The 144179-nt window shown below is 46.7% G+C and overlaps 2 protein-coding genes and 1 long non-coding RNA gene across 3 annotated transcripts; 1 reads left to right on the top strand and 2 right to left on the bottom strand.

Annotated features, from left to right (window-relative positions):
* Positions 1-40976: 40976 nt before the first annotated feature.
* LOC120991852 lies at positions 40977-53486 on the bottom strand. Its single transcript, XM_040420601.1, has 2 exons — positions 52405-53486; positions 40977-41189 (listed from the first exon to the last, which is right to left on the bottom strand). The coding sequence occupies exons 1-2, from the start codon at positions 53466-53468 to the stop codon at positions 41117-41119; spliced, it is 1137 nt and encodes a 378-aa protein (XP_040276535.1). The 5' UTR covers positions 53469-53486; the 3' UTR covers positions 40977-41116.
* A 32574-nt stretch (positions 53487-86060) lies between these two features.
* Positions 86061-90033, bottom strand: LOC120991851. The gene is made up of 3 exons (XR_005776836.1): positions 89667-90033; positions 88430-88432; positions 86061-86144 (listed from the first exon to the last, which is right to left on the bottom strand). It is a non-coding gene; the product is annotated as an uncharacterized LOC120991851 (long non-coding RNA).
* Positions 90034-113228: 23195 nt separating this feature from the next.
* Positions 113229-123686, top strand: LOC120990541. The gene is made up of 3 exons (XM_040419419.1): positions 113229-114323; positions 115705-115837; positions 122601-123686. Exons 1-3 carry the CDS (start codon positions 113262-113264, stop codon positions 123212-123214), a joined length of 1809 nt encoding a protein of 602 aa, XP_040275353.1. The 5' UTR covers positions 113229-113261; the 3' UTR covers positions 123215-123686.
* The last annotated feature ends 20493 nt before the right edge of the window (positions 123687-144179 follow it).

Here is a 144179-nt window from a genome sequence, read left to right as displayed (position 1 = left end):
ATGCGGTAAAGTCACAGAGTTGTGACTTTACCGCATGCCTTATATGTATTATGTAATACTTGTCCTTTTTCTGTATGCTCTCTTTATTTTCTTTGTTTCTGACTCAACTAACCACTGGATTGAAATCTCACCTGTTGTTTTGTATGTATTTTTATCACGTCACATCCGTGGGAGTGAGATACTTGCTGACGACGTCGGCCGTCCCCCACCCACTTCGTATAAAGCGCACGTATGCGCAATGACGCAATCAGTGGCCTGAGGAAGCGCGTCTTAGCGCGCGAAACGGCCGTCGCTGCTTGCAATTATGTGTCCGCCCCGGATCCTTTTTGCTACCTGCTGAGGAAGCCACAATAAAAGACACCTTTTTTTTTTTTTTTTTTTTTTTTTTAATATCTTTATTACTTGAAGTATATAAAAGAACAAAGAAATACAGTACAAAAGTATTTTTTTCCTTTTTTCCTTTCCCCTTGCCCCCGTAACCACCCCCCTCCCCATGCCTGTGGTGCGTCAAAAAAAAAAAAAAAAAAAAAAAAAAAAAAAAAAAAAAGGGATTATCCAAACTAATCAAGTCCTCCAACCGCCCCATATCTTGATCCACTTCTCCTCGGCTTCCCTCTGTTTGTAGATAATTTTCTCATAGTTTTTTACCTTGTTAGTTAGGTTTATCCATGTATTTATCTCTGGAGTATATCGAGCAAACCAGGTCCGACTGACCAAAACTCTGGCCAACATCAGTATTCTGCCTAGGAAAATCTTTTGGTACTTATGGTTATTTACTTTGGAAAGATCGTTAAGCACAAACACTTGTGGTTCAAGAGGAATTCGTATTTTTAATTTATAGCGGATGAAGTTGTGAATACTGTTCCAGTATTTTATAAGTTCTGGGCACGTCCAGATCATATGAAAATAATCCGCACCTAAGGTGTCACATTTAGGGCAGTTAGACGTGTCTCTTAAACCACATTTATTCATCCATAAAGGGGTAACATATAGTCTGTGACAAATATTAAAATGTACTAGCACATGGTTAAAGTTCTGGGATAGTGAACCTAGATTCCCAAAAATATTCTCCCACCCTTCTATTTGTATATTCGGACAGTCCATCTCCCACGCTCTTTGTCCTGGTGATTGTGTATCACTAAATCGTGCCTTAAGTAATAGTTTATATATATTTGAAGTCTTCATTCTATGCGGTGTCCCCCCTACCCAATCATTCAAAAAAGATGAACTATCTATATCCAACACAGAATTATCATCCAAACTTGATAATGCTGAACGCAGTTGAAGATATCTGAACCATGAAACATTTTCTATATTATGTGATATCTCTGTAAATGACTTAATCTCTCTATCCTTAATTACCTGTGAAATATACAGAATTTTATTTTTTTGCCAAAATGTGTCAACTGCAATATCATCTAACCTTTGGAGGTGCAGATTATGCCAAAGAGGCGTAAATGTAAGTGAACCCTTTACCTTCAACCATGTCCTAGTAGTAGCCCACACTTTCAGGAGTAATTTTATAGTCTCGCTATAGCCCTGCTCATGGCTCCTCAATAGCCCAGATTCCAGAAGAGTGAATATATTACCATGAACGTGGCTACCCACTATTTTCCCTAGACATGCACTACTTTCTGATTCATAGCACATCAATAGCTGGGTAGCAATGAAATAGCCTTTAAAGTAAGGGAGATTTAAACCCCCGCACTCCAATGATTTATACAAATGTTCTAACTTTATTCGCACTCGTTTTCTTCCCCATATTAAATCATTAATTATTCTTTCCATAAGTTTAAAATATTTATCCTGTATCCAAATGGGTGTATTCCTAAGCACATAAAGAAGTTGTGGTAGTATCACCATTTTGACCAATGAAACTCGGTCAGCTCTAGACAGGGGAAGTCTCAACCAGATCCCTATTTTAGCTCTAATCCTTGTCACCATGGGGATCAGATTAAGTTGTAGAAAATTTTGAACCCTGGATGAGATAATCAAACCCAGATACTGAAAAGAATCAACGATATCCAGCTGCGTCACATGAACCTCTTTCTGTGGCAGGGGGTCTATTGGCATCAAACTGGTCTTAGACCAGTTTATAAGAAAACCGGACACCTCACCGAATGACTTAACCATTTGAATAATTCTGGGGAGAGTTGTTTCCGTATGGTCTATAAAAAAAAGAACATCATCCGCGTATAAGGAAATACGATCCTGCGCTCCTAGCGTACCAAATCCCTTGACTTGATAATCCTGCCTAATGGCCAGCGCAAGAGGTTCAATATAAATATCAAATAGCAATGGGGATAGTGGGCAGCCCTGACGCGTCCCTCTGTTTAGATCAAAGCTAGTTGTCAGGATTCCATTAAGACTCAATTTTGCGCTGGGGGATCTGTACAGCAATTTCAGAATGCCTATGAATCTTTCCCCAAAGCCCATCCTTACCAGAATCTTCCAGAGGAATCGCCACTCCACCCGGTCAAAGGCCTTAGAGGCATCCAGTGACAGGATGGAGCGAGCGGTCCCTCCAGGGGCCTGGATATTAGCAAAGAGCCGATGGAGATTGTGGTGTGTGCCCTTATTTGGAATAAAGCCATTCTGATCCGGATGGACAATGGAGGAGATAACCCCAGAAAGCCTTGTGGCAAAAATCCTCGCAAAGAGCTTTACATCTGCGTTGAGCAGTGAGATTGGTCTATATGATTCTAGATCTACGGGGTCTTTACCTTTTTTTGGAATTAATGTTATTACGGCTTCCAACATTGAATCTGGTAGCTTCCCGTCCTCCACTGAATCAGAAAGGACCTCCAACAGTCTGGGGAAAATAAAGTCCCCATATTTATTGTAAAATTCAAATGGGAGTCCGTCTGGGCCAGGGGTGGAATTGGCCGAACATAGTTTAATCGCTCCCTCAAGTTCCTGTATTGAGACATCCAATTCCAGTGCTTTCTTTTGCGCTTCCGAGATAGTTGGAAAAGAAATGTCATCAAGATAGGCATCCATCTTATCATCTGTAATATTTAGATCAGCTTTATACAAATCCAAAAAATAGTCCACAAAAGCCTTCTCTACAGGGCCCTGCCCGCTGACCATCTTACCATTGACCAATCTAATATTATCTATATATTTTTTGGATTGTTGGCTTGAGATTACTCTGGCCAAAAGTTTACCAGGTCGCCCAGATTCCACAAAATATTTTTGCCCTTTAAAGAAAAGGCTCTGTTGGGCCTTGTCCAATAAAAAGTTGGAGTATGCTTGTGTGGCCATTTGCATACTTTCTCTGTTCTCCTCCGTCTTATTCATATAAAAGGATTGTGTCGCCATTGATGCGAGTTCTTCCAGATTTTTCTGTTTTTTCCCATACTCCTTTCTAAGGTTCGCAATATTACTGACCATTATTCCCCTCATGTATGCCTTAAATGTATCCCATACCACTTGGATTTTTACTGAGCCATAGTTGTTATCCCAAAATCGACAAATTTCCTTCTGAATTGTTTCGTGTGTCTTAATTACTGTTAACCAGTAAGGGTTTAATCTAAAAGGGGGTTTTTGTGTGTGTCTTTCCTGAGTTAAACAGAGTTCAAGGAGTAGCGGTGAATGGTCCGAAATTGACCTTGTTTCATATTTCATTCGTTTTGCGAATTTCACATATTTACTATTTATCAATGCTAGATCTATTCTAGACATAGATTTACCTGCTTTACTGAAGCATGAAAAGGCCCTTTTCCCCTGTCCTAGATGTCCCCACACATCTTCAAAGTCCGCCTCAGAACAAAACCGTGCCAGGGGAGACCCCTGAATCGGGCTATCTCTCCTGACACTTGTAGAGACCCTGTCACGCAAAGGATCAATGACACAGTTGAAGTCGCCAATAATCGTTGTTGGACACTCTGGCCATTTATCCATAAACAATAACAAAGAATTAAGAACCAAAAAGGAAAATGGCGGCGGGATATAGACAAAAGCCAAGATACATGTCTTCCCCCTTAATTTACAGTACAAAAAGATAAATCTCCCCTGACGGTCGACAGAGGATGCCTCGCAGACGAAATCAATCTGTCTATGTATCAAGACAGTCACACCTCTAGAGTGGCTGGAAAAGGTAGAATGATACGTGTGCGCAGCCCATCCCCTGCCGACCACCCTAGAGGTCTCTTCAGTAAGATGAGTTTCTAACAAACATACTATTGCTGGTAGGTGAACCTGTATCAGATCAAAGATCGCTTGTCTTTTTCCTCTATCCCCCAATCCACGTATATTCCAGGCAAGGATTCTAGTTGTCATTATCAAAAGCGGTTAGAGAAAAAAAAAAAAAAAAAAAAAGAAAGATAGATAAACTTGACGCACCACAGCCCATCTCCCACCCCAAACCCCACACCCCATCCCCCCATATAGGTAATCCACCACGTGTTGTAGTAGATTTCTCTCCTATGACCATCCCTCCCGCACTCCCCACACTCGGCCCTCCCCATTAGAAAGCAGAAGATAAAGAAAAAGAAAAAGGGGGCAATTGGGGGTATAAACCCCCCGTAGCGATTATTGTTCCCACCAAATTCTGCAGCTATTAAGTCACTGATCATTTTGTTCGAGCCAGTCCGCGGCTTTTTCTGGAGTATCAAAAAATAGAGTTTTATCTTTAAAAATAATCCGCAATTTTGCTGGGAACATGAGGGAATATTTAATGTCCCTTTCTCTTAACTTCTCCTTTATCGTCGTAAATGTGCGTCTCCTTTCTTGTATGTCTTTTGAAAAATCCGGAAAAAAAGCCAGTCTATTATCATTATATATAACCGGTGAACATTCCCTCGCCCTTCTCAATAACATATCCCTATCCCCTGTAGCCAATAACTTAACAAGAAATGTCCGAGGTTGTCTCCCTGGGATCGATTTACCCCCTGGGACCCGATGGGCTCTTTCTATCATAAACAGTGGGGAGAAGGAGTCTTTTCCGAAATTCTCGAAAATTAACTTCTGTATAAATTGAGTAGAATTCTTCTCTTCAGCGCCCTCTGGGATCCCTATTATTCTCACGTTGTATCTTCGCGACCTATCCTCAAGGTCCGCCACCTTTTTCTTTAGGAGATTACACTCTAGTTTCAATGTCGAGACTTCAGAGTTTGTTTTTTGGGATTCTTTCTGTATCAAGGCAGTAGAACTCTCAAGATTATCAACTCTGTCTCGGATTTTAGACAAATCATCTCTTATCAAACCCACATCAACCTGGATGAATCCAAGTTGGGTTGTGACAGCCTGTATTAAGTCCCCGTTTTGTTTGACTGCTAGGAGTATTTCTTCTAGCGGAGAGGAATTGTCATTGGGCATAACTTCTCCCATTATACCCTCTTGTTCTTCAAGTTGTCTAGAGGCTTTTTGTAATTCTATCTCAGTCGCCTCCAGGTCATCATTTTTTTTGGAGGCGAGCTCCTTTTGTCCGCCCCTCGTATTAACCCTTGGAGACCTCAGGAACTGATCTATTCTTGTTGTTTCAAAAGTTTTGGTGGCCTGTTTCTGACTAGCGAGGTCACCCGAGCGCCTATTGGCTTTTGGAGCCATGCCTCCTGTTTTTTTTTTTTTTTTTTTTTTTTTTCCTCTTCTCTCTCTTTTTTCCTTTCCTCCTTTTCTTCCCTTCTTCTTTCCTTCCCCTTTGTTTTTTTTTCTTTTTTTTCTTTTTTTTTTTTTCTTTCTCTCTCCTCTTTTTTCTTCTCTCTTCTCTCCCCCCTTTTTTTTTTTTTTTTTTTTTCCTTCTCTCTCCCCCTTTCTTTTCTCTTTTTTTTTTTCTTCTTTATTTATCCTCTTTTTATTTTTTTGTTTCCTTCTCTTCTCCCCTCACTTTATATTCACTTTGTGCCTTTATAGCTTTTATAGCTTTTATGGCTCATTCCCTTTATATTTGTATCTATAATTCGCTTCTTCTCTTTTTCTCTTCCTTTTTTTCTCTTTCCCCCTCGCCCTCTTTTGCTCTTTGACCACCTCAACAGTGAGGGTACTAGCAGTAAGCTTCAGAGCATCTGGATTGAAAGTATCACAAGGTGCTAAGGCAGTTTTAGTCAGTAGTTAGCGTTGCAAACAGAGGGCATATGGATACACACTAAGCCAGAGAAAAAAAAAAAGGAACAATCTCACCAGCTTGGATGTACGTCCGTCCGCCTGAAGTGCAGTGTTGCCGACCAGGATGGCAGCGAAGCCGCCGATCCACAAAACAGAAGGGAGGCAGGGTCCCCCGATGGAACCCCACAGTCCGTTCAACAACTGTCAGTCAGAGCGGACACAGCACCGTGGCCGCCGCGGCACAGGGGAGGAGAAAGTCCGGAAAAGCTGGAGACACGAGGAGAGAGCCGCACATGCGGGAGGGGATCAGGCAGCATTCAATTGCAGCAAGGTTAGTCGCCTCGGCACAGAACTCGTCCCGGCAACACAAGGGGGGGAGAGGAGGAGACCGGAGAAGGCAGGAGCAAGCGGGAGGTTAGGAGTCAGCAGTTAGGAGTCAGCAGTTAGTCAGCGGTTAGTCAGCGGTTAGTCAGCGGCTAGATCAGGAGTGCATTCCCCGCGACCATAAGGAGCATGGGGGCATGAGACACCGCCGAGACTGCAGGGACGCCAGGAGGATCAGAATAGCGAGGTAGCCGAGCCCTGGAGAGCGGTGGAGAGCGCGACGTACGTGTCTACGTCATCACGTCATTCCCCCAAGACACCTTTGATACATTTCGGTGAGTGCCGCAACTTTATTTCCTTTCCTCTCCTCAAGTTGCTACTTGCCCCAAGAGGCCATCACAGCCATGCCTACTATTGGCATGGCTGTGATTGGCCAGTGCAGCATGTGACCCAGCCTCTATTTAAGCTGGAGTCACGTAGCGCCGCACGTCACTCTGCTCTGATCACTGTAACGAGAGGATGCAGCTGCTGTTAGGGCGAGATTAGGCACTAGACAGGGATTTACTCAGCAAAAACACTTAATGTTGTGAATCAGCTGTGAATCATTCATCTTCTGCTATTCAATTGCTCACTGTTTTTAGGCTGCCCAGAGCGTTTTTCAGTCACTTTTTTCTAGGGTGATCGGCGGCCATTTTGTGTCTTGTGGTGCGCCAGCACAAGCTGCCACCAAGTCCATTTAACCATCAATAGTGTGTTTTTTTTTTTTTTTGCTATATCCTACATCAGGGGCTTGGCTGTGCTTGCTATTTTATTAAGGGGTGAAATACAATTGCCAAAATAGCAGTACCCTAAATCTGGTGTTTCAGCTGTGGCTAGCCAATTGTAATACTGTCTGCTGTCTGGCAAAGGATATATTTTTGTTCTGGGTTGAAATACAATTCCCAACTTAGCAATTCCCTAAATCAGTGGTTTCTGCTGTATCAGGCCAACTTTAAATCTATCCATAAAAGGGTATATTAGATTGAAGGTGCTGATAGGGTCATCCACAATAACTTCACACGCTACCGTGCATTTCCAAGTCTAATTCTGTCCGTAAACGTATGCCTGTCATCCAGTGCCTAAATACTAGGCCTAAAATTTATATTCAGCTAAATCTGTGTTTATTGCTGTGGCTGGTCAATTCATTTAGTGTCCGCCAAAGCACAGTTTTTGTTCTGGGTTGAAATACAATTCCCAACTTAGCAATTCCCTAAATCAGTGGTTTCTGCTGTATCAGGCCAACTTTAAATCTATCCATAAAAGGGTATATTAGATTGAAGGTGCGGATAGGGTAGTTCTCAATAACTTCACATGCTACCGTGCATTTCCAAGTCTAATTCTGTCCGTAAACGTATACCTGTCATCCAGCGCCTAAATACTAGGCCTACAATTTATATTCAGCTAAATCTTTCGTTACTGCTGTGCCTGTATTAGTGTAATACGGTACCTAAATAGATAGCCAGATAGTGTTAGGTGTCTGTAAAAAAAGGCCTGAATTTGAATTCAATACATTGGGCCAAATAATTTTTTTCTTATTCTGGTGAACGGTAACAATGAGGAAAACATCTAGGAAGGGACGCGGACATGGTCGTGGTGGTGTTAGTGGACCCTCTGGTGCTGGGAGAGGACGTGGCCATTCTGCCACAGCCACACGTCCTAGTGAACCAACTACCTCAATTCCCAGTAGCCGCCAGAATTTACAGCGATATTTGGTGGGGCCCAATGCCGTTCTAAGGATGGTAAGGCCTGAGCAGGTACAGGCTATAGTCAATTGGGTGGCCGACAGTGGATCCAGCACGTTCACATTATCTCCCACCCAGTCTTCTGCAGAAAGCGCACAGATGGCGCCTGAAAACCAAGCCCATCAGTCTGTCACATCACCCCCATGCATATCAGGGAAACTGTCTGAGCCTCAAGTTATGCAGCAGTCTCTTATGCTGTTTGAAGACTCTGCTGGCAGGGTTTCCCAAGGGCATCCACCTAGCATTTCCCCAGCGGTGGAAGACATAGAATGCACTGACGCACAACCACTTATGTTTCCTGATGATGAGGACATGGGAATACCACCTCAGCACGTCTCTGATGATGACGAAACACAGGTACCAACTGCTGCGTCTTTCTGCAGTGTGCAGACTGAACAGGAGGTCAGGGAGGAAGACTGGGTGGAAGACGATGCAGGGGATGATGAGGTCCTAGACCCCACATGGAATGAAGGTCGTGCCACTGAATTTCACAGTTCGGAGGAAGAGGCAGTGGTGAGACCGAGCCAACAGCGTAGCAAAAGAGGGAGCAGTGGGCAAAAGCAGAACACCCGTCGCCAAGAGACTCCGCCTGCTACTGACCGCCGCCATCTGGGACCGAGCACCCCAAAGGCAGCTTCAACGAGTTCCCTGGCATGGCACTTCTTCAAACAATGTGCTGACGACAAGACCCGAGTGGTTTGCACGCTGTGCCATCAGAGCCTGAAGCGAGGCATTAACGTTCTGAACCTTAGCACAACCTGCATGACCAAGCACCTGCATGCAAAGCATGAACTGCAGTGGAGTAAACACCTTAAAAACAAGGAAGTCACTCAGGTTCCCCCTGCTACCTCTTCTGCTGCTGCCGCCTCGGCCTCTTCTGCTGCTGCCGCCTCGGCCTCTTCCTCCGCCTCTGGAGGAACGTTGGCACCTGCCGCCCAGCAAACAGAGGATGTACCACCAACACCACCACCTCCATCACCAAGCATCTCAACCATGTCACACGGCAGCGTTCAGCTCTCCATCTCACAAACATTTGAAAGAAAGCGAAAATTCCCACCTAGCCACCCTCGATCTCTGCCCCTGAATGCCAGCATTTCTAAACTACTGGCCTATGAAATCCTGTCATTCAGGCTGGTGGACACAGACAGCTTCAAACAGCTCATGTCACTTGCTGTCCCACAGTATGTTGTTCCCAGCCGCCACTACTTCTCCAAGAGAGCCGTGCCTTCCCTGCACAACCAAGTATCCGATAATATCAAGTGTTCACTGCGCAACGCCACCTGTGGCAAGGTCCACCTAACCACAGATACGTGGACCAGTAAGCACGGCCAGGGACGCTATATCTCCCTAACTGCACACTGGGTAAATGTAGTGGCGGCTGGGCCCCAGGCGGAGAGCTGTTTGGCGCACGTCCTTCCGCCGCCAAGGATCGCAGGGCAACATTCTTTGCCTCCTGTCTCCTCCTCCTCCTACTCGGCTTCCTCCTCCTCTTCTTCCACCTGCTCATCCAGTCAGCCACACACCTTCACCACCAACTTCAGCACAGCCCGGGGTAAACGTCAGCAGGCCGTTCTGAAACTCATATGTTTGGGGTACAGGCCCCACACCGCACAGGAGTTGTGGGGGGGTATAGAACAACAGACTGACGAGTGGTTGCTGCCGGTGAGCCTCAAGCCTGGCCTGGTGGTGTGCGATAATGGGCGAAATCTCGTTGCAGCTCTGGGACTAGCCGGTTTGACGCACATCCCTTGCCTGGCGCATGTGCTGAATTTGGTGGTGCAGAAGTTCATTCACAACTACCCCGACATGTCAGAGCTGCTGCATAAAGTGCGGGCCGTCTGTTCGCGCTTCCGGCGTTCACATCCTGCCGCTGATCGCCTGTCTGCGCTACAGCGTAACTTCGGCCTTCCCGCTCACCGCCTCATATGCGACGTGCCCACCAGGTGGAACTCCACCTTGCACATGCTGGACAGACTGTGCGAGCAGCAGCAGGCCATAGTGGAGTTTCAGCTGCAGCACGCACGGGTCAGTCGCACTGCGGAACAGCACCACTTCACCACCAATGACTGGGCCTCCATGCGAGACCTGTGTGCCCTGTTGCGCTGTTTCGAGTACTCCACCAACATGGCCAGTGGTGATGACGCCGTTATCAGCGCTACAATACCACTTGTATGTCTCCTTGAGAAAACACTTAGGGCGATGATGGAAGAGGAGGTGGCCCAGGAGGAGGAGGAGGAGGAGGAAGAAGGGTCATTTTTAGCACTTTCAGGCCAGTCCCTTCGAAGTGACTCAGAGGGAGGTTTTTTGCAACAGCAGAGGCCAGGTACAAATGTGGCCAGCCAGGGCCCACTACTGGAGGACGAGGAGGATGAGGATGAGGAGGAGGTGGAAGAGGATGAGGATGAAGCATGTTCACAGCGGGGTGGCACCCAACGCAGTTCGGCCCATCACTGGCGCGTGGCTGGGGGGAAACACAGGACGATGACGATACGCCTCCCACAGAGGACAGCTTGTCCTTACCTCTGGGCAGCCTGGCACACATGAGCGACTACATGCTGCAGTGCCTGCGCAATGACAGCAGAGTTGCCCACATTGTAACGTGTATGGACTACTGGGTTGCCTGATTCTCTGCTATGACATGAAGCCTGATTCTCTGCTGACATGAAGCCTGAATCTCTGCTATGGGACCTCTCTCCTCTGTCTGGGTGCCAGGGCCTAAAAATATCTGACAGTGGCCTGTTCCAGTGTTGTGTGACATGAAGCCTGATTCTCTGCTATGACATGAAGCCTGAATCTCTGCTATGGGACCTCTCTCCTCTGTCTGGGTGCCGGGGCCTAAATATCTGACAATGGACTGTTCCAGTTTTGGGTGACATGAAGCCTGATTCTCTGCTATGACATGAAGCCTGATTCTCTGCTGACATGAAGCCTGAATCTCTGCTATGGGACCTCTCTCCTCTGTCTGGGTGACGGGGCCTAAATATCTGACAATGGCCTGTTCCAGTGGAGGGTGACGTGAAGCCTGATTCTCTGCTATGACATGAAGCCTGATTCTCTGCTTACATGAAGCCTGAATTTCTGCTATGGGACCTCTCTCCTCTGTCTGGGTGCCGGGGCCTAAATATCTGACAATGGACTGTTCCAGTTTTGAGTGACGTGAAGCCTGATTCTCTGCTATGACATGAAGCCTGAATCTCTGCTATGGGACCTCTCTCCTCTGTCTGGGTGCCGGGGCCTAAATATCTGACAATGGCCTGTTCCAGTTTTGGGTGACGTGAAGCCTGATTCTCTGCTATGACATGAAGCCTGATTCTCTGCTATGACATGAAGCCTGATTCTCTGCTATGACTTGAAGCCTGAATCTCTGCTATCGGACCTCTCTCCTCTGTCTGGGTGCCAGGGCCATAATATCTGACAATGGCGTGTTCCAGTGGTGGGTGACGTGAAGCCTGATTCTCTGCTGACATGAAGCCAGAATCTCTGCTATGGGACCTTTCTCCTCTGTCTGGGTGCCGGGGCCTAAATATCTGACAATGGCCTGTTCCAGTGGTGGGTGACGTGAAGCCTGATTCTCTGCTATGACATGAAGCCTGATTCTCTGCTGACATGAAGCCTGAATCTCTGCTATGGGACCTCTCTCCTCTGTCTGGATGCCGGGGCCTAAAAATATCTGACAGTGGCCTGTTCCAGTGTTGGGTGACATGAAGCATGATTCTCTACTATGACATGAAGCCTGAATCTCTGCTATGGGACCTCTCTCCTCTGTCTGGGTGTCGGGGCCTAAAAATATCTGACAGTGGCCTGTTCCAGTGTTGGGTGACATGAAGCATGATTCTCTGCTATGACATGAAGCCTGATTCTCTGCTGACATGAATCCTAAATCTCTGCAATGGGACCTCTCTCCTCTGTCTGGGTGCCAGGGCCATAATATCTGACAATGGCCTGTTCCAGTGGTGGGTGACGTGAAGCCTGATTCTCTGCTGACATGAAGCCAGAATCTCTGCTATGGGACCTTTCTCCTCTGTCTGGGTGCCGGGGCCTAAATATCTGACAATGGCCTGTTCCAGTGGTGGGTGACGTGAAGCCTGATTCTCTGCTATGACATGAAGCCTGATTCTCTGCTGACATGAAGCCTGAATCTCTGCTATGGGACCTCTCTCCTCTGTCTGGATGCCGGGGCCTAAAAATATCTGACAGTGGCCTGTTCCAGTGTTGGGTGACATGAAGCATGATTCTCTACTATGACATGAAGCCTGAATCTCTGCTATGGGACCTCTCTCCTCTGTCTGGGTGTCGGGGCCTAAAAATATCTGACAGTGGCCTGTTCCAGTGTTGGGTGACATGAAGCATGATTCTCTGCTATGACATGAAGCCTGATTCTCTGCTGACATGAATCCTAAATCTCTGCAATGGGACCTCTCTCCTCTGTCTGGGTGCCAGGGCCATAATATCTGACAATGGCCTGTTCCAGTGGTGGGTGACGTGAAGCCTGATTCTCTGCTGACATGAAGCCTGAATCTCTGCTATGGGACCTCTCTCCTCTGTCTGGGTGCCGGGGCCTAAATATCTGACAATGGACTGTTCCAGTTTTGGCTGACGTGAAGCCTGATTCTCTGCTATGACATGAAGCCTGATTCTCTGCTGACATGAAGCCTGAATCTCTGCTATGGGACCTCTCTCCTCTGTCTGGGTGCCAGGGCCTAAAAATATCTGACAGTGGCCTGTTCCAGTGTTGGGTGACATGAAGCATGATTCTCTACTATGAGATGAAGCCTGAATCTCTGCTATGGGACCTCTCTCCTCTGTCTGGGTGCCGGGGCCTAAAAATATCTGACAGTGGCCTGTTCCAGTGTTGGGTGACATGAAGCATGATTCTCTGCTATGACATGAAGCCTGATTATTTGCTGACATGAAGCCTGAATCTCTGCTATGGGACCTCACTCCTCTGTCTGGGTGCCGGGGCCAAAATATCTGACAATGGCCTGTTCCAGTGGTGGGTGACGTGAAGCCTGATTCTCTGCTATGACATGAAGCCTGATTCTCTGCTGACACGAAGCCTGAACCTCTGCTATGGGACCTCTCTCCTCTGTCTGGGTGCCGGGGCCTAAATATCTGACAATGGCCTGTTCCAGTGGTGGGTGACGTGAAACCTGATTCTCTGCTATGACATGAAGCCTGAATCTCTGCTATGGGACCTCTCTCCTCTGTCTGGGTGCCGGGCCTAAAAATATCTGACAGTGGCCTGTTCCAGTGTTGGGTGACATGAGGCATGATTCTCTGCTATGACATGAAGCCTGATTCTCTGCTGACATGAAGCCTGAATCTCTGCTATGGGACCTCACTCCTCTGTCTGGGTGCCGGGGCCAAAATATCTGACAATGGCCTGTTCCAGTGGTGTGTGACGTGAAGCCTGATTCTCTGCTATGACATGAAGCCTGATTCTCTGCTATGGGACCTCTATGCTCTGTCTGGGTGCCGGGGCCTAAAAATATCTGACAGTGGCCTGTTCCAGTGTTGGGTGACATGAAGCATGATTCTCTACTATGACATGAAGCCTGAATCTCTGCTATGGGACCTCTCTCCTCAATCTGGGTGCCGGGGCCTAAAAATATCTGACAGTGGCCTGTTCCAGTGTTGGGTGACGTGAAGCCTGATTCTCTGCTATGACATGAAGCCTGATTCTCTGCTATGACATGAAGCCTGATTCTCTGCTATGACTTGAAGCCTGAATCTCTGCTATGGGACCTCTATGCTCTGTCTGGGTGCCGGGGCCTAAAAATATCTGACAGTGGCCTGTTCCAGTGTTGGGTGACATGAAGCATGATTCTCTACTATGACATGAAGCCTGAATCTCTGCTATGGGACCTCTCTCCTCTGTCTGGGTGCCGGGGCCTAAATATCTGACAATGGCCTGTTCCAGTTTTGGGTGACGTGAAGCCTGATTCTCTGCTATGACATGAAGCCTGATTCTCTGCTATGACATGAAGCCTGATTCTCTGCTATGACTTGAAGCCTGAATCTCTGCTATCGGACCTCTCTCCTCTGTCTGGGTGCCAGGGCCATAATATCTGACAATGGCGTGTTCCAGTGGTGGGTGACGTGAAGCCTGATTCTCTGCTGACATGAAGCCAGAATCTCTGCTATGGGACCTCTCTCCTCTGTCTGGGTGCCAGGGCCATAATATCTGACAATGGCCTGTTCCAGTGGTGGGTGACGTGAAGCCTGATTCTCTGCTGACATGAAGCCAGAATCTCTGCTATGGGACCTTTCTCCTCTGTCTGGGTGCCGGGGCCTAAATATCTGACAATGGCCTGTTCCAGTGGTGGGTGACGTGAAGCCTGATTCTCTGCTATGACATGAAGCCTGATTCTCTGCTGACATGAAGCCTGAATCTCTGCTATGGGACCTCTCTCCTCTGTCTGGATGCCGGGGCCTAAAAATATCTGACAGTGGCCTGTTCCAGTGTTGGGTGACATGAAGCATGATTCTCTACTATGACATGAAGCCTGAATCTCTGCTATGGGACCTCTCTCCTCTGTCTGGGTGTCGGGGCCTAAAAATATCTGACAGTGGCCTGTTCCAGTGTTGGGTGACATGAAGCATGATTCTCTGCTATGACATGAAGCCTGATTCTCTGCTGACATGAATCCTAAATCTCTGCAATGGGACCTCTCTCCTCTGTCTGGGTGCCAGGGCCATAATATCTGACAATGGCCTGTTCCAGTGGTGGGTGACGTGAAGCCTGATTCTCTGCTGACATGAAGCCTGAATCTCTGCTATGGGACCTCTCTCCTCTGTCTGGGTGCCGGGGCCTAAATATCTGACAATGGACTGTTCCAGTTTTGGCTGACGTGAAGCCTGATTCTCTGCTATGACATGAAGCCTGATTCTCTGCTGACATGAAGCCTGAATCTCTGCTATGGGACCTCTCTCCTCTGTCTGGGTGCCAGGGCCTAAAAATATCTGACAGTGGCCTGTTCCAGTGTTGGGTGACATGAAGCATGATTCTCTACTATGAGATGAAGCCTGAATCTCTGCTATGGGACCTCTCTCCTCTGTCTGGGTGCCGGGGCCTAAAAATATCTGACAGTGGCCTGTTCCAGTGTTGGGTGACATGAAGCATGATTCTCTGCTATGACATGAAGCCTGATTATTTGCTGACATGAAGCCTGAATCTCTGCTATGGGACCTCACTCCTCTGTCTGGGTGCCGGGGCCAAAATATCTGACAATGGCCTGTTCCAGTGGTGGGTGACGTGAAGCCTGATTCTCTGCTATGACATGAAGCCTGATTCTCTGCTGACACGAAGCCTGAATCTCTGCTATGGGACCTCTCTCCTCTGTCTGGGTGCCGGGGCCTAAATATCTGACAATGGCCTGTTCCAGTGGTGGGTGACGTGAAACCTGATTCTCTGCTATGACATGAAGCCTGAATCTCTGCTATGGGACCTCTCTCCTCTGTCTGGGTGCCGGGCCTAAAAATATCTGACAGTGGCCTGTTCCAGTGTTGGGTGACATGAGGCATGATTCTCTGCTATGACATGAAGCCTGATTCTCTGCTGACATGAAGCCTGAATCTCTGCTATGGGACCTCACTCCTCTGTCTGGGTGCCGGGGCCAAAATATCTGACAATGGCCTGTTCCAGTGGTGGGTGACGTGAAGCCTGATTCTCTGCTATGACATGAAGCCTGATTCTCTGCTATGGGACCTCTATGCTCTGTCTGGGTGCCGGGGCCTAAAAATATCTGACAGTGGCCTGTTCCAGTGTTGGGTGACATGAAGCATGATTCTCTACTATGACATGAAGCCTGAATCTCTGCTATGGGACCTCTCTCCTCAATCTGGGTGCCGGGGCCTAAAAATATCTGACAGTGGCCTGTTCCAGTGTTGGGTAACATGAAGCATGATTTTCTGCTATGACATGAAGCCTGATTCTCTGCTGACTTGAATCCTGAATCTCTGCTATGGGACCTCTCTCCTCTGTCTGGGTGCCGGGGCCTAAATATCTGACAATGAGGGGGGGGGGGGGGGCGGAGCTAGCGCCAGAGACGGACGGCTGTGGGATGTGAAGCTCTGAGCCAGACGATTCCCTCAAAGGCACAGATCTTTAGCTATTCAGCCCAAAATGGTCAAAAGGGCCGCTGACACCCAGGAGCTGACCCATTCAGCGCCTCAAACAGGTGACATGGATAAATTCATAAAGAAAGCCGCACAGACATATGCGGCCAGAGAGTCCAAGATGGCGCCCGAATCTCCTCGCACACCGAAAAGCAAGCAGCAAGCTGGAAGCGCTGCTGACAAGGTGAGAGAGGATTCCCCAGGACAGAGGCTCTCCCGCTTTCCAGATCCTTTCTACAGGGAGTGCAGAATTATTAGGCAAATGAGTATTTTGACCACATCATCCTCTTTATGCATGTTGTCTTACTCCAAGCTGTATAGGCTCGAAAGCCTACTACCAATTAAGCATATTAGGTGATGTGCATCTCTGTAATGAGAAGGGGTGTGGTCTAATGACATCAACACCCTATATCAGGTGTGCATAATTATTAGGCAACTTCCTTTCCTTTGGCAAAATGGGTCAAAAGAAGGACTTGACAGGCTCAGAAAAGTCAAAAATAGTGAGATATCTTGCAGAGGGATGCAGCACTCTTAAAATTGCAAAGCTTCTGAAGCGTGATCATCGAACAATCAAGCGTTTCATTCAAAATAGTCAACAGGGTCGCAAGAAGCGTGTGGAAAAACCAAGGCGCAAAATAACTCCCCATGAACTGAGAAAAGTCAAGCGTGCAGCTGCCAAGATGCCACTTGCCACCAGTTTAGCCATATTTCAGAGCTGCAACATCACTGGAGTGCCCAAAAGCACAAGGTGTGCAATACTCAGAGACATGGCCAAGGTAAGAAAGGCTGAAAGACGACCACCACTGAACAAGACACACAAGCTGAAACATCAAGACTGGGCCAAGAAATATCTCAAGACTGATTTTTCTAAGGTTTTATGGACTGATGAAATGAGAGTGAGTCTTGATGGGCCAGATGGATGGGCCCGTGGCTGGATTGGTAAAGGGCAGAGAGCTCCAGTCCGACTCAGACGCCAGCAAGGTGGAGGTGGAGTACTGGTTTGGGCCGGTATCATCAAAGATGAGCTTGTGAGGCCTTTTCGGGTTGAGGATGGAGTCAAGCTCAACTCCCAGTCCTACTGCCAGTTTCTGGAAGACACCTTCTTCAAGCAGTGGTACAGGAAGAAGTCTGCATCCTTCAAGAAAAACATGATTTTCATGCAGGACAATGCTCCATCACACGCGTCCAAGTACCCCACAATGTGGCTGGCAAGAAAGGGTATAAAAGAAGAAAATCGAATGACATGGTCGAATGACGTGGTCCATCATCAAATGTGAGATTTACAAGGAGGGAAAACAGTACACCTCTCTGAACAGTGTCTGGGAGGCTGTGGTTGCTGCTGCACGCAATGTTGATGGTGAACAGATCAAAACACTGACAGAATCCATGGATGGCAGGCTTTTGAGTGTCCTTGCAAAGAAAGGTGGCTATATTGGTCACTGATTTGTTTTTGTTTTGTTTTTGAATGTCAGAAATGTATATTTGTGAATGTTGAGATGTTATATTGGTTTCACTGGTAAAAATAAATAATTGAAATGGGTATATATTTGTTTTTTGTTAAGTTGCCTAATAATTATGCACAGTAATAGTCACCTGCACACACAGATATCCCCCTAAAATAGCTAAAACTAAAAACAAACTAAAAACTACTTCCAAAAATATTCAGCTTTGATATTAATGAGTTTTTTGGGTTCATTGAGAACATGGTTGTTGGTCAATAATAAAATTAATCCTCAAAAATACAACTTGCCTAATAATTCTGCACTCCCTGTAAAGGAAGCCCTGATGGAAGCCCTAGAACCTATTAAGTCCGATCTTAACTCCATTAAGGAAGATATGAGACATATAGGAAGAAGGGTGGAACTACTAGAGGAAGCACATACCGTCCTCACTGCACATCAGAATGCGATCTCTTCAAATCTGAGTGTGCACCAAAAGCACCTCAACTCTCTATATACACAATTAGAAGATCAGGAGAATAGGGGCCGGCGCAACAATCTGCGCTTCAGGGGTGTCCCTGATGAGATCCCAGAAACGGTGATGCAAATATGCCTGAAACTCTTGGGCCCAGATTCCACACATGAAGTCATTATAGAGCGAGCCCATAGAGCATTGCGCCCTAAACCTCAGCCCACAGACCCTCCCAGGGACATAATTTGCTCATTTTTGCACTTTCCGGCCAAAGAGGCAATTCTAAACAGCGCAAGAAACACCCTCCAATTGTCATGGGATGAAAACCCGATTTCTATATACCAAGACCTAGCTCAATCTACTTTGAGAAAACGTAAATCCTTTAAACCGCTTACTGACCTGCTGAGGAATAGAAAGGTCATTTCTAAGTGGCTTTTTCCATTTGGACTTTCCTTCTTTCATAATGGCCGCAGGATCTCCATTCAATCTTATGGTGACTTGGAGAAAGCCTACGACACCTTGCAAGTTCCACCTCTCCCTGTTGAAAATTGGGAAACAGTCCATGACTTTGGTAATATACCTATCCTTCCTTCAGAAGAACCATGGGAGACCCCTCGCACTCAAAAGTCTCATAAAGCCAGAAGAAATCGTCAGGCTCCTTCCTCCAAGCGTTTGTCACTTACTGACGACTGACCAGACAAGCAAAAGTCCTTTACTTCCTCTTATTGGATGGGGACTCTCTATCCGCTGGACCCCTGAAGAAAGATAAGGGTGAAATACGCTTTCCCTGCATGGAAGTTTATATACTAAAAATATCTATTTAGATGTCTCAAAGTGTATACGTCTATAATGTTTTATATTCACAATATTAATATAGACTTTACCATGCCTGTCCGCTTTACATACGTTTGGTTAAGAAATTTGCTCCACCCTTCTTACTCCTAGGTATTATATATGCTGGGGTTCTAACCCCAAAAAAATTCTCCTTACTGAGGGTTTCTCGAGGTTGCTCTTTGATAAGAGAACCACTTTACCCCTCTATGCTCCTAGAGCTACAAAGCTCTTATTTGTTAGTGCCAACTAGGCGCTGTTTTTACGTTGGTGTTAGTATTTTTGTTACTTATTTTCTTTTGTCCTTAGACAGGATCCAGAGGCACATTAAATTATGTAGATTACCATATGACTTGCATTTCCGACTCCATGAAAAATACCTTTGTCTAGCTTTGTTAACCTGTATTCTGTTTAACATTAGGATTATGGAGAACATGAGCAGTGAGATACGCATTCTCCTTACAACTCCCTGGAGACAGCACGTACCTCGAGGTGGCACCCTCTTTCTACTTCAGTTGGTGGGTGATACATATCTGTCACACATTTCAATAGCCTGGCCTGCACCCTCACACTTTTTCAATTATGACTGACATTAAACTTGTCTCTTACAGTGTCAAAGGATTGAGATCTCCTTCAAAGAGATGCCAGATCCTATCTCTCTTGAATAAAGAGAAATGTTCTATAGTTTTCTTGCAGGAAACTCACTTTAAACATGATAATTATCCCAACCTCTCCTTCTCCAAATTTCCTATTTGGCATCATTGTGGAGCTGGGGGTGCCGCCTCGAGGGGTGTCAGTATTGGTTTCCATAGAGGCCTACCCTTCAATTACAAATCCCATATCCAAGACCCAGAAGGTAGATTTCTCATTCTTAAGGGATTAGTGGGTAGTTCATTATATACTTTTGTGAACATATATGCACCTAATAATGATCAGATTAGTTGGCTCTCCACATTAATATCACTAGTAGAAACCCACAGAGAAGGCATACTAATTATGGCAGGTGATTTTAATTTAGCCTTTAACCCCCTGATAGATACCACGTCCAAGAAGTCATCCATTTCCTTAAAAGCTCTCAATTTTATGCACTCTAAACTTCAAAATTTAGGTGTCATCGACGTATGGAGATGTCACAATCCTCAGGGACTAGATTATTCCTTTTATTCCGCAGCAAATAAGTCTTATAGCAGGATAGACTATATCCTAATCTCTAAAGAATATCTACAATTATGCTCATCCTCTCGGATAGGGGATATAACCTTATCAGATCACTCCCCTATATTTTGCGATATTCATCCACCAAACAGATCTAATAAACACTCGAAATGGAGATTTAATGAATCTCTACTTGGAAGTGATAAATACAAGACTCAAATAGCCTCCTTCCTTGAGGAGTATTTCAAAACCAATAATACCCCGGAAATTTGCCCCCAGATACTTTGGGACGCCCACAAAGCCTATATCAGAGGCAGATTAATCAGTCTCTTCTCGTTTCTTAAAAAAGAGTCTGAGAAAAAACTTTCCACTTTATTATCCAAAATTCATACATTGGAAAAAGCCCACAAACAATCCCTACTTTCCTCACATCTTGCAGAACTTTCCTCCCTCAGAACGGAATTGAAAAATTTTCTAAATGAGAAATCAGCAAAGTATTATCTATCCGCTCAACAAAAATTCTTTGCTCATGGTAACAAAGCCTCTAAATTTGCAATGCAGAGAATTAAACAGAGGCGTACTTCCCGTTATATCCAGAGCATTAAATCCCCACAGAATACTCACTTGTTTAAAGCGCATGAAATAGCTGAGCAATTTAAAAAAATTTATGAGACCCTATATAATCTCCCTCCTACTACACTCCCAGATCCCTAACAGGATAGGAGATCCATCATTAACTCCTTTTTATCCTCTTTAAAACTCCCATCTCTTTCCACAACTCAAAGATTATCTATTTCCAAGCCATTTACCACTGCTGAGATTGTAATTGCCATTAAGTCAACCCCTAAAGGTAAATGCCCGGGTCCAGACGGGTTACCCATAACATACTACTCTACATTTAAAGATATTCTTCTCCCATTTTTGCTCCCAATTTTCAATCTTGCCTTGGAAAAACATCCACTTACTTCAGACATGACTAAAGCTATTATTACAGTCATCCCTAAACAGGGCAAAGATCCCACTTCATGTTCTAATTATCGCCCTATCTCTCTATTAAATGTGGACCTTAAATTGCTATCTAAAATGTTAGCCACTAGATTAAAAAACCTCCTGCCACATTTAATCCACCCTGACCAGGTTGGTTTTGTTAAAGGCCGTGAAGGAAAGGATAATACCTCAAAAGTACTAGATGCTTTATTTTATGCCTCCCATAGATCCTCCCCCCTAGTGTTGATTGGCACGGATGCCGAGAAGGCTTTCGACAGAGTGGATTGGACCTTTATTTCCTCGACTCTGTCGAAATTTCAGTTACCTGAAGCATTTATAAATGCTGTTTTTTCCATGTACTCCCACTCCTCGGCGTCCGTGTCAGTCAACGATACTTTATCCTCCTGTTTCCCTATAAAAAACGGGACAAGACAGGGCTGTCCACTTTCCCCCCTTATATTCGTCCTAGTGATGGAGACCCTACTACAATCCCTTAGACAAGATCCAAATATCAAAGGTTTGAAAGTAAGTGGATGTGAATTTAAATTGTCAGCTTTCGCAGATGACTTACTGATTCTGACGACCAACCCACTTGTATCCATACCAGTAATTTTCTCTAAACTTAGTCTTTTTGGTTCCCTATCTAATTTTAAGGTCAATGCCTCTAAATCCCAAATAATACATATGGGCCTTTCCCCAACTACTCTCATAGCCCTCCAGACTAATTCCCCATTTAATTGGCGTACCCAACAACTGACGTACCTAGACGTGAAACTGTCCCCACATCTTACGGATTTATTTAAACTCAATTATAAACCCCTTTTAGCTTCCTTAATCACACAACTAGAAACTTTAGACTTCCCTTATTTATCTTGGTTTGGGAGAAAAAACATTATTATGTCATTAGTATTACCTAGACTTACTTATTTGATGCAAGTGCTCCCTATTGAGATCCCTAAATCTTATTTCTCCTCTCTTAACAAACACATTCGCAAATATATCTGGCAAGGGAAAAAATCCCGTATCTCTTTTGAGACTCTTACTAAACCTAGACCCAGAGCTGGTATTGGACTTCCTGATCCTGAAATGCATATGAAGGCTATCCAGCTTTCAAGGGTAGTAGATTGGGTAAGAAATCCCCCACATAAATCTTGGCTAGTCCTAGAAAATGCCTTCTTGCCTTCTTCCACTCGGGCCCTAATTCTGGTTGACAGATCTCCCCCAGCTCCTAACTCTATACCGAACCTTTTGATTCGTAATACCTTGAAGGTCTGGAGGTGGTTCTCGACCAGCTTGGGGGCCTTAACACTTCCCTCTCCCTTCACCCTTATAAAAGATGTCATCGCCTTAGCTCCTAAAGAACTGAAAGACAGCTGCCCTTCTTCGCTCAGAAATTCGGGGTTGGTAGTTTCTAGCTTGTTCAATCAAGATGGAGGTATCCTTTCTGATCATGACATTTGTGTACTACTTAAGATTACGATTAGAGTTGAGCGAACACCTGGATGTTCGGGTTCGAGAAGTTCGGCCGAACTTCCCGGAAATGTTCGGGTTCGGGATCCGAACCCGACCCGAACTTCGTCCCGAACCCGAACCCCATTGAAGTCAATGGGGACCCGAACTTTTCGGCACTAAAAAGGCTGTAAAACAGCCCAGGAAAGAGCTAGAGGGCTGCAAAAGGCAGCAACATGTAGGTAAATCCCCTGCAAACAAATGGGGATAGGGAAATGAATAAAAATAAAAATAAAATAAATAAAAATTAACCAATATCAATTAGAGAGAGGTCCCATAGCAGAGAATCTGGCTTCACGTCAGCAGAGAATCTGTCTTCATGTCATAGCAGAGAATCTGGCTTCACGTCACCCACCACTGGAACAGGCCACTGTCAGATATTTAGGCCCCGGCACCCAGGCAGAGGAGAGAGGTCCCATAACAGAGAATCTGGCTTCATGTCAGCAGAGAATCAGTCTGCATGTCATAGCAGAGAATCAGGCTTCACGTCACCCACCACTGGAACAGGCCACTGTCAGATATTTTTAGGCCCCGGCACCCAGAGGAGAGAGGTCCCATAACAGAGATTCAGGCTTCATGTCAGCAGAGAATCAGTCTTCATGTCATAGCAGAGAATCAGGCTTCATGTCACCCAACACTGGAACAGGCCACTGTCAGATATTTTTAGGCCCCGGCACCCAGACAGAGGAGAGGTTCGTTCAACTTTGGGTTGCACGCAATATAATGGTGAAATGAAAATAAAAATAGGATTGAATGAGGAAGTGCCATGGTGTAGAATAATATATTGTTAAGGGGAGGTAGTTAATATCTAATCTGCACAAGGGATGGACAGGTCCTGTGGGATCCATGCCTGGTTCATTTTTATGAACGTCAGCTTGTCCACATTGGCTGTAGACAGGCGGCTGCATTTGTCTGTAATGACGCCCCCTGCCGTGCTGAATACACGTTCAGACAAAACGCTGGCCGCCGAGCAGGCCAGCACCTCCAAGGCATAAAAGGCTAGCTCTGGCCACGTGGACAATTTGGAGACCCAGAAGTTGAATGGGGCCGAACCATCAGTCAGTACGTGGAGGGGTGTGCACAGGTACTGTTCCACCATGTTAGTGAAATGTAGCCTCCTGCTAACACGTTCCGTGTCAGGTGGTGGTGCAGTTAGCTGTGGCGTGTTGACAAAACTTTTCCACATCTCTGCCACGCTAATCCTGCCCTCAGAGGAGCTGGCCGTGACACAGCTGCATTGGCAACCACTTGCTCCTCCTCTGCCTTCGCCTTGGGCTTCCACTTGTTCCCCTGTGACATTTGGGAATGCTTTCAGTAGCGCGTCTACCAATGTGCGCTTGTACTCGCGCATCTTCCTATCACGCTCCAGTGCAGGAAGTAAGGTGGGCACATTGTCTTTGTACCGTGGATCCAGCAGGGTGGCAATCCAGTAGTCCATACACGTTACAATGTGAGCAACTCTGCTGTCGTTGCGCAGGCACTGCAGCATGTAGTCGCTCATGTGTGCCAGGCTGCCCAGAGGTAAGGACAAGCTGTCCTCTGTGGGAGGCGTATCGTCATCGTCCTGTGTTTCCCCCCAGCCACGCGCCAGTGATGGGCCGAACTGCGTTGGGTGCCACCCCGCTGTGAACATGCTTCATCCTCATCCTCCTCCACCTCCTCCTCATCCTCATCCTCCTCGTCCTCCAGTAGTGGGCCCTGGCTGGCCACATTTGTACCTGGCCTCTGCTGTTGCAAAAAACCTCCCTCTGAGTCACTTCGAAGGGACTGGCCTGAAAGTGCTAAAAATGACCCTTCTTCCTCCTCCTCCTCCTCCTCCTGGGCCACCTCCTCTTCCATCATCGCCCTAAGTGTTTTCTCAAGGAGACATACAAGTGGTATTGTAGCGCTGATAACGGCGTCATCGCCACTGGCCATGTTGGTGGAGTACTCGAAACAGCGCAACAGGGCACACAGGTCTCGCATGGAGGCCCAGTCATTGGTGGTGAAGTGGTGCTGTTCCGCAGTGCGACTGACCCGTGCGTGCTGCAGCTGAAACTCCACTATGGCCTGCTGCTGCTCGCACAGTCTGTCCAGCATGTGCAAGGTGGAGTTCCACCTGGTGGGCACGTCGCATATGAGGCGGTGAGCGGGAAGGCCGAAGTTACGCTGTAGCGCAGACAGGCGAGCAGCGGCAGGATGTGAACGCCGGAAGTGCGAACAGACGGCCCGCACTTTATGCAGCAGCTCTGACATGTCGGGGTAGTTGTGAATGAACTTCTGCACCACCAAATTCAGCACATGCGCCAGGCAAGGGATGTGCGTCAAACCGGCTAGTCCCAGAGCTGCAACGAGATTTCGCCCATTATCGCACACCAGCAGGCCGGGCTTGAGGCTCACCGGCAGCAACCACTCGTCGGTCTGTTGTTCTATACCCCGCCACAACTCCTGTGCGGTGTGGGGCCTGTCCCCCAAACATATGAGTTTCAGAATGGCCTGCTGACGTTTACCCCGGGCTGTGCTGAAGTTGGTGGTGAAGGTGTGTGGCTGACTGGATGAGCAGGTGGAAGAAGAGGAGGAGGAAGCTGAGTAGTAGGAGACAGGAGGCAAAGAATGTTGCCCTGTGATCCTTAGCGGCGGAAGGACGTGCGCCAAACAGCTCTCCGCCTGGGGCCCAGCCGCCACTACATTTACCCAGTGTGCAGTTAGGGAGATATAGCGTCCCTGGCCGTGCTTACTGGTCCACGTATCTGTGGTTAGGTGGACCTTGCCACAGATGGCGTTGCGCAGTGCACACTTGATTTTATCGGATACTTGGTTGTGCAGGGAAGGCACGGCTCTTTTGGAGAAGTAGTGCCGGCTGGGAACAACATACTGTGGAACAGCAAGCGACATGAGCTGTTTGAAGCTGTCTGTGTCCACCAGCCTAAATGACAGCATTTCATAGGCCAGTAGTTTAGAAATGCTGGCATTCAGGGCCAGGGGTCGAGGGTGGCTAGGTGTGAATTTACACTTTCTCTCAAATGTTTGTGAGATGGAGAGCTGAACGCTGCCGTGTGACATGGTTGGGATGCTTGGTGATGCAGGTGGTGGTGTTGGTGGTACATCCCATGTTTGCTGGGCGGCAGGTGCCAACGTTCCTCCAGAGGCGGAGGAAGAGGCCGAGGCGGCGGCAGCAGCAGAAGAGGCCGAGGCGGCAGCAGCAGAAGAGGTAGCAGGGGGAGCCTGAATGACTTCCTTGTTTTTAAGGTGTTTACTCCACTGCAGTTCATGCTTTGCTTGCAGATGCTTGGTCATGCAGGTTGTGCTAAGGTTCAGAACCTTAATGCCTCGCTTCAGGCTCTGATGGCACAGCGTGCAAACCACTCGGGTCTTGTCATCAGCACATTGTTTGAAGAACTGCCACGCCAGGGAACTCCTTGAAGCTGCCTTTGGGGTGCTCGGTCCCAGATGGCGGTGGCCAGTTGCAGTCGGACTCTCTTGGCGGCGGGTGATCTGCTTTTGCACCCTGCTTCCTCTTTGTCTTTTGCTACGCTTTTGGCTCGGTCTCACCACTGCCTCTTCCTCCGAACTGTGAAAGTCAGTGGCACGACCTTCATTCCATGTGGGGTCTAGGACGTCATCGTCCCCTGCATCGTCTTCCACCCAGTCTTGATCCCTGACCTCCTGTTCAGTCTGCACACTGCAGAAAGACGCAGCAGTTGGCACCTGTGTTTCGTCATCATCAGAGACGTGCTGAAGTGGTATTCCCATGTCCTCATCATCAGTAAACATAAATGGTTGTGCGTTAGTGCATTCTATCTCTTCCACCCCTGGGGAAGGGCTAGATGGATGCCCTTGGGAAACCCTGCCAGCAGAGTCTTCAAACAGCATAAGAGACTGCGGCATAACTTGAGGCTCAGACAGTTTCCCTGATATGCATGGGGGTGATGTGACAGACTGATGGGCATGGTTTTCATGCGCCATCTGTGCGCTTTCTGCAGAAGACTGGGTGGGAGATAATGTGAACGTGCTGGATGCACTGTCGGTCACCCAATTGACTAATGCCTGTACCTGCTCAGGCCTTACCATCCTTAGAACGGCATTGGGCCCCACCAAATATGGCTGTAAATTCTGCTGGCTACTGGGACCTGAGGTAGTTGGTACACTAGGACGTGTGGCTGTGGCAGAACGGCCACGTCCTCTCCCAGCACCAGAGGGTCCACTAACACCACCACGACCATGTCCGCGTCCCTTACTAGATGTTTTCCTCATTGTTACCATTCACCACAATAAGAAAAATATTATTTGGCCCAATGTATTGAATTCAAATTCAGGCCTTTCTTTACAGACACCTAACACTATCTGGCTATCTATTTAGGTGCCGTATTACACTAATACAGGCACAGCAGTAATGACAGATTTAGCTGAATATAAATTTGAGGCCTATTATTTTGGCGCTGGGTGACAGGTATACGTTTAATCACAGAATTAGACTTGGATCTGCACTGTAGCGTGTGTGTGAAATTCTTGAGAATTACCCTATCAGCACCTTGAATCTACATAAAGGGAATCAACTCGGTAAAGGAAGAGAGCATATTTAAAAGAAGAAAAACTACCACAAGAGGACACAGTTTTAAATTAGAGGGGCAAAGGTTTAAAAGTAATATAAGGAAGTATTACTTTACTGAGAGAGTAGTGGATGCATGGAATAGCCTTCCTGCAGAAGTGGTATCTGCAAATACAGTGAAGGGGTTTAAGCATGCATGGGATAGGCATAAGGCCATCCTTCATATAAGATAGGGCCGGGGGCTATCCATAGTATTCAGTATATTGGGCAGACTAGATGGGCCAAATGGTTCTTATCTGCCGACACATTCTATGTTTCTATGTTTCTATGTTAATATACCCTTTTAGGGATAGATTTAAAGTAGGTCTGATACAGCAGAAACCACTAATTTTGAGAATTGCAAAATTGGGAATTGTATTTCAACCCAGAACAAAAACTGTGCTTTGACGGACACTAAAAATAACTTGACCAGCTACAGCAATAATGACAGATTTGGATGAATATAAATGTGAGGTCTATTTTTTAGGCGCTGGGTGACAGGCTCAACTTGCCCCTGATGTAGTATATGGCCAAAAAATAACCACACTATTGATGGTTAAATGGACTTGGTGGTAGCTTGTGCTGGCGCACCACAAGCCACAAAATGGCCACCGATCACCCCAGAAAAAAGTGACTGAAAAACGCTCTGGGCAGCCTAAAAACACTGAGCAATTGAATAGCAGCAGTTCAATGATCCACAGCTGCAGATCGATCACAGAATGAAGTCTTTTGGAGGAGTTAATCTGTCTAATCTCGCCCTAACGTCGCAGCAGCAACCTCTCCCTATACTGATCATAGCAGAGTGACGTGCGGCGCTACGTGACTCCAGCTTATATAGAGGCTGGGTCACATGCTGCACTGGCCAATCACAGCCATGCCAATAGTAGGCAAGGCTGTGATGGCCTCTTGGGGCAAGTAGTATGACGCTTGTTGATTGGCTGCTTTGCAGCCTTTCAAAAAGCGCCAAGAAAGCGCCGAACACCGAACCCGAACCCGGACTTTTACGAAAATGTTCGGGTTCGCTCATCTCTAATTACGATCCAGAATTAGAAAGGAATCGCTCCTTATTGCTAAACAGACCCCTCTCACACAGGAACTTTCCTGGTTTGATAAGATGATTGGCAGCTCAATGTACCCCCTTAAGCCCATATCGACAATATACAGTCAGCTTAAGTCTCCTCCTTCTTTAATTAATCCTGCTGCCATTGACCTTTGGGAAAAAGATCTGCAACGTAAATTGACTCCCTCTGAAATACTGAAAGTACTGATTACCCCACACAAGATTTCAAGATGTATTCTAATACAGGAAAACAGCTATAAAATCTTGATGCGCTGGTATAAAACCCCAGATAAGACTTGCTTTTACAGTCCCAGCCAGGGGCGTAACTAGAAGTGACTGGGCCCCACAGCAAATATTTGTAAGGGGCCCCCCCAGCGCGCTTCGCACCTCCCTCCTCCTGTGTAAACCCCACTCCTTTGGCACAGTGTAGTGGTATACAGTATATTGTGGGGCACAGTGTAGAGGTATACAGTATATTGTGGGGCACAGTGTAGAGGTATACTGTATATTGTGTGGCACAGTGTAGAGGAATACTGTATATTGTGGGGCACAGTGTAGTGGTATACAGTATATTGTGGGGCACAGTGTAGAGGTATACTGTATATTGTGTGGCACAGTGTAGAGGTATACTGTATATTATGTGGCACGGTGTAGAGGTATACTGTATATTGTGTGGCACAGTGCAGTGGTATACTGTATATTGTGTGGCACAGTGTAGCGGTATACTGTATATTGTGTGGCACAGTGTAGAGGTATACTGTATATTGTGTGGCACAGTGTAGAGGTATACTGTATATTGTGTGGAACAGTGTGGAGGTATACTGTATATTGTGTGGCGCAGTGTAGAGGTATACTGTATATTGTGTGGAACAGTGTGGAGGTATACTGTATATTGTGCGGCACAGTGTAGCGGTATACTGTATATTGTGGGGCACAGTGTAGAGGTATACTGTATATTGTGGGGCACAGTGTAGCGGTATACTGTATATTGTGTGGCACAGTGTAGAGGTATACTGTATATTGTGTACACAGTGTAGAGGTATACTGTATATTGTGTGGCACAGTGTAGCGGTATACTGTATATTGTGTGGCACAGTGTAGCGGTATACTGTATATTGTGGGGCACAGTGTAGCGGTATACTGTATATTGTGTGGCACAGTGTAGCGGTATACTGTATATTGTGTGGCACAGGTTAGAGGTATACTGTATTTTGTGTGGCACAGTGTAGCGGTATACTGTATATTGTGTGGCACAGTGTAGCGGTATACTGTATATTGTGGGGCACAGTGGATGCTATATGTGTATAACATAAACATATTTCACATGAAAACTTACAATTACTTTACTTGGCCCTTGGGGATCTCGGACACCACTTCCACACTTGGTCGGGGGCTCGGCGGAGCTGATGTGCTTTATCCTAATGAGAAAGATTTCATAATAAGGATTTGGAGAAGGGGCAGTGGGGTCGCAGAGCAGGGAGAGGCTGGTGCTGCTACTAGGGGGTCATACCATGGGGGAGTAATAAAGCCCACCATAATGCCCCCCCCAGTAGTAATAATTCTCCTTATAATGTGACAGTGCAAAAATACCCCCTTGTAATGCCCCCAGTTGAGCTAATGTCCCCATAGTGCCCCCATAATGTGCCAGTATAAAAAAAACCTATATAGTGCCCCCAGTAAATGCCTCCATAGTGATCCTCTCCCCCCTTCCTGCTAGTGCCCCCCATAATGTACCAGTATAAAATGCCCCATATATAGTGCCCCAGTAGATGCCCCTCAGTGTCCGGCCTCTGATAGGCTGCCGGCCTAGTGTCCCCCATAATGCCCCCCCATCATGTGCCAGTATCAAGTGCCTCTCTCCTCCCCCCCCCCCCCACATGTCCCAGTATCATAGTGCCACCCCCCCCCCACAAAAAAAGTGCCAGTATCAAGTGCCTCTCTCCCCCCCCCTCATGTGCCAGTATCAGGTGCCAACCCCCCCTCCCCCCGCCAGGTGCCAGTATCAGGTGTCGTCGCAATTCATGCGACTCTCCTTCTTCTTTGTGTGGTGCCAAATCAATTAGAAGAATAAGTATGTGTACAGCATACTGCTTTATAATGAGACCAGACACTAGGTGGTTTCATGAAAGCATCTTCTCATCCTCTTTCAGCCATGGTAGAAGAGAGCAGGCGAGCCAGTTTTATTCACAGTACATTCACTTAAATAGCAGACATGACATCACAAAAGGGGTGTTCCTTAAGAAGAGGCTATTGGCTCCTTAACCTGATAGGAGTGGTTTCAGAATCCCCTCTTCCCCCTCCCTCATTGACCTTCTCATACATATGGTTTGCAGCCATCTAGTGGACAGAAATGTGTACTACAGAATATTCTCATTATATATTCATAAAATCATAAATCCTTCTCTCACAAATCCCTCCTTTTGCGGGAAATAGACCAGAGGTGAACAGGCAAAGTGAGGTACTCTCCCAATGCGCTAAACAGCGAAGAGCTGGACTTTCCTTATTGCTTCACCAGGTCCCCTCAACTCCCTTTCGGGTTTGCCTTCACCTTGTCCTATTTACACCGCAACCATCAACAAGGTTTTATTTATTTAAGGATGGAATAATCTTTGTCTTTGACAGGGGCACAGCACATATACATAGTGTGGGAATGGATGTATTATACATTTTCAAAACAATTTTCCTAAAATGTAGAACTATATGACAGCCCATTAAAACCAAATTCTAATAACATTGTAGTCACTGAACCAGTTCCCAAAACATTATTCTGGCCATGATATTAATTTCAGAATTTTTCCCTTCAGTTCATTTGATAAAGTTCATCAGTTTCTTCAGATCCTTGGTGATCCTTCCATCAGTTTCTTCAGATCCTTGGTGATCCTTCCATCAGTGGCAGTGTTGTCCTGGATGTAGATGCAGCCGTTCTTGTAGACCCCTCCTTTTTCTGCTGTCAAGGACCAGTCGGTTCTGTAGAGTCATCACTGGAAAAGAGCTCAGTTGTTCCACCATTCTCTGCACAGCATCACAGATATAATTCACAAATCTCTGTTGATGACAATAGATATGTTAATCCAATCAAAAAAATTATTATTATTAATTTTTTTTTTTATACTCGAATCCTGCAACTATCTGACTTTTTGCTTTAAATTAATCAGAAACTCTTCTACAGATTCCTATGGCATCCATGTATAAACGTGAGTCAAAAGATGTAGGCAGTGACCTCCTTAGTCGTGACCGGACATTGTTTTCTGATTTGATCCCACTCAGGAGGTGAGAATAGAACAAATGGCATCAGTACCCGATCAGGACTTGATCAGGGTACTTTGGCCACTTCATTCTACCTGCATCCTGGGTCGGAGTTTCAAATCTCCACACAATCACCAGATATCTGCGTTTTGATAATTTTGGTTGATAAACCAACTGTCAGAGTAAACGTTAGAGTCACTACTTGTCTTCTTCAGCTGAATTATGTAAGAACAATATCTTGGAGGGAAAACACCAAAGGGGTTCCTGTATAAATCCTGTCTCTAAGGTCAGTTTGTCATTATATTTTAAATTTGGCCAAATATTTAATGCCAATTATAGGTAAGGATGTAGGAGCCACAGAAGCAACTGAACTTTGAGATTTCTCCCTTACCAACATTCTAAATTTGCCTAGGGGATCTTGGTCACTTACACATGCTCCTAACACATATATCCCCAAATCCTGCTGTATAGGATTTCTAATGGACAGGAACAGAGGATTACATTCATCATGTTTACAACTGTTTGGTGGGGTTCCCTTCAGGATAGTCATTCTTTGCGACAAACCTTCACCTTTACTGACTCTAGAGGTAGTTTCCACGGGTATATATTCCTAACACTTTAGACTAGTACTCCATTCTTGTTAATTTCCAATATCCACAGTTGGTATGGTCATATTTAAATACAATTACCATAGACTGGGTCAGTTCCCGTCACACAGATGTACTTATCAGACCAAAACCAAGTGTCCTATCTGTCATCTGTCTTACAGTCCACTATACTGCAAAAGTCAACTTAGTTGTTCCTGACTCATCTTGATAATATAACACCGTTGGAATTTGATTTGACTGTGATTTTCCCTTTGACCAATATGGAACAAACAATAAGGCATGAAACAACATTATGGCTCTTATAGTCCTGACACTTGATTGCAATACGATCAGTTTTTCCTTGCAATTCGACAGCAGTGGCGGCGGTTATCAGGACTTGATGTAGATCTTCAAACCGTAGCTCTAGGACTTTCCGCCCGTCTCTTGTTTCACCACTATCCAATCTCCTGATTGTGAAGAATGAATCGCTTCTATACAGTCTGGATTCTAGGAAACAACTAAAACTTGGAAATACACATTAGACAATAACTTGTGCAACAGACAACATCATTTTGGAAAACTACTATGCTGCATCTGGAACTATTGGGGAAATAGACACCTAATCCAGGAGCATTCCCAAAGAGTACTTCATAAGGACTTAGGCCTATCTTCCGGTTAGATGTATATCGGAGGAAGAAAAACCCCAGGGATAGGTACTCTCACCTCAGTCAGTATCTTTTAGCTGTAGCCTTTGCTACAGGCCAAATCTCCGAATATCCTGGAAAGAGATCAATACAGACACAGACATATTCACACTGTTCCACCTTTGTTCTGAATGTAGTCAATCCGCAGTCTCTGAAATGGGTAAGATGACCTTGGCATATGCCTTCCTGGAACTCCCATAGTTCTCCCATCATTATTACAGCATTCACCTAGTGGCAGCATTGTTGAACCCAGGAGTCATCCACCACAGAACCCAATCACACCTTCTCTCTCTCGATTTGCCCATGTTCTAAATCCATCCTCTTTAGGTAGAGTACCCTCTGAAGGAAGAGTTTATTACCAACTCTCCAGAGTCCTATTATCACTTCTACCTTTATCCTTTGATGTTTCCTTTCAGCCTCTGTAGCCTTTATCTGAAAAAGGCAAACTTTTTGGAAATCCACTGGCCTTAAGCCATCCTATATCACACAGATTTCCACTTAGGGTAGACTTCAGGTAATAATGTAACCTCTACCTTCTCAGGCAGCATCAGGGCATCAAACATCTTTCATACACTCAGCATTCATTATTGATGGGCTTACCAATGGATCAAACAAAATCTCTGCTTCACTAGATTAGACCATAATAATGAGTGATACCGAAGGCATACCTGGATGTTAGCAGTCTTACCCTCAGCCATCTTACCAACCTCAGTGAGTGTCTTCAGCTCTGTCTCCTGCACTACCATTGCTGGACGGAGTGGTTCTTTCTTGACAACATCAGATTAAGTAGGAACAGCATATCCTGTCCGAGGTGATCCATCTTCCAGGAACCTGAAATGATCTACCAGAAACTCAAAAAATGTGGTTATTAATTGGAGACATTAAATTTGAATTTGAATTTTTATATTTGTATTTACTACTCCCAGACTCCCCCCTTCCAGATGCAGCAGAGTGATCGGATCTCATTTTGCACACCCTTAAGACAGTGATTAATTGGTGAGAGGAGTAGGAATTGCATTACTAGATGCTCCTATACATGTGATACTACCCTCAGTCATGAGAGATCATGGAACATGTTTGCTATGAGGCAATGTAATTAGATCCTAAGGACTGTATAGATAACAGGGATCCAGTATTTGATTCTGGGTTGTTAATTTCCTATGGGCGTTTCATTTGAAGGGGCTGAACATTTGTAGCTCCTCCCACAGGTGAGGAAGTGGGCAAGTACCTACAAAGTCTTCCTCCCCCCCTTGTGGGGAGGACTGATTGGCAGCCACGCCCACCTTAGGTCTTTGTTTGATTTAACTTTAACAATATGACAAAATAGGGACAAAATGAACTTCACTCAAGCCTAGCCAACACTAGACCTTTCTAGATGATTCTCAAGATCATACACAAAGGCAGCACTTAGGATTTTCTTATGCATAGATAAGGTAATCTCAAAAATCCAAATCCACCCAACTTTTCTGGAGTCTAATGAAAACTTTCTCTGTCCTGAGGACAATGTGACTGACTGATGATCTAAACACTTCATCACAGACTCACTGATCTTCACTATGTATTAAATCCTCAGCTCTACATTGGACTAAATTTTCCAAATCTCATAAATAATATGAGAAAACTCTCCATATTTTAACTAATTTTCTATAAAGCAGCATAAGTAAGTCCTCTGAATTGGGAATTCTATTCATCGTGGCAAAATTGATGTTACTACTGGGTGTAATATATGTCATATATCATATAATGATGCAGATATCCCTACACTTTCACTCATACCTGAATAAGGACTTAGAATGAGTGCAATCTAGATTGAGTAGACTGGCCTGGAATATTTCTAGTAGTCATCATAGGGGCAATTACTGCAGGTAACTGATGGGACATACAATTGGGAAGGGTTATTTTCAGCCTAAGGAAAGAGTTTTTGGGGGGTGGGGAAAAGCTAGAGAGAGCAGAAGGCACAGTGGGTGGTGCTGATTAGCACATTCCAGCACCTGGTGTAGAGGAGTGGCTGACAGAAAAAGCAATAGGTAGTCTTTGATGGACCACAAGACCCAGGATTACTCTTCTTTTTTTTTTTTTTAAAGTTACAACACATGTGGTGGGGGGGAAGGGAATGCCGCATTGCCAACTCTCTTTGTTCCCTTACCACATCCAAATCCTCCATTTTACTATAGCCATATTGTCCATTCTTCTCAATTACTTTCAACTTTCCCTCTACACTTTTCCACAACTTTAATTTAATCTATCTCCTACTGCATTTGCAATCTCTAGGGGGAACTTTTACACAAAACTGCATATTTACAGATAATACCGGAAATCGCTGCTACTTAGTATGACAGAATGCTTTCAACTTTTATTTCTAACTGAAACTTTTCCTTTCTTTTCTCGCATCAACTGAGCCACCGTTAATATCTCTTTACTCTCTGTCCTGCAACATTCGAATTTCCCATTATTGTAGTTGCACAAAGCTCTAACAATTGCTACTTATCAAACCCGCAAACTTAAGCGTAGTTGCACAAAGCTCAAACGGAATCCAATTACTATAAGTAATCGCCACCGAACCCACAAACTTAAGCGCAGTTGCACACAGCTCAAATGATATAATAGTATTGAGCCCACAATCTCTCAAAGTGAAGACCCCTCGTCAATTCACCGGGATACAAAATCTTAATAACTTCCAATTGCCTATGAGACAATTGGTATTAATCCTTATCTACAGATTCTCGTCAGAATCTTGGGCTGGGAAACAATTCTACGTCACAGGATATCCGGCTCAGCTGTCTAACAACTTCCTTTTAGTTCCAGCACGTTCTACCACACAAAGAAGGAATATTTCAATAGGTTCTTTCTAACAGACAGATCAGCTATAATTTGAACCCTTCTATCGCGATAACACCAATTCAACTCTTGAGAACCCACAAAAACGGAAGTTACAGAGGAGATTTGTAAGAAATAAAGCTTTCTTACCTTGCCGGCATGTGATCTCGTCTGATGGTTCCGTTTAAGTCGCTCTCGTGGTGTTTGAATCGGAAGTTACGCAAGCTATCTGCTCCACGCTCGGCGCCATTTTGTCGTCGCAATTCATGCGACTCTCCTTCTTCTTTGTGTGGTGCCAAATCAATTAGAAGAATAAGTATGTGTACAGCATACTGCTTTATAATGAGACCAGACACTAGGTGGTTTCATGAAAGCATCTTCTCATCCTCTTTCAGCCATGGTAGAAGAGAGCAGGCGAGCCAGTTTTATTCACAGTACATTCACTTAAATAGCAGACATGACATCACAAAAGGGGTGTTCCTTAAGAAGAGGCTATTGGCTCCTTAACCTGATAGGAGTGGTTTCAGAATCCCCTCTTCCCCCTCCCTCATTGACCTTCTCATACATATGGTTTGCAGCCATCTAGTGGACAGAAATGTGTACTACAGAATATTCTCATTATATATTCATAAAATCATAAATCCTTCTCTCACACAGGTGCCTCCCCCCATGTGCCAGTATCAGGTGCCAACCCCCCCTCCCCCCCCCAGGTGCCAGTATCAGGTGCCAACCCCTTCCCCCCCATGTGCCAGTATCAGGTGCCTCTCCCCCCCCCCCAGGTGCCAGTATCAGGTGCTTCCCCCCATGTGCCAGTATCAGGTGCCTCCCCCCCCATGTGCCAGTATCAGGTGCCAACCCCCCCTCCCCCCCAGGTGCCAGTATCAGGTGCCAACCCCTCCCCCCCCCTCATGTGCCAGTATCAGGTGCCTCTCCCCCCCCCCCCAGGTGTCAGTATCAGGTGCCTCCCCCATGTGCCAGTATCAGGTGCCTCTCCCCCCCCATGTGCCAGTATCAGGTGCCAACCCCCCCTCCCCCCCCCCATGTGCCAGTATCAGGTGCCAACCCCTCCCCCCCCCCCCAAGGTACCAGTATCAGGTGCCAACCCCTCTCCCCCCCCCCATGTGCCAGTATCAAGTGCCCCCCCCCCCCGCCCCGCTCCCCCCATGGCAGTAACACTCGGGTATTAAAAAAAATAAAATAAACACTTCTACTTACCTCGATGCAGCCTCTTCCTTTGTCCCGCCCTGTATGTCCATATATGGAGTCAGTGCTTGTATTTCAGAAAAGGTTTCTGATGGGATTCGAACCCACGACCTTCTGTATCAGAGGCAAAGCACCTAACCTCTAGACCAGGGGTCAGCAACCTCCGGCACTCCAGCTGTTGCAAAACTACAATTCCCAGCATGCTCCATTCATTTCTGTGAGAGTTCTGAGAAGAACAGAGGAAGTATGCATGCTGGGAGTTGTAGTTTTACAACATCTGGAGTGCCGGAGGTTGCCTACCCCTGCTCTAGACCATAAGAAATGCCTTGCTGCTGATTGAAAAAAAATGAGACTTCAACTGTTATAGCTGGCTAAGTGTACATTTATACACATGACAGCTGCTCATATATAGAGATATAGCAGAGCTGAGTGTGCTGGGACAGCTGTCATATAGAGATATAGCAGTGCTGGGTGTGTTGGGGAAGCTGTCATGTGTATAGATGTACACTTAGCCAGCTATAACAGTAGAAGTGTCATTTTTTTTCAATCAGTTGTAATGCAGCCTTTATGGTTGTGAGGGTAAATGCTTTGCATCTGATACACTCAGACTTTGGAGTTGTGGGTTCGAATCCCAGACACATCAGAAGACTTTAAGGACAGTAAGATTAGATCACTTTAGCGAGGGGGCCTGGTCAGCTGCTGTGAAGGGGCCCTGAACAGTAAGACATCGATATTTAATGAACTTGAAAATAAACAGTCACACACATTTATTACCACTTTTATTATTACTATTTCACTGTCATGACATTATGCCTGTATGATAACCTCAATATCTGGCCTAATGTATTATATTGCTTGAGATGTATCACTGCAACGTGTCAGACTTTTGACTTTTGATGTATAAATGTACTAAATGAAAAATAATAAAAATTGTCAATATAAAAAAAAATAATAATATCTGACAGTGGCCTGTTCCAGTGGCTGGTGACATGAAGCCTGATTCTCTGCTATGACATGAAGCCTGATTCTCTGCTATGGGACCTCTCTCCTCTGTCTGGGTGCCGGGGCCTAAATATCTGACAATGGACTGTTCCAGTGGTGGGTGACGTGAAGCCTGATTCTCTGCTATGACATGAAGCATGATTCTCTGCTATGACATGAAGCCTGAATCTCTGCTATGGGACCTCTCTCCTCTGTCTGGGTGCCGGGGCCTAAATATCTGACAGTGGCCTGTTCCAGTGGTGGGTGACGTGAAGCCTGATTTTCTGCTATGATATGAAGCCTGAATCTCTGCTATGGGACCTCTCTCCTCTGCCTGGGTGCTGGGGCCTAAAAATATCTGACAGTGGCCTGTTCCAGTGTTGGGTGACATGAAGCCTGATTCTCTGCAATGGGACCTCTCTCCTCTGTCTGGGTGCCAGGGCCAAAATATCTGACAATGGCCTGTTCCAGTGGTGGGTGACGTGAACCTGATTCTCTGCTATGACATGAAGCCAGATTCTCTGTTACGGGACCTCTCTCCTCTGTCTGGGTGCCGGGGTCTAAATATCTGACAGTGGCCTGTTCCAGTGGTGGGTGACGTGAAGCCAGATTCTCTGCTATGGGACCTCTCTCCAATTGATATTGGTTAATTTTTATTTATTTTATTTTTATTTTTATTCATTTCCCTATCCACATTTGTTTGCAGGGGATTTAACTACATTTTGCTGCCTTTTGCAGCCCTCTAGCCCTTTCTTAGGCTGTTTTACAGCCATTTTAGTGCCGAAAAGTTCGGGTCCCCATTGACTTCAATGGGGTTCGGGTTCGGGACGAAGTTCGGGTCGGGTTCGGATCCCGAACCCAAACATTTCCGGGAAGGTCGGCTGAACTTCTCGAACCCGAACATCCAGGTGTTCGCTCAACTCTATTTTTTTAGCCTACTTTCTATTAATTTTTTAATAATTTAGTTGTTTTTTTTTACTTTTTATGTAATTTTTAATGGAAAAAAAGTGACTGACTGTGGCAGGAAGGAGTTAATTCAGACTGCAAACTCACAGGTAATTCTACAGCCAGGTGTTTCCTTGCTAGTTTTTACTCTTTACACTGAGATGAATCATTGTAATTCCCAGCTACAACAGTGCCAGTGAGACCACTTTGTCTGGTCTTATGGATGCTTACTGTGACCACACGGTCACAGCAATCTGCAGTGCAATAGATCACCGGCAGATTGCACTGTAACCTGATGCCTTTATACGTCAGGTTGCAGTTACGAACCTACCGCCACAACATATAAAATCATGTGGTGGTAGCAAAAGGTTAAACACGCTGCTTGTTAACACCGTCAACCATGCGTTTACCCATAGCTATGTATGTCAGTGTCACTTGGACATTATCTACTATTGCTGTCATTGCGTTCAAGAGCTTAAAAGTTAGGGGGGAGAAAAAGAGCAAATATTTGAAAAAAAGAAGAGATAACGAAGGCATAAAAAAGCTGAGTCCTAGGAGACCTCACAGTGTCATATACCAATTTTCAGGTCAATTGGACCTTATTTGATTTGTGTAGCATCGATTCAGACAAGAAGTAATTTTTTTCTTTATTTGATGACACAAAACTAATTTTAAAAAGTTTGCTCAGTGAATTCTGGGTTAATAGAAGGGGGTCCTCTGTTCTGGATCCTCATCTCTTGCCGTTCGTATGGTTGATATGAAGGGACTCTATCTTGGTCCTGTCCATGGTTACATAAATAACCCATTGATGTGAATGGTTGCTGTGTAATGCGTAATTTCTCCTGTGGAGGCGCTGCAGAATACTGAACACTTACTGTTACAGATCACAGCTGATCACTGAGGTCCCAGAATATGATAGGGGGAAGATGACTGGCTGGAAATCCACAGAGCCCAGGTGTTCATGCATTGGGTGGAGGCCTCTGGAGTCAAAGTGCCTCTATCATCTGTGTCAGGATAACCTCCCCAAACCTATCCTCAGGGGGTCCATTGATTTCCATTGTAGAGCTGACTGTCTTGGCCACTTGTTGAAGGTGGCATATTTATATTATATGTTATAGAGGACATGAAGAGGAGGGAGACCTCAGGAGAATTGGGGATAGAGGTCCTCACCACTTGTTGGATAATGTAAAGAATTACAGACCAAATTTGGTGTAGGGTAGGGCACCTTTACAATATATAGGTCACAATGCCCCATGTTGTGTCTCATCTGTAACAGGTATCGATATGGATGGCTACCATTTATGGAGGACTGTTGGGGCACAATACCATCTCATCAGAATGTTCTAACTTTGACTTGTTAGTGATGACAGCTTTATGTGATGGTGCTTAGCACATCAGGCTTTTGTAAACTGATTACCCGGTCCAGTCTCCCAGACACCGCAAGAGGGTAAAGGTCACTGGCAGCGAAAAGATGTCCTTATGTAATGGTAACTGCAAGTGGTGGGGGCATAATGAAGAAAGACACAATTGTCCGAAATCCATAAAAGTGTGAAAATGGTCATCAAGATGTCACATGTGGTGATGGGGGACGTGGTCAAGGAGGAGGGGTGAGAAGGCCCCAAATTCCATGATTCCACCAATAAAGATTACAGATGACACCTCATTCTCTCTGAAAACAATCCCATAGCGATGAGTCCTAAACTGGCTGAATCAACAACACGTAGCCCGAGCGCGAAGATGCTTCTGCCCTCTAGTGGAAAAGCATCAAACTACCCGATGAGACATTAATATCCAGCAATGTGAAAGCACATCCACAGGAATAGACGGAAGGACCTTTTTATGATTTACTTTACGCTTCGTCTGATAGTCCAACCGGTCTGAGGACTACACCACCTGTAATCGTCAGGAAGGGGTTAATCTACAGACTATGACCATTTTTACACTGCTGCTCCCCCATCAACCGCTTCTAAAAGAAAAAGAAGAAAACTCGGAGAGCCACGTGCAGCGTTATCTCCTGGGGTCTGAAAGGCGTCCTATAGAGCAGCCATCGCTATTTTCAGTCCTGATGGTAGTGAAGCTTTTTGAATATTTTAGGCTGAACAGAAACTTCTAGAAGAAAAGGGTGTCAGAGAGTAAGATATCGATAACGGCTTTTATTAGGAAAAGGAATTGACTATTAATAAATGATCAGAACATTCTACAAAAACATAGAAAAGGAAGAGTTAACAGGATATAAGAAATCCAGAAAGTTACAAACAATCATTTATAAATCCAGTGATCAGTGAGGACGCCATGTGACGGCATATCTGCTGCCAGAGGCTAAGAGGCCGCGTCCTGCTGCTGCGTCATCTTCTATGGTTTTGCTTCATTTTCTGAGATTTTTTTTCATATGTTTTTCTTTTTGGTGAAACTTGTGTCCTGGTGAGAGGGAAAAAAAATAAATTTTTAACTTTTAAAACATAAATCTATCTATTATCTATCTATCTATCTATCTATTATCTATCTATTATCTATTATCTATTATCTATCTATCTATCTATCTATCTATTATCTATCTATCTATCTATTATCTATCTATTATCTATTATCTATCTATCTATTATCTATTATCTATTATCTATCTATTATCTATCTATTATCTATCTATTATCTATCTATTATCTATCTATCTATTATCTATTATCTATCTATCTATTATCTATCTATTATCTATCTATTATCTATCTATTATCTATCTATCTATCTAATATCTATCTATTATCTATCTATTGGGCAGCACTGCAGTCTCCTGTGTATAGGTGGAGGGCCAGTGGCTGAGGAGACGATCCTGCTCCAAATGAATAAGTAGAAGAAATTCCACGGCACTTCCGAGAGATAAAATAAATGAAGTGACTTTATTCACCAGGCATGCAACGTTTCGATCCGCTTCCTGGGATCTTTCTCAAGCAATGGCAAAGTAACATTGTGCTGTGTACATATTTATACAAGTCCATATAATCAATGAACCAATAATCAACTCGATCCAGTAATTAATCAATTGTGCAAAAATACAATAAATATCGCTTAAAACATAGTGTATATAGTGATTTACAATAACTATTATTCATGATATAATAAAGTGACAATAGTGCAATGATTCAACTTGCTTAAAAAATCATCGATATGGACATACATTCATATAACATAAAGTAATTCTCATGATTAAAACCCAATTCATGTGTGCTGTGATTATCAAATACCTTATTGCAGGTGTGTGGTTAAAAACAATCAGGGAAGAAAGGGGGGATCCAAGGGAGAGCGGGGGATGTGGTCCGCGTGGATGTCGGCGTGTTAATTTTCTTACTGCGCATGTCAAAGGACCTGTATAAGGCTTCAGGTCACATGATCACACAATCGGTCACGTGATCGGGGCTCCCATGTCACATGATGTCCTCTTTATTATCGCGAGACCGCATACTATGATGTGTGCTGCGTTCCACCAACTCAGAGGCGTGAAACGCAAGCCACATATTAGAAACCATCGACCTAACCCATACATCCCACTGGGAGGCGCAACATCCGACTGAGTCCATAGTCAAATCAGGTTGAAACTCGGGATCCAAAGTATTCAAAATAATTAAAATAGTCAGAGACAGCAAAAGAATTAATATAATGTCTATAATGATCGGGAATAACAGGAGGGTCAATATACACTGCTCAAAAAAATAAAGGGAACACTTAAACAACACAATGTAACTCCAAGTCAATCACACTTCTGTGACATCAAACTGTCCACTTAGGAAGCAACACTGAGTGACAATTAATTTCACATGCTGTTGTGCAAATGGGATAGACAACAGGTGGAAATTATAGGCAATTAGCAAGACACCCCCAATAAAGGAGTGGTTCTGCAGGTGGTGACCACAGACCACTTCTCAGTTCCTATGCTTCCTGGCTGATGTTTTGGTCACTTTTGAATGCTGGCGGTGCTTTCACTCTAGTGGTAGCATGAGACGGAGTCTACAACCCACACAAGTGGCTCAGGTAGTGCAGCTTATCCAGGATGGCACATCAATGCGAGCTGTGGCAAGAAGGTTTGCTGTGTCTGTCAGCGTAGTGTCCAGAGCATGGAGGCGCTACCAGGAGACAGGCCAGTACATCAGGAGACGTGGAGGAGGCCGTAGGAGGGCAACAACCCAGCAGCAGGACCGCTACCTCCGCCTTTGTGCAAGGAGGAACAGGAGGAGCACTGCCAGAGCCCTGCAAAATGATCTCCAGCAGGCCACAAATGTGCATGTGTCTGCTCAAACGGTCAGAAACAGACTCCATGAGGGTGATATGAGGGCCCGACGTCCACAGGTGGGGGTTGTGCTTACAGCCCAACACCGTGCAGGACGTTTGGCATTTGCCAGAAAACACCAAGATTGGAAAATTCGCCACTGGCGCCCTGTGCTCTTCACAGATGAAAGCAGGTTCACACTGAGCACATGTGACAGACGTGACAGAGTCTGGAGACGCCGTGGAGAAGGTTCTGCTGCCTGCAACATCCTCCAGCATGACCGGTTTGGCATTGGGTCAGTAATGGTGTGAGGTGGCATTTCTTTGGAGGGCCGCACAGCCCTCCATGTGCTCGCCAGAGGTAGCCTGACTGCCATTAGGTACCGAGATGAGATCCTCAGACCCCTTGTGAGACCATATGCTGGTGCGGTTGGCCCTGGGTTCCTCCCAAGACAATGCTAGACCTCATGTGGCTGGAGTGTGTCAGCAGTTCCTGCAAGACGAAGGCATTGATGCTATGGACTGGCCCGCCCGTTCCCCAGACCTGAATCCAATTGAGCACATCTGGGACATCATGTCTCGCTCTATCCACCAACGTCATGTTGCACCACAGACTGTCCAGGAGTTGGCAGATGCTTTAGTCCAGGTCTGGGAGGAGATCCCTCAGGAGACCGTCCGCCACCTCATCAGGAGCATGCACAGGCGTTGTAGGGAGGTCATACAGGCACGTGGAGGCCACACACACTACTGAGCCTCATTTTGACTTGTTTTAAGGACATTACATCAAAGTTGGATCAGCCTGTAGTGTGTTTTTCCACTTTAATTTTGAGTGTGACTCCAAATCCAGACCTCCATTGGTTAAAAAATTTGATTTCCATTTTTTTTTTTTTGTGATTTTGTTGTCAGCACATTCAACTATGTAAAGAACAAAGTATTTCAGAAGAATATTTAATTAATTCAGATCTAGGATGTGTTATTTGTGTGTCCCCTTTATTTTTTTGAGCAGTGTATATATATGATAGGCATACAATATTCTGGGATTTGAACTAATACCCAGAATGTGACCTGAAGCCTTATACAGGTCCTTTGACATGCGCAGTAAGAAAATGAATACGCCGACATCCACGCAGGCCACATCCCCCGCTCTCCCTTGGATCCCCCCTTTCTTCCCTGATTGTTTTTAACCACACACCTGCAATAAGGTATTTGATAATCACAGCACACATGAATTGGGTTTTAATCATGAGAATTACTTTATGTTATATGAATGTATGTCCATATCGATGATTTTTTAAGCAAGTTGAATCATTGCACTATTGTCACTTTATTATATCATGAATAATGGTTATTGTAAATCACTATATACACTATGTTTTAAGCGATATTTATTGTATTTTTGCGCAATTGATTGATTACTGGATTGATTTCATTATTGGTTCATTGATTATATGGACTTGTATAAATATGTACACAGCACAATGTTACTTTGCCATTGCTTGAGAAAGATCCCAGGAAGCGGATCGAAACGTTGCATGCCTGGTGAATAAAGTCACTTCATTTATTTTATCTCTCGGAAGTGCCGTGGAATTTCTTCTACTTATTCATTTGGAGCAGGATCGTCTCCTCAGCCACTGGCCCTCCACCTATACACAGGAGACTGCAGTGCTGCCCAACTCTCATTTTTTATCTCATAGCTATCTATCTCTTATCCATCTTTATCTATCTATCTATCTAATATCTATCTATTATCTATCTAATATCTATCTATTATCTATCTAATATCTATCTATCTAATATCTATCTATCTATCTATTATCTATCTATTATCTATCTATTATCTATTATCTATCTATCTATCTATTATCTATCTCATATCTATCTATCTATCAATCATCTATTATTTATCTATCATCTATCTATCTATATGTAAGAAAAATCCAAGGCAGCACGCAAGTATCCGTGAAAAAAAGGGTATTTTATTCACCCATGTGTACAGTTGTGGCCAAAAGTTTTGAGAATTACATAAATATTGGAAATTGGAAAAGTTGCTGCTTAAGTTTTTATAATAGCAATTTGCATATACTCCAGAATGTTATGAAGAGTGATCAGATGAATTGCATAGTCCTTCTTTGCCATGAAAATTAACTTAATCCCAAAAAAACCTTTCCACTGCATTTCATTGCTGTCATTAAAGGACCTGCTGAGATCATTTCAGTAATCGTCTTGTTAACTCAGGTGAGAATGTTGACGAGCACAAGGCTGGAGATCATTATGTCAGGCTGATTGGGTTAACCACTAGCTCCCCTAGCTTAAACACCATTAATGACCAGGCCACTTTTTACACTTCTGCACTACACTACTTTCACCGTTTATTGCTCGGTCATGCAACTTACCACCCAAATGAATTTTACCTCCTTTTCTTCTCACTAATAGAGCTTTCATTTGGTGGTATTTCATTGCTGCTGACATTTTTACTTTTTTTGTTATTAATCGAAATTTAATGATTTTTTTGCAAAAAAATGACATTTTTCACTTTCAGTTGTAAAATTTTGCAAAAAAAATGACATCCATATATACATTTTTCTCTAAATTTATTGTTCTACATGTCTTTGATAAAAAAAAATGTTTGGGTAAAAAAAAAATGGTTTGGGTAAAAGTTATAGCGTTTACAAACTATGGTACAAAAATGTGAATTTCCGCTTTTTGAAGCAGCTCTGACTTTCTGAGCACCTGTCATGTTTCCTGAGGTTCTACAATGGCCAGACAGTACAAACACCCCACAAATGACCCCCTTTCGGAAAGTAGACACCGTAAGGTATTCGCTGATGGGCATAGTGAGTTCATAGAACTTTTTCTTTTTTGTCACAAGTTAGCGGAAAATTATGTTTTTTTTTTTTCTTACAAAGTGTCACACATGTGGTATTGCCGTACTCAGGAGAAGTTGGGCAATGTGTTTTGGGGTGTCATTTTACATATACCCATGCTGGGTGAGATAAATATCTCGGTCAAATGCCAACTTTGTATAAAAAAATTGGAAAAGTTGTCTTTTGCCAAGATATTTCTCTCACCCAGCATGAGTATATGTAAAAAGACACCCCAAAACACATTGCCCAACTTATCCTGAGTACGGTGATACCAGATGTGTGACACTTTTTTGCAGCCTAGGTGGGCAAAGGGGCCCACATTCCAATGAGCACCTTTCGGATTTCAACGGCCATTTTTTACAGATTTTGATTTCAAACCACCTCTCACGCATTCGGGCCCCTAAAATGCAAGGGCAGTATAACTACCCCACAAGTGACCCCATTTTGGAAAGAAGACACCCCAAGGTATTTCGTGATGGGCATAGTGAGTTCATGGAAGTTTTTATTTTTTGTCACAAGTTAGTGGAATATGAGACTTTGTAAGAAAAAAAAAAAATAAATCATCATTTTTCACTAACTTGTGACAAAAAATAAAAAATTCTAGGAACTCGCCATGCCCATCACGGAATACCTTGGGGTGTCTTCTTTCCAAAATGGGGTCACTTGTGGGGTAGTTATACTGCCCTGGCATTCTAGGGGCCCTAATGTGTGGTAAGTAGGTAAATGACCTGTGAAATCCTAAAGGTGCTCTTTGGAATGTGGGCCCCTTTGCCCACCTAGGCTGCAAAAAAGTGTCACACATGTGGTATCGCCATAATCAGGAGAAGTTGGGCAATGTGTTTTGGGGTGTCTTTTTACATATACCCATGCTGGGTGAGAGAAATATCTTGGCAAGAGACAACTTTTCCAATTTTTTTATACAAAGTTGGAATTTGACCAAGATATTTATCTCACCCAGCATGGGTATATGTAAAATGACACCCCAAAACACATTGCCCAACTTCTCCTGAGTACGGCGATACCTGATGTGTGACACTTTTTTGCAGCCTAGATGCGCAAAGGGGCCCACATTCCTTTTATGAGGGCATTTTTAGACATTTGGATCCCAGACTTCTTCTCACGCTTTAGGGCCCCTAAAATGCCAGGGCAGTATAAATACCCCACATGTGACCCCATTTTGGAAAGAAGACACCCCAAGGTATTCAATGAGGGGCATGGCGAGTTCATAGAATTTATTTATTTTTTGGCACAAGTTAGCGGAAATTGTTTTTTTTTTTTTTTTTTCTCACAAAGTCTCCCTTTCCGCTAACTTGGGACAAAAATTTCAATCTTTCATGGACTCAATATGCCCCTCACGGAATACCTGGGGGTGTCTTCTTTCCGAAATGGGGTCACATGTGGGGTATTTATACTGCCCTGGCATTCTAGGGTCCCTAAAGCGTGAGAAGAAGTCTGGAATATAAATGTCTAAAAAAATTTACGCATTTGGATTCCGTGAGGGGTATGGTGAGTTCATGTGAGATTTTATTTTTTGACACAAGTTAGTGGAATATGAGACTTTGTAAGAAAAAATAAATAAATTTCCGCTAACTTGGGCCAAAAAAATGTCTGAATGGAGCCTTACAGGGGGGGTGATCAATGACAGGGGGGTGATCAATGACAGGGGGGTGATCAGGGAGTCTATATGGGGTGATCACCCCCCTGTCATTGATCACCCCCCTATAAGGCTCCATTCAGATGTCCGTATGTGTTTTGCGGATCCGATCCATGTATCCGTGGATCCGTAAAAAACATGCGGACATCTGAATGGAGCCTTACAGGGGGTGATCAATGACAGGGGGGTGATCAGGGAGTCTATATGGGGTGATCACCCCCCTGTCATTGATCACCCCCCTATAAGGCTCCATTCAGATGTCCGTATGTGTTTTGCGTATCCGATCCATGTATCCGTGGATCCGTAAAAAACATACGGACATCTGAATGGAGCCTTACAGGGGGGTGATCAATGACAGGGGTGTGATCAATGACAGGGGGGTGATCAGGGAGTCTATATGGCGTGATCACCCCCCTGTAAGGCTCCATTCAGACGTCTGTATGTGTTTTGCTGATCCGATCCATGTATCCGTGGATCCGTAAAAAACATACGGACATCTGAATGCAGCCTTACAGGGGGGTGATCAATGACAGGGGGGTGATCAATGACAGGGGGGTGATCAGGGAGTCTATATGGGGTGATCACCCCCCTGTCATTGATCACCCCCCTATAAGGCTCCATTCAGATGTCCGTATGTGTTTTGCGGATCCGATCCATGTATCCGTGGATCCGTAAAAAACATATGGACATCTGAATGGAGCCTTACAGGGGGGTGATCAATGACAGGGGGGTGATCAATGACAGGGGGGTGATCAGGGAGTCTATATGGGGTGATCACCCCCCTGTTATTGATCACCCCCCTATAAGGCTCCATTCAGATGTCCGTATGTGTTTTGCGAATACGATCCATGTATCCGTGGATCCGTAAAAAACATACGGACATCTGAATGGAGCCTTACAGGGCGGTGATCAATGACAGGGGGGTGATCAATGACAGAGGGGTGATCAGGGAGTCTATATGGGGTGATCACCCCCCTGTAAGGCTCCATTCAGACGTCTGTATGTGTTTTGCGGATCCGATCCATGTATCCGTGGATCCGTAAAAAACATACGGACGTCTGAATGGAGCCTTACAGGGGTGTGATCAATGACAGGGGGGTGATCAATGACAGGGGGGTGATCAATGACAGGGGGGTGATCAGGGAGTCTATATGGGGTGATCAGGGGTGATCAGGGGTTAATAAGGGATTAATAAGTGACAGGGGGGGTGTCGTGTAGTGGTGTTTGGTGCTACATATTGCTGAGCTACCTGTGTCCTCTGGTGGTCGATCCAAACAAAAGAGACCACCAGAGGACCAGGTATATTAGACGCTGTTATCAAAACAGCGTCTAATATACCTGTTAGGGGTTAAAAAAATTACACATCTCCAGCCTGCCAGCGAACGATCGCCGCTGGCAGGCTGGAGATCCACTCGCTTACCTTCCGATCCTGTGAACGTGCGCGCCTGTGTGCGCGCGTTCACAGGGAGTCTCGCGAGATGGCGCGTATATGCGTTAGGCGGTCCGGAGGCGGTTAAAATGGCAGACTTGACATGTTAAAAGTAGGGTGATGCTTAAAATCATTGTTCTTCCATTGTTAACCATGGTGACCTGCCAAGAAACGCGTGTAGCCATCATTGCGTTGCATAAAAATGGCTTCACAGGCAAAGATATTGTGGCTACTAAGACTGCACCTCAATCAACAATTAATAGGATCATCAAGAACTTCAAGGAAAGAGGTTCAATTCTTGCTAAGAAGGCTTCAGGGCGTCCAAGAAAGTCCAGCAAGCGCCAGGATCGTCTCCTAAAGAGGATTCAGCTGCGGGATCGGAGTGCCACCAGTGCAGAGCTTGCTCAGGAATGGCAGCAGGCAGGTGTGAGCGCATCTGTATGCACAGTGAGGCAAGGACTTTTGGGAGATGGCCTGGTGTCAAGAAGGGCAGCAAAGAAGCCACTTCTCTCCAAAAAAAAACATCAGGGACAGATTGATCTTCTGCAGAAAGTATGGTGAATGGACTGCTGAGGACTGGGGCAAAGTCATATTCTCCGATGAAGCCTCTTTCCGATTGTTTGGGGCATCTGGAAAAAGGCTTGTCCGGAGAAGAAAAGGTGAGCGCTACCATCAGTCCTGTGTCATGCTAACAGTAAAGCATCCTGAGACCATTCATGTGTGGGGTTGCTTCTCATCCAAGGGAGTGGGCTCACTCACAATTTTGCCCAAAAACACAGCCATGAATAAAGAATGGCACCAAAACACCCTCCAACAGCAACTTCTTCCAACAATCCAACAGTTTGGTGAAGAACAATGCATTTCCCAGCACGATGGAGCACCGTGCCATAAGGCAAAAGTGATAACTAAGTGGCTCGGGGACCAAAACATTGACATTTTGGGTCCATGGCCTGGAAACTCCCCAGATCTTAATCCCATTGAGAACTTGTGGTCAATCCTCAAGAGGCGGGTGGACAAACAAAAACCCACTAATTCTGACAAACTCCAAGAAGTGATTATGAAAGAATGGGTTGCTATCAGTCAGGAATTGGCCCAGAAGGTGATTGAGAGCATGGCCAGTCGGATTGCAGAGGTCCTGAAAAAGAAGGACCAACACTGCAAATACTGACTCTCTGCATAAATGTCATGTAATTGTCGATAAAAGCCTTTGAAACGTGTGAAGTGCGTGTAATTATATTTCACTACATCACAGAAACAACTGAAACAAAGATCTAAAAGCAGTTTAGCAGCAAACTGTGAAAACTAATATTTGTGTCATTCTCAAAACTTTTGGCCACGACTGTAGACAGCAACGTTTCAGCTCACTCTATGGAGCCTTTGTCAAGACATAGGCTCCATAGAGTGAGCTGAAACGTTGCTGTCTACACATGGGTGAATAAAATACCCTTTTTTTTCACGGATACTTGCGTGCTGCCTTGGATTTTTCTTACATATACTCAGCTGGATCTAAATCCGTGATCCGTCTCAAGGAATTGCACCTCCTTGGATTTGTGTGCTGCTCGTCTATTTTTCTACATATATCTATCTATCTCTCATCTATCTATTTATCTATATCTATCTATCTATCAATCAATCAATAAAGCTATATTGGCAGGTCTAGTATATCAGGTTCCTCTCAGTCTGTGGCAGGCACTGATATATTGTGGCTATGTCCACAGTGTTCTCATCCTCTCCCAGCAGGATGGACAGCTTCTCTTCCTCCTCCATGGAGCTGAAGTTTGGGCAGAGATCAGACAGTCTCCTAAAGTGGATGTGCCTCACTGCTGAGTATTTGGGATAGTATATCAGGAAGTGGGCCTCATCCGCCACCGCCTCCAGGTGGCACTGCTGGCACAGTCTGCTTTCTCCAGGTATGTAGCTCTGCCGATGCCGTCCGGATTCGACAGCCAGGCTGTGGGCGCTCAGTCTGTAGCTGCTCAGGATTTTTCGGTCTCTGGGGTTCCCTAGTTTCTCCAGATATGAGCCCAGTTTGCAATCTCTCTCCAGGCTCTGGTACACCGTCAACTTCTGGGATATCTATCTATCTATCTATCTATTATCTATCTATTATCTATCTATCTGTCTCTCTCCTGTGGTGAACATTACTGTTGGAGTATCTATCAGTATGGAGTATACGTGGTATCCCTCTCTGAGCTACTGAACAAGAGTTTACAATACACCTTCTTGGCCTTGTATGCCTCCTTAGTTCCCTCATACAGTAGTTATACTCCCATAGTCTCTGGTGAAACCCATGTGATATTCATAAAATATAAAAGAAAAACCTAGTCCCATTACCCCGATGAACAAAGCACATATCACTCTTTTCCCAGCAGCAGGAGCAATGAAGTGACATCATTGCACCTGCCGAGCTGAGCAAGAGAACACACGGGCCAGGGATGGATGACAAATACAGCAGCTAGACTCGGCCCCAAATTCAGGGTCTGAGTCTAGCTGCTGTGCCTCTCACCCAGTAGAGACACACATAGAGTAATCTTTATTGTGTATGTGTTCTGGTATGAAAGGCCAGGGCCTGATGGCCCTGGCCCCTGTGCTAATGTGGACCCTGGAGCAGCGTCTATGGCTGCTATGGTGGTACTTCCACCCCTGCTAGTGGGGTTTTGGTATACTAAAAGTGGGAAACTTGTATGAGGTACAAGGTTCAGGAAGCTTCAGGATGAGCTTTGGTAAAATGGCGGAGGATATTGTCTGCAGATTACTTTAAAAGGATATCCGTGTTAAAAAAATAAAAAAAACAATCTTTGAAAATGGCAATGATGCTATTCATATAATAATAGATGCCTTCAGTCCAGAATCTCCTTCATTCCATCATCACCTCTCTGATCCTCCAGCCGAGCTGAAGCAGTGGGAGGATGGGAGCAGCAATGCTGGAGCACAGGGGGCTGGCAGTGGGGAATATGACTGTAATACCGTTAACCAGACTGGTGAAGCACACGTCTACCTGCATTCTTACTCATTGTATAACTTTTTGATGTATGTTCAATCATGAAAATTGTTCATTTTATCTACAATTTCAAAACTTTTGGAATGAAAATAGACATTTTATGGACCCTAAATTCAATTCTTTATCATGAAATTACACAAAATGTTAACCTCTTCAACTAACAAAAAAACTAATTGTCATAAAACTGAAATCTTCTCAGTAAATGTCTTGACAAATGACAAAGTTTTGCGTCACACCAGTCAAATGCTGTGCTATGTCTCAGACTGAGCTTCTGTCTCATTATATTTGTAATACAAAATGCAATTTTGTGCCATAAAATGTTAGCCCTCAGGGTAATTACTGATGAAATGTGGTCCTCATCATTGTGACCGGAGCTGTGATCTAGAACATGTTTTTATCAGAGGTCACTTATTACACGTGTCTCTTACCTACAATCCAGAGATGACCTCTTCATCTTCTTCTTATATTTTCTAATTACTTCTCTTGCTTGGTATTTCTGAATTGGATGCTCTTTCAAGAAGGGCTGCAGTGCGTGACAAGGTGTCAGGTTCCTTAGTAGATAGTGGTGTGGGATCTTGAGTTCTCTATTATTTGGGAGGTAGAAAGCCAACACCAGGTGGTTCCACACACATCTAGGCACATAAGGACGCTCTTTACGAAAGGGTCTGGATTCTTCCTGCAGGTCACAGCTTCTATCCGAGCAGGAATTCCCAGATATACTTAAAAGTAAGGAACTGGAGGTGGATTCCGGTCTCCAGTACAAGGTCTCATCCATCCAAGAGACAACATATGGATTATGGGATCTATTTGGCTTGTTCAGTACCAACGGAAGCTCATTGAAGTTCTCAGTATCAATGTTAGGACTGTGCACTAGGATGTAATGGGCAATCTCCTGCTTGTAGATATCAGTGCCCAGTATCCTGAGCTGGGGTTCTCTACCCTTACAGTGCTGTGTCTTGTATCGAGATAACAGAACAGACAGAGGGAAAGAGAATTTAAAGTTCCCATAACGAGAAGCCGATTTATCAAATGCTGGAGAGTTAGCAAATTGTTCCATCATCTCTTCATGGAAAGTCTCAATGTCTTCTGCATTCACCATGCTCCTCATTGTCTCATAAGCCTGGTGATGAGCCTTCTGAATGTCATCTGAAGAGATATCTGCACTCCAGAAGAAAAGGCCATTAAATTCAGGTCTTTCATGTTCCCTTCCCTTGAACGATTGAGAGTCCAGAATTTGTCTTGCACCTGCCTGAGAGGTGACATGCTGAAGAGCATAGACAGGGAATTCCAGAGGAACATGTAGAAACTCATCAGATATCACACTCTCAATATTGCTCTTCATGGTTTTCCCTGCAGTTTTTATATTCTCTAAAGATAGTAAACATGTATGAACCATTTTAATGGTAAAGAACTCTCCTCTTTGATAGTAGCCTCTGATTCTTTCAGGAGTTCCTATTATTCTTAAATTCGTCTGCAGAGAAACTGAAGACATCACTCCTGACGATGCTGCCACCTCCCTCTGTCTCACGCTCTCTGTTCTTTTCTCTCACAGGACAAAGGAATTAAAGAAATTTCTATGCAAACAGGAAATGACAAATCTTCAAAAGCCAAATGTGAATCTACAGCACAGGAGAAAACATTCACAAATCCTACATGGTATAACCATTAGATAAATAGGGTCTCCATCTGTGCAGCAGAATATAAGGCAGAAGGGTCATTGCAAACAAAAAACATTTGTTCATCTTTTATCATGGCTCCCTGTACCATTTTTTGGTGTAAAAAAGTCATACAGCACTGTTGTGTGACATTTGTGGGCCTACATTTAGGTTTACACCATGTTTTACGTCATTCTCGCCACTGTGGAGTGACGGGTGGGGTGGGGTGGGCCATGGGCCCTGACATTTACGCCTGCTTTTCGCCACTGTGGAGTGGCGGGGGACCCAGAGGAGGTGGTTGGTATTGATTTTCAGAAAAAGGGCTGACCTTGTTCCTCCCCTCTTGGTTGGGATGGACTTCCTGCCAGGAGGGGGAGTTCTTGTTTAGCAATCGAGAGGAGAGGAAGCACAATGCAGAGCTCCTGGAAGAAGATTCTCCAGAGAGACCAACAAAACTCCATTCAAGAAAGCACCTGATAGACAAGACAGCAAAATAATCAGCCTAATATAACTTTACAGGCACTGCAGCAGAGGGACTACAGCTCAGATACCAATTACCTATACCACCACCAGGCCAGATAAAGTCATTAATCACTAAGGAAAATGCCACCACTAAAGGATGGACTGTATGTAGTACCCCAGACCTGGGGTACTACTATTGTGTTCTTCAATTGCTGCATTTTATATTTCCTATATGTAATGTTATATATTTTACGTGTACCATGAAATTGTATCGAGCAGGAGAGGTACTGGTTGGCAATGGCTGGCTGTAATAGGGTTTACTACCCTGTTCCACCCCTCTTGGTAGAGTATGCTGGTCCAACTTCCGGCCAGACTGGGGAAGTCTGGAGTAGATATTCAGTCTAGAAGAGTGCTAGGAGGAGAGGGGACATGAAAGGTCCTGTCCTGATAGTTGGGAAATTGCTCATGTCACCCTCTCTTAAGAACTGTATCAGGGTTCAGGATACATATATCTCTCTCCTGCTAGAACATTCCAAACAACGAGTGATCGGTAAAATACAGCTGTAAAGACAATGCTGCAAGGTGAGAGATGGCAGCCAAGCCACCCGAAACCACACAATAATAAAAATAAGCCATGGGCGTTCAAACACAAACATAGCCACAATGGCTCTATTGAACTACATGAAGCAGCATCAACAGTTACGGTGAGAAAATAGAGGTGGCTGCCAGCGAGTGTCCTCCTTCGCCCGGTGTCTTTTGCAGCAGGCCACATCCAGAGGCAGTACAGTGTCTTTCACATCATCACTTACTGCCTCTCCTGTTCAGACTCTTCCTCCTCTGCTCTATCATCAGCCATTACTAACACCATTTTTGCCTGCTACAATTGGCCTAAGGGGAGGTGGAAAAACATTTTTATGTGTTTTGGGAAGTGCATGGAACACTGGGATAACTGGGGACATGGTATAAATATACTGTAACGGACCGTTTCAGCAGACAAGGGGTTAAAATCCGTTTAGGTGATATGCCCCTTTCTGAGAGACAGGCACAGCTACTGCAGGATACACCAACCTCCCGAACTGGATACAAAATAGCACTCCAAACTGGAACCTCACGAATAGCTGCTAGCAGACGAACAGGGATCAGCTTACACCTCTGGCAATCGGTTCTCTAACAGCATACAGCGAATCCCCCTAATAACGAGACAAGGCTCCGTGTTGAGGGTCAAGCAGTGGTCTGTCTGTATTTCACGTACAGCCTCTTTTACGGTTCAATCATTATTTTATTAAATCGTATAATTGAATAATGTATAAATATATCCAATGAGTATACAAAACAGTAAAGTACAAGGTCAAGAACTGGACATACCAATAAGTCTGAGGTAGTATTACATTCAATAATTAGTCTTACGGAACAAAATTTCAAGTATTAGTACAGTTGGGGCTTCCAGAGATGAATCTAAGAGCATACACGGCATTTATTCTCTAACTTCCAGACTAGTAACCACATAAGACAGGGAAGACATCACAAGACGTGACAGACCAAAACAAGACATATACAAAAGGAAGGGGGGGGGGGGGGGGGGGGTGTATAGGATAGGATAGGAGATTCTGCTTAGTGTAGTATTTAGGAGCTATTACCGGGGACAATACCTGTTGTCAACCAATCATGGAAAGATGTGGAGGTACGAAATTGATTCCATGGGTCCCAAGTCCCCCAAAAGGCTGTAGCAGATCCTGAATCCCTAGCGCCTAATTCTTCCATATGAACTAGTGAATCCAGGGCGTTAGACCAGGTCACTCTCAAAAGACTCTCTGTAGACCTCCATTGACGGGGAATTATCTGTCTCATAGCTAGGATAAACAATCGGAGGGCGCCCTTCTTAATCTGTGAGATCCGCCCTGAGAACATGGATAGAAGAGCTAACGCAGGTGAGGGTGTAATAGTAGCTTTGTATAAGAAATTATATAAGTCAAAGATCTCCTGCCACAGTGGGGCTCCACCCGGGCAGTCCCACCAAATATGAGTCATGGATCCCCTTGCACTAAGACATCTCCAACATGCATCAGATACCTGAGGATAAAATTGGTGTAATCGCACTGGGGTCCTATACCATCTGCTAAGGATTTTATAGTTGAGTTCCTGTAAATTACAAGACACCGTTAATTTGTGAGTGAAGAGGAGAGATCTGGACCATTGGTCTACAGAGAAGGTGGCTCCCAGTTCCGATTCCCAATCAGACATGAATTTGAGTTTAGTTCCCTGGGTGCCTGTGGAAGAGTCCTCTTTCTCCCCAGAGTTCAACATGGCATATAAATGAGATATAGCATGATCAGGAGCTGACCTCGCTGTGCACATCTTTTCAAATTCAGTTAAGGGGGGACATGACCGCGATCCAGGTATCAGGGATTTAATGAAGCTTCGCAACTGAAAGTAGAGGAGCCAACGCCCAGGGCCTGCAGGAATAATGTGGGAAAGATCCTCCAAAGGGAGTAAACAATTCTGTTTATATACTGTATGTCTATTAATTTGATTGGTTGTCTATTATGGTCTCCTAAAGCTGGGAGTTGACTCAAGCCTGTGGGGAGATCTGTATGACCCGTGAGTGTCGTGAGAGGACCAGGAGGATGTATAAGGCCAAGTTTAACCGCAAATTTAGCCCAGGACCTAGCCAAGGAATATAGAAGCATCGGGGATTGCGAATTAGATAATGAATTCAAGGAGGTAGGGGACAACCAAAAGATTCCAGTGGCTAAATGTGGAGCCATTTCATGCTCAATTTCTACCCATAGTTTAGTAGAGCGGTTGTGACATAGATCAAGCACACAATTCATGATTGTCGCTTTATAGTATGAGCTAAAATTTGGTAGTCCCGTACCCCCCAGAGCTTTAGAACGAGATATTAAGCTATAACTTAGTCTAGCTCTGGGTGCTTTCCATACAAAAACCGATACCATTCTCCTGATCTTAGCAAAATAGGTTAAAGGGATTTTACATGGGATCGTCTGAAACAAATATAGAAGACGCGGTAAAATGTCCATTTTCACCACATTAATCCTCCCAAACCAAGAAATCTGGAGTGAAGTCCATTTATGGAAACTGGATTCAATAGCTCTAAGCAAAGGTAGATAGTTAAGTTTAAAAACATGTGTCAAGTTGGCTGGGATATGTACTCCTAAATATTTAATATGTTAGGAGGTCCACTTAAAGGAGAAAGAGTCCCTTAAGGAATCTGCTTCCCGTTGGGGCATGTTTATGTTTAAAATCTCTGATTTCTGCACATTGACTTTAAAGTTACTAAGGCGCCCAAAAAGATCAAATTCACAAAGAATCGAGGGCAGGCCAATCCTGGGAGAAGTTAAGTTAATAAGCAGGTCATCTGCGAACAGGGACAGTTTGTGCTCTTTATTGCCAAGCTTGAGACCCGAAATGGAAGGGTTTGCCCGAAGAGCATTAGCCAGGGATTCCATCACAAGGGTGTATAAAAAGGGCGAAAAGGGGCACCCTTGACGTGTTCCATTCCGGATCTCAAAAGGGGCAGAAAGAAGTCCATTAACACGAACACAGGCTGAAGGGGAGGAATAAAGAGCTAATATCCTATAGATCATTTTGTCTCCTAGGCCAACGTGGCGTAGGGTCTCCTCCAAGAACCGCCAGCTCACCCTATCAAACGCCTTCTCAGCGTCTACAGCGAGAAGGCATAGTGGAATTTTGGTTTGTTGTGCTCTCGCTATCAGCCCTAGCGTTTTAAGTGTATTATCTCGGGCTTCTCGTCTAGGTACAAATCCTACTTGCTCTTTGTGTATACAACCTGGAATGTGGGGATGGAGCCTCAGAGCCAAAAGCTTGGCATACATTTTGAGATCCACATTGAGCAAGGAGATAGGCCTGTAATTAGAGCATGACGCTGGGTCCCTGCCTGGTTTGGGGATGACTGTGATATGTGCCTGGAGTGCCTGTCGTGTAAATGGACAATCTGGTGAGATGGAATTAAAGGTTTCAACCAATAAGGGTGTAAGATCTTCTCGGAGAATATTATAGAACCGTGAGGTCAATCCATCAGGGCCTGGGGATTTCCCATTCTTCAGGTTCTTGATCACTGATTCTAGCTCAGGGAGGGTGAAATCATCTTCCAACGTGGCTGTATCCTCGTCAGATATAGGTGTAGGGCCAAATTGGGTTATGTATTCACGAGTTTCATCACTAAGGGGTTCTCGTGAGAGAGCGGATGCTGGTAAATTATATAAGGATGCATAATAGGATTGAAATTCCGCTGTGATATCTACTGGGTTGTGTACAGAGCTTCCAGTACCTGTATTAATTGATGGCACGTGAGTCAGAGCAGTTCGGGGATGTAAGGCCCTAGCTAGCCAACTTCCACATTTATTACCATATTCAAAGAACCCGTGTCTAATTTTATCCCTAAAACATAATGATTTTTGGTCTAGGATCTGCAATATTTGATGTTGAACTAGAGAAATGTCTGATTTTAAGGTGTCAGTAGGGGAATTTTTGTTTAGGTTTTCTTTTATGGCAAGGTCAGATAGAAGAGATTTCAATTTATGGGAGCGTTCCTTCTTCAATCTGGAGCCATGTGAAATAAACACCCCTCTAAGCACGCATTTGAGGGCCTCCCATTTAATAGGGGGGGCGGTCAAATCCGTTAGATGATCATTAGTAAAGTTGGTAATAGCTTTCCTGATGTCTGCTAGGCAGGCTACATCTGATAGCAGGTTATCATTCAGTCTCCATGAGAAGGGCCGGGGGTAAGAAGGTTGGGAGGAAATAATGCCACACACCGGTGCATGATCAGACCACAGGCGAGTGTCAATAGAGCATTTAGGCCCAGAGTCCAGCAGTTGTTGAGATATAAAGATATGATCGAGTCTACCATAGCTATTATGGATTGGAGAGTGGAAGCTATAATCCCTGACACCTGGATGCAAAATGCGCCATAGATCCACCAGGCGAAGTGCCATGAGCTCGGATTTAAAACTGCGCAGAGAACTCGGGGAGATCGAGGACTTACCAGATGAGGAGTCCAGCAGTGGGTCCATCACCAGGTTGAAATCGCCTCCAAGTATGATCGGGGAACCATCTGCAAATTTGGATAGTTTTTTCAGGATCTTGGATCCAAAAGTTGTTTGTCCCTGGTTAGGAAAATAGACATTAGCTATAGTTATAACAGAATGATCCACAGAGAGCTTAATGAAAACAAACCTGCCCTTTAGGTCTATCTCAGAGGATAAAACTGTATAGCTAAATGATTTGTGGAGTCCTATAGAGACTCCCCCTGATCTGCTAGTGGGATTAGGACCATGAAACCAATTCTGATAATAACGGTTGGCATATTTGGGAACGGCGCCTGCTTTAAAGTGAGTCTCCTGAATCATAGCAATCATAACTCTCTTCTTATGGAGGTTGTATAAAATCTGACTCCGTTTCTCGGGTTTATTGAAACCCCTGACATTAAAAGTGCAAAACGATATGGGTGCCATTTTGAGGAATATTAGTGAGAGGGAAGCATAATCTCCTATATTCTGTCAGTACTATCTGAAATGTAGTAGGAGTATGGGGAAGGACACATGAGGGAGGGAAGACAACAAGGGGAACAATTAAACACAGAGCAGTGCACATATAAAGCATATAAATCTTATTTGGAAGAACCAACATCGTCGGTTCCAAGGGTGCTAGGTGACGACTGAGGTCTTTCGCAGCGGTGTGTGCTGCGGTCCCTGAGTGGGGTGGGGAGAAAGCAAGGACCAACCGTCTCCTTACTGGACTCCAACTTATAATAACGCAGGAATAACATTTGCTGAATATATAACAGGACAGGTGTGTGTATAGGTCTAGGAGACCTATACATAAGAAAATGGTATGCACATAATTTCTATAACAGTATAGAACAATAAAGGCAACAGGAGGGTGTAGGTCCCCTCAGGTGGGTGAGCGAGAGTATCCCAACAGTCAATCGTTAGGGTTAGGCTCACGTCTAGAGATCCTCTTCTGCTTAGGTGAGGTCGTCTGCCATCTTTCCCTCTGTGGGATGGGAATGGGTTGCTTCGGACTAGGCCAATCCGGCAACTCCAAAAGCGGGATATCAAACGCTGCACAGAGGTTGGCGAGGTCATCAAGGGATCTGAATACAGCTGACCTCCCTTCTTTAGTAGCGGACAATTGAAATGGATATCCCCATCTGTAAGGAATGTCCTTGGCTTTGAGTGCTGTCAGTAACGGTTTCAGTGCTTTGCGTAGCTGCAAGGTACGCCTGGCTAGATCCTGTAGAATGATGACTTCTTTGTCAGCATGCATGATTTTGCTTGCAGATCTGGCAGCTTTCAAGATGGCCCCTTTATCTTTAAAGAAATGTATACGGCATATGACATCTCTGGGGCGATTAGGATCGCTTAGTTTAGGACCAAGGGCTCTGTGGATACGATCTATTTCAAGAGATTGTCCTGGTTCTCTGGACATCAATGTATTGAAGAAGGAAGTGGCCCATTTCTCAAGATCTTGTGGTAAAATATCTTCAGGAAGGCCCCTAATGCGTAGGTTATTCCTCCTATTTCTATTTTCAATATCGTCCAGATGTGTGATGATATCTTGGATCTGAGCAGAGTGTGTCTGGATGACTTGTTGGTGTGACTCCAGGACCCCCAGTACTTGCTCCTGCATGGATTCTGCCTCCTCCACCCTCTGACCCACCTGCTTTAAGTCATGCTGCAAGGCCTCCATATCTCTTTTATGAGAAGTTTCCAGCCTGGAAAATAAGGCATCTATTTCATGCCTGGTGGGGAGGGATTTGAGGTGAACCTTCCAGTCCCAGTCCTCATCCTCTCTCTGTGGGGTTATGGATGCCCCTGACTCCAAGATCGAGGTCTGGGAGCAGCGACCTCTAGAAGAATGTCCCTGAGGTGCTGCTGAGGACGACCCTGTGTATGGCGGGGATGAAGCCGCCGACGAGCCGGAGCTTGCTGCCGCAGCATAGGATGCCGGCGAACCGGTAGGTGTACCCCTCAGCTGCTGTGGTGACTCTGGGGCTTGTGGGCCTGAGTCTTCATGGTGCGTGGGGGACGCCGCTCTAACCTGTCTAGCCGCCATCTTGGGAGAATTGTCTTCCCCTCGGTCAGCGTCTGTCTGGCTGGAGGGGACGAAGAAGCGGGAAATCGCTCCCGTTTTGCGGCGTGTCGGAGCGGGCGTCGATGTGGGTCTCCTCCTGCGACCTGTCATGTGGTCAGCGAAGCGGATGGTGTCCTGTCAGGCTGTAAAGTTGGAGTCGGTCCGGAGCCGAGGTAAAGCACGTCTTACCCGGCCATTGGTTAGCTCCGCCCCCCGCAGTGTCCAGCCTCTTTTATTCATAAACCACAAACATAGTACTGCCCACAGGGGTTTGAAATACAACCAATCAGTAATTTACAACACATACAATGTAACTACAGCAACCAATCGTTCACACCCCCAGAGGACCAGAATGAAGACTGTGACATAGGACAACATATCCCCACAATGCATCATGGTCTCCTCCTCTCTGTCCCGGAGACAACCTGAGGAGCAATCCAATTATCTCTGAGGACAAAGGGAGATCGCCAATACACATGTAGATACAACAGGACAGACATCACCATTTAAACACACAATGGGACAATGGCACAATAGAAACACACCCAGCATTTTCCTCCCAAGCTGACAAGTTACACTTATTATAAATTGTTACAACTTTGTGAGTTTACATTGACCATACATATAACTTACATCAATTTAAACAGTATAACTTGGGGACAAACCTATCCAAAATTCACTTGAATAGGTTCAGGGGTTTAAAAGTTAGTATATGGCCCATAATCCAGGGGCAAGAGGCCAGCAGCCAGTCCTCTCCAAAACCCAGTGGCGATGTTGGTTTCGCCACACATCTCCCCCCCCCCCCAGGGAAGACTAACCAGATACCTGACCTCACGCCGGTCGGTACCTGAGTTAGTCTGGCAGCCCACACACAACCCAATACTGGACCTGTTGCATTTGGTAGCCTGTCTCTGTCCAGTGAGTCCACCAAGGTTAGGTTGGAAGCTGGTACTCCCGGTCTCTGTGTTGCTCCCTGGCTTGGAGTGGAGGTTGCTTTGTGGGCAGGGATCAGCGGTACTCTGCCCTGGTGCCAGCGCTACCACGGAAGAAGCCTGGTTGGAGCCTGGTTGTTGGAGTGGGAGACCGACTGTCTCTACCCCCTGTGCTGTAAGTGCAGAGACAACGGTCCCATCTGTACTGTTGTGGGCCTTACTGTCTCCCCCTGGTGCGTTAAGCTGCCGCTGGGGAGAGGGGGTAACGAGCTCCTCTCCCATACATACTTCCAGCCGCTGGGGAGGGCGACCGACCGTCTCCGCTCCCAATACAGTGTCCTGCTGCTGGGGAAAGGAGACTGGGCTCTCTATTCCCTGCTGGACACTCTGCCGCTGGGGGACAGGACCGACTGTCTCTTCCCCCTGTAACTCCGCCTGCCGCTGGGGAATGGAGACTGGGCTCCCAATTCCCAAAAAATCATGCTGCTGCTGGGGGGCAGGAACAACTACCTCTGCCCCCTGTAACTCAGCCTGCCGCTGGGGAGGGAGGACGCTGCTCTCCTCTCCCTGCATTTCACACTGCCATCCCGGCATATCACTCTGCTGCTGGGGGGCAGGAACTACTACTTCTGCCCCCTGTAACTCAGCCTGCCGCTGGGGAGGGAGGACGCTGCTCTCCTCTCCCTGCACTTCACACTGCCGCTGGGGAATGGAGACTGGGCTCCCAATTCCCTGCAGGACCGGCGGAGAGACCTCGGTCCCATCTCTACCGGCCACCTGGGGTCCTTCCCAGTAACACTCTACAATATCTGTCCAGCTGAATGGGTCTGGATCTGGGTCTGTCACCTTACCGTCCTGCTGAGCCTTCTCAATGGAGTGGAAGAGATCTCGGTAGTCCTGCTCCAGTTCCCACTCCAGGGTTGCTAGGTGAGCCAGGTCTTGTTCTACCTCATGGGGGTCATCCCACTCATGCCTAGCCTCCCTCTCATAAAAAATGTCCTGAAGTCTGGACTGTGCAGGGCTCCCGAAGTCAGGCTCTGCAAAGGACTCCCATAACAAGCCAGGACCATAAAACTCCTCTCCCTCTGGCTTGTCATGTTCGGCTGTCCAGGGTATATACTGTGCCATATACCACCAAAGCGCCTGGTAGGCATCCTCCAGCCATAGCTCCTGCCATACTCGGTGCTCTAGTTCCTTCACCCATTCCTCCAGGGGCTGCTCTCCCAGGAAGGGCATCCGCAGGGCCACTTGCTTCTGTAACCGCTGCTCTTCACTGGGGAGACTCTCACCCCGCTGGTATTGTAGATTATCCAGGGCCTGGTACCAGATGCCTTTCCTTAATGCATCCCGGCCATCCAGGTCCTCCTCCTCGTATAACACTGCTGGTTCCATCCTGCTGCTGTCAGGGACGCTGTACTGGGACATGCGTTGTCCTTAAATTGTAGAATCCACAGAAATGGTGTCTCCTTTAGCTGTCCTTCTGGCTGTAGGAACGATCCCGCTGCTTGCCACCAATGTAACGACACGTTTCAGCAGACAAGGGGTTAAAATCCGTTTAGGCACACAGCTACTGCAGGATACACCAAACTCCCGACTGGATACAAAGTAGCACTCCAAACTGGAACCTCACGAATAGCTGCTAGCAGACGAACAGGGATCAGCTTACACCTCTGGCAATCGGTCCTCTAACAGCATATAGCGAATCCCCCCAATAACGAGACAAGGCTCCGTGTTGAGGGTCAAGCAGTGGTCTGACTGTACTTCACGTACAGCCTCTTTTATTCATAAACCACAAACATAGTACTGCCCACAGGGGTTTGAAATACAACCAATCAGTAATTTACAACACATACAATGTAACTACAGCAACCAATCGTTCACACCCCCAGAGGACCAGAATGAAGACTGTGACATAGGACAACATATCCCCACAATGCATCATGGTCTCCTCCTCTCTGTCCCGGAGACAACCTGAGGAGCAATCCAATTATCTCTGAGGACAAAGGGAGATCGTCAATACACATGTAGATACAACAGGACAGACATCACCATTTAAACACACAATGGGACAATGGCACAATAGAAACACACCCAGCATTTTCCTCCCAAGCTGACAAGTTACAATTATTATAGATTGTTACAACTTTGTGAGTTTACATTGGCCATACATATAACTTACATCAATTTAAATAGTATAACTTGGGGACAAACCTATCCAAAATTCACTTGAATAGGTTCAGGGGTTTAAAAGTTAGTATATGGCCCATAATCCAGGGGCAAGAGGCCAGCAGCCAGTCCTCTCCAAAACCCAGTGGCGATGTTGGTTTCGCCACATATACTCTGATTCTTTTTTGGTTAGGAAGACTGATTGGATCCCTAAATCCAAGATGGCCCTGAGTTCCTTCTGAAAAGAGGGGAGGGGGTTGTCGCTGAGAGTGACATAAACTGATGTGTCACTGAGCATGGATTCTATCAGGGTCCTGTATAGACCACTGTCCAGCACGACAACCCCGCCCCCCTTGTCAGATTGTTTAATTACAACATTAGCTCTAGTTTTAAGATCCTGGAGTGCCTTTTTTTCTTTTTTGGAAATATTGCTGCAACCCCCACTATCATGGTTGATCTGATCATGCAGAAAAACTAGATCACGTTCCACCAAATCCTGATATCTATCCAGTGCTGGAGATCTGGACTGAATTGGATAAAAATCCAGATTTTTTGTATGAAAATGCATAGACCTGTTATACAGATCCAGATCATCCAGAACTGTATTAGACTCTTGTAATTCACAAATATGCATCATTTCATGGAAACTCATATATCTATTTTCTAAAGTAATCGCATCAACACAGACGGTGGGATCACTATTGGATGCAACAGGGTGATCGGCGTCCCCAGCCTCCGCAGCACAAACATCATTACCACCCACCTGAAAATGCCGGCGGAGAGTGAGGGCGCGGGCCAGTCTGTTAACATCCAAGAGCGTCCTGTACAGGTCAAATTGACAGGTGGGAGAAAAAGTTAAACCTCTTTTGAGTATGCTGATATCATCAGCTGACAATATGGAAGCAGATAGATTAATTACTTCCAGTTCATCCTGTCCTTTTTGTATCTTATCGGATATCGGCGGTTTGCCATGTTTTCGGCCTGCTGTCCGTTTTTTGAAACCGCTTTATGTGAAACAGTCTCTTGACTTTGTGCGGCCTGCGCCGATGGCGAGATTAAATCCTGTTCGGAATCAGCAGAATCCAAATCTGTTGAGCTGAATGAGACCCTTTGTTGATTGTTTCTTTTCTGTTTATTTTTGTTGCGCAACTTTTTAAGGATTGAACGAGGTGTGTTCTGTTTGGAGTCTGTCCATGTATACACCTGGTTGGACTGATAGTCTAGCAGATCACGGTTAAATTTCCTCTGCTTGAATGTAATGAGATCGTCCTCCATTTTTTGAAGATCATCCTTTAGTTTGTTATCCAGGTTAATAAATTCAGGGTTATTAATCTGTGTGCATAGGGTTCCTTGTGTTTTTTTGATGTTTGCCCTGTAATCCACAAGAGCCTGACTTTTTTTCTGCTTTTCTCATCCAGCTGGGCTGAAGGTGCTAGGGTTATGGCCAAGTCTCAGCCGAGACTAGGTCCTTTCTGTCTTCCCTATGCAGGGGGTTACTCAATCTGGTTCTAACAGGTTTTTCCCTCCCTTGCTGCAGGAAGCCGGCTTAGCCCACCTCTGTCCAGAAAGGAGGGGGGGGCAGAATAGAACAGGATTCTTCCACTCTGAACTGCCATACCATTAATACTATGTCTGCCAATGATGCTGCCACCTACTGGTAACCAGGTAAATGACTTGAACATAGGTTTATGCACATATGTCGAGGACATAAGCAAAATCACATCTGATGACAGTGTAAAAGCTCTTAGGAGATAATAGCGGGGTAGAAGCATATAGTAACACAAGTCTGGGGTGTTACATTCCCCCTTACTTTCAGTTAAGCAGTCCTTGGCTTGTGCTTAGGATAAGACGATAAGCTCTGGGGAACCCAATTGTAGCTAAACCAACCTCGCCACTGGGTTTTGGAGGGGCCTGGCTACTAGCCTCTTGCCCCAGGATTATGGCCCATACTAACTTTGAAGGAGAAGACAGCCAGCCGCACAGCTTAAGTCTGTGGAACTGTTTTGGCCAAGAAAGCCATGCTTGCGGTCGGCCAAATGTGACTTCCATGGAATTCGGGAACCCCAGCTCGGATCTGGGTGATTTTTGGATATGTTGTTCACCCAGATCAGAGCTATCCATGGATGTATACATTATGGGGATGTGTGGGGTTTTGAGGTGTTTTCTGTGTGTTGGGAAAAATGTGTGTTTTCTGTCTGGTAGTGATTATGTTAGCCCATTAAGTTTGGTAATTGTATTTTGTGGATTGCGTCTCAGACAATGCTCATTGTGTTAGTTAATTGCGTCTCAGACAATGCTCATTGTATTTTGTTTATTACGTTACAGACAGAGGGAAGGGGATTTTGTGTACAATTGCTGGGAAGGTTTGAATACTGTAAATGCATGTTATTGGCTGTTTTTACAAAACCCTGTGGGTGGTAACCTTGTTGGAAGATGTGTATAAATCAATGCTTGTGTTAAAATAAAGAGAGTTCCTGTTTTTATACCTTCATGAAGTTTTGGCTCATGTTTGGGGAATGGGATAACTACACTCTTGGGGATTGCTATATCACAATACTCCCCTGAGTATAAGCTCTTGTAAGAGCTTGTTCATGGTTCCTGCTCTCTGCATTTAGGAGAGGTTCACCCACTGGAGCCTGGAGCCTTGTCGTAGGTCCAGGGTGGGTAGGAGACAGCGAGACCTCCACCAAGAATCGGCGGTTCGTGGGGTCTGCAGTGCTGACGGTGTCAAGTGGAGTGCTTGGAGTCCTCTGGAAGCACTACAGTAGGAGCATCTATCAACGGAGGTACCCGGTCGGGGTGCTAGGCGTTCCGTTACACCAATTAATTACAACGTGCTGAATGAGATATATATAAAGACATACGAAGACAAACATAAAACGGCTACCCTAAGGTTCCTGCCCGCATGAGTAGGGTGTCTTATTAACAGTTTCCCTCTTGGTATACCCAGTGAACCAAAGGTCTGCTTTAAGCAATCATTATTGGCTTTCTTTTGAGCTCTAGTATGAAGAAAGCATGGGGGTGTCTTTACTCTGTAGTCCCACCATTGTGTAATGAAATGCCCACATATAGAAGGGTGGCTTTATCCTGTATTCCCTTCCCTGCACCAAAGTCTGAAAATAAGGCTTATAGCACAATCACTATGGTGACTATTGGTAGCTAAATGGCTCTAAGGCGGTGCACTAGGCCTTAGGCAAAGGCACAGAAGGGGGAGGTATCCGCTTCTCCAAACGCTTCTGGCAATATCACAGGAGGAGGGTATAATAATCCCATAGAACTTCTGCAGACAACCAAGGATGGGAGTTTAGTAGTCCCACTACCAATCCTGGCACATATAACAAACACGAAGGAGGGGTATATTATTTCCCTAGCCATTCCCGAAGCAGCGGGGCTACCCTTGTAGTTTCTGGATCTGCCTGGGACTTGCTACTTGTTCTTCCTGGGTACCTAGGATACATGACACCAGGAGTAGGCCATTAGTATTAGGCGTCCGCAGAGGCAGTCCGAAAAAAGAGAACAGAGCTGTAAAGCAAAGTGACACAAAAGAAAGATGCTACTGATCTGACTAAGTGCAAAAGTTAGTGAAATTTCACAAAAAGTGCATAGATTCACATTGCGGTACCTGGAAAAGAATACACACAATGGGCATAAGTGCTTGAACGTTGCTTAACCTGTAAACATGTTGGGGAAAAAGTGCGAAAACATTATGCATTTAGTAGTTGTATTGAAATGCCTAGCACCCCGACCGGGTACCTCCGTCGATATATGCTCCTAGTGCTTCTAGAGGACTCCAAGCACTCCACTTGACACCGTACGCACTGCAGACCCCACGAACCGCTGCAGCTTGGTTGGGGTCTCACCGTCCTCCACCCACGCTGGACCCAAGACTGGGCTTCAGCTTCCGGTGGGTGAACCTCTCCTACATCCAGAGAGCAGGAACCATGAACAAGCTCTTACAAGAGCTTATACTCAGGGGAGTATTGTGATATAGCAATCCCCAAGAGTGTAGTTATCGCATTCCCCAAACATGAGCCAAAACTTCATGAAGGTATAAAAGCAACCACTTTATTCTAACACACAAGCATTTTATACACATCTTCCAACAAGGCCACCACCCACAGGGTTTTGTAAAAACAGCCAATCACATGCATTTACAGTATTCAAACCTTCCCAGCAATTGTACACAAAATCCCCTTCCCTCTGTCTGTAACGTAATAAACAAAATACAATACAAGTCCAAGGCCTGGCTGATGAGAGGGCCCATAATCCTGGGGCAAGAGGCTAGTAGCCAGGCCCCTCCAAAACCCAGTGGCGAGGTTGGTTTCGCCACACATCTCCCCCTCCCAGGGAAGACTAACCAGAGATACCTGACCTCACGGTCAGTACCTGAGTTAGTCTGGCAGTCCAACCACAACCCAATACTGGACCTGTTGAATTTTGGGGCCTGGCTCTGTTCTGTATGTCCCCAGCTGTTGAGTGGGCATCTGCGACTCCTTGCTTCCTTGTGGTTCTCTAGCTTGGAGCTGTAGGTACTTGGTGGGCAGAGGCCGACTGCGCTCTGGACAGATGCCAGCTCTTCCGCTGGGGTAGCCAGTGGGGAGTCAGCCTCTGGACACGAGAATAGGGGAGGGCAGAGGCCGACTGCGCTCTGCCCAGATGCCAGCTCTTCCGCTAGGGTAGCCTGTGGAAAGTCCGGCTCTGGAGAAGAGGATAGGGGAGGGCAGAGGCCGACTGCGCTCTGCCCAGATGCCAGCTCTTCCGCTGGGGTAGCCTGTGGGAAGTCCAGCTCTGGAGAAGAGGATAGGGGAGGGCAGAGGCCGACTGCGCTCTGCCCAGATGCCAGCTCTTCTGCTGGGGTAGCCTGTTGGAAGTCCGGCTCTGGAAAAGAGGATAGGGGAGGGCAGAGGCCGACTGCTCTCTGCCCAGATGCCAGCTCTTCCGCTGGGATGGGGTCAGGGAATCCTGCCCCAGGACCTTGTTGCGGATAGGCTGTGGAGAGGAGGGATCGTTTACCTCCTCCTCCTGGCATTCCTGCAGGGTTGGTGGGGGATCCGTACCGGCCGTCCAGCATCCCGGTAGGCCTGGTGCAGAGACTGCGGTCCCATCTGCACCTGCCGACTGGGGTTCCTCCCAGTACCAGTCTATGAAGTCCCCTACCTCCACAGTTGGTGAGGAAGTAGGGGATACCTCAGCTGTGACTTGCCAGGGGTAGGGCTGCAGGTCTGGGCCTGATATCCAACTGTCTTGTATCTTGCGCTGGGCTTGAATGGAGCAAAACAACTGTTGATAATCTTGCTCCAGTTCCCACTCCCTTTGGACCAGAAAGGTCAGATCTGCCCTCACCCCACTAGTTGTAAGCCAATTGTGCAAGTCCCACCTGTAGTCAGTAATGACCCAAAATCTAGACTCTTCTGTGCTCCCAAAGTCAATGTCTTCAAAAGACTCCCACAATAAACCAGGGCAATTATATTCCTCACCTTCGGGCTTGGCGTACTCCTCCATCCATGGAGACTGTCGTACTGTGTCCCACCAAAGTGTTTGGTAAGCATCATCCAGCCAGGTTTCCTGCCATACCAGTGTCTCAAGCTCTGACACCCACTCCATCAATGGTTGCTCTCCCAGTAGAGGTAGTTGCAGCGCCAATCGCATTCGCAATCTCTGCTCCTCACTGGGAAGACTTTCACCCCTCCGACGCTGCACGTCCTCCAGGGCCTGGTGCCATACGCCTTTCCACTCGGCATCCCTGTAATCCGGGTGATCTTCCTCATGGAATGCTGTGCAGGAACCAACGGCATCCATATTGCTGTAGCCAGGGGCGCTGTACGGATACTAGCGTTGCCCTCAATATACTCCACGAACGGTGTCTCCGAGCTGCTTCTCCTCACACTAGGACGCCATCCCACTGCTTGCCACCAATGTAACGAAACGCCTAGCACCCCGACCGGGTACCTCCGTCGATATATGCTCCTAGTGCTTCCAGAGGACTCCAAGCACTCCACTTGACACCGTACGCACTGCAGACCCCACAAACCGCCGCAGCTTGGTTGGGGTCTTACCGTCCTCCACCCACGCTGGACCCAAGACTGGGCTTTAGCTTCCAGTGGGTGAACCTCTCCTACATCCAGAGAGCAGGAACCATGAACAAGCTCTTACAAGAGCTTATACTCAGGGGAGTATTGTGATATAGCAATCCCCAAGAGTGTAGTTATCGCATTCCCCAAACATGAGCCAAAACTTCATGAAGGTATAAAAGCAACCACTTTATTCTAACACACAAGCATTTTATACACATCTTCCAACAAGGCCACCACCCACAGGGTTTTGTAAAAACAGCCAATCACATGCATTTACAGTATTCAAACCTTCCCAGCAATTGTACACAAAATCCCCTTCCCTCTGTCTGTAACGTAATAAACAAAATACAATACAAGTCCAAGGCCTGGCTGATGAGAGGGCCCATAATCCTGGGGCAAGAGGCTAGTAGCCAGGCCCCTCCAAAACCCAGTGGCGAGGTTGGTTTCGCCACACATCTCCCCCTCCCAGGGAAGACTAACCAGAGATACCTGACCTCACGGTCAGTACCTGAGTTAGTCTGGCAGTCCAACCACAACCCAATACTGGACCTGTTGAATTTTGGGGCCTGGCTCTGTTCTGTATGTCCCCAGCTGTTGAGTGGGCATCTGCGACTCCTTGCTTCCTTGTGGTTCTCTAGCTTGGAGCTGTAGGTACTTGGTGGGCAGAGGCCGACTGCGCTCTGGACAGATGCCAGCTCTTCCGCTGGGGTAGCCAGTGGGGAGTCAGCCTCTGGACACGAGAATAGGGGAGGGCAGAGGCCGACTGCGCTCTGCCCAGATGCCAGCTCTTCCGCTAGGGTAGCCTGTGGAAAGTCCGGCTCTGGAGAAGAGGATAGGGGAGGGCAGAGGCCGACTGCGCTCTGCCCAGATGCCAGCTCTTCCGCTGGGGTAGCCTGTGGGAAGTCCAGCTCTGGAGAAGAGGATAGGGGAGGGCAGAGGCCGACTGCGCTCTGCCCAGATGCCAGCTCTTCTGCTGGGGTAGCCTGTTGGAAGTCCGGCTCTGGAAAAGAGGATAGGGGAGGGCAGAGGCCGACTGCTCTCTGCCCAGATGCCAGCTCTTCCGCTGGGATGGGGTCAGGGAATCCTGCCCCAGGACCTTGTTGCGGATAGGCTGTGGAGAGGAGGGATCGTTTACCTCCTCCTCCTGGCATTCCTGCAGGGTTGGTGGGGGATCCGTACCGGCCGTCCAGCATCCCGGTAGGCCTGGTGCAGAGACTGCGGTCCCATCTGCACCTGCCGACTGGGGTTCCTCCCAGTACCAGTCTATGAAGTCCCCTACCTCCACAGTTGGTGAGGAAGTAGGGGATACCTCAGCTGTGACTTGCCAGGGGTAGGGCTGCAGGTCTGGGCCTGATATCCAACTGTCTTGTATCTTGCGCTGGGCTTGAATGGAGCAAAACAACTGTTGATAATCTTGCTCCAGTTCCCACTCCCTTTGGACCAGAAAGGTCAGATCTGCCCTCACCCCACTAGTTGTAAGCCAATTGTGCAAGTCCCACCTGTAGTCAGTAATGACCCAAAATCTAGACTCTTCTGTGCTCCCAAAGTCAATGTCTTCAAAAGACTCCCACAATAAACCAGGGCAATTATATTCCTCACCTTCGGGCTTGGCGTACTCCTCCATCCATGGAGACTGTCGTACTGTGTCCCACCAAAGTGCTTGGTAAGCATCATCCAGCCAGGTTTCCTGCCATACCAGTGTCTCAAGCTCTGACACCCACTCCATCAATGGTTGCTCTCCCAGTAGAGGTAGTTGCAGCGCCAATCGCATTCGCAATCTCTGCTCCTCACTGGGAAGACTTTCACCCCTCCGACGCTGCACGTCCTCCAGGGCCTGGTGCCATACGCCTTTCCACTCGGCATCCCTGTAATCCGGGTGATCTTCCTCATGGAATGCTGTGCAGGAACCAACGGCATCCATATTGCTGTAGCCAGGGGCGCTGTACGGATACTAGCGTTGCCCTCAATATACTCCACGAACGGTGTCTCCGAGCTGCTTCTCCTCACACTAGGACGCCATCCCACTGCTTGCCACCAATGTAACGAAACGCCTAGCACCCCGACCGGGTACCTCCGTCGATATATGCTCCTAGTGCTTCCAGAGGACTCCAAGCACTCCACTTGACACCGTACGCACTGCAGACCCCACGAACCGCCGCAGCTTGGTTGGGGTCTTACCGTCCTCCACCCACGCTGGACCCAAGACTGGGCTTTAGCTTCCAGTGGGTGAACCTCTCCTACATCCAGAGAGCAGGAACCATGAACAAGCTCTTACAAGAGCTTATACTCAGGGGAGTATTGTGATATAGCAATCCCCAAGAGTGTAGTTATCGCATTCCCCAAACATGAGCCAAAACTTCATGAAGGTATAAAAGCAACCACTTTATTCTAACACACAAGCATTTTATACACATCTTCCAACAAGGCCACCACCCACAGGGTTTTGTAAAAACAGCCAATCACATGCATTTACAGTATTCAAACCTCATAACAAAACAATAACAAGGACAGGTGCACTCTGCAGTCTCACTAGACCCTCAAACTGATTTTTAAAATTGAGAGATTAGTCAACATGTCCTGTGGTGTAGAACATGTCTACGCCTGGACACCACGCCAAGGTTTCTCAAGTAGCCCGGGACCTAACACTCTCCTACCTGAGCCGTATGGGCGATACCAGGAGCCAGTGGGCAAATTACAGGAGCATAAGGCCGACTCACAAACAGCTCACCAGTTACCTCCAGCATGTAGCCATGCTTCCAATGGGAGGAGGGAGGAGTCTGCGAGTCCCACTCAAGACTGGCTGATATGTCCCAGGCCTCACAGGTGCACCTAAATGTGGCCTGTAGATGGAAAACAGGCACATTTAAATTGGAGTTTATACACCTCCAGAAATCTATATATACAAACTAAGAAGACAGGTTGGCATTAGCAGGAGGTGCTCAAACCCACATGCAGTTGTGCATATATATAGGGGAGCAAATCCTGCACTTGTGGCCCGTTGCTAATGGCAATCCCCAGCAAAATGCATACAATGGAGGATGCCCGCGGCGAACCACAAGTACCACAATAGACATCCTACACAAGATAACAAGTGCGGATGTCATAATTAATATAACAATATAACAAAACAATAACAAGGACACCTGAGAAACCTTGGCGTGGTGTCCGGGCTTAGACATGTTCTACACCTTAGAACATGTTGACTAATCTCTCAATTTTAAAATCAGTTTGAGGGTCTAGTTAGACTGCAGAGTGCACCTGTCCTTGTTATTGTTTTGTTATATTGTTATATTAATTATGACATCCGCACTTGTTATCTTGTGTAGGATGTCTATTGTGATACTTGTGGTTCGCCGCGGGCATCCTCCATTGTATGCATTTTGCTGGGGATTGCCATTAGCAATGTCTATCCCCGACATAGAGATTGTGGCGGGCCTGCGGCGGATAGTTCCGCTCCCGAATAATTGTCCTGAAGGAAGCCCACTCCTCTCTCCACGGAAAACCACAACACCGTTACGGTGCGTCGGCGAGTTTAGGATCGCCGGGCTGGGGGTCGTCCAAGACTTGCTTAACCCATTCCTCCACTGCTGTCTTATATTCTCACTGACTTTGGGCATGGCAAGTGATTTCGAGAAAGACCTCGGATTGAGGTGACTTGGTTTGGGTTCGGTCTTGCTGGGCAGTCTTGCTGAGTGGAAACTCCAGCCACCTTCGCCGCGCCAGCGGTAAGTCGGGTACCACCGGTCACGGTGCAGGGGCAGCTACGGGTTGGACCGAGCCTCAGAGAGTGGGGCTACTACCACCTGATATCGCGGCCGGTTCCGGTGTCTCCTGCCGGTCATCGTCGGTGGTCGCGGCTGTCTTCGGAAGGAGCAGTCAACTCCTCCAAGGAAGCAGCTGGTTCCTGGGCCAGGATGTCGGTCGCTGGCGATGAGGATAGAGCGCTTGACAGTGATGTCTCTGGGACTTGCGTAGCCTTGTCAATGGCTTCTGCGGCAGCAGGTTCGAGAACGGCGGCCATCTTTACATAAGCTGCAGCGGCGGCCGTCTCGCCACCAGACGAGGAATCCACAGCCTCCAGGGGCAATCCAAAGGCACTGGGGCCAGCTCTCTTTCTGAGCTGGGAGACCCGGATCTCCGGTGGGTGAGTCTCATAGACAAGTTCTCCCCGCACAGCCATTTGATCCCATTTTGGTTTTGGGAGCGCCATCTTCCTCGGCTCCTAGGTCAGGCTGAATGCAGGAAGTGAGGGTGGAACCCATGGGGAGGAGACTTCACTCCCCTGGCTCACATTGCAAAGTTCTTGGTGGGCAGGCTTTAGTTTTCCCGCCCCTAGGAGGGCATAGTCATAATTTTTGCGCTCTTGAAGGCCATGAAGACACTGCGCCATTAGGGAAAAATGGTGGATTAACGCTTGAAGTGCTGACGTGCACAATGCAGCGTTTTCTGGTCCCGCAACAAAAGTAATAAAGTCCATTTTCAGGGTTTCCGACACAACTCTTGCAGTAGTGTTAGACATACAATTCGATCCTGTTAGGCACACAATTTGATCCTGTTATAGTAGTGATAGGCACACAATCCGATCCTGTTAGGCACACAATTCGATACTGTTCAGCAGAGGTGGTGGTATCCCTAATATGTAATTCGGCCCACCAGGGCTGTTCCGGACGGTCTTTGGCTTTATCCACTGTTTGGAGTGATAGGGCCGCAGCAGTAGGGGAATCCAGGATATCCTGCTGACGGATGTGATATAGGCAGGTCACTGGGTAGTGTTTTTTTTAATTTCACAGCTTCATGACCTAGATTGACTAAGCGTATGGGGACCTTTCCTTGGGACACAGTGACCACACTCCTAGCAGCTATGGCAAGGGGGCGATCCTGAAGATGTATTGGTTCCACAAGGGCCTGATAATCCTGACCTTGGATACCGATGCAAGCCTTGCACCATATCAGAGTTTCTGCTCCAGGCTGGAGTTTGATAGGGTGAGCATCCTTGATGTGGACACGGCAGATTTCGCCCCGTTGATTGCTGAATTTTCGTTGGGCGACTAGCACTTGGATTGTCTGGTTTATAACACATTGAGTTGCACGGGGTGCAGTCAGTAGAGTTTTCTTTAAGGCTTTCAGCACTTCAGGGTAACAGTTGCCGAGTACAGTCGTGGCCAAAAGTTTTGAGAATTACATAAATATTGGAAATTGGAAAAGTTGCTGCTTAAGTTTTTATAATAGCAATTTGCATATACTCCAGAATGTTATGAATAGTGATCAGATGAAATGCATAGTCCTTCTTTGCCATGAAAATGAACTTAATCCCAAAAAAACCTTTCCACTGCATTTCATTGCTGTCATTAAAGGACCTGCTGAGATCATTTCAGTAATCCTCTTGTTAACTCAGGTGAGAATGTTGACGAGCACAAGGCTGGAGATCATTATGTCAGGCTGATTGGGTTAAAATGGCAGATTTGACATGTTAAAAGGAGGGTGATGCTTGAAATCATTGTTCTTCCATTGTTAACCATGGTGACCTGCAAAGAAACGCGTGCAGCCATCATTAAGTTGCATAAAAATGGCTTTACAGGCAAGGATATTGTGGCTGCTAAAATTGCACCTCAATCAACAATTTATAGGATCATCAAGAACTTCAAGGAAAGAGGTTCAATTCTTGTTAAGAAGGTTTCAGGGCGTCGAAGAAAGTCCAGCAAGCACCAGGATCGTCTCCTAAAGAGGATTCAGCTACGGGATCGGAGTGCCACCAGTGCAAAGCTTACTCAGGAATGGCAGCAGGCAGGTGTGAGCGCATCTGCACGCACAGTGAGGCAAAGACTTTTGGAAGATGGCCTGGTGTAAAGAAGGGCAGCAAAGAAGCCACTTCTCTCCAAAAAAAACATCAGGGACAGATTGATCTTCTGCAGAAAGTATGGTGAATGGACTGCTGAGGACTGGGGCAAAGTCATATTCTCTGATGAAGCCTCTTTCCGATTGTTTGGGGCATCTGGAAAAAGGCTTATCCGGAGAAGAAAAGGTGAGCGCTACCATCAGTCCTGTGTCATGCCAACAGTAAAGCATCCTGAGACCATTCATGTGTGGGGTTGCTTCTCATCCAAGGGAGTGGGCTCGCTCACAATTTTGCCCAAAAACACAGCCATGAATAAAGAATGGTACCAAAACACCCTCCAACAGCAACTTCTTCCAACAATCCAACAACAGTTTGGTGAAGAACAATGCATTTTCCAGCACGATGGAGCACCGTGCCATAAGGCAAAAGTGATAACTAAGTGGCTCAGGGACCAAAACGTTGACATTTTGGGTCTATGGCCTGGAAACTCCCCAGATCTTAATCCCATTGAGAACTTGTGGTCAATCCTCAGGAGGCGGGTGGACAAACAAAAACCCACTAATTCTGACAAACTCCAAGAAGTGATTATGAAAGAATGGGTTGTATCAGTCAGGAATTGGCCCAGAAGTTGATTGAGAGCATGCCCAGTCGAATTGTAGAGGTCCTGAAAAAGAAGGGCCAACACTGCAAATACTGACTCTTTGCATCAATGTCATGTAATTGTTGATAAAAGCCTTTGTAAACGTATGAAGTGCGTGTAATTATATTTCACTACATCACAGAAACAACTGAAACAAAGATCTAAAAGCAGTTTAGCAGCAAACTTTGTGAAAACTAATATTTGTGTCATTCTCAAAACTTTTGGCCACGACTGTACATTCATCCCCAGGACCACAGGGCAATGGTCATTTTCCGGGACCTGAATCACGACTAACCCTTGGCATGGGAGTTCAGTATCTTCAATCTGTAAGGTAGGTTCCCAATAACCTAGTATAGGCACCGGTTTGCCATTGGTAGCTATTATGTGCAGCCAAGATTCAGGAGGTAGCTCGGCTCCGTTTCGGCATGTGTCAAATGCTGCTTGGCGGATGGTAGTCACTTGAGATACGGTATCAATTAAAGCAGGAAACTTCACTCCGTTGATGTCGACTTCAACCACGAGGCGGGCGCCCACATACCTAGGCATAAAGGCTGGATCTTTGTGACCTAGTATTCTTCCCCCCGAGGGGCGGTCCTCGATGTCACGACCACCCCCGTTTAAATCAGACTTCTGACCGCCAGGACGCCCCAGCGTGGAGAAAAGCCCAACCGAGGGTGGACCGCGACAGGGGGGAGATTCAGAATTACCCAAACAGTCAATCCTGCACCCCCCTTATTTTCTGCTACCACCACATTCGTGAGTGAACGACTCTATGATTGTAGGGATAGGGGTTCGGACCACTCACCGATCAGCCCCACTATCACGCTACAAGCTAACCCAATCGAGTCATAAAACAGTTATGTCTCTAATATCCGTCTACTATAAAACAGGTAGGTCTCTTCAGGGCGTACGAGTACTTTGTTGCAGTGGGGCTTAGAGCAATAAGAGAGAGACAATTTAAAAGATATGAAAATATCTTTTACTATAAGTAACACAGAAGTGAAACAAACAATGCATACAAAAATTTACAGAAAAATATTACAATAGCAAGCTGGAATCATGTGGAAAATAAACAGGGATAAAAAGAGAAATACTATCTTGAATTTTGCCTATACAAAATCCAGGCACAAACTTACGTTCCAACGGACAGCCTATCGGCGATGTGACCACAGGGCAAAAAGCTCTCCTCATCCATTGCGTACTGACCTTTATGCCCCATTCTGTGGGAGGGTAAGGGGGGTTGGCCCAGCCAATCGCTGGCCAAGGGCTGCACGGTGGGTGTTCCTGAAGGAGGGTTTTGGGAGGGCTGGTTCGACCCTCCCTGCTGCTGGCCAGGCCACTTTTCCCTAATTTTACAAAAGAGGCCCATAACTTTGCCGGCGTAATAAATATGAAAAACCGGGCACTTGTGCTGGGTCCCCCATGAATTTATGGACGATTCTATGGGTGACACCCCACCTCTCTCCCCTCCAGGTGACTAGTAACCCATTTCCCAGTCTGGGAAGACCCCAGAACTGCCAAGTTTGGACTCTCCTGGTTCCTCTGGGTGAGAGGTGCACTTTGAGGGTACCTACATTTTTGGGTCATAATTCCATATAGCCCCAATATGCTTTTTGGGGTTCTCAGAGCACGGTTCACATGTCTCTCCTATGCGCTCCCCCCTCCCAGCTATCTCTGCTTCTGATGTGTAAATTGAGCAGGCTGCAAGGAAGGGCCAACTAGCATGTGTTTAGCTTTCATGGTTTCAAGGTGGGCAGGAGACGCATGGGCTGGGGTCTGTCCTTAGAAGCTTTCCAAGGTGTGAGGTGATCTCAGCAGGGGGTGATTAGAGTCTGTGGTCTCCAAAGGGCTACAGGAACGACCATATATGGACGTCCTGTTCCCAGATTAGACGTGGTTAATTTTTTCTAAACTGACATTTTTTAATAAGATCCGGACAGGGACGTGACATCGCATCACACTCGACCTCAGGGGATACCCGTTTAACTGACGGCAGTCCTTTTCAGTGTGTCCGTACCTCTGACATTGCAGGCATCGGTGTTTCCTAATGTTTTGATAACCGGGGTCTGACAACCTACCGATTGGCTGCTGTTCCAGTCGCTCTAGCTGTTTGCTCATACTCTCCATACTCTCAGCTAAGAGGGAGACTTGAGCAGTCAGAGTTGCTACGGCATCTGGAACGGGTGCCTGAGCCCGATGTTCAGCTATTTGACTGTGATTAGCAGGCCGTAGTGTGGGCCCTGCCCTCTTGTTTTCAGGAGGTTCAGCTTGGTGACTTTCCCCTAGGAAGCCAATAGCAAGTTCCTTAAACTCCAAGAAAGGGGTATCTGGGTGCTGAGCTGACAGCATCTTCAGCTGACGTTTGAGAGATTCATCAAGGACACCTTCAATAAACTGTTCCCTGCGGGTTTGATCTTGTCCCTCATCTTCATGGGGATCAATGTGGATAACAGCCCACAGGGCTTCCTGCACAGACAGGGCAAAGTCTCTCAAGGTCTCCTTTGACTGCTGCTGCTTTCCAAAGAAGTGCATTTTAAGCTCAGATGCGGTCCTAGTCTCAAAGGTGGTACTGAGCTGGTCTAGGATCTGCTCAGCGGTTTTCCGCTCAGGCCAAGGCAAGGACTTGACCTCCGGAACGCAGCTCCCTGTAACTGGCCAATCAGGATTTCCACTTTCTGATCCTGTGATACTGGATATAGCTTAAACGTGGCTAGCATTTTATCACGGAATTCCCTGAGTGAATGGGGTTCTCCTGAGTAACTTGGGAGCCAGGGTGCCCCAAAATAGTATGGCATAGTGAGAGGCATGATGCAGGTGGCTGCCGCTGCTGCTGGTGGATCGCTGTGGTCTAAGTGGGTGCTATCCTCGTTGTCAGACATGGCCCTTGATACCCAGTGTGGCGAAACCAATCTCGCCACTGGGTTTTGGAGAGGCCTGTTTATCCGCCTCTTGCCCCTGGATTATGGGCCATATACTATCTTAAAAGAACCTATTCAAGTGAATTTTGGATAGGTTTGTCCCCAAGTTATACTTTTTAAATTGATGTTAGTTATATGTGTGGCCAATGTAAACTCACAAAGTTGTAACAATTTATAATAAGTGTAACTTGTCAGCTTGGGAGGAAATGCTGGGTGTGTTTCTATTGTGCCATTGTCCCATTGTGTGTTTAAAGGGTGATGTCTGTCCTATTGTCTGCACATGTGTATTGGTGACTTCTCTTTGTCTTGAGAGATAATTGGATTGCTCCTCAGGTTGTCTCCGGGACAGAGAGGAGGGAACCATGATGCATTGTGGGGATATGTTGTATCTGTCCTATGTCACAGTCTTCATTCTGGTCCTCTGGGGGTGTGAACGATTGGTTGCTGTAGTAACATTGTATGTGTTGTAAATTACTGATTGGTTATATTTCAAACTCTGTGGGCAGTACTATGTTTGTGGTTTATGAATAAAAGAGGCTGTACGTGAAGTACAGTCAGACCACTGCTTGACCCTCAACACGGAGCCTTGTCTCGTTATTGGGGGGATTCGCTGTATGCTGTTAGAAGACTGATTGCCAGAAGTGTAAGCTGATTCCTGTTCGTCTGCTAGCAGCTATTCGTGAGGTTCCAGTTGGGAGTGCTATTTTGTATCCAGTTCGGGAGGTTGGTGTCCTGCAGTAGCCGTGCCTATCTCTCAGAAAGGGGCATATCGCCTATACGGATTTTAACCCCTTGTCTGCTGAAACGGTCCGTTACATTGGTGGCAAGCAGCGGGATCGTTCCCACAGCCAGAAGGACAGCGACAGGAGACACCATTTCTGTGGATTCTACAATTTAAAGGCAACGCATGTCCCAGTACAGCGACCCTAAAAGCAACAGGATGGAACCAGCAGTGCTATACGAGGAGGAGGACCTGGATGGCCGGGATGCATTAAGGAAAGGCATCTGGTACCAGGCCCTGAATAATGTACAATACCAGCGGGGTGAGAGTCTCCCCAGTGAAGAGCAGCGGTTGCAGAAGCAAGTGGCCCTGCGGATGCCCTTCCTGGGAGAGCAGCCCCTGGAGGAATGGGTGAAGGAACTAGAGCACCGGGTATGGCAGGAGCTATGGCTGGAGGATGCCTACCAGGCGCTTTGGTGGTATATGGCACAGTATATACGCTGGACAGCTGAACATGACAAGCCAGAGGGAGAGGAGTTTTATAGTCCTGGCTTGTTATGGGAGTCCTTTGCAGAGCCTGACTTCGGGAGCCCTGCACAGTCCAGACTTCAGGTCATTTTTTATGAGTGGGAGGCTAGGCATGAGTGGGATGACCCCCATGAGGTAGAGCAAGACCTGGCTCACCTAGCAACCCTGGAGTGGGAACTGGAGCAGGACTACCGAGATCTCTTCCACTCCATTGAGAAGGCTCAGCAGGAAGGTAAGGTGACAGACCCAGATCCAGACCCATTCAGCTGGGCAGATATTGTAGAGTGTTACTGGGAAGGACCCCAGGTGACCGGTAGAGATGGGACCGAGGTCTCTCCACTGGTCCTGCAGGGAATTGGGAGCCCAGTCTCCATTCCCCAGCGGCAGTGTGAAGTGCAGGGAGAGGAGAGCAGCGTCCTCCCTCCCCAGCGGCAGGCTGAGTTACAGGGGGCAGAGGTAGTTGTTCCTGCCCCCCAGCAGCAGAGTGATATGCCGTGAAGGCAGTGTGAAATGCAGGGAGAGGAGAGCAGCGTCATCCCTCCCCAGCGGCAGGCTGAGTTACAGGGGGCAGAGGTAGTTGTTCCTGCCCCCCAGCAGCAGAGTGATATGCCGGGAAGGCAGTGTGAAATGCAGGGAGAGGAGAGCAGCGTCCTCCCTCCCCAGCGGCAGGCTGAGTTACAGGGGGCAGAGGTAGTTGTTCCTGCCCCCCAGCAGCAGCATGATTTTTTGGGAATTGGGAGTCCAGTCTCCTTTCCCCAGCAGCAGGACACTGTATTGGGAGCGGAGACGGTCGGTCGCCCTCCCCAGTGGCTGGAAGTATGTATGGGAGAGGAGCTCGTTACCCCCTATCCCCAGCGGCAGCTTAACGCACCAGGGGGAGACAGTAAGCCCCACAACAGTGCAGATGGGACCGTGGTCTCTGCACTTACAGAACAGGGGGTAGGGACAGTCGGTCTCCCCCTCCAACAACCAGGCTCCAACCAGGCTTCTTCCGTGGTAGCGCTGGCACCAGGGCAGAGTACCGCTGATCCCTGCCCACAAAGCAACCTCCACTCCAAGCCAGGGAGCAACACAGAGACCGGGAGTACCAGCTTCCAACCTAACCTTGGTGGACTCACTGGACAGAGACAGGCTACCAAATGCAACAGGTCCAGTATTGGGTTGTGGGTGGGCTGCCAGACTAACTCAGGTACCGACCGGCGTGAGGTCAGGTACCTGGTTAGTCTTCCCTGGGGGGGGAGATGTGTGGCGAAACCAATCTCGCCACTGGGTTTTGGAGAGGCCTGTTTATCCGCCTCTTGCCCCTGGATTATGGGCCATATACTAACTTTTAAACCCCTGAACCTATTCAAGTGAATTTTGGATAGGTTTGTCCCCAAGTTATACTGTTTAAATTGATGTTAGTTATATGTATGGCCAATGTAAACTCACAAAGTTGTAACAATTTATAATAAATGTAACTTGTCAGCTTGGGAGGAAAATGCTGGGTGTGTTTCTATTGTGCCATTGTCCCATTGTTTGTTTAAAGGGTGATGTCTGTCCTATTGTCTGCACATGTGTATTGGTGACTTCTCTTTGTCTTGAGAGATAATTGGATTGCTCCTCAGGTTGTCTCCGGGACAGAGAGGAGGGAACCATGATGCATTGTGGGGATATGTTGTATCTGTCCTATGTCGCAGTCTTCATTCTGGTCCTCTGGGGGCGTGAACGATTGGTTGCTGTAGTTACATTGTATGTGTTGTAAATTACTGATTGGTTATATTTCAAACCCCTGTGGGCAGTACTATGTTTGTGGTTTATGAATAAAAGAGGCTGTACGTGAAGTACAGTCAGACCACTGCTTGACCCTCAACACGGAGCCTTGTCTCGTTATTGGGGGGATTCACTGTATGCTTTTAGAAGACCGATTGCCAGAAGTGTAAGCTGATCCCTGTTCGTCTGCTAGCAGCTATTCGTGAGGTTCCAGTTGGGAGTGCTATCTTGTATCCAGTTCAGGAGGTTGGTGTCCTGCAGTAGCTGAGCCTGTCTCTCAGAAAGGGGCATATCGCCTAAACGGATTTTAACCCCTTGTCTGCTGAAACGGTCCGTTACACCCAGTACCAGACTAGAGGGGTCAGTATTGGCTACAATGCAATTTAGATGCAGGTTGCTATGGGCGACTGCAGCAGAATAAGTGTGTCGCTCTTTTAAGAGTCGCTGCAACTGCTCAATTTCGGGGAGTATGGTGCTCTGGCAGACAGATTATAACCCTTAACAGTATTTAGCAAGGTTATTTGCACAGCAGTACTCACTCAGATCCACGGATGGTGTTTTTTTCCAGAGTCCATGGCAGAAAAGAGCTGTGTTTTCCCTTTTCCAAGATGGCTGCCGCTTCACTTCCTGTATGGGCAAATGCAGCGATTTCTCCTGGGAACTTGTATTCAGCACTACAGAGTAGTGCATCGCAGTACAATCCATCCCCAATAACAGGATAAAATGTCTGCTTGGTGGCTCTGTAGTTGTGGCAGGGTTAGATTCTGCACTTATCTGTACCTCCTGCTTTGTGGGGACAGACTAGCTGAAGAGGGAATAGCTTCTCCTAGGACTCTGCACTTATCTCACAGATGGATTCTCAGGGGATGCTTTCTTCCTGGAACTCTGGAGGTTGTCTGAAGTTTTATGCTTTTCTCATCCAGCTGGGCTGAAGGTGCTCAGACTCGGTATATGGCCAAGTCTCAGCCGAGACTAGGTCCTTTCTGTCTTCCCTATGCTTACTCAATATTGTTTTAACTGGTTTTTCCCTTCCTTATCCCACCTCTCTCCAGAAGGGAGGGGGGGCAGAATAGAACAGTATTCTTCCACTCTGAACTGCCATAACATTAAGACTATGTCTGCCAATGATGCTGCCACCTACTGGTAACCAGGTAAATGACTTGAACAATTACATTTAACATAGGTTTATGCACATTTGTGGAGGACATAAAGCAAAATCACATCTGATGACAGTGTAAAAGCTCTTAGGAGATAGTAGCGGGGTAGAGGCGTGTAGTAACACAAGTCTGGGGTGTTACACAGTCGCTGTCGTATTACTGTAGTGGATTTTGTTGCCTTTAGGGAGCTGATGGCGTGCGCTCAGCCCCGCTGGAAGATACCTAGCTGGTATATCCCCAAAAAAGCCATCTCTGCCTTGTATTCTCATGTGGTCCTGTCCTTGCATGCAAGACTGCTGGTATCCAGGGAAACAGGGGGAGGGGGTACCACCTTTAACTCACCCTTGGCCCCTTTACCCAACCTTGACCCATAACAAAAGACACCGACAACTGTATCACTTTATTGCTGGATGGTGATCGGCCACAGCTTCTTTATTAAAGCGGCAAACCTTAATAAACCATAATATCGGAACGGTATGCCAAAGGCTGGACTCCCAGCGGGCAAGTTAAACCGTAATCATCCGAGCTGTCTGCCAACCGCTGGACTCCCAGCGGGCAGTTACTCCATCTGCTACCACCATATCTCCTCTGTACTCAAATGCCGCCAGCTGTGACTTCATAAACTCGACCAAAATTCGCAGCTCTCCAAAGCCGTAATCATCGGAGCAATATCCAATACTGCTGGACTCCCAGCAGGGTCTCTTAAAAATAGAAAAAACAAAACAGAATAACCAAGTATCCATAACTGATCAGAACCGTGCACTTTGACCCGCCTCCCAAGAATAACCGCAAAGGGAGGGAGGGAGGGCCAATCTGCTTCCACTTGCAAAAGGAAGTGACCAGGACAGAGAGGGGGTATATGTGACCTTCAGGATTTCCTGCATCGCCCCCATCCTGTCTAAGGAGGATCCCCAGGGATTAACCCTCAATGACCCTAATCTGCAACCTACTTAACCATTACTGAGATGGGGCCAGATTCCTAAATGCCCCTAAGGGGAAAAGGGGGGAAGGGGGAGGACCATCAGTCCCTAAGCACCCTCCCTATAGTCAGGCGCTTTCCAGACTGCTGGTATCCAGGGAAACAGGGGGAAGGGATACCACCTTTAACTCACCCTTGGCCCCTTTACCCAACCTTGACCCATAACAAAAGACACCGACAACTGTATCACTTTATTGCTGGGTGGTGATCGGCCACAGCTTCTTTATTAAAGCGGCAAACCTTAATAAACCATAATATCGGAACGGTATGCCAAAGGCTGGACTCCCAGCGGGCAAGTTAAACCGTAATCATCAGAGCTGTCTGCCAACCGCTGGACTCCCAGCGGGCAGTTACTCCATCTGCTACCACCATATCTCCGCTGTACTCAAATGCCGCCACGGAGGAGACCCGTTCTCCCAACGGGGCTCCGACCACCACCCAGCAGAACCGAGTCTGTTTTAGCTCACGTACAGGCCAGAAAGGAATTGTCCAAATGAACACCCAAAAGGAAGACACCATCAGGTCCCATTAAAAACCAAGGCCAATAAGGCCCGTGATGAGAACATATTCCTACCACTTTTCAAATCACTAGTCAGACCACACATGGAGTACTGTGTACAGTTCTGGGCTCCTGTGAACAAGGCAGACATAGCAGAGCTGGAGAGGGTCCAGAGGAGGGCAACTAAAGTAATAACTGGAATGGGGCAACTACAGTACCCTGAAAGATTATTAAAATTAGGGTTATTCACTGTAGAAAAAAGACGACTGAGGGGAGATCTAATAACTATGTATAAATATATCAGGGGTCAGTACAGAGATCACTCCCATCATCTATTTATCCCCAGGACTGTGACAAGGGGAACATTCTCTGTGTCTGGAGGTAAGAATGCATTTCCACAACATAGAATCTGATTATTTACGGTAAGAGCAGTGAGACTATGGGACTCTCTGCCTGAGGAGGTGGATGAGAAAGGGATAATCATATGTCAGGACACATGAGGTCCAGAGCTCTGGAATAGACAAAGGCGCATTACCATAGCGCGGGTCACCAGCATCACCGCGCCTCCGGCGGAACTCTATACCAACCACCTCCGGAAGGAGTTATGACCACCAGAATTCCAGGATCCCCATCCAAAAGACTTCCACCTCTCGAAAAACCAAAGAGCGCCCACCAGCCTCTGTTCCTCTCTCCGCACCGCACAGAAGGTATACGAAAGCCAGCCATCGAACCGCTAAACGCCCCAAATCTGAAAGAAAAAACAATTAGCCCGAGCCACAACACGCAAAAGAGGATAGCACAACTAGACACAGAATAGTTATATTTCATCCAAAAGTATTTTCTTTTTTGTTATTATTATTATTATTATATTTTTTTATTTTAATTTTAAAAGACCAAGGTAAATTGTCAAACCATAGTGCACTTGGAAAGAGTAAACGGATGGCTCACTGTGATTGATCACGCTGGGTGCTCTGGACGAAGAGAGCCACCCTTTGCTCTGGAGAAGGTAAGATACATGCATAAAATTAAAAAGCAACTAATAAAACAATATCCTTAATCGATGAATACTCGATTTTCCTGGAGACCTAGATGTTTCTCACAATTAAAGTCCCAGTGTAATAAGCCCATATCATATGGGTGAGTCCCAGTGTAATAAGCCCATATCATATGGGTGAGTCCCAGTGTAATAAGCCCATATCATATGGGTGAGTCCCAGTGTAATAAGCCCATATCACATGGGTGAGTCCCAGTGGAGATGATACAAGCTGTGTCCCAGTAGGAGTAATCAGAATTGTATCCTCAAAGCTCTATATAGAGAACAGGGTTGTGCCTATCCAGACTGGCATAGATAATAAATGCAACCAGATTTATTTTATTTTACCGTACCCGAACAAACCAGTCCGGGTCCACACCCCCCCGAGCGCCGGCCCAAATCACCCACAAATTGTCAAACCACCTCGGGGAAACCTAACCTAAAGAGAAAAACAATTGGAGCCCCACCATGCGTGAAGTCATTACAGAATACCAAACGAACCGACCAGCTGGACCGACACCAGGCGGAGGGGAGGTACACACCCCTTTCTATTAACTGGATCGACATGTATAGACGGACCCCAATCCCGAGTACTATTACCCCATACAAAAATTCTGGAATAACAACCCCCCGCGCAGTGCGGCCTTGAATGAAGAGACAAACACCTTGGAGAAAATATCAATCAGCCAGAACAGAAGGCTGAAGGAGACGGGACGTGGCTATCCTAACTAAATACTCCCTAACTTTACCCGTATCGCCCACCATACAATGGAATGATACATGCAAATAATGCTTGGAGGGTCACCATGCCGACCTGTGAAGTCCTGTCAAGAGGACCCGTCAGTGGATCTGACCCGCATCACAACATAGATCCGAACGGGGAATGAAAGGCTGCAGTTTAACAGTGTAACTCCATGAATGGTGTTATATCAAGGCTCTACCCTGAGCGATGTCTACGAACGGACCTGGTTATCCGCTTCTGGCTTACCAGCTAGTTATACCTGCGACTACTGATTCCGCCATATCCACTCAACAAGGGGCAGCCCTGCTTCGTACAAACCATGTGGCACCAGTATACTAATACCGCACTCCTGGCAACCAACCCAGCTGGACTAGAAGAAAGTCTCATGAACTGCTAACATCGTGGACATCTCCCCTGGATTCGACCCTACTGGATCCCACCGCACTGTAACTCCTGTAACACTGGACATGAGGCAATTGCATCACCACCAAGCTGCCCGCCTGCACAGACATGTTAGAAGCTCAGCAGCAGTGCCCAGGTATCAACCATACCAACGGAACCTTGGGCCGGTGACCCGTACCGTAGACTGCAGAAAGAGAAAACCGTAATTGCGGCTGTGATGATATGAACTCACAACCATTTACAGTAAAGGAAGGTCCATAGCCACGGGCTATAGAGCTGAATGCTAGAGGGATTACTACTACTGCGTCTCGCCTCCGTATATATGAACTAACCATGTCCTGTATGTCATTGCTGAAAGCCCAAATAAAACACTATTTTTTTTTTTTTTATACACACACGGCCTAGTGCCCGCAGATAGGAGCATAACAGGTAGTACTACATTTTTTTATTTTTTTATTACTACACTCCACGCTGAAAGGGAAATTGGGAGAACACCCGGCAGGACTGATCTACCCTGAAAAACATCCGCAAAAAAGGCCAATAAACAAGACACAAGATAGAAGCAAGGATTCTCATGCAGGAGAATACCAACATACATAATACATTTATATATAGATCAAACCTGTTTATTCATTTATATATGTATTTATTCTTTTTTTTTTTGTACATTTATTGTAATATATATATTCCAAATTTTTTTTATATTTTTTTTTATTACCCTAGAATTACATTGTTAAATCATTTATTATTAGTATCATTTCATTCTTTTTAATCACGTTTTTTTTACATTTTTTTTTTTACATAGATATATATACTGTACAGACCAAAAGTTTGGACACACCTTCTCATTCAAAGAGTTTTCTTTATTTTCATGACTATGAAGGCATCAAAACTATGAATTAACACATGTGGAATTATATACATAACAAACAAGTGTGAAAAGACTGAAAATATGTCATATTCTAGGTTCTTCAAAGTAGCCACCTTTTGCTTTGATTACTGCTTTGCACACTCTTGGCATTCTCTTGATGAGCTTCAAGAGGTAGTCCCCTGAAATAGTTTTCACTTCACAGGTGTGCCCTGCCAGGTTTAATAAGTGGGATTTCTTGCCTTATAAATGGGGTTGGGACCATCAGTTGCGTTGAGGAGAAGTCAGGTGGATACACAGCTGATAGTCCTACTGAATAGACTGTTAGAATTTGTATTATAGTAAGAAAAAAGCAGCTAAGTAAAGAAAAACGAGTGGCCATCATTACTTTAAGAAATGAAGGTCAGTCAGTCAGCCAAAAAATTGGGAAAACTTTGAAAGTAAGGGCTATTTGACCATGAAGGAGAGTGATGGGGTGCTGCGCCAGATGACCTGGCCTCCACAGTCACCGGACCTGAACCCAATCGAGATGGTTTGGGGTGAGCAGGACCGCAGAGTGAAGGCAAAAGGGCCTACAAGTGCTAAGCATCTCTGGGAACTCCTTCAAGACTGTTGGAAGACCATTTCAGGGGACTACCTCTTGAAGCTCATCAAGAGAATGCCAAGAGTGTGCAAAGCAGTAATCAAAGCAAAAGGTGGCTACTTTGAAGAACCTAGAATATGACATATTTTCAGTTGTTTCACACTTGTTTGTTATGTATATAATTCCACATGTGTTAATTCATAGTTTTGATGCCTTCATAGTCATGAAAATAAAGAAAACTCTTTGAATGAGAAGGTGTGTCCAAACTTTTGGTCTGTACTGTATATATACTGTTCCATAATTTTTTTTTTATATACTTTGTTATTGATTTGTATATCTTAATGCCTATAATATATTAATTTGGTTATAATTTTAATTTTTTTAGTTTTTTACGTATAAACAGAGAAAACCTCCATATATGCTAATGATATCCCGTTGCTCAGGGCTGCACCCGAGTTGCCTAATCTCCAGGAAAATATGTGCGGGTAACCTACAGGCTCTGTAAACCCACCCTGAAGCCACTGAGCGACCATCGAGATTGTTTTTTTTTTTTTTTTAAAAGCAGGGACACCGTCTCTACCAGTGATTCTAACTCTGCACAAGAACCATCCTCCCCGCAGTACTCACCAGTCACAGAGAGGGACGGCACCTCCAAAGGAGCGGGTACGGGCTGCAGCGACCAGGCCGATCCCTGGAGTGACGGTCAGGCAACAGCCTCGTACGGTGATTGTATAACCAGACTCCTCCGATGCGCCTGACATCCGTCCTAAAGACGATGGTAAGCACCACCTGAGGATCTGGAGCGCCCATTTCTCCCGGAAACCCAGGAACGGTGACAGGACTGGCGCATGCGGAATCCATTACGGCCATGCCTCCAGGCAACCTAAGGGAAGAAAAAACCGCACCTGTGCCTGCGTGAAGGGGAGGAAGGAGGGGTGGTTGTCACCATAATGGACTACAAATAAGACCCAGAGAGTCTCATAGTACGGAAGGGGCTCTGCTCGCAAAGCTGGGACCATAGGAATACCCCTTAGATGCCATAGGCACAGGTGCACCACAATCGGAGACATGGCAAGCACAAGGGGTTAATCTATAATACTGGACAGGAGACTGGGGGAAGCTAAAACAAGCACCACATATGAAAACTCGCCTGCCCAGCGGTGTACGGTACGGAACCCGGTAAACGCTGCAGGGGAAGGGGCGGGGGCTAGGCGAAGCGACCTAGCTAGCGCCATGGGAGCTAAAGGAGGCCGTCCAAAGCAGCAGGGGGGGGGGGGTGAGGACCCCATATTGCCCTACATTACCGGGGAGACCAACAATCCCGCCCGGCTTGCTTAGCCCTAACGCCATGGAACAGAAGCTAGGAAGGGGGGGGCAGAGACACAGCGCAGCGCCACAGACATCACAGGATGGGTCGAAAGAAACGGCGCACACACGCGGGAAGCTGGGGGATAATAAGAGTCAGGGGGAGGGGGGTTAGGAGGAACGGCAGGCAGACCGCCGGACCTTCGCTGAAGTGCTGGAGCCGCATGCATACCGCAGCAGCAGCTCCACAAAGCCCCAGAAGCAGGCACAGGGGAGGAGGATGGCGGAGCACAGCTAACCCTCCTCATGTAACTCACCAGGGAGCAGCCAAAGGGCAGAACCACCTGTGGACTCCTGGTGTGGACAGAGCAAAGGGGTATGTCCATACCAATCTGCTTCCACTGGCAAGAGGAAGTGACCAGGACAGAGAGGAGGTATATGTGACCTTCAGGATTTCCTGCACCGCCCCCATCCTGTCTAAGGAGCATCCCCAGGGATTAACCCTCAATGACCCTAATCTGCAACCTACTTAACCATTACTGAGACGGGGCCAGATTCTTAAATGCCCCTAAGGGGAAAAGGAGGGGGGGAGGACCATCAGTCCCTGAGCACCCTCCCTATACAGTCAGGCGCTTTCCAGAGTACAGGCAATACGGTAAACGGTCCAAGGCAGTGTAGGATTAGAAGGGGAAACAGGATTAGCATTGGAGTCTATTAGAATTATACTGTGTTCCTACAGAGCTCTGCCACAGCCCACTCCATAGGAACCACTCCTGAGTACAGAGGCTGCTGTTCAGTACATCTGGCACCCCCGAGCTTTGCCGGAGCATGGCCAGTAGCGTGCGCTCCCAGTCTTTAACGTCTCAGATTTCCATTTTCACATTTGACCATGGTATTTCAGGAGTTAAATGTATGAGATCGACATTATCGTGGACCACATGCAAGAAAATGAAAATTCTTAAATATTACATTATCTAATGTATAAAGCTGAGTGAGTGAGTGTGTATGTATGTCCGCTAACGTAATCCGCACCGTTGCATTTACAATCACGAAATTTGGCACACAGGTACATCAGGTGTCCGGGAAGGTTTTAGACCAGGTCTCAGCTCTCTAGGACGTACCGTTCCCGATATATTCCCAAAAAAATGCATTAGCCAATAGAAGCCTGGTCACATGACCCTTATCAGCCAATAGAAGCTCGCAGGTCCTTCAGCCTCCACATACAGTTTTACTCCAGGTTTCCATAACAACCCAGCCATTTATCTTCACTGCTGTAGGAGAGCTTTAAAGGAAATCTGTCACCAGGATAATCGCTATTGTAGTAAAGCCATGGCCTTAGCACCTTATTTCCAGATGTGCCTTTATTCCAGCGATAGATGTTTTTATCCTCTGAAAATCCAGTTTATGTGGTATGCAAATGAGCCAGTAAGGTGCCCAGAGGGGCGTCACTCATTGCAGGAAGGAGCCCAGACACGCCCCCTGCCACAATGTGTCCACCCTCAAAAGACTTAAAACTCCACCCCCAGGTCCCGCTAAGCCACGCCCTTGATCCGGTTAGGCCACCGGTTAGCCGACGGGGATAAAAATCAACTTCTGTCAGCTGTAGGGGTGGGAGGGAGGGTGAATTTCTCCCTGCAGCTCACACTCACTTAGGCTCCACTACACTTAGGCTCCATTCAGACGTCCGTAGTGCATTGCGGATCCGCAAATTGCGGATCTGCAATACACCCAGCCGGCACCCCCATAGAAATGCCTATTCTTGTCCGCAATTGCGAACAAGAATAGGACATGCTCTATTTTTTTTCAGAGCTGCAGACTGGAAGATCGGGGCCGCGCTCTGAAAATGTGGATACGGACAGAACACTGTGTGCTGTCCGCATCGCTTCGTCTGGTCCCTTAGAGAATGAATGGGTCCGCACCTGTTCCGCATAATTGTGGAATGGATGCGGACCCATTCTACGGACGTGTGAATGGACCCTTAGAGTGAGCTGTTCAAAAGGACACGCCCCCGGTCCGGTTAAGGCCATGCCCCCTCCCACTCCTCAGCCAGCTGAGATGGAAAAAATGAAGTTAAAAATCAACTTCTAGGTCCCGCTAAGCCACACCCAGATCTGTTTAGGTCCCTCCCCCTCAACTCCTTAGCCGACAGGGATTTAAAAAATGAAGGTAAAAATCAACTTCAGTCAGCTGCAGAGGTGGGAGGGAGGATGGCTTTCTCCTTGCAGCTCACACTCAGACAGTACAGTGCTGCTGTCTTAGAGTGAGCTGTTCAAAAGGACACGCCCCCGATCCAGTAAAGGCCACTGTTAGGGGGAGGGACCCTGTGAAGATCACTGGCAAGGGGGTGGCATGCTGTGAAAGTCACTGTTAAAGGGGAAGGCTGTTGTAAAGGTCAAAGTTAAAGGGGTGGGCTGCTGTGGAGGTCCAATTTTAAGGGATGGGGCACTGTGGGGGGTCAGTGTTAAGGGGTGGGGGGCTGTGGAGGTCACTGTTTTTGGAGCGGGGGGCTGTGGAGGTCACTGTTATAGTGGATAGTGTTGATATCTTTTAATGACACACACAAACATTAAATGAAATAGATCACGGATGACCAACCTGTGGTTCTCGAGCTGTTGCAAAACTACAACTCCCAGCATGCCCAGACTGCCTACAGCAGGGCATGGTGGGAATTGTAGTTTTACAACAGCTGGAGAACCACAGGTTGGCCATTCCTGAAATAGATTACATATACCCGAGCGAAGGGGGGGGGGAAGCTGTGGAGGCGGGGGGGGGGGGGGAAGCTGTGGAGGTCACTGTTATAGTGGATAGTGTTGATATCTTTTAACGACACACACAAACATGAAATGAAATATAGATTAAATATACCTGTGCGAAGCCGCGTGCTTCAGCTTGTAATAAATATATTCCCAAATACCTTTCATTATTTATAATGACTCGTTTTGTCTACGGAGCAATCACTGGGAGAAATAAAATGGCCGCCGTCCTACCAGTGCACACAAAACCTGTCCTAATCACACAGGAGGACAAGTTACTTGAGAACACTGAGGTAAAGAGCTGCCTCGTCCTCCTCTCTGTACTTCATGTACTCCAGATTTTAAGCTCTAGCTGCTACCAAACCAGAAATATGAGCAGAAAAAGCAGCCCCCCCCCCCCCCTCAGTCTGAAGGAGGAAGAGGGGGAGCAGCTGCAGAGCTGACAGGTGCAGGGGGGAAGGAAAAATAGTAAAAATATAGAAAATGTGGCATTATCACCAGTGTACAGATCCACACAGTGAACACCATAAATAAATCCCATAAGATAATGTAAAAATTGCAGTTTTTATATTCCCACTAAAAATAAAATAGTTATTTAATATAATATATATATATATACCCCAAAATGCTTTCTAAAAAGACTACAAATCATTACACAAAATAAAAAAAAAGAATTTAGAAGAAAAAAATTAAAAATAGAGATGAGCGAATCGAAGCTGACTAAGTCGATTTCGTTCCGAATTTCAGGAAAAATGTAATTCTGAGCAAATGCGAATTTCCTCTCGCTTCGTGATAACGAATCACAATTTTTCCTAACATGGCGGCTACACGTGTGAGGACATGGGGCAAGGAACTCTGGGAAGGCGGGATGACCCATAATGCCATGCATGCAGCCAATCAGCAGCCAGCCAGCTTGGTGATGTCACAGCCCTATAAATACGGCAGCCATCTTGGATTCTGCCATTCACCATCGTACTTTGTTCAGGGACAGATGTTTATGCAGGCGCTCGGGAGAGTGAAAGAAAAACTAATTGTGAAAAAAAAGCATTTTATAATTGCACGATAAGGATAGGGAGGAATCATTTCACATCATCTTAGTTCAGGGAGAGACGTTGCAGGCGCTAGGGAAAGTCATACAGAAAACATCACTGGGAAAAAAATACGATTTACAAGTGCAGTGAGCGCTTCTCCCTTGTCCCAGGGCCGCAGGCTACGCGCTGCGCGCTATGCACCGGAGCGTGTCAGCACAGTTGTTTGTGTGGGTCTACAGCGCTCCTGATGAATTGGTGGCAGTAAAAGTCACCAGAGAAACACGTCGAGCGTGATAGGCTTCTTTCCCTGAACTATGGAAGGGAGAGCTTTTAGTCTATAGGGGACACCATTAGGTAGACGATTTATATAGTCCTAAGTGGGAGTGCAGACTAACGTCAGTGACCGGACTATTGATTAATAGGGGTTGATGGAGGAGTACTTACCACAATAGGTCCATCCCCCTTCCTGACTTGGTCACAAGTCTGCCCCCCCTGGCGATATATATAGTCTTGGGTTTGGCCAGTATTACATGTGCAAATGTAGTGGGTGCCACCCAGGATAGTGTGCATGTCTAGTTTATATTTGTACTTGAGAACCTCCACACGTTTTTTTAGATAATTTAATAAAAGTAACCATACATTTTAGCGACCACAAATATCATAGTGAAACGTTTATTGTTATGTAGTCGCCTATCACATACTACATTACTTAGTGAACTCGTTGGCCAATGTTGGCACTACGGCGCTGCGTCAACATATGCAGCGTCGCCATACAGTTGCCTGGGAGAACCATGGCTCCGATGTGGTGGTCCAGCCTGCCGCAGCAACCGCTGCATCACACAGTGGCATGACCCCGATTTCAACCAGTCAAGGCTCCTCAGCCGAAGAGAGCTGTCTGTCCTACTCATCATCTGCTGGTCCTGATGCTCCTGCTCCTCGTCCTCCTAGTCCTCGTCAGTCATTCCATCAGCAATCGATCACAGAAGCGATTGCCAAGAGACAGCAGTATGAGTGCATGCATCCAACGGCGCAGAAGCTGAACGTGCTCCTGGCCAAGTTGCTGGTGCTGCAGTCCCTCCCTTTCCAAGTGGTGGACTCTGCACCTTTCAGAGAACTGATGGTTTGTGCCGAGCCGAGGTGGAGAGTCCCAAGCTGTAATTTCTTTGCCATAAAGGCAGTACCAGCCCTGAACACACATGTAGAACAGAAGGTGGGCCAGTCCTTGAGCATGTTTGTGTCTGCCAAAGTGCACGGCAGCGCTGACGTGTGGAGCTTTAACTACGGTCAGGGACAATACATGTCCTTTACGGCCCGTTGGAATTCCACCCTCCATATGTTGGACCAACTATACGAACAGAGAAAGGCCATAAACGATTTCTTGATGATGCAAGTGGACAGGAGTACTCCCCTGTGTAACTTCGATGTCAGCCAGTGGCAGCTCATGCGTGACACCTGCCATTTGCTCAGGCCCTTTGAGGACGCCACGTTATTTGTCAGTCGCCAGGACTACGGGATGAATGTCGCCATTCCACTGCTTTGTGTCCTGGAACAGATGGTGATAACAATGGATGGTCAGGGGACTGGAGGTATGGCGCCTAGATCTCAGGGCCACATGAGCCCTGTGGTGGTTGAACTGGAGGAGGACATTTGGAGCACAAGCAATGTGTAGCGAAATGGGTGGTTTTTCTACGCAGCTCACAGGAGAGGAGGAGCAGGAGCAGCGAGAGGAGCTACAGGGCGATGAGGAAGACGAGACAGAGGACCCAGACACACCGTGGCAGTATGCAGTGTAGATGGAGGCAGGGAGTCTCTCAGTCACTTGCACAAATGGCCCGATGCATGCTCAATTGCTTGCGTAATAACAGCCGAATTGTCACCATTCAGCAGAGGGATGATGCGGTATGCCAGACCTGCAGGGTATTGCGATTGTGAGGTCACGGTCAATGGCAAGCGAGGGTCACTCACAGTTATGTAAGGAAACCCTGGGCAGGCATACAGCAGTGAAAGAGAGGCTGGCACAAGAGTCCTCTGGGGCACACTCTGTCTTTAGGGACCAGGCCTGGTGATGGTTGAGGTGCCCTGGGTGTTGCAGGTGATTTATGTGCCTGGGGCAAGGTCCCTTTGAGGTACGTGACGCCAGTGCCTGTAACGGTGGCACACCGGTGGAAGGTCTTAATAAGCAAGGAACACAGATGGCAGGGTGAACCAAACTTTGCTTTACTGTAATAAACTCCACTTTGTACAGTTAGACGACAACTCAGTTCCACATGTCAAGTACACTTCACAAGCAGGGTTTCACAATCATGGCAGGTATATGGATCTTTGGCAAGATACACAGAGGGTAAACATCTACATGCACAGAATCTGGCTGTACAGACTCCTCGGAGATAGTGTACACTGTTCCTTTCGAACTCCTGTCTGGCTTCACTCCCAAGGCCCGGATACCTTATTGTAGGCTTTTATCCTTGGTAAAAAATCCTCCTTAGGTGCTCATTCTTGCTCCATACTTCTATTCTCCCTGCCCTTCAGCTTACTTGTACTAGCTGGACATGTTGACTCTGCTTGACTTGGTGGGAACTAAAGGGTTGCTTCCAGGAGGTAACCTCTTCCCCTGGGGTAGATCTTCTGAGCTAACCATGGCTCTCTTGATCAGCAGGTAGACTAGTGTAGTATACGGGAGTTGTAATACCCGTTACTACCAAAGGTCACTTGGTGTGCTGTCGTCCCTCCTAATTATGGGAAGTTGCTATATGTCAGTTTTATAAAATGTAATGTAATGTGTGTATTTTCCTGTCACTGAAACTTGCACTTACAGGCCTGCTAGGGGTGTCATTCCTACTTCTAGTCCATAGAGGGAGCTAGGGAGCCCTAGTTTATATAAAGCCCAGTCAGGGAAGTGGAGGGGAGACGGAGTCTAGTTTCAGTAAGCTACAGTTGGAGATTAGACAATGTCTGAGACAAGTCCAGGCCTGAAGCCTGCTGTTCAGGAGAAGATTCCCTCCTGAATACCCATATGCAGAAGCAGGAACATCTTAGCCTAAGGGCCTGAGGAACCATTCAGAAGCTAGGAGAGACTGAGGCAAAGATCAGAGGAGCCAGAGGTACTGAGAGAAACAGAGGAGGTACTTATTTAAGCCATCATCAAGGAGATAAAGCCAGAACTAGGTTAATGGGCCTTGGTGAAGAATTGCTACATTCCAGGATCAGACAGAGTTAGAGTGCAAGCTCCTGTGCTGCAAATCCTGTGTTCAACACTCTGTAATTACCCTGCTGTACTGAATTGCCTGCATCGACCGAATTGCGAAATCGACTGTATGCTGAGGAACTGCGTTTCCAATATTGTCTCTGCCTGCAAACTACTAAAGTTGAAGTTCTGTTTTAATGCTACGTTTCCTCAATTTATTCCTGCACCTGCAAACGGCGTGCCACCGTTTACTTGGCACTGGCGTCACGAACTATTCCTTACCTATACCTGCCCTTGCAGAGAGTCAGCTGTACCAGGTTAGTGTCTATTGCACTACATCACCCAGAAACACCTATTGCACACAACTTGAGTACGCTGCACTTCTCTTTTGGCGTTTCACGAACAGGATACGCACGCTTTCTAGTGCAAGAAGCGTGAACTTTGTGCCTTATACCGTTGCCCTGTGACCAAAGTGACAATTTTCCTGTTTTATTCAAGTGGACTTTGTGGATTAAAAATCATACCCAAAGTGTGTCAAAAACTTCTAAAAAGCGCTGTGCAGTATTGCGCTGCACAGAGGAAGAAAATCGCCGCATTGGAGTGTGGTTTTGTGGACTTTAAACATTCCTGCTTGCCGTCAGTGAATAGACAGCGTTTGTACCTAAAGATGGCTGCTGGGCTTGCTGAATTTACTGCTGCGTCACCTTCATCCCGAAAAGGCGGAAAAAATTGGCGCCTTTCTGAGGAAAAAGCGGGAAGAAGGTCAAGGGCAGGCGCCACGGCTTATCTGGACATTTGCATGTCTGCCAGCATGGACACCGCCTTCCATATACTGGAATACCTGGGGGGCGGCTCCCCAATGCAATGGGAGGAGCTGGCTACTCTAATTGACGCGACCCTATCGCTCTCCTCAGAAGGATCGAGCATGTTGAATTGTGAGCAGAGTGTTGCTGCAGCGTCCGCACCTGTAATTGAAAAGATGATCGACACCGGTGTAGAGCCAGGAGAGGCTCCACCGGCCTACGCTCCGGGACCGGAGCAACCCGCCTGCCGCACCAGGGAGAAAGAACCCGAGCCCTACTATGGCTCATGGAGGGACTTTTTCCAACCATCGTTCAAATGGTCATCACTGATGGCGGAGATCCGAGAGGCCGCTATAAAGCGGAATACAAAGACTAAAATTGTCTATGAGGAACTAACCAAGACCATACATGAGAAGCATACGCACACCCAACCCCGCCTGGAAAGGAGAAAGGGAGTGGTGCTGTCATTTGACAAACCCCGTGGCTACGGGTTTATTCAGGACTATCTAACTGGCAGAGACCTCTATGTAAATCGAAGGTCTGTCAAAAGAGACTACCTCCCTTCGTACCAGCACAGCCTCCGCGAGGGAGAGGAAGTGGAGTACACCCCTGCCGAGAGCCTACGAGGCCCTTATGCGACTGCTGTGACCCGTCCCAAGCGAGCACCTGAGGATTGGGAGGCAGAAGGCAGAGAAGACTACTCTGGCTGCGAGCGAGAACCGGAACGCTCTCCAGAGCCGGCCCATCACGCCTTTCAGGAGCGGAGCTCCTTCATCGGGCCGAACGTCTTCTGGCAGCCAACCGTGTTGGAGAAATGGGTGAGCCCCTATCCTTCCCCCGAGCTGCCTCGTCGGGAGAAGACAATATCTGAGCTGGAGCAGTTAAAAGGACTTAGTGCTACCTTCCAGAACATCCGGATGGGACGGAGACCAGTCGCATCGCCAGAACCTGCAGAGGCCGAGTCCGCGTCATCGGTGACTATACCTGCGCCGGCGGCGCCAGCAGAGGACAGCGACTCCGACACAGAGAGTATCGGTGAGCAGATCGTCCGGCTGGAGGAGAAGTTGCGGGAGTTGCGTAAGACCTACACCGCCAGGATCCAGACACCGCCGAGGAAGGATGAGGTAAGGGTGCCTGTCACCACCCGCCGACCGCCTTCTGTTGCCACCGCTCCGTCAGTGCCCCAGACCGGACCCGCGATTGCCGTAAACTGCTTCACCCAGAGCACCGGACCGCTTGCTGCGGCGGTGCCAAGCACGTCACACCCTGCAGTGATCATGCCAGGGCCGGCACGGTCCATCAGAGGGTTCACCCCTAGGCCTATGGGGCCAATACCTATTAGGGGCCCCTTTACCCTACAGCTGCCCCTTGATACAGTTATGTGGGCACATCCTCCTGTAGAGGACTACTACAGACGATACTTGCCAGCGGAGCCAAGTGATTACAACCTGCCACTGTGATCAGCCTGCTAGGCCTTTGATTTATTTCTTCAGAAGTTGATGTTAACCCTCCTAGGACAGGAGTCCTATGTTGCTGGTCCTTTGTTGCAGCTGCCAGTTTGTCCACGGCTCAGTGGTAGGTGTTGACCACTGAAATCACAAAGTCAGCAAGGCCAGGCTTGTTTCCAGGACCTCCTGCCTGCTTTTGGTACCCCCATGCCAAGTTGTGCCTGTTCCTTTGTTGCACCTTTTACCCTTCACCCCCTTTTCAGGTTGATCAGGGGTATTACAGCACTTGTCTTTGCTGTCCGTTTATTGTGCAACTTCATACTAAGGAACCGTGCCCGGAGACAGACTCAAAAGTACCTGAGCCTCTGAGATTCTTACTCTTTTAAAAGTATTGTGCCCAGAGATGGACTCCACCGCATGAGAGCCTCTGTGATTTAATAAGAAATGACCTGGGTACGGACTCATGTTTGTTATTTGAGCCTCCAAGAACTTTTATACCGTTTTCTACTGTTTTATCATGAACTTATTCATTGCCATGGACTATCCTGGTTATAATGTTACGCTGTGCCAGGTCAGCGCCCCCGTTCCATTCACTATCCTGAGAGAAGAGAACGACGCCCCTTGTCACCACACTTCACCTTTGCCAATTGGACCTGATGTAAATGTAAATGCAGATGAATTACATGTATGTATGCCTGCATGTCTCTATTTTCTATTTCAGGTAGAGATTCCAGTTGGGCGACCCATGATGGAGTACGAGGTCGTACTCAGCTTAAAGCAGTGGGGTATGTAGTATACGGGAGTTGTAATACCCGTTACTACCAAAGGTCACTTGGTGTGCTGTCGTCCCTCCTAATTATGGGAAGTTGCTATATGTCAGTTTTATAAAATGTAATGTAATGTTATGTATTTTCCTGTCACTGAAACTTGCACTTACAGGCCTGCTAGGGGTGTCATTCCTACTTCTAGTCCATAGAGGGAGCTAGGGAGCCCTAGTTTATATAAGGCCAGACCAGGAAGTGCAAGGGAGACGGAGTCTAGTTTCAGTAAGCTACAGTTGGAGATTAGACAATGTCTGAGACAAGTCCAGGCCTGAAGCCTGCTGTTCAGGAGAAGATTCCCTCCTGAATACCCATATGCAGAAGCAGGAACATCTTAGCCTAAGAGCCTGAGGAACCATTCAGAAGCTAGGAGAGACTGAGGCAAAGATCAGAGGAGCCAGAGGTACTGAGAGAAACAGAGGAGGTACTTATTTAAGCCATAATCAAGGAGATAAAGCCAGACTTAGGTTAATGGGCCTTGGTGAAGAATTGCTACATTCCAGGATCAGACAGAGTTAGAGTGCAAGCTCCTTTGCTGCAAATCCTGTGTTCAACACTCTGTAATTACCCTGCTGTACTGAATTGCCTGCATCGACCGAATTGCGAAATCGACTGTATGCTGAGGAACTGCGTTTCCAATATTGTCTCTGCCTGCAAACTACTAAAGTTGAAGTTCTGTTTTAATGCTACGTTTCCTCAATTTATTCCTGCACCTGCAAACGGCGTGCCACCGTTTACTTGGCACTGGCGTCACGAACTATTCCTTACCTATACCTGCCCTTGCAGAGAGTCAGCCGTACCAGGTTAGTGTCTATTGCACTACATCACCCAGAAACACCTATTGCACACAACTTGAGTACGCTGCACTAGGATCCCTCTACTAGTCTCCTGGTGGCAGCTAGAAGCCTGGGCTGTCTAGTTGCATGTCAGGAGAAGGCTCTGGCTTGTACTTCTAGCTTGTCTCTGCAGACTCCTGACCTTCAACAACCCTTCCCTGTCTGGGGCCTGAATACTTATACCAGGGGTACTCTAGCTCCCTCTAGCGTCTGGGATGACTAACTACAGAGACTAGGCCTGATAATACATATAACAGGGAAACATTGCACAATACAAAAACAATACTTTACAAATTACATAAAATGCACAATTAAAGATACCATTCCTGTCCCTAGTGAGGAGAAGTAGCGCACACACCAATTGACCCTTGTGTAGTGCCCACACTTATCTAGTGGGGCCACTACATACCACCACACTTTAACGTTGCCCGACCTCGGCGCAACATGGAGGGGCCCTGCCCAGCTGGATACTGCACCTGAAAAAGAGACCAAAAAGCAAAGCAGGGAAAAGACATCTACATTTGCAGAAGTACATTACATGCATAAATCAGGCAGTCCACTGGCTTAGGAACAAGTAACGGTGAAAAGGGGCGTCGCTCTCTTCTCTCAGGATCATATGAGGGAACAGGGGCGCTGACCTGGCACAGCGTAGCATTATTACCAGGATAGTCCATATGTGCAAATTGTCTTTAATAGAACAGCAAGAGGAAAAAAACAATTTAAAAGTTCTTGGAGGCTCAAAGAACAAATATGAGTCCGTACCCAGGTTCTTGTGCTTATTTAGTGTGAGTGTCTGTCACCAGCAAGGTAGAATAGCAAATCACAGAGGCTCGCTTACAGTGGAGTCCATCTCTGGGCACGTTTCCTTAAAAGAGTAAAAATCTCAGAGGCTCAGGTACTTTTGAGTCTATCACTGGGCACGGTTCTTTAGCATCAAGTTGCACAATCCAATGACATAATATAAAACAAGTGCTGTAATACCCCTGATCAACCTGAAAAGGGGTTAAGGGTAAAAGGTGCAACAAAGGAACCGGCACAACTTGGTGTGGGATAGTAGAAGCAGGCAGGAGGTCCTGGAAACACGATGGCTTTGCTGACATTTTTATTTCAGTGGGTGACCACTACCACTGAGCCGTGGGTAAACTGGCAGCAGCAACAAAGGACCAAAACAAAGGACTCCTGTCCTGGAAGGGTTAAATTTTTGGAAATAATCCCTTGGCAAAGTAAATCAAAGGCCTAGCAGGCTAATTCACAAGGGCTTATCATAATCACCCGGCTCTGCTGGCAAATAAGGTCTGTAGTAATCCTCCACAGGCTGATGTGCCCACATTACAGTATTAGGGGGCAGCTGCAACATGAAGGGACCCCTAATAGGTATTGGCCCCATAGGCCTAGGGGTAAGGACATTTGTGGACCGCATCGGTCCAGGCATAATTATGGTAGGCTGTGCTGGATTAGATACCGCCGCCGCAAGCGGTCCGGTGGGCTTTGGAATAACCGACTCTGCGCAGCAAGTCACAGTGTTAGAGGGCCTTCTTGGGGGCCCCGACGGAGCGGTGGTAGCAGAAGGTGGCCTACGGGTGGGGACAGGCACCCTTACCTCGGCCTTCTCAGGCGGCGTCTGGATCCTGGCGGTGGCAATCTTGCGCAGCTCCCGCAATTTTTCTTCCAGACGGACGATCTGGTCACCCAGGCTCTCGGTCTCAGAATCGCTGTCTTCTGCTGTCGCCTCCGGCGCAGGTACAGTAAACGATGCATCGGACGCGGTCGCTGCAGGCTCCGGTGGCGCATCAGGTCTCCTACCCTTCCGTATATTCTCCAGGGTAACGCGGAGTCCTTTCAGATTCTCCATGTCTTGGATCGTCTTCTCCCGGCGAGGCAGCTCGGGGGATGGATAGGGACTCACCCATTTCTCCAACACAGTTGGCTGCCAAAATACATTAGGGCCAATGAAAGAGCCCCGCTCTTGGAATGCGTGATGGGCCGGTTCTGGAGAGCGCACAGTTTTTCGCTCGCAGCCAGAGTAGTCCTCATCTGCCTCCCAGTCCCCTGGTTCTTTCTTGGGACGGGTCACGGCAGTAGCATATGGGCCTCGCAGGCTCTCGGCAGGGGTGAATTCCACTTCCTCTCCCTCGCGGAGGTTATGCAGATGCTCGGGGAGGTAATCCCGCTTGACGGACCTCCGGTTCACATATAGATCTCTGCCGGTAATATAGTCTTGTATGAACCCGTAGCCACGGTTCTTATCAAAAGACACAACCAACCCCTTTCTCCTTTCCAGGCGGGGTTGGGAATTAGTGTGACGTTCGTGAATGGACTTGGTCAGTTCTTCGTAGTATATCTTAGTCTTAGTATTCCTCTTTATGGCGGCCTCCCGAACCTCTGCCATTAGTGCTGACCACTTGAATGAGGGCTGAAAGAAGTCTCTCCAGGAGCCATAGCAGTTCTCCGGTTCTTTCCCCAGTGGCGGGCAGGCGGGTCTCTCCGGTCCCGGAGAGTAGGCCGGTGGAGCGTCCTCTGGCTCTACACCAACATTCTCCATTTCTAATAAATCAGGCGCGGACATCCCAACAGAGCAGTCTTCACTCTCCAACATGCTCGATCCTTCTCTGGAGAGCGACAGGGTGGCGCCAATAAGTTCAGACAGATCCTCCCATTGCACTGGGAGGCTGCCCCTCAGGTACTCCAGTATGGGGGAGGCGGAGTCCATTTCTGCAGACATGCAAATGTCCAGACAGGGCGGTGGCGCCGACATAGAGCCTTTTCCCGCTCTTTTCAGCAAAAGGGCGCCAACTTTTACCGCCAATTCAGGATGAAGATGACGCAGCAGTAAACTCAAGCAAGCTCAGCGGCCATCTTTAGCAAAACGCTGTCTATTCACTGACAGCAAGCGGTGGCTTAAACAAGCAGCAAACAGTCCAGAAAAACACTATCTTCACACCGCTACTTATGACAGCTCTTTTGGTCCAGCAATCTTGAATAAAACGGTAGGGCTTTGTCACTTTTTAGGTGGATAATGGCACACAGTTTTATAATCCAACAATGGCGCAGGAATGTTCTGGATCCTGTTCGTGACGCCAATTTATGCGGTACGCCAGACGAGCAGGGTATTGCGATTGTGAGGTCACGGTCAATGGCAAGCGAGGGTCACTCACAGTTATTTAAGGAAACCCTGGGCAGGCATACAGCAGTGAAAGAGAGGCTGGCACAAGAGTCCTCTGGGGCACACTCTGTCTTTAGGGACCAGGCCTGGTGATGGTTGAGGTGCCCTGGGTGTTGCAGGTGATTTATGTGCCTGGGGCAAGGTCCCTTTGAGGTACGTGACGCCAGTGCCTGTAACGGTGGCACACCGGTGGAAGGTCTTAATAAGCAAGGAACACAGATGGCAGGGGGAACCAAACTTTGCTTTACTGTAATAAACTCCACTTTGTACAGTTAGACGACAACTCAGTTCCACATGTCAAGTACACTTCACAAGCAGGGTTTCACAATCATGGCAGGTATATGGATCTTTGGCAAGATACACAGAGGGTAAACATCCACATGCACAGAATCAGGCTGTACAGACTCCTCGGAGATAGTGTACACTGTTCGTTTCGAACTCCTGTCTGGCTTCACTCCCAAGGCCCGGATACCTTATTGTAGGCTTTTATCCTTGGTAAATAGTCCTCCTTAGGTGCTCATTCTTGTTCCATACCTCTATTCTCCCTGCCCTTCAGCTTACTTGTACTAGCTGGACATGTTGACTCTGCTTGACTTGGTGGGAACTAAAGGGTTGCTTCCAGGAGGTAACCTCTTCCCCTGGGGTAGATCTTCTGAGCTAACCATGGCTCTCTTGATCAGCAGGTAGACTAGGATCCCTCTACTAGTCTCCTGGTGGCAGCTAGAAGCCTGGGCTGTCTAGTTGCATGTCAGGAGAAGGCTCTGGCTTGTACTTCAAGCTTGTCTCTGCAGACTCCTGACCTTCAACAACCCTTCCCTGTCTGGGGCCTGAATACTTATACCAGGGGTACTCTAGCGTCTGGGATGACTAACTACAGAGACTAGGCCTGATAATACATAAAATGCACAATTAAAGATACCATTCCTGTCCCTAGTGAGGAGAAGTAGCGCACACACCAATTGACCCTTGTGTAGTGCCCACACTTATCTAGTGGGGCCACTACAATGACTTCTGGCTCTCCACCTTGTTGGACCCTCGCTACCGGTCCAAAATGGGGGACTTTTTTTATAATCGGAGAGGGAGGAGGACAAACTAAACTACTACAGTGATATCCTATGTAGTCAGTTGGCAGCTGCCTATCTGCACCATCGTCCATCCTCTAGTAGGTCTGACCGGGGGGCCCTCTGCGCTCACGTTCCACTGCCATGGCTGCTGGGGAGGGGTGGAGTGGCAGGAGCAGTACCAGCTCCATCAGCAGCAGCTTGAGTCTAACCTTACATCGACCTGTAAGGCTGAGTTCACACTTCAGTTATTTGGTCAGTTGTGGCCCCGTGACTGCCCAAATCAGTGCAGTGTGTAGTGATTCTAAGAGCGACGCCTGTCATCTGCAGGTCATACGGACTCACAGTATTATCTCACTGCCACAGCAGACTCCCTATGTGTGTTACTGCAAGGCACAGTGTTCTACACCACTATACAGGCACAGTGTTCTACACCACTATACAGGCACAGTGTTCTACACCGCTATACAGACACAGTGTTCTACACCGCTATACAGGCACAGTGTTCTACACCGCTATACAGGCATAGTGTTTTACACCGCTATACAGGCACAGCGTTCTACACCGCTATACAGGCACAGTGTTCTACACCGCTATACAGGCACAGTGTTCTACACCGCTATACAGGCACAGTGCTCTACACCCCTATACAGGCACAGTGCTCTACACCGCTATACAGGCACAGTGTTCTACACCGCTATACAGGGACAGTGTTCTACACCACTATACAGGCACAGTGTTCTACACCACTATACAGGGACAGTGTTCTACACCGCTATACAGGCACAGTGTTCTACACCACTATACAGGCACAGTGTTCTACACCACTATACAGGCACAGTGCTCTACACCACTATACAGGCACAGTGTTCTACACCCCTATACAGGCACAGTGTTCTACACCGCTATACAGGCACAGTGTTCTACACCACTATACAGGCACAGTGTTCTACACCGCTATACAGGCACAGTGTTCTACACCGCTATACAGGCACAGTGTTCTACACCACTATACAGGCACAGTGCTCTACACCGCTATACAGACACAGTGTTCTACACCGCTATACAGGCACAGTGTTCTACACCGCTATACAGGGACAGTGTTCTACACCACTATACAGGCACAGTGTTCTACACCACTATACAGGGACAGTGTTCTACACCGCTATACAGGCACAGTGTTCTACACCACTATACAGGCACAGTGTTCTACACCACTATACAGGCACAGTGCTCTACACCACTATACAGGCACAGTGTTCTACACCGCTATACAGGCACAGTGTTCTACACCGCTATACAGGCACAGTGTTCTACACCACTATACAGGCACAGTGTTCTACACCACTATACAGGCACAGTGCTCTACACCACTATACATGCACAGTGTTATACACCACTATACAGGCACAGTGTTCTACACCGCTATACAGGGACAGTGTTCTACACCACTATACAGGCACAGTGTTCTACACCACTATACAGGCACAGTGTTTTACACCACTATACAGGCACAGTGTTCTACACCACTATACAGGCACAGTGTTCTACACCACTATACAGGCACAGTGTTCTACACCACTATACAGGCACAGTGTTCTACACCGCTATACAGGCACAGTGTTCTACACCACTATACAGGCTCTCTGCGGACAGGAAATAGCAGTTATTTTTATCCGATTCGTCGCAAATTAATTCGGATTGAAGCTAATTTTTCCGGAAAATTCGGTGAACCGGCCAAATCAAATTTTTTAGAAATTCCCTCATCTCTAATTAAAAAGTGGCAATTTATTACAGCAATCAATTATTATAAAATCAACACTTAAAAAATGCAATAAAATACAATCTCACACAATTGGTAAAAATCAATAAAATAAGACCGCAGGATAAATGCACACTGGTGGTGCCGTATCAAAATATGCACTGATTATGTCTTTCAATCATATAGGAATATATAAATGTAAGGTAATTTCATCATATATAGTCCATAGGGGGTAAATCGTCCCAAGTCTAGCAATGTTTGGAAAACAGTCACTTCCTTGGTTGTGACTGTATTTTCTCAGAAGTATTCCCTTTCATAGGGACAATCGTTCGTTCAAATATGGGGACAATGGATATGTCCGGAGAACAGGACCTGGTATTCCAGTTGGTATTAGTGGTAAATACAAGTGGTGAGTGAATTGGAATCGAATTTTGGCTTCCTATGGTGCCAGTGTCTTTTTACTATCTCTTTGATTCCCCTATATTGTGTGGTAAAGGTTAGTTTTCATGGCACAAGCTTTTACCATGAAAACTAACTTCATGGCAAAACAATACCCAAGCTCGTTGTTAGAAGATGCACTAGAAAATGTGAAGAAAATACCTAGGAGCTCTTTATTAACAGACAAACCTGCCCAGAAAACTCAACAAGATCATCAATTTAGAATGGTGCTTCTCTTTACCACACAATATAGGGGAATCGAAGAGATAGTAAAAAGACACTGGCACCATTTACTACAAGATAAGACACTAGGTTCACTTATACCAGTGAGACCTCAGATTACCTTTACAAGGGCACCCACTTTGGGGATAAGAGTGGCCCCATCAGTCAAGAACAGATTGAAAAAATCCCCAACAACCAGTAATTGGATGAGCTTGAAGGGCTTTTACAGGTGCGGCCAATGTGCCGGCTGTAAGGTCACAAAAGCCCCTAGAAACATCAAAAAGGTAGATTCAACCCAAAATGCCTTCTCATGGGAGATTAAACATTTCTTGACCTGTAACTCAACCAGTGTGGTATATCTTGTCCAATGCCCTTGCTCCAGACAGTACATCGGGAGAACCAAGAGGACTTTGAAAGTGAGGATTTCTGAACATGTGTCCAACATAAAAAAAGGATACCTGAAACACTCTCTTTCAAAGCACTTCAAAGAGGTTCATAACCAAGACCCTAGGGGATTGATATTTATGGCCTTGGAGAAAATAGATACACACTGGAGAGGGAAACATGTGAAAAGAATGTCTAGAGCGGAATCCCGGCGCATATATGATTTTGGAAGTTTGATACCAGCGGGTATGAATGCCGAACTTGAAATTTTCGGCTTTCTCTAGACCTTAGTAGGTGTGCCTCCTATCTAATGGGGGATCACATGTCTGGCCGTCTATCGGCACTGTGATCCCTCCTTGGAAAGAGGCCCACTTACCCATCTCTAAAATAAAAATTGAAAGAATAGCAACCAGAGATAATACAGATTAAATAACGCAATATTTTTGTCCCCTCGGCTGTGACATATCAAAAAAGGGAAAGCAGTCGGCACTCCTCTGGCAGAGTCGTGGTGCACGCGTCCAGGGTATGAAAAGCCCACTTACAATATGGAACAGAAGACCGGCACTTCACAGGTGGAATCTTCAAACTTTTATTTCTGCATAGGAGGAAATAGCGCAGAAGCGACACGTGTTTCGGCTCAGGTGTGAGCCTTTGTCAAGCATAGTGAACTATTGCATGAAACACATTTAAATAGGCCGCCTGCATGGGCGTCGAACGTGATGAAGTCACATCACCATGGGAACGGAGATACAAATCATAAGGCGCAACAATTCTCTACATTGTTGCAACAAGGTACTATGCTGTATGTGATACAATTACATCTTTAAGAGTATTACAGAAAAGAGAAATCAATAGTAGACATGGGATACAATAAATCTAGAAATTACAATAAACATGTTCAATGTAATGATAATAATAATCATCTATTTGAGAACTAAATAACCCACTGGCTATCTCAAAATATCAACATATTAAATCTTGCTGCTCTTTTTTCAGATGCTTCATTATTTTCATTTTCTCTGTGACTGAATGAATAAAGAATACATGTAGTACATTAAAAATGTAATTACAGTAGAAATTCCTTTGGATCTTACAGGAATGCACTCAAATCATATTCTCGATTTAAACCTTTCGGTTCAATGGTCTGCAGGGTGTGAATCCAAAAACTTTCACGTTTTTTCAGTAATAGGCTGTGACATATGGGGCCTTATCTCCACGTGCAACCAATTGTATGAATTAATTCTTATTTCAATAAATTATTATATTGTAGTCCCTTCTAGAATTTTAAGCTATCATATTTTTAAAAATTTTTACATCATTATTTTTGTAGATTTTTACCGCAGGATTGTCAATTAGAATGTGGATTTAAGTTGTATGTGGCCGACGTATTCGAGCCTATATATATATATATATATATATATATATATATATATATAAAAAATATATTAAAAATACTTTTTAAGTAATTTGTATTGGTATATTCTTATATATACATATGTTTTAAAGTTTTTTTCTGTAAAAGCAATACCGCAGAGATGTCTCCTTTACTATACAGCTTAATCGCAACCAGATGGAGACAATATGCAAAAAACGCATATGCACAAGAAAAACCGCACTAAAAACGCATGGACGCCATAGGAAGCCAAAATTCGATTCCGTTCCAGGTTTTTGATAATATTAAGTGGACTATAAAAGGAGGTGACATTGCAGGAAGGGGAAAGAGGTCCCCGAAACGCGTCTGGCGTAGTTCACCCCTACAAAGAAAGATCCGGATCAACTACAGAGGATCGACGATATCCTGATTTTTGGAGCGCTCCATAAAATTTTTGAATCAGAAATATTTGTAAGAAACACCGGACCAAACAGGCAATTCCTGCGAGACAACCACCACATGACCCGGAAGTCTCGGACGAGGACGCCAAACGGCAGAGGAAGACGCCGGTACAACGTGGTGAGTGGAGATCTGAGAGATATACTCTCTAAGCACCGTTCCCGATTCGACGCGGGTAAGATACCAATTCACTCACCACTTGTATTTACCACTAATACCAACTGGAATACCAGGTCCTGTTCTCCGGACTTATCCATTGTCCCCATATTTGAATGAACGATTGTCCCTATGAAAGGGAATACTTCTGAGAAAATACAGTCACAACCAAGGAAGTGACTGTTTTCCAAACATTGCTAGACTTGGGACGATTTACCCCCTATGGACTATATATGATGAAATTACCTTACATTTATATATTCCTATATGATTGAAGGACATCATCCGTGCATATTTTGATACGGCACCACCAGTGTGCATTTATCCTGCGGTCTTATTTTATTGATTTTTGCCAATTGTGTGAGATTGTATTTTATTGCATTTTTTAAGTGTTGATTTTATAATAATTGATTGCTGTAATAAATTGCCACGTTCTATATGACCCACATAATTGAGTGCCAGTCTTATACTATTTGTTTCCATTTTTCTCCTTACTGATCGGGTGATCAGTTTTAGACTAGAGCACCAGATCCAGGCTGTAAAGGAGGTGAGCTATCCACTTCAGTGTTATTGTATTACTTTCTAATAAAAAAGTTATGAACACAAAGGGGGGAAATATTATCGGTCCTTAAGTCTAAAATGTATTATGTCACCAAGGGGTTAAAAATGCAATAGTGTCCGCTGAGTTGTGCGCCAACAAGATTTACTGCAGGCACACATTAAAAATCTACAATCAAATAAGTGACATTTTTTGGGAGGGTTTTTCCAATTTTAATGTGACTGTTAGGAGGTTGAGGACACTGGGTTATGAGCAGACAATGGACATCGACACTTTAACATCACAATGGGGATGAGTAATAAATCCAGTGTCACCTCCACTGCCAGGACTTCTAACTTTTACCCGTTTCTACAAGTAATAAATCCAGTGTCACCTCCACTGCCAGGACTTCTAACTTTTACCCGTTTCCACAAGTAATAAATCCAGTGTCACCTCCACTGCCAGGACTTCTAACTTTTACCTGTTTCCACAAGTAATAAATCCAGTGTCACATCCACTGCCAGGACTTCTAACTTTTACCCGTTTCATTATTTATTTATTTTTAGCCTCTTTTTGTGTTGTCATATTCCAGGAGCCGAAACCTTCTTTTTCCGTCGATGGAGCGATGCGTGGCTGGATTTTTTGTGGGTTGGGCTTTCTGTGATACGTCCTTTTTGATCACTGTTTATTCTGTTTTTGGGCAGGTGGGATGAAGAGCAGTTCTCCCGTTGTGACCTTCCTTCACGGCTTCCTTCTTGGATAAATAACGAGTTCATTTCATAGTAGAAGTCATTACGGTTATACAGCGGTACCTGCTGCAGTCACATCGCAGGGCACCTACGGGGTGACGGGGACAATCCTCCTTCTGACTGCTTATATGCGGGGGTCACTGTGTCTGAGGGGCTGGGATCTACATAGCACCCAGTGTCGGACTTGGGTGCCTAAGACCCACAAGTGGGCCCACTCTACAGCTACAGCACCAGCACCCTCAAAATGATTATGGGAGTCCCTGCAGCAATTCTGAGAAGGCAGGAAAAAACGGACAGCGGCCGCCCTGCGTCTGTACCTAGAAGTCATCTCAGCCGCCTGATGCTGTGTGTATCTATACGCAGTGCAGTCTGTCTACTGTGCCTCTTTTGCAGGGGGCTAGGGGCCCACATTGCTCAGGGGCTTCAACGATGGTCCCTTACGTGTTTCGGATGGTGCAGTTACATCCACATTGGGGATCATTTATGAGACCGCTCCCTGCTCTGCCCCGCGCCGTAACAAATGGGACTTACAACTATTGTTACAACAAAAATAGTCACAAGTCCCTTAATAAATCTCCCCTCTGACTCCTGTACTGTGAATAAGGATGTAACGGCGCCATCAGAAACGCGTCAGAGACTCGAGGGGACGTCTGGAACGTTCGGACTAATAAAGAATACGGCTTCTAACCGAGGGCTGGAGATTTTCCCATTTCTACAAAACTACAGAGTCTGCCGGTGCCTGACCCAGGACCCCTCTCTGCCCCATTTCCGTGAGTGGGGACCACGCGTTTTATCCAGGATTTACGGAGAGCGCCACATCTCTTCTTTCTTTTTACTTAGAGCTGCTTTGTGGTCCCAGATAATGAAAAGATCACTGAAATCTGTTATGGAGGGGTCTAGAGCGCGTGACATATTACCTGCGGGTGCCTCTTCCCTTCTATCCAGGGACATACAGTGGGGGAGATTGTCCACCTTTCACTTTCCAAAGGAGTTCTGCAAAATGTAACTAGAGGTCCCTCTAGTGGAAGCGTGGAGGAGACACATTTACATGCAACGATCTCCTCCACAGTATAGGGAGCAGTGATCACTAATGCCATCGATCGTCCCATTACAGAAGCGTTCCTTCCTGATAATCACCTGCTCGTCAGTGGAGGAGACACATTTATATGCAGCGATCTCCTCTACAGTATAGGGAGCAGTGCCGTCGTTTGTCCCCATACAGATTCCTTGTTTCCCGACACAGCGATTTCGGTGCCTGCACAGATGATTCAATTACCCGACTAACGAGCGTTTCGCTCATTGATCGGGTAATCCGTGGCGCCTTTACACCGCCAGAAAATCTGTAACGAACATTCCTGTGAGCGCGATTATCTGATTCCTGCCTCGTGTAGTCGTGTAGCGGGCTCTTTAGCCAGTTTTCCTTTACACCAGTTTTGATAAATCTCCCCCAGTGACTGAAGCCTGCATGGTGTCCACAACCCTCCCCCTGCAACGTGCAGTAGATAAGTCCTGATGTCCGTGTCCTTACCCACCCCCCACATGGACATTCCCCAGAGCACAATGTAAGCAGTCCTGCTGCTGTGTCTGTCAGTGTGCAGCATGAGGTTGCAGCCCCAGAGAAGACACTGCTCCACCAGTCAGAAGAGAGGGAGGAGAATGGCTCAGCTTCCTGATATGACTCTTTCCGGACCTGACATAGAAGATTACATGTGAACAGAGCAGAGGACGTCAGCAGCAATGGCTTCTTCAAAGAGTAAAGAACTTGTGGAAATTAGAGGCTTTGGTACACCTAGTGGATACTTCAAGGAAAAGGAATTCTTATCAGTAGAAGAGATCTACCACAAGCTTCCGGGGAGAAGCATCAATAAGGCTGGAGTAACTATGAGAGGAAATATTCAGCAAAACCGCTCGGATGCATTCCTTCATCTTCCAGTAGAGTTCTCCATCAGTGGTCTTCAGCACTGCACCACCATGGACTCCACCAGGAAGATTCTGGAGTCACAATCCTTTATAGGAAGAGAACACGAAAGAGAAGAACTCAAAGACCTCTTCTTCTGGTCTGTGAATGTTCCTTCCACTGATATAGAGAAGGCTCAAGAAGAAGCTTACACTCATGTCCAAGAACACGTCCCACCTCATGAGGCAAAAGAATACAAAGAAGAAATAACTCAACAATTCGCCAACTCTCCGGCATTTAATAATGAAGCTTCTCGGTATGGAAACTTCCGCTTCTCCTACCAGTTCTCTGACCTCATTTCTCTATATGAGGCTCAGTTTTGTGAAGGTAAAAAGCCACAGCTCAGCATTCTGGGCACAGATGTCTACAAGCAGGAGATTGCTCATTATGTGGTCGTCCACTGTCCTGATAGCACCCGATTTAAAGACCACCCAAGGGTTCCTAGGCTCCAAACCAGATGTGAACCTCTACCAAATGTCTTCTTAGTGGATGACACCTTGTATTGGAGACCTGAATCCACTTCCAATGCTCTGAAAGTGAGAAATAAGGACGGTCACATTACAGCCTGCAACCAACTGGAACCTTGTAAATCATTTGAGCACTCAGGACACTGCCTCCATTACATTCGATGTGCCTGGAACCACCTGGTGATTGCTTTCCATATTCCTCAGGGGGATGCATTAAAAATCCCTGTAGAAAATCTCATTGACCACCTCTCCACCTGTTCAGCTCTAGATCCTTTTATGAAAGAAAATTCAAGAATAAAAAGAGGTGAAGCTGAAAAACACATCAAGCACTTTCAGCAGCAGTATCTGGGAAGAAGCCAAGAACTCCGACCAAAAGTAAGAGCCACGTGTTATCCATGTTATATGTCTAGTCCATGGTTATCTAGCAGTGTAGTGTCCATCCTCTAGTGGTCAGTGGTATATTATATGTCCAGTCCATGGTTATCTAGCGGTGTACTGTCCGTCCTCTAGTGGTCAGTGGTATATTATATGCCCAGTCCATGGTTATCTAGCGGTGTACTGTCCATCCTCTAGTGGTCAGTGGTATATTATATGTCCAGTCCATGGTTATCTAGCGGTGTACTGTCCATCCTCTAGTGGTCAGTGGTATATTATATGTCCAGTCCATGGTTATCTAGCGGTGTACTGTCCATCCTCTAGTGGTCAGTGGTATATTATATGTCCAGTCCATGGTTATCTAGCGGTGTACTGTCCATCCTCTAGTGGTCAGTGGTATATTATATGTCCAGTCCATGGTTATCTAGTGGTGTACTGTCCATCCTCTAGTGGTCAGTGGTATATTATATGTCCAGTCCATGGTTATCTAGTGGTGTACTGTCCATCCTCTAGTGGTCAGTGGTATATTATATGTCCAGTCCATGGTTATCTAGCGGTGTACTGTCCATCCTCTAGTGGTCAGTGGTATATTATATGTCCAGTCCATGGTCATCTAGTGGTGTACTGTCCATCCTCTAGTGGTCAGTGGTATATTATATGTCCAGTCCATGGTTATCTAGCGGTGTACTGTCCGTCCTCTAGTGGTCAGTGGTATATTATATGTCCAGTCCATGGTTATCTAGCGGTGTACTGTCCATCCTCTAGTGATCAGTGGTATATTATATGTCCAGTCCATGGTTATCTAGCGGTGTACTGTCCATCCTCTAGTGGTCAGTGGTATATTATATGTCCAGTCCATGGTTATCTAGCGGTGTACTGTCTATCCTCTAGTGGTCAGTGGTATATTATATGTCCAGTCTATGGTTATCTAGCGGTGTACTGTCCATCCTCTAGTGGTCAGTAGTATATTATATGTCCAGTCTATGGTTATCTAGCGGTGTACTGTCCATCCTCTAGTGGTCAGTGGTATATTATATGTCCAGTCCATGGTTATCTAGCGGTGTACTGTCCATCCTCTAGTGGTCAGTGGTATATTATATGTCCAGTCCATGGTTATCTAGCGTTGTACTGTCCATCCTCTAGTGGTCAGTGGTATATTATATGTCCAGTCCATGGTTATCTAGCGGTGTACTGTCCATCCTCTAGTGGTCAGTGGTATATTATATGTCCAGTCCATGGTTATCTAGCGGTGTACTGTCCATCCTCTAGTGGACTGCTCAGAACATTATCTGGTGGCCTCACATGTGAATGAACCATATGCTTGTATGTTACATGTGGATCATGTGTGTGATGTTATAGATTCTACTGTACTTTTCTTTAGGTAAATTCCAGTCATGGAGACCAGTTTGGCAAACATTCTGACCGGACGCCTCATACTGAGACAAATATACATTTAGAGGGAAAAGAACGAAGAAGAGAAGCTGAATCGAATGAAAAGCTGCATGACTGCAGAGGTAGGTGTAAAAAGATAAAAGGGTAAAATAAACTGGTGATTAGAGATGTCCCGAACTATTCGCCGTTGAACAGTTCCCGGCGAATATAGCTGGTTCGCGTTCGCCGCGGCGGGCGAACATATGCGATGTTTGGTCCGCCCCCTATTCGTCATCATTGAGTAAACTTTGACCCTGTACCTCACAGTCAGCAGACACATTCCAGCCAATCAGCAGCAGACCCTCCCTCCCAGACCCTCCCACCTCCGGAACAGCATCCATTTTAGATTCATTCGGAAGCTGCATTCTCAGTGAGAGGAGGGACAGTGCAGCAGCTGCTGCTGATTTAATAGGGAAATCGATAGCTAGGCCAGTGCATTCAGTGTTCACTCCAGTCCTGAAAGACTCATCTGATCTCTGCTGTAAGGACAGCACCCCAAAAAGCCATTTTTAGGGCTAGTACATCAGTCTGCTTAATTTTTTTATTTTTTCTGTGTAATCTAATTGCAGTTTCCTGCCAGCGTGTGTGTCAGGCTCACAGCGTATACTGTGCCCACTTGCCCAGTGCCACCACTCATATCTGGTGTCACGGTAGATTACATAAAAATAAATTAACTATTTTGACTGTGAAATAATAGCAGTCAGTTGCCGGCACGTGTGTGTGTTTCAGGCCCTGCAAGTGCACAGTGTCACCAGTGCAACTCATATCTGGTGTCACAGTAGATTATATTTTTTTTAAAAACTACAATTTTGACTGTAATAGATTGAATAGCAGTTAGTTGTCTGCATACGTGTGTATCAGGCCTACAGCGTCTACTCTGCCAACTTCTGCCAGTGCACAGTGCCACTCATATCTGGTATCACAGTACCTTGCACGCATAGTACAACTAAACTAATCTAAAAAATATGACAGGCAGAGGCAGGCCACCCCGCAGGGGCCGTCGTGGTCGTGGTGCTGTGATTTCCTTTGGCCCTAGAATAATGCCCAGTGTTCAGAGGCCACGTACCCAGAACTCGAAAAGTTCTGAGGACATAGTTGACTGGCTAACACAGGACACCCAATCTTCTACAGCTTCCGCTCGGAACCTTGACGCACCATCCTCCTCCAGCTCAGCTTCGGGCACCTCTCAAGTTACCACTCGCCCGCCGCCACCACCACCACCACCACAGCCACCACAGCTGCTTCACTTGATCTGTCAGAGTAGTTATTTACACATCAGTTGGAAGAAATGAGTGATGCACAACCATTATTGCCAGAGGATGTCCGCTCGAAGAGAAGAAGAACAGGGGGAAAGTTCAGATGGGGAGAGAGAGAGGAGGAGGAGACGAGTAGGAAGCAGGGAGAGGTCGTCACAAGGAGCTAGTGGCACAGTCAGACAGCACGTATCGGCACCCGGGGTCAGCCAGACAGCCCACCAATCAACGCATGCTGTTGCCACCACCAAAATGCCGTCATTGCAAAGCTCAGCAGTGTGGCTTTTTTTTTGTGTGTCTGCCTCTGATAACAGCGATGCCATTTGCAACCTGTGCCAAAAGAAACTGAGTCGTGGGAAGTCCAACACCCACCTGGGTACAACTGCTTTGCGAAGGCACATGATCTCACATCACAAACGCCTATGGGACCAACACATGAGTACAAGCAGCACACAAACTCAAAGCCACCATCCTCCTCCTGGTCCAGCATCTTCAGCCACGTCAACCACTGCTGTCCTCCTTGCCCCCTCTAAACCACCCGCCACTCCGTCTCTCGCCTTGAGCAGTTCCTGCTCATCTGCCCACAGTCAGGTGTCTGTCAAGGACATGTTTGAGCGTAAGAAGCTAATGTCACAGAGTCACCCCCTTGCCCGGCGTCTGACAGCTGGCTTGTCAGAACTCTTAGCCCGCCAGCTTTTACCATATAAGCTGGTGGAGTCTGAGGCCTTCAAAAAATTTGTAGCTATTGGGACACCGCAGTGGAAGGTACCCGGCCGAAATTTCTTTTCACAAAAGACAATCCCCAACCTGTACTCTATTGTGCAAAAGGAAGTCATGGAATGTCTGGCACACAATGTTGGGGCAAGGGTCCATCTGACCACTGATACCTGGTCTGCAAAGCACGGTCAGGGCAGGTATATCACTTACACTGCGCATTGGGTAAACCTGCTGATGGCTGCCAAGCATGGAATGCGTGGCTCTGCAGAGGAGTTGGTGACACCGCCACGACTTGCAGGCAGGCCTACTGCCACCTCCTCTACTCCTCGTACTCCATCCGAATCGCTAACCTCCTCGGCTGAGTCCTCTTCTGCTGCTGCGTCTATCCCGGATACGACAGTGTCACGCCGTCTTGGTGTTGACTTGCCTGAAAGCAGAGAGTCACACTGGACCAGCACTCCTGTCCGCCCTGAACGCACAGGTGGATCAGTGGCTGACTCCGCACCAACTGGAGATCGGCAAAGTGGTGTGTGACAACGGAAGCAATTTGTTGGCGGCATTGAATTTGGGCAAGTTGTCACATGTGCCGTGCATGGCACATGTGTGTAATCTGATCGTACAACGCTTTGTGCATAAGTACCCAGGCTTACAGGACGTCATCAAGCAGGCCAGGAAGGTGTGTGGCCATTTCAGGCGTTCTTACACGGCCATGGCGCACTTTTCAGATATTCAGCGGCGAAACAACATGCCAGTGAGGCGCTTGATTTGCGACAGCCCGACACGTTGGAATTCAACACTCCTAATGTTCGACCGCCTGCTCCAACAAGAAAAAGCCGTCAACGAGTATTTGTATGACCGGGGTGCTAGGACAGCCTCTGCGGAGCTGGGAATTTTTTTGCCACGTTACTGGACGCTCATGCGCAATGCTTGTAGGCTCATGCATCCTTTTGAGGAGGTGACAAACCTAGTCAGTCGCACCGAAAGCACCATCAGCGACATCATCCCATTTGTTTTCTTCCTGGAGCGTGCCCTGCGAAGAGTGCTGGATCAGGCCTTAGATGAGCGTGAAGAGGAAGAGTTGTGGTCACCATCATCACAACCAGAAACAGCCTTATCAGCATCGCTTGCTGGACCTGCGGCAACGCTGGAAGAGGAGTCTGAGGAAGAGGGGTCAGAGGAGGAATGTGGCTTTGAGGAGGAGGAAGACCAAGCACAGCAGGCAACCCAGGGTGCTCGTTGTCACCTATCTGGTACCCATGGTGCTGTACGTGGCTGGGGGGAAGAACAGACCTTCAGTGAGTTCAGTGAGGACGAGGAATGGGACATGAGGAGCTCGGCATCCAACCTTGTGCAAATGGGGTCTTTCATGCTGTCGTGCCTGTTGAGGGACCCTCGTATAAAAAGGCTGAAGGAGAACGACCTGTACTGGGTGGCCACGCTACTAGACCCCCGGTATAATCAGAAAGCGCCTGAAATGTTACTGAATTACCGGAAGTCGGAAAGGATGCAGCAGTTCCAAAATAAATTTAAAAGTATGCTTTACACAGCGTATAAGGGTAATGTCACAGCACAACGGGAATCTAACAGGGGAAGAGGTGAAAGTAATCCTCCTCCCTTGGCTGCAAAAACAAAACCAAAAAAAAAGCACATACATGTGTTAATTCCCCTTCGTGATCGTTACCTTGTTGTGGTGAAGGGGCTTGCGTATCACAATGAAGCGATCACCTCTATGAGTGTGTTGGCAATGGCAATGTTGGCACACCCCAGATGATAAGGTCGTTGCTTCATTGTGAACAGACCAAAAGCGATCGGCTGGATAATTTTGCATAGAAAAAACATACATTTTCTTTGTGATCATCTAAGGTGATCATTAAAGCCTACTAGGCCAACAATGGGCCCACACTGCAGAATCATTGTTTTCTGGGTCACTTAACTGTCACTGAACTACCTCCGCACGACCATAGGCTTTGAAAAAACCCCATCGCCTGCAATCTCCCAAATGTGCTCTATTCCATACACGTCCCCTGTTAGGGGACGTAACAGGGATTAAACTAATAGGAATAGTACTACTTAACACACCTTATAATAATAATAATAATACTAGTGGACGTAACATGGATTAAACTGATAGGAATAGTACTACTTAACACACCACTTATATCTGGTGGCACAGTACATTGCACGGCCCGTGCCCCAAATTGGAAGTAAGAGGACCGACCAAGCATCTTTTTCAATCTTCCGGTTCCTAAAATCTATTCCATACACCGGCCCCTGATGGGGGACAAAACAGAGATTAAACTGGTAAGAACAGATTTTTTTAATTTAAAAAAAATAGGACAGCCTCTGCGGAGCTGGGTATTTTTTGCCCGCGTTACTGAACGCTCATGCACAATGGCTGTAGGCTCATGCGTCCTTTTGCGGAGGTGACAAACCTGGTCAGTCTAACCCAAGGCAACATCATCGACCTCATCCCATATGCGTTTTTTCTGGAGTGTGCCCTGCGAAGAGTGCTGGATCAGGCCGTAGATGAGCATGAAGAGGAAGAGTTGTGGTCACCATCACCACCAGAAGCAGCCTTGTCGTCGTCGATTGCTGGACCTGCGGCAACGCAGAGAGAGGAGTCTGAAGAAGAGGAGTCAGAGGAGGAAGGTGGCTTTGAGGAGGTGGAAGACCAAACACAGCAGGCGTCCCAGGGGGCTTGTTGTCACCTTTCGGGGACCTTCGGTGATGTACATGGCTGGGTGGAGGAAGAGACCTTCAATGACATCAGTGAGGACAAGGAACGGGACAGGGCTAGCTTGGTATCCAAACTTGTGCAAATGGGGAGTTTGCGGTTGTGCAAATGGTCTGTTTGCGGTGCGTTAAACGGGGAGGTTGGTCCGTCAGAGTTTGGTCTGTCACTGTGAAGCGGGCGTAACCCTTACACTACCTGATCGATACAACATCATACCTAATCGTATACACACACTGGATGTTTTAAAGCACGTTATTCCAAACAATTTAGGAATGTTAGGTGATTTATGCCCTTTATGGATTAAAACCAGACTCTCACTTGGAGTATTGTGCGCAGTACTGGAGGCCATATCTCCAGAAGGATATAGATACTCTAGAGAGAGTTCAGAGAAGAGCTACTAAACTAGTACATGGATTGCAGGATAAAACTTACCAGGAAAGGTTAAAGGACCTTAATATGTATAGCTTGGAAGAAAGAAGAGACAGAGGGGATATGATAGAAACTTTTAAATACATAAAGGGAATCAACTCGGTAAAGGAAGAGAGCATATTTAAAAGAAGAAAAACTACCACAAGAGGACACAGTTTTAAATTAGAGGGGCAAAGGTTTAAAAGTAATATCAGGAAGTATTACTTTACTGAGAGAGTAGTGGATGCATGGAATAGCCTTCCTGCAGAAGTGGTAGCTGCAAATACAGTGGAGGGGTTTAAGCATGCATGGGATAGGCATAAGGCCATCCTTTATATAAGATAAAGCCAGGGGCTATCCATTGTATTCAGTATATTGGGCAGACTAGATGGGCCAAATGGTTCTTATCTGCCGACACATTCTATGTTTCTATGTTTCTATGTTTCTATGCGTCAACTACGTAATTTTCCATGGGAGTTTTGCCATGGATCCCCCTCCGGCATGCCACAGTCCAGGTGTTAGTCCCCTTGAAACAACTTTTCCATCACTATTGTGGCCAGAAAGAGTCCCTGTGGGTTTTAAAATTCGCCTGCCTATTGAAGTCTATGGCGGTTCGCCCGTTCGCAAACATTTGCAGAAATTCGCGTTCGCCGTCCGCGAATGGAAAATTTTATGTTCGCGACATCTCTACTGGTGATAACTGGAAGGGCAACGTAGACTGGACACCACTCAGGAACTTACCATACCGTACCAGACTTTCCATAGAAGAAAGCATTTATTGTAGAAGGAAGGTTTTTATCTTTTTTTATTAACATTTTGTACATATAGGAATTTTGTTTCAAAAAGTTTTCGACCTTTTTTTTTTTTTTAGAATTTACTTGCTGTATGATTGTTTGCCGATCAAGAATTCTGAACCTCTTTAAATCATGTAAGACTAAAGTATCTGAATGTCTCTCCAAATCCCAGCAGACGTGATGGTCACACAGGAACAAGTAGAACAAGAACATTGTTGAGAAATGTTCCGATGGTTAAATCACGTTTGGCATTTTCTTGCTGAAAACTCAGTCCCAGACCATTTTTGATTAATGGGATGTGATAACTAGATTTCCAGATAGAATCCGCACGCGTTCCTTAGTTCACCTAATGAACTGGGTTAGAGGCCACGCGCCAGGAAAGTCTAATACTTGGGAGGTCATAAAGAACGTGGCTTGGTGATACCTGCCATGTCCATTGCTGAATTAAGTCTATAAATGCTGCAGAACATTAGCCCTTTTTTGGTTTTAGCATCTGAATTTGGGCATTTCACAAATTTACTCCATAGATCTGCTGATGACACTCTGATTTTTGGGTTGGATGTTCAGTAAAAGTCCTGCTATAATTCTAGAAGGTTACTCTGTGGCAAGAAACCTATAGTCATGGGCTGCACTACTTCTCCTGCCTGGATCTGTCTCTCAGTATGTAATTTATATGTCAATTTTTACATTAACCATTACATTAACTTGTCTTGTTTCTGGAGCATGCTCGTTGACGTGTAAGAGAAAGGCCACACGCTGAGTTTTCCTGATGCACTTTTAGAAGCCAAGACCAAGATTGAATTAAAAAGGAGGAGACATTGTATCTGTCCTTTATACGTCTCTCTACTTCTGATTTTGGCTTCCAAAAGTTCATCAGGAAACCTGACCGTGTGGTCGTATCCTAAGTCGTTTTAACATAATATCCGCTTTTCTGTTGCAGCCCCCACCAAGGAAAATGTAGAGGATACCACCAATGAGATAAATAACTCCACGTTACAAAGTAAACAGTTCTTTCAGTCTATGTTGGACTGTCAAAAACAGCTGATAACATCTATTGAAAATGTCGGAAAAAATCTATCAGAAGGTTTCCACAGTCTTTGCCAGGAACTAAGAAATGTGACCAGTGCAATTACTTCTTTCCAGATGGACATATCGAGACGAGAACATCGTCCTTCATCATCTTTAGAAACAAAGGTTGGACGAAAGACATTTACCTCGAGTCCATCTTCATCGTTGCAATCGGATGATCTTACAACCACTTCAAGGGTTGTGGTGGATGGTCCTGAAGTGTACAGTTCACAGGGTTATGGGGAGCAGAAGTCCTTATTGAACGAAGATAGTTTAGAGACTCAAATGGATGGTGTAAAACCTGCAGAAGGAGAAGTCAGAGAGCAGCCGTCCGCACATGTCAGGGTGAAGCAGGAGAGGAATGGAGGCTCAGTAACTGGAAAGCATGCTGCTGAAAGAGGAGACACTCATGAACTTGAAGAAAGTTCTGAACAATATGGTCCACCATTAAAGAAAAAAAATGTTGATTTTGGTTTACATGAATGATTTCCGTGGAGAAGATGTCTTTCAGTCCGTGACATCATTAGAACATCCAGATCCCAGAAACATCTCCGTATTTGATTGACGACATAAAGTGAAGTTTTGGCCGGGGACATCATGACTTCTCCTGTCCTCACAGATACTTCCTGCCGTCCAGTAGATGAATGGATCACACGTTGCTCACGGCCCCTTGGATCTTCCCCCGGCTATTATTATTTTACACCGGTGCTGTGCATGCACATTTTGCTTTTATCAGTGACAGAAATGTTTGCAACTAATCTATTCACGCACAGTGGATTTGTGGCAGAAATTTCTGTGTCTGAATTTAACTTTCAGTTATCTGAGGTTGCTTCATCAGAAATTAATATTTCATAACTTTGGAATGCTTTTTTCTTTAGCAAGCCATTCTCAGATTGTTTTGTCATGACGCATCGTACTTCATGTCAGTGGAACTTTTCAGTTAATATGTTTTGCATTTATTTGTAAAGAAAAATAATCAAAAATTTACAGAAAATTCAGAAAAATTCACTTTTCAAAATTTGAATTTCTCTGATTTGAAGACATATAGTGATACCTCATAAAATAATTACTACTTAACATTCCTCATATATCTATTTTATGTTTGAATCATGTAGGAAATGTTATTTTATTTTTTAGGATGTTAGAAGGCTTTGAATTTGCAAAGGGTTCACAAACCCTTAGCAAATTCAAAACTCAATATCTATTACCCTTATTCTGCAGTTTACAGAAACACCTCATATGTGATCGTAAAACTGCTGTATGGGCACACAGCCCAGCGCAGAAGGGAAGGAGCGCCATAGTTTTTGGAAGGCAGATTTAGTGCATTTTGTCAATGTTGCATTTGAAGAGACCTTGAAGTACCCCTACATTGGAAACCCCCAAAAGTGACCCCAATTTGAACACTACACCCCAAAGGAATTTTTCAAGCTGTGTAGTGAGCACTTTTACCCAACAGGTATTGTATAGAATTCAGAAACACTTAGCTGTAAAAAATTTAAAAATCACTTCTTTTTTTTTTAAATGTCACTTTAGGCCCAAATTTTTCATTTTCACAAATGGTAACAGGAGAAAATCAACCCTCAATTTGTTACCCATTTTCTCTGTTAATACGGCAACACCTTATATGTGATCGTAAACTGCTGTGTGGGCACACCGCAGAGCTCAGAAGGGAAGGAGTGCCATATGGGTTTTGAAGCTCAGATTTCACTGAAATAATTTGCCAGCACCATGTTGTATTTGAAGACGCCCCTGAGGTACCCCTTACAGTAGAAACTCCTAAAAAATTACCGTATTTTGTAAACTATACTCTCAAGGAATTTTTTAATGGTTGTAGAGAGCACTTTGACCCAAGTGTTTTGCAAAACAGATGGTGCACAGTGAAAATTGCTATTTTTCCACAGATATGCCATTTCATTGCCCAATATGTTGGGTTCATCATGTGCAATTATGAAAAGTCATCCCTTTTATTATTATGCCAGGCTTCCTGGTTTTAGACCATAATCTTTTACCTGGACATAGAACAGGGCTCAGGAGTAAAAGAGCACAAAGATTGCTGCCATAGGAAATGCATTTGAGTTGGGAACTAGCTCTGAACTTCTTCCCATTATATAGTGGTAACATTTGCCTCCAGCCACCACAAGGGGGAGCTCATTGCACACACAGTTGAGTTCAGCAGTACTTTGCAGTGAGCTCCCCCTTGTGGTGGCAAAAGGCAGTCAGAATTCTATGTTGTTGTTTTTTGTTTTTTTTTTCTACTTATGGTCTTGTAAAGAGAAGCAAGGGATGTGGAAGACTGCAGCAGAAATACAGAGCTATGACAATCCAAGCTGCTGCTTCTCCTGACTCTTTCTTATAACTATTGCATCTGCCCTGACAGCAGCTTCTGACCAACTGCACCATTGCCTATCATCCTGGTACTGCTCACACGTGACCTTACCTATTACTATAAAAATTACTCTAGGATAGCGAACTGTGGTTGTCCCCTGGAAAAGTCTATACCCCTGTGAGGGGGTTTCATGGTAAAGAATAGATACTCCCTAATACTCTGCCCTTGATTTAGTCCTAATCAGCCAAGAGGGACCAAAATCTATGGACAATCTGTGATGCCTTTTTTTCATTCTTGACAATATTCTGCGGGCCTTAGAAGCAGCTGACTGACATTGTGCTGCAATTTATTCTATGATTTCCTTTACTGTAAATGACTCACAAGGAAATATCTGCTTTTCTCTGATTTAAGTTGTGTGTAGAATGTAAATTTGTGCAGCTTTGCTAATTTTCTAAATTGTAGTACTTCTCACAGCTTAGAGTTTGCTACAATGTGTGGGATCTCTCTGTTTTATCCATTCTGTACCTTGGTAAGCCATATCATACACATGCAGAGCCCAGGACATAGCCGGAGCAGTCACATCACCCATCACTGATGACGTCACATTCATAAACCGTGCAGGATTATTTCAGAGGGGGCAGGGTCCATGTCAGAAATATCAAAAATCTCTCTTTTTGCTATCTTCAAGTATACCTTCTACATAGATTACATGACGCATTTTACAAGGGGTGGTTTAGCGGTTAGTGATAGCAGTCATGTATTAGTACTAGTGGTCTAAAGTGGTTTATGGGTTAAAACCTGATGTCCCTATAGTGACGAATGGGTTAATACTAAACTCCACTATCCATGGTGATCCATGATGGTTATGGGTTAATATGTAATAGCCCTGGAGGTCTAGAGGGGTTCACTATCTACAAAGTGTAACAAGACACAATCATTAGGATGCTACCTTACATCCGAGTGCCCAGTATACTTTATTACTCTCCCAGAGCCATATTTTTTCATTCTTCAGTTCACATAGGCTTATGAGGGCTTGGTTCTTCTGGGACAAGATACTTCCTAATGGTACCAATTAATATCACATACAATGTAATGGGAAGCAGGAAAAAATCCAAATAGGATAAAGTTGTTAAAAAAAAACCTGAAATCCTGTCACTTTATATGGATTTTCCTATGAGATAAAACTGACCTGTTCTCTTCATTCTCTGGGTCAGTACGATTACAGTGATACCACATTTATATAGTTTTATGGGTTTTGTGTTTACGGCGTTCCCTATGAGATAAAACTGACCTGTTCTCTTCATTCTCCGGGTCAGTACGAATACAGTGATACCACATTTATATAGTTTTATGGGTTTTGTTTTAACAGCGTTTCCTATGAGATAAAACTGACCTGTTCTCTTCATTCTCTGGGTCAGTACGATTACAGAGATACCACATTTATATAGTTTTATAGGTTTTGTTTTTACAGCGTTCCCTATGAGATAAAACTGACCTGTTCTCCTTATTCTCAGGGTCAGTACGATTACAGAGATACCACATTTATATAGTTTTATGGGTTTTGTTTTTACAGCGTTCCCTATGAGATAAAACTGACCTGTTCTCTTCATTCTCTGGGTCAGTACGATTACAGTGATACCACATTTATATAGTTTTATGGGTTTTGTTTTAACAGCGTTCCCTAAGAGATAAAACTGTCCTGTTCTCTTCATTCTCCGGTCAGTACGATTACAGTGATACCACATTTATATAGTTTTATGGGTTTTGTGTTTACGGCGTTCCCTATGAGATAAAACTGACCTGTTCCCTTCATTCTCCAGGTCAGTACGATTACAGTGATACCACATTTATATAGTTTTATGGGTTTTGTATTTACAGCGTTCCCTATGAGATAAAACTGACCTGTTCCCTTCATTCTCCGGGTCAGTACGATTCACAGTGATACCACATTTATATAGCTTTATGGGTTTTGTATTTACAGCGTTCCCTATGAGATAAAACTGACCTGTTCTCTTCATTCTCTGGGTCAGTACGATTACAGTGATACCACATTTATATAGTTTTATGGGTTTTGTTTTTACAGCGTTCCCTATGAGATAAAACTGACCTGTTCCCTTCATTCTCCGGGTCAGTACGATTACAGCGATACCACATTTATATAGTTTTATGGGTTTTGTTTTTACAGTGTTCCCTATGAGATAAAACTGACCTGTTCCCTTCATTCTCCGGGTCAGTACGATTACAGCGATACCACATTTATATAGTTTTATAGGTTTTGTTTTTACAGTGTTCCCTATGAGATAAAACTGACCTGTTCCCTTCATTCTCCGGGTCAGTACGATTACAGTGATACCACATTTATATAGTTTTATAGGTTATGTTTTTACAGCGTTCCCTATGAGATAAAACTGACCTGTTCTCTTCATTCTTCGGATCAGTACGATTACAGTGATACCACATTTATATAGTTTTATGGGTTTTGTTTTTAAAGCGTTCCCTATGAGATAAAACTGTTCTGTTCTCTTCATTCTCCGGTCAGTACGATTACAGAGATACCACATTTATATAGTTTTATGGGTTTTGTTTTTAAAGCGTTCCCTATGAGATAAAACTGTTCTGTTCTCTTCATTCTCTGGGTCAGTACGATTACAGTGATATCACATTTATATAGTTTTATGGGTTTTGTTTTTACAGCGTTCCCTATGAGATAAAACTGACCTGTTCCCTTCATTCTCCGGATCAGTACGATTACAGTGATACCACATTTATATAGTTTTATGGGTTTTGTTCTTACAGGGTTTCCTATGAGATAAAACTGACCTGTTCCCTTCATTCTCCGGTCAGTATGATTACAGTGATACCACATTTATATAGTTTTATGGGTTTTGTTTTTACAGCGTTCCCTATGAGATAAAACTGACCTGTTCCCTTCATTCTCCGGGTCAGTACGATTACAGTGATACCACATTTATATAGTTTTATGGGTTTTGTTTTTACAGCGTTTCCTATGAGATAAAACTGACCTGTTCCCTTCATTCTCCGGGTCAGTACGATTACAGTGATACCACATTTATATAGTTTTATGGGTTTTGTATTTACAGCGTTCCCTATGAGATAAAACTGACCTGTTCTCTTCATTCTCCGGGTCAGTACGATTACAGCGATACCACATTTATATAGTTTTATGGGTTTTGTTTTTACAGTGTTCCCTATGAGATAAAACTGACCTGTTCCCTTCATTCTCCGGGTCAGTACGATTACAGCGATACCACATTTATATAGTTTTATAGGTTTTGTTTTTACAGTGTTCCCTATGAGATAAAACTGACCTGTTCCCTTCATTCTCCGGGTCAGTACGATTACAGTGATACCACATTTATATAGTTTTATAGGTTTTGTTTTTACAGCGTTTCCTATGAGATAAAACTGACCTGTTCTCTTCATTCTCCGGGTCAGTACGATTACAGCAATACCACATTTATATAGTTTTATAGGTTATGTTTTTACAGCGTTCCCTATGAGATAAAACTGACCTGTTCTCTTCATTCTTCGGATCAGTACGATTACAGTGATACCACATTTATATAGTTTTATGGGTTTTGTTTTTAAAGCGTTCCCTATGAGATAAAACTGTTCTGTTCTCTTCATTCTCTGGGTCAGTACGATTACAGTGATATCACATTTATATAGTTTTATGGGTTTTGTTTTTACAGCGTTCCCTATGAGATAAAACTGACCTGTTCCCTTCATTCTCCGGATCAGTACGATTACAGTGATACCACATTTATATAGTTTTATGGGTTTTGTTCTTACAGGGTTTCCTATGAGATAAAACTGACCTGTTCCCTTCATTCTCCGGTCAGTATGATTACAGTGATACCACATTTATATAGTTTTATGGGTTTTGTTTTTACAGCGTTCCCTATGAGATAAAACTGACCTGTTCCCTTCATTCTCCGGGTCAGTACGATTACAGTGATACCACATTTATATAGTTTTATGGGTTTTGTTTTTACAGTGTTTCCTATGAGATAAAACTGACCTGTTCCCTTCATTCTCCGGGTCAGTACGATTACAGTGATACCACATTTATATAGTTTTATGGGTTTTGTATTTACAGCGTTCCCTATGAGATAAAACTGACCTGTTCTCTTCATTCTCCGGGTCAGTACGATTACAGTGATACCACATTTATATAGTTTTATGGGTTTTGTTTTTACAGTGTTCCCTATGAGATAAAACTGACCTGTTCCCTTCATTCTCCGGGTCAGTACGATTACAGTGATACCACATTTATATAGTTTTATGGGTTTTGTATTTACAGCGTTTCCTATGAGATAAAACTGACCTGTTCTCTTCATTCTCCAGTCAGTACGATTACAGTGATACCACAGTTATATAGTTTTATGGGTTTTGTGTTTACAGCGTTTCCTATGAGATAAAACTGACCTGTTCCCTTCATTCTCCGGTCAGTACGATTACAGTGATACCACATTTATATAGTTTTATGGGTTTTGTTTTTACAGCGTTCCCTATGAGATAAAACTGACCTGTTCCCTTCATTCTCCGGGTCAGTACGATTACAGTGATACCACATTTATATAGTTTTATGGGTTTTGTTTTTACAGCGTTTCCTATGAGATAAAACTGACCTGTTCCCTTCATTCTCCGGGTCAGTACGATTACAGTGATACCACATTTATATAGTTTTATGGGTTTTGTATTTACAGCGTTCCCTATGAGATAAAACTGACCTGTTCCCTTCATTCTCCGGGTCAGTACGATTACAGAGATACCACATTTATATAGTTTTATGGGTTTTGTTTTTACAGCGTTCCCTATGAGATAAAACTGACCTGTTCCCTTCATTCTCCGGGTCAGTACGATTACAGTGATACCACATTTATATAGTTTTATGGGTTTTGTATTTACAGCGTTTCCTATGAGATAAAACTGACCTGTTCTCTTCATTCTCCAGTCAGTACGATTACAGTGATACCACATTTATATAGTTTTATGGGTTTTGTGTTTACAGCGTTTCCTATGAGATAAAACTGACCTGTTCCCTTCATTCTCCGGTCAGTACGATTACAGTGATACCACATTTATATAGTTTTATGGGTTTTGTTTTTACAGTGTTCCCTATGAGATAAATCTGACCTGTTCTCTTCATTCTCCGGGTCAGTACGATTACAGTGATACCACATTTATATAGTTTTTCTTGTGTTTTAATTTGAAAAAAAAAAAACTTTTTTAAAAAAACAGATTTTTCCTTTGCATCGTCGTATCCTGACCCCTGTTCATCTATTAAGGAGGTGAAGGAACGAAAAACAGCGAATCTGCCATTTAGATTTTTTTATCCAATGCGCCATTCACCGTACAGGATAAATAAGGTTGTATTTTGATAGTGTGGGCGTTTTGGGATGTGGCGGTGCAATTTTCTTTGTTTATTGTGTATTTTTATTTTAGGGAAAAGGGAGGTTATTAGAATTTTTATTTTTTTTTATCTTTTTTTTTACATTTGCTTTATATTCCTTTAACACATTTATATTAAAGGGGTTATCCAGGTATAAATGATGACCTATCCCGAGGATCCTGGCACCCACGCTGATCAGCTGTTACGGGGGGCTGCCGCACTTCCAGGATCTCTGGCTCCTGTCACCTCTCCAAGCACAGCGCTGTACATTGTATAGTGGCCGTTAGGGATGAGTGAATCATCTTTGGATGAAACATTCACATAAAACTTTGTTAGAATACTGTATAGAATGAGCGATCCGTACAGTATTAGAATGTATTGGCTCCCATGAGCCGAAGTTGTTGCAGCAGACTTAAACCAGGGTTCTGGGGTATCCCTTGCCCTTTAGCAGGTTTTAACGATATATGTCCCTCTTACAGAGCAAGTAGTCGTGAGACCAGTTGCAGTTAAGCAACGAGGACTTGGAGTCCTCTTTGTAGATGGTAGTGTTGATACCCAGGGTAGGATTGCCAGAGTGGTGTAGAGTGACCTACAATGTCTCTGAAGGTGTTGTATGCACGTGTCACGGTGCTCCTACCTGGATATACTTGTATCCCAGACGTGGTAGTCCGAAACAAGTGCAAAAAGGGGTTGTTGAAGTCGGGTGATGAGTAAGTAGACTTTGTATTAACGTTGAACACAGCTTTACTTGGCATAAACTTCATCAAGGAACAATTTTTCAACTTGATCTTGGTCATCAGCAGGTATTGGATTAACTAGCAGACAAAGACTTCTGCAACAATCTCAGCTGTGCTGTAGCTTTCTCAGCTCTGCTATGCTGGCTGGGTAAATAGAAAACCTCCTCTCCTGCTGGAACTTAGCTGTCTTTAGTCTGTCTCTTACTTTAATCCTAGGAACTTCTTCCTGGCATCAAGCTCAGTTAGCTTGGCGTTAAGGCAATGCAAGCCCAGGAGGGGGTCAAGCAACCATCTAGACTTCAGAGGCAGGGCCTCTGGGCCCAGCAGAGCAGACAGTGCTCTGCTGGCCGACAAACAACCTCTCCCCAGGATGGGGAAGGCTAGACTGACCTTCCTAGCTAAACTTCTCCCTCTCTAGAGAGGGCTGGAATGGAAAGAAGGCTCCATCCAAGAGAAACTAACTCTGCACAGATTGTCGCCATCTGCCGCCAGACACATTACATGTAAAACAGTGATTTGCAAGGAAATACATACACATATTGCAGGAAATGGTAATAAATATATAAAATGTTACAGGATCATACAATACAGATAGTGTGGGTCCCAAAAGAGGTGGTAATGCCACTCTGGGGTATCACATTGTTACTTCGCGAAGTCTCGCGAGACTTCGGGTAATAACTTTAGAAATTCATATCTACTGTAAAAAAAACTTTTACCAAACTCGGGTTCGGTTACAAGGTACCACTTCGATGTTTCATACGAAGTCGATTTGCTCATCCCTGGTGGCCGTACTTGGTTTTATAGCCCAGCCCTATTCACTTCTATGGGGCTGAGCTGCAAGTAAGTAATGTGACCGATGTAAGGTGACGTCACATGGCCAAAGAGGCTGTGGTGCTCACAGAGAAGGGGTTAACCTCTTCCCGACATGTGACATAATAGTACATCACATGTCCAGTCTTCAAAGATGGCGCCGGCTCCGGAACGGAGCAGGCGCCATAGCAACCAGATGCCTGCTGTTTCATACAGCAGGCACCCGCAGCTAATGTCCGCGACTGGTGGTAATGCCGATCGTGGACATTTAACCTTTCAGATGCTCTGGTCAAACCTGACCACAGCATCTGAGCGCAGGAAAACTTTGAAGCATGCGCTTCTGGGTATTCTCCGGCTCCCCCATGTTGTGATCGGAGGAGCCAGGACGTGTATGTGGCAGAATGACAAGAGGCTGATGCATCTGGCAGCGCTCCACAGAGACAAAGTAAAACCATCATAAGACATTGCGCATTGGAGTCTAGGAGAATAACAATCCAAAGATTGCTTGTTATAGTTCTCTATGGGAACTATAAAAAAAAGTGTAAAAAAATATATTTTTAAATAGAAAAAATAAAATAAAATCCCCCCTCTTTCCCCAAAATGAAAATAAAAAAACTAAAACAATACACATAATGGGTATCGTCGTGTGGGGAAATGCCCGTACTATCAAAATATAAAAATATTTATCCCATATGGAAAAAGGTGAAATGAAAAAAAGTGTCAAAATGGCCAATTCCACGTTTTTTTGGACACTTCCACAAAAAAATAAACAAAAAGCGATAAGAAAGTCGTACACATCCCAGAATGGTATCAATGGAAAGTACAGTTTACCTTGCAAAAAATGAGCCCTCACACAGCGCCACACACAACTACCCAAAAATTACAGGGGTCAGAAAATGGCGACGAAAAAAAAAAGAGAATTAAAAAAATATATATATATATTATTTTTCAGTATCTAAACGCAAAGGAAAATGATACATATGTGGTATCGTCAGATTCGTACTGACCTGGTGTCACCACCAGACATCTAAGAAGCTCTGACAGACGTTCTTCAGAACCTCCTGCTTGAGATTCTTTTGTTTTGCTTTCGTTTTGTCATCTTGTTAGCCTCTCTCAGCTGTCATCTAGTTGCACTGATTGCATCCCTTTAAATCCCTTCCCATACTGCATCACTTTGCGGTTTATACAACTTCCTGGAGGGTGTGCATGATGGATGCTACAACTGATGCTTCTACAGATAAGTCTGTTCATTGATTTGTGTTTTCCTGTTTGCTTGATCCTAGGTGACCCTGACTCCCTCCTTATTAAGTGTAGGGAGCCGGTGGTCGTGTCCCCTCACTATTATAGGGTGTTCAGGTGTCATACAGTCGAGGCACGAGGGCATGCAATTTTCTATCATAGAGATCTTTGCATGGGCTGAGAAGACAGGGAGAGTTTCAGGGCTTAAATGGGGTCACCCTTTTATTCCTTAGTTTCGGATCAAGCCAGTCGGATCCTTATTGTAAACTTCTTGTTTTCTGTTACACCATCCGTGACACCGGGAGAATGAAGAGCACAAGTCAGTTTTATTGCATAGTGAACGTTGTAAAAAAAAAAACTGTAAAACTGCTGCATATTTGCTTATTTTTTTTACAATTCCACCTCATTTAGAATTTCTTTCCCACTTTCAATGACATCCTATGCAATATTAAATGGCGTCATTAGAAATTACAACTTGTCCTGCAAAAAACAAGCCCCCAAACGGCTGTGAGAACGGAAGACAGGGAAGACAGGGAAAGAAAAACATAAAACGCAAAAACTGAAAATCGCCTGGTCAGGAAAGGGTTAATATGAGGCCTCATGCGCGTGGTCGCATCTGTATTTCAGTCCACAAACAACGGATCCGCAAAATAAGGACACCCTCTGTGTACATCAATAGAAGGAACCATTCTCCTCTACAACACGGACTGGAATACAATTTGCAGAACGTTAAGACCCACAAAGACATAGATTTGTGCGTGGCCCCGCAGAAGAGAATGGGTCCGTGGCCACGTTACGTCTGTCTCCAGCGCTGTGACTGATAATAGGCTAGTGGCCCTTTTAGGGTTGCCACCTTTTCTTCAAGCCAAACCCGAACAGAAGGGAGGGAGGGCCCCCTTCCAGGCCCCGCCTCCAGCCATGCCCATGCCCCGCCTCCAACCATGTCCCGTCTCCACCCCTGGTCGCTGTCGCACCGCGATCGTTACGCCCCTGATCCCACGCCTGCGCCGCCCCGTTTAGTATTCGGCGAGGGATTTACGGGACGAAGAGGAGAACTCGGACGTCAATCAACTGGACATGGGCGTGCCACTGCCAAAGGGTGAATAGACGGAGCCTCTAGGTGCTGCAGGAACGCCCTCATAGCACCTAGAGGCTCATTAGCATATTATAAGTCTTTATTTTAAGAGAACGGCGGCAGCGGCGGGCAGGGAGTTATAAATCACACTGTTATGTACTGCTGACATCAGCCCATCGCTAGTGTCAGTCAGCTACATAACATAGCGTTTTTTCTGATGATTGACAGATTCAGAAACCTGTTTAAAGGGCTCCTGTCACCCCACTAAACTCTTTTTATTTATTTTTTGCCTTCTTATAATCCCTATACTGCGATATATGAATACATAATGTTATTAGTCATTTTGGTTCAGTAGATAATGAATAAAACAGACTTTTATAATATGTAAATTACCTGTCTACCAGCAAATAGGGCGGTTACTTGCTGGTAGCATCCGCATCCTCCTTTCATAAAGACGCCCCCTCCTCATGTTGATTGACAGGGCCAGCGAACGCGATCGTACTCTGGCTGGCCCTGTCTGCTATCAAGATCTCGCGCCTGCGCCGTAACGGTCTTCAGTCGGCGCAGGCGCACTGAGAGGAGGACGCTCGCTCGGCCGCTCCTTCCTCAGTGCGCCTACACCGATGATGTCACATCTACACTCGGCGCAGGCACACTGAGGATGGAGCGGCCGAGCGAGCGTCCTCCTCTCAGTGCGCCTGCGCCGACTGAATACCGTTACGGCGCAGGCGCGAGATCTTGATAGCAGAACGGGCCAGCCAGAGGACGATCGCGTTCGCTGGCCCTGTCAATCAACATGAGGAGGGGGCGTCATTATGAAAGGAGGATGCGGCTGCTACCAGCAAGTAACCGCCATACCTGCTGCTAGAGACGTAATTTACATATTATAAAAGTCTGTTTTATTCATTATCTACTGAACCAAAATGACTAATAACATTATGTATTCATATATCGCAGTGTAGGGATTATAAGAAGGCAAAAAAATATATAAGAGTTTAGTGGGGTGACAGAAGCCCACACTGCTACATACAATTACACAATTCAAATGTTTTAGATTTATACCTTTTTAGAAGTGAGTGACTATCTAGGACAGGTGTCAGGACTCAGAGTCAGGACTGTCTTGGTCAGGTTGTCTGCAGGCAGGGCACAGTGGGCACTGGGCTGGGCACTACATGGGCAGGCTGCTGGAGCTGGACTGGAGAGGAGAAGAAGAATGATTTCTCCCACGGAGCTCCCTGCCTCTCTCTCTCTGATGTCATCACTTCCTTATCAGAGAGAGGGAGGGACTGGGAGGCAGGGGAGGAGCGAGGGGAGGAGCCTGAACAGTGAGTGAACACAGCGCTGCCTGGCATCACTGTAGTGTGTAGACTGGAGGAGGGAGGAGGGGGGAGGGACTGGGAGGCAGAGGAGGAGCGAGGGGAGGAGCGAGGGGAGGAGCCTGAACAGTGAGTGAACACAGCGCTGCCTGGCATCACTGTAGTGTGTAGACTGGAGGAGGGAGGAGGGGGGAGGGACTGGGAGGCAGAGGAGGAGCGAGGGGAGGAGCCTGAACAGTGAGTGAACACAGCGCTGCCTGGCATCACTGTAGTGTGTAGACTGGAGGAGGGAGGAGGGAGGAGGGGGGAGGGACTAGGAGGCAGAGGAGAAGCGAGGGGAGGAGCGAGGGGAGGAGCCTGAACAGTGAGTGAACACAGCGCTGCCTGGCATCACTGTAGTGTGTAGACTGGAGGAGGGAGGAGGGAGGAGGGGGGAGGGACTAGGAGGCAGAGGAGAAGCGAGGGGAGGAGCGAGGGGAGGAGCCTGAACAGTGAGTGAACACAGCGCTGCCTGGCATCACTGTAGTGTGTAGACTGGAGGAGGGGGGAGGGACTGGGAGGCAGAGGAGGAGCGAGGGGAGGAGCGAGGGGAGGAGCCTGAACAGTGAGTGAACACAGCGCTGCCTGGCATCACTGTAGTGTGTAGACTGGAGGAGGGAGGAGGGGGGAGGGACTGGGAGGCAGAGGAGGAGCGAGGGGAGGAGCCTGAACAGTGAGTGAACACAGCGCTGCCTGGCATCACTGTAGTGCAAGCATGTCAAACTCAAAGGCTAACATGGGCCAAAAAAACAAAATTTTAGTTTATGTGGGCCGCATCAAAAAAAAAAAAAAATTTTTTTTACAATATAATGCAGACGGATCCGTTCTGAACGGATCCACCGTCTGCATTATATGAGCGGATCCGTCTCAGACGGATCCGCTCTGAACGCAAGTGTGAAAGTAGCCTTAGGGGCGAGAACCTGGGATCTTTCATCCCTTGTCCTATTCAGCTCTATCAGGGTGAATAGGACTTCACACTGTCCCTGCTGCTCTGTGCCTTGTGCACACAGCATCAGGGATGTTACCATGGCAACCAGGGCTTCTGTAGCGTCCTGGCTGCCATGGTAACTGATCGGAGCCCCAGGCTTACACAGCTGGGGCTCCGATCAGAAGCTGCCACTGCACCACCAATGAGGGGGAGGGGAGAGGTCCCTGTGGCCACTGCCACCAATGATTTTAATACTGGGGGGGTTGAGAGGGGCTGGCGCACTGTGCCACCAATGATTTTAATGGGATGGGGGGTTGAGGGTGAGGGGGCACACTGCACCACCAATGATAAATTACCCCTTTATACAGGAGGCTAGTACTGGCAGATCAGCAGTTAACCCCTCAGGTGCGGCACCTAAGGGGTTAACTGCCTCTGATCGCAGCTCCCTGTCAGCGGCAGGGTGCCGGCAATGCGATTCTGCTGCCGGCACCCGCCTCCTGTATTGTGTTAAAGACTGACTCTTACTATCAGGCCACACAGAGCGGCGCCCAGCGATGTCTCAGCACTCACCATTAGTCCTGGGCGCCGCTCCGTTCGCCCGCAGTGCCCCATTACTGTCTCCTCTCCTGCTCCACATGCTGCGGATTACTATCGGAGCGATGGGAGGAGACATTAGCTTCACTAGTGGGCGTTCCTTCTTCCTGGCTGTAGCGCTGTCCAATCGCAGCGCAGGGAGAAGGAACGCCCACTAGTGAAGCTGATGTCTCCTCCCATCGCTCCGATAGTAATCCGCAGCATGTGGAGCAGGAGAGGAGACAGTAATGGGGCACTGGGGGCGAACGGAGCGGCGCCCAGGACTAATGGTGAGTGCTGAGACATCGCTGGGCGCCGCTCTGTGTGGAAATAATCCTATCATTGGTGGCGCAGTGCGCCCGCCCCTCCTCCCCCCCTCTCTCCTCATTGGTGGCAGCGGCAGCAGCACAGGGGGAGGGAGGACAGCTTCCTTCTCCCCGTGCTGCTGAGAGAACATGAGCGCGCCGATAGCAGCGCGCTCATGTTCAGAGATACTAGACTGCCGGGCCGCAAAGATATTCATTGCGGGCCGCATGTTTGACACCCATGCTGTAGTGTGTAGACTGGAGGAGGGAGGAGGGGGGAGGGACTAGGAGGCAGAGGAGAAGCGAGGGGAGGAGCCTGAACAGTGAGTGAACACAGCGCTGCCTGGCATCACTGTAGTGTGTAGACTGGAGGAGGGAGGAGGGGAGAGGGACTAGGAGGCAGAGGAGAAGCGAGGGGAGGAGCGAGGGGAGGAGCCTGAACAGTGAGTGAACACAGCGCTGCCTGGCTTTACTGTAGTGTGTAGACTGGAGGAGGGAGGAGGGGGGAGGGACTGGGAGGCAGAGGAGGAGCGAGGGGAGGAGCCTGAACAGTGAGTGAACACAGCGCTGCCTGGCTTTACTGTAGTGTGTAGACTGGAGGAGGGGGGAGGGAGGAGGGACTGGGAGGCAGAGGAGGAGCGAGGGGAGGAGCGAGGGGAGGAGCCTGAACAGTGAGTGAACACAGCGCTGCCTGGCATCACTGTAGTGTGTAGACTGGAGGAGGGAGGAGGGGTGAGGGACTGGGAGGCAGAGGAGGAGCGAGGGGAGGAGCGAGGGGAAGAGCCTGAACAGTGAGTGAACACAGCGCTGCCTGGCATCACTGTAGTGTGTAGACTGGAGGAGGGAGGAGGGGGGAGGGACTGGGAGGCAGAGGAGGAGCGAGGGGAGGAGCGAGGGGAGGAGCCTGAACAGTGAGTGAACACAGCGCTGCCTGGCATCACTGTAGTGTGTAGACTGGAGGAGGGAGGAGGGGTGAGGGACTGGGAGGCAGAGGAGGAGCGAGGGGAGGAGCGAGGGGAAGAGCCTGAACAGTGAGTGAACACAGCGCTGCCTGGCATCACTGTAGTGTGTAGACTGGAGGAGGGAGGAGGGGGGAGGGACTGGGAGGCAGAGGAGGAGCCTGAACAGTGAGTGAACACAGCGCTGCCTGGCATCACTGTAGTGTGTAGACTGGAGGAGGGAGGAGGGGGGAGGGACTGGGAGGCAGAGGAGGAGCGAGGGGAGGAGCCTGAACAGTGAGTGAACACAGCGCTGCCTGGCATCACTGTAGTGTGTAGACTGGAGGAGGGAGGAGGGGGGAGGGACTGGGAGGCAGAGGAGGAGCGAGGGGAGGAGCCTGAACAGTGAGTGAACACAGCGCTGCCTGGCATCACTGTAGTGTGTAGACTGGAGGAGGGGGGAGGGACTGGGAGGCAGAGGAGGAGCGAGGGGAGGAGCGAGGGGAGGAGCCTGAACAGTGAGTGAACACAGCGCTGCCTGGCATCACTGTAGTGTGTAGACTGGAGGAGGGAGGAGGGGGGAGGGACTGGGAGGCAGGGGAGGAGCCTGAACAGTGAGTGAACACAGCGCTGCCTGGCATCACTGTAGTGTGTAGACTGGAGGAGGGAGGAGGGGGGAGGGACTGGGAGGCAGAGGAGGAGCGATGGGAGGAGCGAGGGGAGGAGCCTGAACAGTGAGTGAACACAGCGCTGCCTGGCATCACTGTAGTGTGTAGACTGGAGGAGGGAGGAGGGGGGAGGGACTGGGAGGCAGAGGAGGAGCGATGGGAGGAGCGAGGGGAGGAGCCTGAACAGTGAGTGAACACAGCGCTGCCTGGCATCACTGTAGTGTGTAGACTGGAGGAGGGAGGAGGGGGGAGGGACTGGGAGGCAGGGGAGGAGCCTGAACAGTGAGTGAACACAGCGCTGCCTGGCATCACTGTAGTGTGTAGACTGGAGGAGGGGGGAGGGGGGAGGGATTGGGAGGCAGGGGAGGAGCCTGAACAGTGAGTGAACACAGCGCTGCCTGGCTTTACTGTAGTGTGTAGACTGGAGGAGGGGGGAGGGACTGGGAGGCAGAGGAGGAGCGAGGGGAGGAGCGAGGGGAGGAGCCTGAACAGTGAGTGAACACAGCGCTGCCTGGCATCACTGTAGTGTGTAGACTGGAGGAGGGAGGAGGGGGGAGGGACTGGGAGGCAGGGGAGGAGCCTGAACAGTGAGTGAACACAGCGCTGCCTGGCATCACTGTAGTGTGTAGACTCAGGGCTGCCATCAGAAATTTTGGGGCCCCTTACACAGCTCAAGGCCTGGGCCCCCCCCCCCTCCTACCGCGCCCCTTTAGAATCCGTCCTGACTCCACCTCCCGGCCCCCCTCTACCCCCAATTTCATATTTTTTTTACAACTACAAAGACAGTAAAAAGTGATAATCTGTGATTTCAGTAAGGAATTATTTTTTGACCAAATAATATGAAGCCTGCTACCACGACAAGGTAGACCCTTTAAAGGGAACCTGTCATGTGGATATTTGATTATAATCTAACTAATTATATACAATCATTAACTACAAAACAGTGCCTTAGATGTATTCACTTACTGGTGTGACAGATGGTTACCTCATAATATACACACAAAGATGCCGCATGCTGATGAGCTGATTTGAGTCCAGCGTGATGTCAGTGAGTCCAGCGTATATTTAATTCAGAGCTATAGCCACTCCCCTGCCCACCAGCTGCTGGTTCATATGGAAAAAAAACTGTCATTCAGCAGCAGATGAGTGGGGAGAGTCAGGAGCTCATGAATATTCAGGACTCATCATTATCAGCTGGAGCTTTTCAATACAAGATGTTGGCAGATTGACTGGGTCAATTAAAGAAAGTGACCCAGCATTGTGCTAAGAGAATCAGTCACTTATTTATGTTACCCTTAGTTAGGACACCATAAAACTGGTGACAGTTTCCCTTTAAGCAGGACCCTACACTAACACTAACTACACTACCTGTTCTAATCTGCCCTAGCAATCTTCCCCTGGCACATTTAAGAAAAAACACCTGAAAAGCACAAGGTTTACTGTTACAGTGTTATGGGGGGGGGGGGAATCTGTGGATGACACATTTTTATGGGGGATCTTTGGATGACACATTTTTATGGGGGATCTGTGGATGACACATTTTTATGGGGGATCGGTGGATGACACTCAACCACTCTCAAACCCAACTGGTCAAACTTGTTAAAGGGGTTGTCCAGGTTCAGAGCTGAACCCGGACATATCTCCATTTTCACCCCAGCAGCCCCCCTTGACATGAGCATTGGAGCAGTTCATGCTCCGATGCTCTCCTTTGCCCTGCGCTAAATTGCGCAGGGCAAAGGCATTTTTAGGAGTTCCGGTGACGTACCGGGGCTCTCCATGGGGCTGACAGGAACCCCGGTGACGTAACCGGCACTGATGGGCGGGATTTAGCTCTGCCTTAGCCAGTAAAACGGCTAGGGCAGAGCTAAAGCCCGCCCCTCAGAGCTGGTGACGTCACCGAACACACTGCCGGGCGGAAGTTACCGCCCGGCAGTGTGTTATTGAAAACAAAAGAGCTAAATCGCGCAGGGCACGGGAGCGCATCGGAGCATGAGACGCTCCGATGCTAGCCTGAGGGGGGCTGTCTGGGTGAAAATAAGGGTATGTCCGGGTTCAGCTCTGAACCCGGACAACCCCTTTAAATGGATCCCAAACACAATATGCACATATATAACACTCCCTCCAACACTTAATTAACCCCTTCATGGTCTAAACTTCTTTTTCAAAGCAGAACACACAGCTAAATGGGGCTGGGTGGGCTGGCAAGGGAGGGGTTAATAACAATAAGTGATAGAGGATCATGGCCCTGTGGGATAATTCAGAAAACAGCTTTGCATTTTACCCCCGAGCAAAGACCAGCAAAGACCGAGCAACATTATCCAGGGCCATGATGATCCTCCATGATCCATCACTTATTGTTATTAACCCCTCCCTTGCCAGCCCACCCAGCCCCTTATGAAAACAAGTCAAGTAATAACCTAACCTAATGGACCTTAATGAATCATTAGGTGGGTCCATCCAAGTCCAAGTCCAACAACATGTGTGTGATGGAGGGGCGAGGGCACTAGGGCAGCTGGGCAGGATTCCACAACCTCCACAATTCTTTCCAGATTTGATTCCAGGGCCAGGCAGTCCGTCCCCCCACTCCCAGCCAGAGGCCAGAAGAGAAGTTCCTGCCGCGCTAATCTGAAGGCCGGCGGCGTCACGGCGTGAGGCAGCAGCAGGCAGCGACAGCTTCTGACGTCACCTGCCGCTGCGCAGCTACGTTCCTCTGCGCAGTGGCTCAGAGCCTTTTAAAGGGGAATGCAGCCGGATACCATCCGCAGGTTAGGTTGTTGGTTGGTATAAATGATACAGGAATCAGCGGAGCGGGGGCCCAGGGGGGTCGGGCAACGGGGCAAGGAATAATCAATTGCCCCCCTGCTGACAAATGGAAGGAGAAATTATTATTTTTTTATTGGAACTGGCCGGGCCCCCCCGGGGTCCGGGCCCCTTACTGGGGTATCGGCTGTACCCCCCTGATGGCGGCCCTGTGTAGACTGGAGGAGGGAGGAGGGGGGAGGGACTGGGAGGCAGAGGAGGAGCGAGGGGAGGAGCGAGGGGAGGAGCCTGAACAGTGAGTGAACACAGCGCTGCCTGGCATCACTGTAGTGTGTAGACTGGAGGAGGGAGGAGGGGGGAGGGACTGGGAGGCAGAGGAGGAGCCTGAACAGTGAGTGAACACAGCGCTGCCTGGCATCACTGTAGTGTGTAGACTGGAGGAGGGAGGAGGGGGGAGGGACTGGGAGGCAGAGGAGGAGCGAGGGGAGGAGCGAGGGGAGGAGCCTGAACAGTGAGTGAACACAGCGCTGCCTGGCATCACTGTAGTGTGTAGACTGGAGGAGGGAGGAGGGGGGAGGGACTGGGAGGCAGAGGAGGAGCGAGGGGAGGAGCCTGAACAGTGAGTGAACACAGCGCTGCCTGGCATCACTGTAGTGTGTAGACTGGAGGAGGGAGGAGGGGGGGAGGGACTGGGAGGCAGAGGAGGAGCGAGGGGAGGAGCGAGGGGAAGAGCCTGAACAGTGAGTGAACACAGCGCTGCCTGGCATCACTGTAGTGTGTAGACTGGAGGAGGGAGGAGGGGGGAGGGGGGAGGGACTGGGAGGCAGAGGAGGAGCGAGGGGAGGAGCGAGGGGAGGAGCCTGAACAGTGAGTGAACACAGCGCTGCCTGGCATCACTGTAGTGTGTAGACTGGAGGAGGGAGGAGGGGAGAGGGACTGGGAGGCAGAGGAGGAGCCTGAACAGTGAGTGAACACAGCGCTGCCTGGCATCACTGTAGTGTGTAGACTGGAGGAGGGAGGAGGGGGGAGGGACTGGGAGGCAGAGGAGGAGCGAGGGGAGGAGCGAGGGGAGGAGCCTGAACAGTGAGTGAACACAGCGCTGCCTGGCTTTACTGTAGTGTGTAGACTGGAGGAGGGGGGAGGGACTGGGAGGCAGAGGAGGAGCGAGGGGAGGAGCGAGGGGAGGAGCCTGAACAGTGAGTGAACACAGCGCTGCCTGGCATCACTGTAGTGTGTAGACTGGAGGAGGGGGGAGGGACTGGGAGGCAGAGGAGGAGCGAGGGGAGGAGCGAGGGGAGGAGCCTGAACAGTGAGTGAACACAGCGCTGCCTGGCATCACTGTAGTGTGTAGACTGGAGGAGGGAGCAGGGGGGAGGGACTGGGAGGCAGAGGAGGAGCGAGGGGAGGAGCGAGGGGAGGAGCCTGAACAGTGAGTGAACACAGCGCTGCCTGGCTTTACTGTAGTGTGTAGACTGGAGGAGGGGGGAGGGACTGGGAGGCAGAGGAGGAGCGAGGGGAGGAGCGAGGGGAGGAGCCTGAACAGTGAGTGAACACAGCGCTGCCTGGCATCACTGTAGTGTGTAGACTGGAGGAGGGGGGGGGGGGGGGAGGGACTGGGAGGCAGAGGAGGAGCGAGGGGAGGAGCGAGGGGAGGAGCCTGAACAGTGAGTGAACACAGCGCTGCCTGGCATCACTGTAGTGTGTAGACTGGAGGAGGGAGGAGGGGGGAGGGACTGGGAGGCAGGGGAGGAGCCTGAACAGTGAGTGAACACAGCGCTGCCTGGCTTTACTGTAGTGTGTAGACTGGAGGAGGGGGGAGGGGGGAGGGACTGGGAGGCAGGGGAGGAGCCTGAACAGTGAGTGAACACAGCGCTGCCTGGCTTTACTGTAGTGTGTAGACTGGAGGAGGGAGGAGGGGGGAGGGACTGGGAGGCAGGGGAGGAGCCTGAACAGTGAGTGAACACAGCGCTGCCTGGCATCACTGTAGTGTGTAGACTGGAGGAGGGGGGAGGGACTGGGAGGCAGAGGAGGAGCGAGGGGAGGAGCGAGGGGAGGAGCCTGAACAGTGAGTGAACACAGCGCTGCCTGGCATCACTGTAGTGTGTAGACTGGAGGAGGGAGGAGGGGGGAGGGACTGGGAGGCAGGGGAGGAGCCTGAACAGTGAGTGAACACAGCGCTGCCTGGCATCACTGTAGTGTGTAGACTAGAGGAGGGGGGAGGGGGGAGGGACTGGGAGGCAGGGGAGGAGCCTGAACAGTGAGTGAACACAGCGCTGCCTGGCTTTACTGTAGTGTGTAGACTGGAGGAGGGAGGAGGGGAG

This window comes from Bufo bufo, chromosome 2, assembly GCF_905171765.1.
Source record: "Bufo bufo chromosome 2, aBufBuf1.1, whole genome shotgun sequence".
NCBI lineage: Eukaryota > Metazoa > Chordata > Amphibia > Anura > Bufonidae > Bufo > Bufo bufo.
This window is presented reverse-complemented; position numbering and strand designations above follow the sequence as displayed.

Coding starts and splice junctions, on each gene's coding strand:
- LOC120991852 (XM_040420601.1), bottom strand. CDS start 53,468: ATGTCTTCAGTTTCTCTGCAGACGAATTTAAGAATAATAGGAACTCCT. Junction 41,190..52,404: donor AGGTCATCTCTGGATTGTAG/GTAAGAGACACG, acceptor CCCTCTCACCAG/GACACAAGTTTCACCAAAAA.
- LOC120990541 (XM_040419419.1), top strand. CDS start 113,262: ATGGCTTCTTCAAAGAGTAAAGAACTTGTGGAAATTAGAGGCTTTGGT. Junction 114,324..115,704: donor GCCAAGAACTCCGACCAAAA/GTAAGAGCCACG, acceptor ACTTTTCTTTAG/GTAAATTCCAGTCATGGAGA. Junction 115,838..122,600: donor AAAGCTGCATGACTGCAGAG/GTAGGTGTAAAA, acceptor TTTCTGTTGCAG/CCCCCACCAAGGAAAATGTA.